Source organism: Crocodylus siamensis, chromosome 14 (assembly GCF_052110815.1).
Source record: "Crocodylus siamensis isolate JL-2025a chromosome 14, ASM5211081v1, whole genome shotgun sequence".
Taxonomy (NCBI): domain Eukaryota; kingdom Metazoa; phylum Chordata; order Crocodylia; family Crocodylidae; genus Crocodylus; species Crocodylus siamensis.
Genome location: NC_143408.1, coordinates 14466008 through 14577706, shown reverse-complemented (window position 1 = coordinate 14577706; position 111699 = coordinate 14466008). Strand labels below are relative to the sequence as shown.

The window sequence follows — 111699 nt, the reverse complement described above, 5'->3', positions numbered from 1 at the left end:
AAGGCCTTGGGATGAAGATTGTGGTCGTTTCATCCCAGAGACTGGCACAAGCTTCAGGAGATGCTCCACCTGGCTTTTGCTAATGCACTGTGGGGGGAAGTTAATCTGTAACAGGGCTCCAGAAATAGATGCTGCAGCTTCTTAGACCCCACCAGTACAAACAGCACCACTGAGATAAGTCATGAAAAAAGCTGTACAGGAACAGGTTTCGTCAACATGACACAGCGGCCCTGTGATGTTTGGCCTCCAAGTCAGGGGAGCTTTTTCGATGCAGCTGAGATCAGCCTGGTCAAGGTAGAAATCTTGGGGCTATAAATAACATTTGGGCATCCTATCACTACAACTGTAGATCCCCAAATTTAGGCTAAACATAGTAGGGTATAAGTAGTACTGAAATACCTGCTGGGGATACAAACAACAGACTCTTCTGCCAGGCTGTGGAGCAGGCGCCTAGTGATGCCTGCCAGGATGGAGGTATTTGTTTGGAGTCCCAGGGCTATGATTTGGGACTGTGATTCCCTGGAGCTGTGAGGGGTCAAGTCCTGGCCGTGCTCGGGAAGAACGCGCAGGGTTCCCTGTGCCCAATCTAGTCTAGAAAAGTGGATGGGGCCAGCCCAGGGATGTAGGCTAGGGTGTTTATCAGGGCAAGGGCTTTAGTCATTTGTCTATTCTGCTCCTGACTCTAGTTTGGCATCAGCTTTGGAAGCCAGGAGAAAGCCCTGAATCCTTGAAAGCATCAGGATTTAGCAGGGGACAATCAAACATGATGCCCAAATGCTCCATGGTAGGGACTCAACAGAGCCAAGTTGGGATGAGGGTGTGACTCAGTAACGAAGCACTGATGCCAGTCAGCGAGGTCTTACGTCCTCTGGACCAGGCAAATGGTGTTCGCCGGCTCAGAAACTTGAACAAGCCTCCCTGAGAACGCTGGCCTGGGGCTGGGAGCTGGCAACAGGAGTTTGAAAGCTTGGCTGAATGTACAACAGGAAGGCAAAGAGGTTCATTGGCATTAAAACATTGTTTTTTTCAGAAAAAATAAAGAAAATCAGACACTTACATTGTGTCTTACTCTATTTTCCTTGCACTGTCCCTTGAAGGCCAAATCCCCCATGTTCAGCACTGCAGGGTACAGTTGCTTTGTGGCAGTTTTGCATCTCTGGGGACTCCATGTGCTCTGCCATGAGGAGCCAGAGGCATTCATGGTTCCTCTCCCTCCACAGGACTGGACTGGGACAGGTCTGACGCAGAGCAAGTATACTGAGGGCAATTATTAAGATCCACCCTGGATGTGATTCCAGAGAATTATAATAATAACTAACTGTTAGTTCAACCCAGGAGTGTCCAGAGTGGTGGTGTTGAACTCACAACATATCAACTTCCACTTCTGTATTTTCTTAAAGCCCCAAATCTTCTATCTAGAAAAACCTGGACATGAACATTTCAAGAAGCCTTGCATCTTCCTGGCTTCACCCCCTGTACTCATGCTAGTGCTGAGTGCGGTCGCACGGCAGCAGGAGCTACAAACATGACCCGGTCCTAGTGCTCAGCATGCATGCATCAACAGGCCGTGGGAGCCAGCAGCGGGAGAGCAATGCATTCTGGGCATGTTCATTACCTCCAAAGGTGTGAGGAGCAGCCGGCAGCTGGTTCTTTAACCACCCCTGTAATTCTCACAAATTAAAGTTGCTGGTTTTGGCCACTAGGTGCAAAGCTTTTCACCAAGTCAAAAGGATTTTGCCCACTGATATATAAAATGTTTCCTGATATATCGGGGTTGATCAGATGTAACGTTCAAAAGTTCCCATGTTACTGGCAGATTGAGAAATGTTACCACGTGCAGTGTGGGGCCTTGTTTTGCTCAACAAAAGTGGAACTTAAAACTTGGTGATTTTGTACAAGCCTGAAGCAGACATGGGTGTGAGGAGATTCATGACTAAAAATCACTTGGGTAAACCAGGAATTCTCCTGGTGCTTTGCAAGTGCTGGGAGTCCTAGTCCTGCCTCAGGCAGGCCGATATGGAGAAGAAACTGGGCAGGAGGGACAACCCAGTACAAAAGTCATGAAAGAGGGTGTTGGGTAAATAAGGAGCCCAGCGAAGTGGTCTTTGAAGGAAGGAGTCAAACAAGGGAGGAAGAAAGAGCTAAAAGCTGTGAGTCAGACTGAAAGAGCCCAAGTGATATAAGCCTGATGGGTTGTATCTCTAATACCGGTTCAGCTTCACTGCTATTGCCTGGAACAGTTCCTGTCTCCACTGCCTTTCATGAGGACAGTTTTAGTTTTTGTGATGCCCTGTCTTTGACCCAGCTTATCAAATCTATCAACTTGTGTGTGTGGTGGGTCACAACCTGCTGGCCTTCAAACCACATGATACGCTCCATGGACTGGGTGACATTTTCAGCCACAAGTGTTACTTGATCTTGACTGTCATCCCACCTTAAGAGCTGATGATGCTTAAGCATGCACTGTGTGCTGGATGTGATTTCTAGCTCCTTGCTCACAAACTGCTGGTAGTGCTGCATATGTTTGGAGAGGTAACAGCTCGTGTTGAACCACAATTCTACCTTGTGAGCACAGGCTCTGGTGGCAGCAGCATAATGGTATATGAATCCTCAAGTTAACTGGCAACAGACTCCCTGTACCAGAACTTACAGCCTGCCTGGATAATGCTTGAAGGCTTTCTTGAGGGTGGACACCAGCCTATACACCTCAGGGAACTGCATGCACCAGATGTCACTAAAGACAGAATGTGTGCATTGCAGGTGACGTGAACTGCATTGGGCAGTATTCCTTGGAGCACGTCCGAGAGGACTGGTGAGATCTTGTTGAATTCTAAGCCGTAGTTGACAATTACCTTCACTATGGCTTGACACATGGTAGAAAAACTGACAGATGTGAAGTGGACCAGCTCTGTTTGAAAGATAGGCAGGTCCCGGTCTGTCCAGTGCGCCCTCCTCCCCAGCATAACTATGTGCTACACATTTTATTTATCTATCTTGAGGGTCAGTGCTTCATCAGCCACAATGGACAAGGATTCATACTCCGCTAGTGCAGACTTTGTGGACTGTACATGCAAAGCAATCACCACAGTGAGATGGTTTTGGTGAAAATTGTTGGCCCACAGAAAACTGGCAGCATTTGGGATGTTTTTATTCTGGTAGTCTTTTAACTTTGGGTGATCAAGTTTCTCCAATGGGATGTTTGCCACTGTGAAAGCTGCCATGAAGGAAAATGCTGCCTCTCACCTTGCCAGGTTGCTTTCTGTGGTAGTTTTTAAAGAACAAGGACACAGTCAGTTGCTTCTTGCTCTGATCTTCAGCCTCTGCAGAAGTCTATGAGTTCATGTGAGCCATGGACTCTAAGTGTTGATCTATACTGGTTTTCCTTGACACAACCAGTCAGATTGCAGGCATTACAGTCTCCCTCCATCGGCATGCAAGGTCCCTGCAATCCTGCACAGTCCAGCGCTGAAAAGTATTTGGCTTTCTTGGAGGATTTCTTCTCGGTCTTCATGCTGAATCTTTCTCAGGCTGCAGCATGCACACTCTACCAGCAAAGCCAAAACCCTCTTGCTTCCCTGACTGGCTCCTGGACCGAGCCTACAGCCCCAGGCTCAGCCTTGGATTTACTTTCTCTTTGCCACCTGCCTTCCCACCCTTCCCCCCACACCCCATATTTCAGGACTGCAGTGCTTCCTACACTTTCCTTTGATTGCTGGTAAGTTTTTTTTTGCAGTGAGCCCACTATTTTTCACAGAGCCTGCCTGATTTGGCTTTGTCCACAAAAAATACACAATGGTGATTTTTGGTAGATCCCCACCAATATCTCCTTATGCTGAAGTCCGTGGACCAATCCACATCTCATTAGGCTGCAGGCAGAAGCATGATCAGGGCTACGTGTGCCTCCTGAGGCTGAAGGGGTGATGACTGTCCACAGGAAGAGCCTGGAAGTGCTAGTGGCATGCCTGGAAGTGCCAACGGTGCTTCTTGGGAGGCACCAGTGCTCTCAGGGGGTGCGTGTGCACCCTCTACACATCACCTGTAGAACCCTGGCACGGACTGATCAGTGGGCCAAGTAAGTGATGTCAAGTTGGTTCACAGACCACACCTGGTCTGTGGCCAGAGCTTGGAAATTTGGTGGTGGACAAGTGGTAGCTATGTTAATTGCCACTGCTCTCCCACCACCAAACTTCTGACCCTATGGGGAGTGCTGTGGGCTGGATGACAGTGCCTACAGGCCAGAGGTTGAGCACTTTTTTAAGCTCAAGGCTGTCTTTATAACTTTTCTGAATTTCACATGACCCCAGTTGAGAATTGCTGAGCTACAATCTAAACTCAGAAAAGATCTAGGCACCTAAAGTGGGATTGAAGCAGAATTTAGGCATGGAAATCCAATCCACGGATTGCATGCTGAAAATATCTGAACTCCACTGGCACCTCAGTTTTTGACTTTCAAGTTCCTCAGATGATAAAAACTCCTTTTTGTGTGTGTCCAGCAGCACCGCGGTCTTGGAGGGACCAAGCATCTTGGTGCCTCACATCTCTACTGAGCAGGATCCTTAAAGTACATGTTCCTCCACCTCCCTCTCCCCTGACTTGGAGCACATGCTCATCCAGCTCTACACCAAGCTCAGTACAGGCAGCTGCTCTCTCTTAATATGTGGTAGGGGAAGGGTAATGCCTTGTGAAATCAGGTGCCTGTCCTATGCTAGTCATGTGGCTCAACCCCTGGAACAGCATCAAAGGGAGTGATGAGCAATGCCTTTCTCCCACCCCAGCAGCGGCCTATAACTTGGTGGATGAGGCTTTCTTTAGGGAGGGAGATGTGGGTGGCTAGTCAAGGTGAGGATGGCTTTAGTCAGGCATAACTGGGGGGTACTGTGCCCAGGGTGGTGGTAGCATAAGCTGCAGAGGCCAGGGGCTCCGTGCTGACCAGCGAGATGTCATCTCCTTTTTTGCCATCAATATATATGTCAAGAGGCCAGGTGTACCAGGAAGTGACATCTGCCCTGGGCAGTAACAAACCTTCAGCTGCTCCTGCACTGTGGGCTGCTTCTCTTTTCCCCCTGCTGCCAGAACCAGTGCAGGAAAGTTGTGTGGTGGGAGGGGAAAGGGGAATGAAGGTCAGGAGGGTGAGCATCTTCCACTTGGGTCCCATTGAGAACCTAGGCCTTCATTCCTGCTGCTACTCCTGCTAACCCTTCCCCTACAAATGCTCTGGTTGGGCACAGAACCACAAGGCTATGATGTAGTTTGTTCATATTTGTCTTGCACAGGGCTGGGAGAGGCATGCTGATAACATGGGGCATGCTACCCATGGCAACTCCCGTCATGAGGTTTGCATAGTTTTGCCTGCCTGCCAGGCACCAGTGGGTGGCAGTGGTAAAGGTCTTGAGCTGTGCCTGTTTTCAGCCTGCTCTGGAATGCACCTAACTTAGCTCCCATTTAAGTATAAAAAACAAATATTTTAATGACCACTTATGAAAAATATTACATTTTAAAATTGTACATAAAAATAATCTCTCAGCGCCTTCCCCATCCCACCCAGCAGAAGAATCTAGCTGACATCTAAAAATAGCCAGCACAAGAACAACCAGAGGGAGACTATCTGGGTGGGAAAAGCAGTTAGTAGCTATGGGGATAAAATTATTTCCTACCCAAAAAAGCAAAATACACAAGGTTTAAGGAGTCCATTAAATAAACAAATATAATCATTAGCATAACATGAATTAAAACGCTAAAGGTATCCTTAAAAGAGCAATGGTTAGACTGTTGGACTACAAGGTTACTCTAGAACATTTTGCTTGGGTTAGTAGCACAAGCTCATGACCCTCTCCTAGTGGGAAGACAGAGAGGCCTTGTTACCCCTCAGGCAGGGCACAACTTTGGTTGTTGGGGGCTTGGGCTCTTTGCAAAGTGCAGTTCTCCACAGTGCTGAGGAAGGAGTGTACAAATCCTAGGTGAGCTGCTGCCCTGTCCCCAATACCTGCTGCAGGCAGGGCACAGACTGGAGGATTCAGGTAGTCAGAGAATTAAAGCAGCTAGAGTACTCAAGCAATTGGGGGTGCATGGGTGAAGAGAAGGGCTGTATACCAGCTTTACCAGGCAGAGGGTGGGATTCACGGCAGCTACCATCACCAGACACTATCACAGTGATGCCCCTTCATAACAGCTCTAGCTAGCAGGCATGATGCAGTTAGGCCCAGTGCCTTAATCTGGTTAGTGATGGGGATGAAGACTGTATTGTAGGGGAATCTGTACTGTAATGTTTCTCCCCCAGCAAACAGACTCCCAGCACTATATGGCTGCTCAGAGCCAGGCTTGGACAGGTTCCCTCCTAGCCAGAAGCTCCACTTGGGCCCAACTCCACTCACAAGCCTGCTCTCTGCACTGGGTGTGAGCACAATTTGCTAGCAGTGGGTAACAGACAAAATGGCACCATGGGGAGGAGGGGTCATATCTTGGAGTTCACAAAGGCTGAAACTGAATAAAATAAGAATAAAAAGCTTGGATACCATGGTGGCTATTGGCCAAGCAGTTCCCAATTTCTACCCCATGTCCCCAACTCAGCACTATCAAGACCATTTTTCAAGCCCTTTGGCCACAGCCTCTGCCAAGAAGCCAAAATAGCTGCTGCCCAAAGCAAGGGAAATAACCACACGCACACCAGCCATATTTCTTCAATAAATAAACTCTTCCACCGGAGGAGGGAATGAGGTGGGCCCTAGTGCTAAGGCAACAGCATAGGGAGGGAGCTGGGGGTGGGGAGGAGTTTTTGGGGAGAGGAGTGCTGTGTGTGAGGCTGCAGGGGTATTTGCTGTGTCCAGAGGGTGTCTAAGGCAGCCTGTTCCTTGGGAATTTCTGCACAGAAATGCCATGTAAACTGCTCCCCTCACACATCTCATATATGCATGAGCATGGAGCAGGAAGCAAGTGGCTTTGCCCTTCTGTCTCCCCAACTGTCCACTTTGGTAAGGATAAATGGCCACTTTCAGACCCTTTTCTCTGTGCAGAGGGTGCACAAGCTGTTGGATGCTTACACCAGTGACCCTGCATGGCTCTGGGCCAGCACCATGACTGGCACTGCACCCATTCTGGCAAGGGTGGAGGTGGTAAGCCCTTGAGGCACAGCAGGCTCTTGCTGGGGGGGCTGTAGCTGAGGTCCATTTGTCCTGTGGAGAGCATTTCTGTTGCTTGGCACAATGTTCTGGTAATGGTTGCCATTCATCACAGGGGGGAAATAGAGAGGCAGGGACTGGCTGGATAAGCTGGGAGTGGGTGTTAGAGTTCCACTCCTTACGGTGGTGTATTGGGGCTTGTAGGCCACAGTGCTGCCAGCAGCAGTGATGATGGAGGCTGTGTCTGAGACAGGCTTGGATATGTATAATTTGTGGTCCCGAGCTGTGTTCACTGAAGACAAGGTACCATTTTTGGAGACAGTGTCTGAACCAGAACCTTTAGCCCAAGAAAGTGTCTTCGGAGCAACAGCATCTTCCCTGGAATGGAAAACAGAAGCCGTCAGTACAAGGAGCCAGAACAGGGGAGAACATGGTCTCTGCCCATTTACACACATTATTGCCAACCAGGGGAGGAACCGGGCACTCCTAGAAATTGAACATGGGACTTTTACACTTTAGACTGTTTGAATGGGCTGTTCCATGAACCAGCCCCTGCAGATGGGCAGGATAAAATGGCTGGCAACCACTGGATCTGGGGATCCTGAGTATGTGCTGCCTTTATATGCTCCCTCACTCCCTATCAACAGAACGATACAGCTAGCAAGTCAAAGCACTTGAAAGCAGGAAATGCCAGAACAAAGTCTAAATATGCAACATAGATGTTAGCCTCTACAGCACAGGCACCTTCCACTTGAGCTGGCAAAGCTATTTGTAGCAGCAGTGGCCTGTTATCTTCTATGGACACTAGGCAGTATGCAAGGATAAGATCCCAACTTTGCCTGAAGACTTCACAGCTGTTTGCTGGCACCAGAATAAAGACTCAGGATTTTGGTTTCTTCCATCATGTGTGTTCTTGTGGTCAATTCCCTGCCCCTTCAGCTTCTGTCCACTTCCCCTTCTCTACCTTCCCCAGCTCAACCTCGTTGCCCTACTTTCTCTCCTGTTTCTTCCCTTCCCCTTTGCATTTACAGGTAGGAGCAGTGGAGATTGAACATGCTCACTGTGGACAGAAACTCTGGAGATTTGAGCTGTTAAACTCAGAGAGGTCTGCATGAGCATGTGTAGGCTGAGATTTTTTACAGGCGTTTAACTTAGCCAAATTTGGGCCCTGGCCGGACTTCAGGTCCACACTGTAAGATGCAGAGGCACAAAACCAGCAAGATAAGCATTTCTTTAGCAGCAACAAAACAAAATTTTCTCTTAAGCTGTTTGCCCCAAATGGCTGAAACATCTTCACTGACATTTTTGAGAAAGCATTTAACCTTAACCAGCCACCAGCAGGGAAAGCTTCAGCCCAAAACATTACATTTTGACAAAATTCAACCAATATCGTATGGCAGGTTCAGCTTATGAAGTTGGTGGGCAACCTTAGTTCTGGCCTTTGCTACTAGCTACACTGTTAGGTCCAAGCAAAACCATCAACCAGCCTCCAAGTTGTCATGAGGGGTGTATTTGATTTGTCTTCATGTTCTTTGACCAAACCGATCATGCTTCCAAGTTTTCCTCCTCAATTAGAGATCCAGAGATCATTTTTAAATGGAAGTTGAGAGTCTCACAGTCATGTGATTCCAGGAACTGGGGCCTTATCACACACACCAAATACCACAAGGTTTGTAAAGAGGGGACAACAGCCTCAGAGGCAATGGTACATTTGTGCCCTGGTAACTTTCCATTTAGTTATGCACTCAGGTTTCCAATCCAGAGAGCTACAAGTATGCAGGTCCCTGACAAGGTGATGGAGAACAGAAGCAGCAATAGCCTACATAGTGTTTGGGAAGTCTCCCCAGGGGTTTTTCTAACAGATGGTATAAACAACACAGATTCTCACTTGATCTCATTGGCCATTTCCTCCTGTGTATTTTTCTTTTTCTTTCGGCACACGAAAAATTGCAGAATGCATACAGTGATTAAGCCAATTCCAATGAGACACCCCACGACAGCTCCAGCGATCATAGCTGCATTGTTGTCTGCAGAAAATCAGAACAGAGTTTACAGAGGACAGCAGGCCAGGGTCAGAGCAATACAGAGCCTCAGGAAGCTGGACACAGCTAGCCTGACCAGCTTCTCCAGGGTGAAGCTGAGCTTCTCACACTTGTCTTGGAATAAGGTAGAAGGGGATGTGGTAGAGAAAGCCCATTGATTAGGTTGTGGGGGCTCCCCATGACACAGGAATCCCCCTCCACCCCCACCCCTGCCAGATCCAACCTTCCTTTGTTGCTGGATAAGGAACCTGCAGCAATCTTCACCTTGCTGCTAACGCTAATCCCTAATTTCCCTCCAGTCAGTACGTTCCAGTTATGCTGCAACATTACAGAGCAGTGAATGCAACCCCTCACATCAAATCAGGCTAATTCCTTCACTGTTTTCTGGACCCCTTCCTCCAGCGCCTTAAATCGTCCTTTAGATGATGCCTGTGCACTCCAGCCCAGGAGTGGAGACCCCACCACACCGGGAGACCCCACCACTCACATGAGTTCACCTCCAGGGTTATGTTGCACTTGGAGACACCAGCGTTGTTTTTTGCTGTGCAGACATACGTTCCAGACATCTCTCTTGAAAGATTTTTCAACATGAGGTTCCCACTTATGGGGTCTGCAAAATTCATAAGACAAGACTCTCATGAGCCTGTGTCCCAGCTGCATGGCATTCCATTCTGGTCACCCACGGGTGTGCTAGAATTCCCCACCACCACAGTAGTCAAGCCAACATCCAAGCATTTGCGTATGGTCATTTCCCATGGCACCTCACCACCTTCTGATGCTTGTTTTCAATGATCCCGCAAAGTGCCTGACCTGAACAGAAGCCTTTGCTTGCACAGGGCCCCTCTGAAGTCAGTGGATCTCCCAAACAACTCTGCAGTCTGACTGTTTAGTGCTGGTCTGCAGTGGAAGAGGGCACAGGTTCACAGTAATGGGTGGTGCTAGGACAGGCACCGAGGACCTGGAGGAGTTTGATTTCTAAGACATAGGCACAAGCCATGGCTAAAGGATAGGCTGGGAACTTGAAGCAGCAGTTTGGGAAAGAGCATCCCTAAAGGAGCAGAATAAAGGCTGTGGTACATGGTAGTTGTGGCAACAGCAAAGCACGCTTGTGAGTAGAGGGGCAAAAGGATGTACAGTCGTCTGGCTTAACAATTTCCTTCCTTGCTTGTGTGCGACAGGGGTCAGGGCATTGGAAGGAGGCAATCTGTGATAGCTCATTGTACAGCTGCTTATACATGAAGTCTGGCTGGTGTTTGTTTGGCCCTGAGCTTGTAATCAGCACCTTTAGAAAGGATAGTTCAAACAGGGAGCATGCTGGGTCCCTTCCAAAAGCACATGTGGGTTCTGGATAGAGAGAGAGAGATCTTTTCTTCAATGGTGAGGCATTATGTTGTTTGCCAAATGCCTACATAATATGGTATGGTTGTAGGAGAAGCAAAAAGGAAAAGAGCACAATTTAATCATGTCACAGCAACCTCTCAGCAGATAAACTGCTCAACTGACAGAAGGGCTCAGCGACCCTGGTGTGTTACATAATCACAGATTCATAGAACGCGAGGGTTGGAAGGGACCTTGGGAGGTCACCAGTCCAACCCCCACTATATTATCCCAGCCAAAGCTTTGTCTAGCCAAGTCCTAAAAACCTCCAAGGACAGAGATTCCACCACTTCTCTGGGTAACCTGTTCCAGTGCTTTACTACCCTCCTAGTGAGAAAGTTTTTCCTCGCTAGGAGGGTAGTAAACCCTCAGCTTCCCTTGCTGCAACTTCAGACCATATTGCCTTGTTCTGTCATCTGCCACCATTGAGAACAGTCCAGCTCCATCCTCTTTCGAACCATCCCTCAGGTAGTTGGAGGCTGTTATTAAATCCCCTCCCAGTCTTCTCTTCTCCAGACTAAATAAGCCCTGTTTCCTCAGCCTCACCTCACAAGTCACTGAACCATTTTCATTGTCCTCTGCTGAACGCTCTCAAACTTGTCCACATTATTTCTGTAGTGGGGGTCCCAAAACTGGACACACTACTCCAGATGTGGCCTCACCAGTGCCAAATAGAGGGGAACAGTCATTTCCCTTGGTCTGCTGGCAATGTTTCTAATATGAAGCCCAGTATGCCACTAGCCTCTTTTGCAATGAGGGCACACTGTTGGCTCATATTCAGCTTATTGTTCACTGTAACCCCTAGGTCCTTTTCTGCAGAGCTGCTGCCCAGCCAGTCAGCACCAGTGCATGGGAGTGTTCCATCCTGAGTGCAGGACTTACTATTTGACTTTAACGAACTTCATGAGATTCTTTTGGTTCAATCCTACAATATGTCAAGGTCTCTCTGGATCCTCACCCTACCCTCCTGTGCATCTACAGCTTCAACCAGCTTGGTGTCATCTGCATCATTTATGAAGATATTGAATAAAACGGGCCCCAGAAACTCCAGAAACTTCCTGGATTGCCTGTGCACTGCTGTATTGTCCTCCCAGCAGATGTCAGGGTGATTGCAGTCCCTCATGAGAAACAGGACCTGTGATCAGGAATTTCTACTACCTGTTGGAAGAAAGCCTCATCCACCTCATCTTCCTGGTTTGGTGGTCTATAGCAGACACCCACAATGACCTTGCCCTTGTTGCTCTCTCTCTGACCCAGTGCCAGATACTCTTAACAGGCCTATCTCCAGTTTCATACTAGAGGTCTGAGCAATCATACAGCTCTTTTACACGAAGCACAACTCCTCCTCTTCTCCCTACCAGTCCTTCCTGAACAGTTTATAGCCATCCAGGACAGTGCTCCAGCCATTCGAGCTCCCACCTAGTCTCTGTTACTCCAATCACATCGCAGTTCCATGACTGGGTGAGGACTTCCAATTCTTCCCGCTTGTCTCCTATGCTTTGTGTATTCATGTACAGACACCTGCGGTAATTAGCTGTATGCCTTACTTTCTCAAGAAGGAGGCCCTGTTTCCTGCTCTTGCTTGTGCTTCTTCCAGGTCAACTACTTCCTCACTTAGCTTGGGGCTTTGGTCTCCATCCCCTGGCAAACCTAATTTAAAAGTCCTACTCACTATGTTCACAAGCCTGGAAGGGACCTCGGAAGATCATCGGGTCCAGCCCCCTGCACCAGGCAGGAAAAATGACAGGTGAGGTCAGGTGACCCCAGAAAGATGACTGTCCAGTCTCCTTTTGAACATTTCCAGGGTAGGTGACTGCACAACTTTTGGAGGGAGCTTATTCCATAGTCTGGACACCCTGACTGTGAAGTTTTTTCCTAATGTTGAGCCTGAAACAGTCTTCCAGGAGTTTGTGGCCATTACTCCTGCTTTTCCCCACGGGCGCCCTGGTGAACGGCTGTTAACTGATCCCCTGATGTAGTGCTAAGCTGCTACCAAATCCCCTCTCTCTCAGCCTTCTCTTTTTCAGGCTGAAGAGTCCCAGGTCCCTCAGCCTTTCCTCGTATGGCTTGTCATGCAAGCGTCTGCTCATACGGGTGGGCCCTTCTCCGGACTCTCTCAAGTTTTATCATGTCCTTGTTAAATTGCGGTGCCCAGAACTGGATGCAGTACTCCAGTTGGGGTCTCACCAATGCTGAGTTGAGCAGAAGAATCACCTCCTTGGTCTTGTTGGAAATGCATCGATTGATGCATGCCAGAGTATTATTTGCCCTGCTGGCAACAGAGTCACACTGCTGGCTCATATTCATGCTGTGGTCTATTTCATTTGTAGTGCTAATCAGGTTAGCATGCCAAGCCTGTAGTTGTACAGGCGATTGCTGGTCCCTAGGTGGGGTACTTTACATTTCTCAATGTTGAACTTCATCTGGTTCTGACTTGCCCAGCTTGCTAGACTTAGTAGGGCTGTGCGAGGCTTCGGACAGAGCTTTGGATCCAGAGAAGTTTCGGACGGTTCAGGGTCCAAGGCAGCATGTCCAGGTTGAAGTGTCGCCTCGTTCAGCTTTCCGAAGCGGTTCAGAGCTGCCTCGGAGATCCAGCCATAGGGTATAATGGGGAAAACAATAAAATATCTATAGCTTTGTTGTTTTTTGTCCGATTAAATGAAATTTTCAGGGGTGGTAGACTCTGCAAAGAGAATGAAGCCTACCAAATTTCAAGAAGATCGGTGCAGGGGTTTGGGGGGAACTGCACCCCAAGTTCTCGAAAGCAAAACTCATGTCACATCTAGGCATTACAACATAGCCGGGCAAAAACTGCAGGGGTGGTAGGTCCTGCCAAGTTTCAAGATCAGTGCAGGGGTTTGGCGGGGGGGGTGGGGAGAGAGCTGCCCCTCAAGCTGCGGACAAGCAAAACTGGTGCCATGGGTGCTGTGGGACTGACTGTGTCTGTCCTGAGGTGGGAGGGGAGACACTGCTGCAGGCCTGGCTGCTAAGCTACTGTGTTCCCAGTTACCAATTAATCAATCACAATTCACTCAAGGGCCAGGGACCAGCTCAATACACAGGACCCAGCTACAACCCAAGGACTTAACAAGCAGCAATTAGCACCTACAAAACCAGGCTAAAGAGGGGAAAGAATCAATACAATCAACAGCCGCAGGACAGACACAGCTATGCCACAGTTTTGCCCATCAGCAGCTAGGGATGCAGGGCCCCAGAGCCCCCCTGCTGGCAGGCATCACAGCAGGGGCCACCATCTCTGCAGCTGTCACCCTACTGTGCCTTAACACACGCAGCGTCACCCACAGCACCAGTTTTGCTTGTCCGCAACTTGAGGGGCAGTTCCCCGCAAACACCTGCACTGATCTTCTTGAAACTTGGCAGGCTTTGTGGCCTCAGTAAGAGCTACCAACCCTCTAGTTTTGACCCCCTGTAGTGTAACACACAGCCATGACACAAGTTGGGCTTTCAAGAATTTGGGGTACAGTTCCCCCCCAGCCCCCTGCACTGAACTTTTTGAAACATGGCAGGTTCCATGCTCTCAGCAGAGGCTACCATATCTGCAAGTTTCATCCAAATCAGACAACAAACAACAAAGTTATAGATATTTCATTGATTCCCCGTTACATCCTATGGCCGGATCTCTGAGGCGGCTCCGAAGCTTTAGCCAGATTGAGGCGGAAACCCAGTCCGGAGCTCCCGATCGGATTGCGGCCATCTGAAGCGGCCGGATCCAAAGCCAGATAGGATCGCTGCCAACTCGCACAGGCCTACTGTCTAGATCTACCTGTATCTGTAGCCTATCTTCAAGCGTGACCATGCTTCCCCATAACTTGGTGTTGTCCATGAACTTGGCCAGTGAGATCTTCACCTCCTCATCCAAATCATTGATAAAAATGTTGAAGAGTACAGGACCAAGCAACAACCCCTGCAGGACACCACTGGCCACTTCTCACCAGGATGACACAGATCAGTTCATTAGGACTCTCTGGGTCCTACCCCACAATCAGCTTCATACCCACAGTCTCACAATTAAGCCCACTATCTTCAAATTTTCTCGTGAGAACACCATGGGATACGAGATCAAAGGCTTTCTGGAAGTCAAGGTATACAATATCCACCACTTCTCTCTTATCCAGGTGGTGAGTTACCAGATCATAAAAGAAAATGAGGTAGATAAGACAAGACTTGCCCACGATGAAGCCTTGCTGGCTGTCATTCAGAATCCTACCTCTTGCAAGCGCATCACACAGACTCCTTAATGAATTTTTCCAGGATTTTCCTCTGGATAGAAGTTAGGCTAATTGGCCTACACTTACTCAGGTCCTCCCTCCTCCCCTTCTTGAAGATGGGCATAACATTGGCCTTTTTGAGGGTATGGAGACATCTTCCAGCCATCTCTCTGGGTCTTTTAAATTGGCTGCCTATCTCTTCCTGCCTACCAAACAAAGGGCCTTGTTACACCTTATGCTGTGAACTGCACAAACATTAATCAGCTTAGTGTTATTTGGCTTAGAAATGTTTTTTTTGCCTTAACGTGTGACTGTTTCACTAACTGTCCTTTACTTGCACAGCTGCAACTTGTCACTAAAGGCTTGGTGAAAAGAGACAGGACTAGAAGCCTACATAAAAGTGGGCCTGATCCTTTCTTTCTCCAGAGCTCACCCCCCTGTGCCGCTGCTGGCTGGGCTGCCAGCTGGTTAGGTGCTGCCTGAGCTCTGAGGAGCTTGATCCTTTTTTTCTCCAGAGCTCACTCCCCCATGAGCAATCAGCCGGCTTAGGCAATGGTGAGAGGCACTGTGGCCACTGGGCACTCTGGGGCTGCAGTGCTTGCTCTGCCTGGTGCCCCTGGGGGGATGGAGTGGGTAGGGGGGAGGGGAGAGGGCACCATGCCTGGCTCTGCTGCACCTTGGCATCTCTACTTGCCCTAACTCAGGACAGGCCATTACATCGTGGAATGCTGGAGGACTTTAATTTGGGGAGAATAGCTGTAGAACAGCAGCCACACCTTAATGGAACAGGAGCAAAATTAGGTGGATTAAAGATAATCCTACCCTGGATTGGCATAACATTAAACACAGACACATGTGGCCAGCATGCGGTGAGGCTGGGTCATGGGAGCAGCCCCAGCTGCTGGATGCAGGTAAGTATATGGGGAGTGGGGGGTTGGAGGTCCAGGGGACTGTCCAGAGGGCTGGGGAGGGGGTGGTAAGGGCAGGCCATGTGTTTGTGTCCGTCAGTGCTGGGGAGGGAGATGGGAGCAGGGCCCTTCAGCAGGGTAAGGGGGTTTGGGTGGTCCTTCACAGTGGGGAGCTGCATGCTTGGGCTGGTGGCATGGGGCCAGTGCCCATACACACAAAGGGTCTGCACTCACTGCTCAGAGAGTGGAACAGGAGCGGCACTTTCTGCTTGAGCTCTGGCCCAAGTGGGATGTAGAACAGCAGCCACGGCCCCTCTGGCAGGGTTGGGGGGTAGGGGGCAGGGGACAGAGGACTGTGGGTCAGGTATTGGCAGGGCCAGAGGGATGTGGGTTGGGATAAGCCGATGGCCAATGGGTTCCAGTACAAAAAAGGTTGAGAACCACTGCTTTAAACCACTTAAAGGTGTTAATGTAAAGCCCATCCAGGGGTTAATTTCAAGAGCTCCAGAAGCTGCTTACATTTACCATGCAACAAGGCCCAAACACTGAACAAACCAAACACAAAGGTAGCTCTGGCTCACTTACCTTCCAGGAGGAGGATCTAGTGTCTGGTGCCTGGCTTCTCTTCCTCCCCTTCCTTACAAACTTCCCTGTTTGCTGTCCCTGTTCACTCACTCCCTTCAGTGTTGACCCCTTCACTCTTGCTCCTTGTTGCAGTTCATTGTACACATGTGGAGACCTGAGAGGGGTTTCTCTGAATTTTAAGATGGGTCTAAAGCAGAACCCTGCACTAGCCAGGTAGCCTTGGCACCTGGGTTAACTCAGACTCCAGCCAGGTATGCTGGCTCTCACTTCCCTCTGCCAGCAATGCCTCCAGCAGCCTCCAGCTGTGCAGATCAAGGGACTTTTAGTAAGAAGGCTCTAGTGACCTCATGCTCCGAGTGAGGTTGTGCCTGTTCAGCACCCTAGCGAGTCAGAGACCTTCATGCCTAGTGATATGGAAAGGATAGGCCATGAGCTTTTTGGCTTAGCAAAGGAATGGCTACCAGCAACTAAGCCTGTACAAAGGCTGTGCTTGCTACACAACACTCCTTTTGCTTGCTTAGCTCTGTACCACACTCATGAGTATCGCTAGGCTACACTTAGTGTCACAGTTTCCATAGTAACTGATGTATTTCAAAGAAGAAAAAGTGGAAGGAGCTTGGGTAGGGAAAGAGGATCAAATAAAACCCAACTGGATAATCACTACAGGCAAGGCGTGGGTGCGAGACAGTGTTCTGGGAGATATCTGTGTCACTGCCTGATGACTCAACTGATTGCAGTTACGGACTGTACAGCATCCCCCACTGCAGCATGCATATGCACGCGCGCGCACACACACACACACACACACACACACACTAACATTCTCATTCCCCCAACAAGTTCAATGTAAGAACCAGAAACTATGTCTAGCTCTGTGCAGCATTTAGAACTGCAAGGCCCCAATCTTGAAAGGGGCCCCTGGGTACTACTGTAATAAAACAATACTCACAGTGCCATGGCTGACTGGAAATAGTGGGACATGACCAGAAAACACTGGGGAGAAGTAGAATAAGCTTTCTGGGTGACTGTGGCAGGCCAGTAGGGGGTGCTACTACACTGAGCCACCCACCTCACTGTGCCTGACCATAACCCTGCTTTGGGTGTCTCCCCTGGGGCGCCTGTGTCCAGCCAACCCCCTTCCTGCAGCACACCCACAAGCCTGGGGTAACCGGTGCCACCACCCTGCCACCAAAGTCTGGTCTTTGTAAGGGACATGGACCCTGTAGACCTTGGGGTTGCTTAACCCACCATGGTACTTTGGGGTGCTTCTCTTAACCTGAAGCATTCACAAATAGCCTCCATTAGCCAGCCGAGCCAAAGGGAGCTGAAAAGGCTTGCCTCATCCCTCTTAAGCACATACAGCAAGGCTTGCTATAACGGATAGCTTTATTGACTGGAGAGGGTAGGCATGGGGAAGGATACAGGTCAGAGAAGTAACAAAAGAAAGACCCTGAGCAAACAGAAGCGGCTTGGTAGCCTTCTAATACACTTCTAGATCACTTCATCCTAAGTTACTAGCTAAAATCCAAGTAAGTTACTCACATATGCATCCAGAACTTGACTAAGCTCTTTCTCTGGAGGCTGCATGGCTTGTTCATGGTGTCCCAAAATGTGTCTGCCCCGCTACCTCATGAAGGGGGTCTTATACACTGGTTAATATCCTCATCACCAAGTTCCCACCAGAAGCAGACCCATTGGCTGCGACCAGCACTTCCAAATGACATCAGCCTGACCAGGTGAGATGACCAGTCACATGACCTGCATTGGCAGGAACCTGAGGCACTAGCGGAGCAGGGCCCCCCTCCCTTTGGAATGTCCGTAGCCCAGCTAGTCATGCAGGCACAATGGCAACACAAGAAGGGGGGTTGGGCTGCTGCCTTACAACAGAGACAGACTGGGGGGAGGGCAATTACTCCACAAAGGTTATGCATCTAGTCAGCCCTGGCAAGACTGTGGGAGCCAATTAAGTAGTCCAGCTATTCTTATCCCAAGGGGCTGCTAACATAAGAAACATTTCAGTGAGACTTGGAGTGACCAGCCCAGGTAGGCAATCCACCCTGGGTACAATTCCATCAACCTCAATGGAATTACAGTAAGGATGAGTTGACACCACACGATTGTTCTCTGTGACCTCGTGGTTCGTGCCAGGCAATAGTGGCATATGCAATGCCCCATCAAAGTATTTCATGTTTGCTGTGCATCCACCTGGCTCTTCACTATTCTTTGTAGACAGAAAGGCAGATGAGCCATGCATGCAAGTTCTAGAAGAAGCCCTGCACAGCCCAAATTGTGTTAACAAGTGGAATTTACTCATGAGAGCAGTTCCCAGCAGGAAGCCTGAGTGCCAAAAGATGCAACTCTGTCTAAAGAACAAGTCCCTTCTGAGTCTAACATGCTACAAGTTAGGAAGCCAGTAAGGAACAGAAAGACTTGGAAACAATCATGCCAAGATTGTAAACTTAGATCCTAGTAAAAATAAACTCAGTTAAGAGGATTATAATGCTAAGGGACTATTGTGGTTCTATGCAAGGGGACTACAAGAAGGGGATCACATAAAGGAATTTATATATTTTAACAATCAGAGACAACTGCAAAACATCAGAGAACTTCTGCAGCCATCTGGACTGACACACTCATCCCACGGGTCTGCCACCAGCCAAAATGGTTACTCCATAAGAGCCAGGTCTCCTGGGTTTTGTTCTCACTCTGACGATCAGATGAGGACAGTTCCCAGAGACCTGCTAATCCCTTCCAAAAAGGGGAATGACACTTTCCCCTTCTTCCCCTGGGTGTTAGGAAGCATAACGATTACAGAAATTCTTTTAAATCTTTGGACAAAAAAAAACTTGAGCCAGACTCTCACATTCCTGGCATGCTTAAACATTGCCAAGAGAATGCAAAGATAATTTCTAAATTAAGCTAAATGCCCCAAATCTTAGCAGCAGCAGGTTGAGATGCAAGCTTTCACCTCCATTCCTTCACCGATTCTAGTCTGTTTCAGACCAGACAAGGAACCTGGATGAGAGGAATCCAAAGGAGTTGACACAGTCACTGCACACAGAAAATGCAGAGGGTGAGTTTACATAACAGCCTGCCAGGCAGTGAGATGTGTGCCTGTGCGTCATGTGGTGGAAGGCGTGTTGTTCGGAGAAGCTTCCCTTTCACATTTCCTTATTTTTTCCCTTCATAAAGCATTCATAAAATACTTAATTAAACATGACAGTCAGAGGGAGCTAGCAGGCATCATGCAAATGAACCCCAAGGAATGAGTAACTGTATCTAACTAATCAAGAGGTGCAAGGGGAGTATCAGTCCCCTAGCAGGGAACATTAACACATGCCAGGCTAGCAAGTGAACAACCTGCCTCCTTCAATTCAAAGACTAGGTTCATTCTTCTGACAGTTATTTCTTCTGAAGTACCCATTCACTGTTAGCATACATCTGATTGCAGCCTCAACTCCCATCAGAAATGCATTGTGCCAGATGCTGTACATGCACAGCTTCATGGTCTTGTACAGAGACCTGGGCCCTGGATGGCTTTCCATCTAAAGAGGCCAGGGAAAGGAATGGTTGCTACTCCAGTTTGCAGACAGGTGGCCAGGACACAGAGAACCAGTGACTTGTCTGAGGTTACTCAGGGGATTGGTGACAGCTGGGGACTGAACCTAGTTTCCCAAGGCTCAATCCAATGACTCAGCCACACAGGTGGTGCTCTCAGGAAAACAGTGACAATCCTTTGGACAAATTTGGGGGAAGTCGTTCTGCCAAAACTTTTCTTTTTACCCAAAACTGCAGTCAGTGACACTGAAACATTTTACAAAGTCATTGCAAGTTTGGCGATATCTGCATCTCCTTTAACAGACAGGCAAGCAGAGCTGTAACTGCCAAGTCTTCGATACCTGAAACTGTCTCACGGCCTGTCTCCCACCATTCCTGATGTGCCTATGATCTCCCTGTTCCATGGACCCACAGGGAGGCACCATTCAAGCCAGAACTGTGTTCCAACCACTAGTCTTCACTTGCCTTCACTCAGATTCTTCCCTCCCCAGTGACCCAGGCCGCAATCCCATAACCTCCTCTTCCCACTGCCTTCAAGAATGTGCTAGTTCCCTCAGTGCTGAAAATGCCTCACTCTACCCACTCTTCTCCCTGCTTCAGGGTGCTCTGCTGGGTGCTCTGCACAGGCCTCTGCCCTTCACTGAAATCCACCTCACTACAGACACTGCCCTGCTCCAGACCAAATCTAAGGGTCTCTTCTCCATCCTCACCCCCTACTATGCCAGCACCTGGGACACAGTCATGCCTGCTTTCTGCTTTGAAGGCCCCTTGCTCCTGATTCTCCTTTCAACTCAACAACCTCTCCAGTGGGGGCTGGGAGGAGCTTCTCCCTGACCTTAGGTTCCCACTTGTCTGCATTTCTTACCTGGGCCGACTGAATGGTAACCTGGGCCATTGCACAATGATGACTCTCAGGTTCTCCTCCCACTCATCTCCCTGACACTATCTCATGGGTTTCCCTGGACACCTCTGATTAAATGACCCTCAGTCTATACATTTAATCTCTGCGCACCCCCCCCCCAAAAGCCCCTTTCTTTTTCATCGGAATTGTTCCATCCTTCACCCCTCACTGCCTCCTCAATCCACTCTCTCCTCCCCCAGCCTAACCCACTCTCCTATTCTCCTGCATTTTCTCCAATGCTGGCCAGCTGCTCAGATCCATCTGCAGTGAGCCTTAGGGCTCCTGCCTATTCTCCCCCTTTACCCAATTCAAAGTATGTGCAGTGGCATCAGGTTCCTACCCTGAAATGGCTCGATGAAGTGCTGGGATGTGGGTGCAGTGCGTTCCCATCGGTACTTGGGGATAGGTTTGCCGGAGGGAGACTTGCAGCTCATGGTGATGTTGCCCCCAACGTAGGGGCTCCCATGGATCTGGCATGTTGGAGCAGATGGAGGAACTGTAGAGAGCCAAGAAGACAGCATTAGTGCCTGTCAGTGGACAATTTCCAGCAACAACTTGCAAAAAGAAACAGCACCATCTCCTGGCCACAGGCAACATCCAAGAAATCCATGCTGAAATAAGAAAGCCAGAGCTGTCCCTGGTGCTCTGACTGTTCTAGCCTGGCTCTCCATTGCAGGTGCTGCAAAGAAAACCTGCCCTGAGCCATTACTGGGAACAATATGTGAAAGTATTCAGGCTCCACATTCATGTGCAATGTCCACTAGATAGTTAATGCCTTCAACGCACCAACATAATCATACTACACAGGATGGACCTTGATCCATGCTCCAAGTTTGCTGTGCTGAAACGAAGCTCTTATCTAATCAGACCAGATAAGGAGGAAGCAGCACCCTGTTCTGGACAGGTATTCATGAAGCCAGGAGCAAGGGATGAATCTGCGCTGAACTTTGCTTTCAGATATTTATTTCTGAACATACAAGATTGCTACAGTTCTGTAGTTGTCCCAGACCCTATCCCCAGGATATAACTGAGTTGCTCTGATATGACGCATCTACTTCCAAATCCCCTGGACTGTCCTACAATCTCAGCTGTCACAGAGGAACATAGGCACAGCCAGGGCAGATCATACCCCATCTCACTACAGTTGGTGGCTGGTTTCAGATAGTAGCAGTAGCAGGTGCTGCACAGAAATGTGTCAGACCCCTACAGCAACAGGTGAGGGATAGTCAGTACAATCAGTCCTACTCACTAAGTCTCACACTAGGCTCTAACAGTTAGAGAGATGGGTGAGCCTGGAGGCAGGTGGCTCAATAGCCCTTCCACAAAGGCGTGATTCCTGGTGGCAACCCTGGATATTCTTTATGTCCATAATGTCTGACCCCTCACTGCCTGTTGCTCAATGCTTCTCAATGACTTCGTGGCGAGAGTGCTAGAGCTCATCATACACTGTGTAAAAAGGCATTTCTGGGGTTTGAATTTGGCAATTTAAATTCCATTGAACGGTCTCTTTTTCCTGGATGAGAACAGAAACTCCTGGTGTCTTGCTCAGTACCCTTTCTATAGGAACACTTCCAATCTGCTCTGTCTCTCTCTCTGTATCTGAGTGTTTCCCATGTTCTCAATTATTCATCTCACACCCCTCAGAGCTCTCACAGTTCCACAATACCCTTTTTGAGACAGGTTCCAGTACAGCATAAAAGGGCCAGAGGGGGTTATACCACAAATTCATATAATTATATTATCTCCTCTCCTGTGTTATTCACTGCTCACTTTCTATGTCTTAACTGCAAATAGTCAGACTCTTCCAAATCAAAGGTTCATTGGGACATGCTGATTTCCTGAGCCTGAAGCATTTCATTCCCAATGAGCCAGGTCCAGGTACCTCACCAAATGCAAGGCCAGGTTCTGAAGGACACTGCTGGAGGCTGGTGCGCAGAAGCTGTGGGGCCCCAGGACAGAGGGGCCCAGTCATGCCAATGACCCCTGGAGCTGCTCAATGAAAGTGATATCAGTACTGGAATATACCAGTTCCACCAAGCAGCCCTAGGATCCCAGGAGCTTCTAGTTAGCTGGAAAATTCAAAACATTTGTATTTCAGTTTGACTTGGACCACAATTCACACACAAATTTAAAAACAAAATCCTCTGAAGTAGGGAAGTCTGGCTTGGACCAGCTTGAATCCTAATACCTTATCTGTTTTCCTTTTTCCTCTTTTAAGCACAGCTGTGAATTGAGCAGAGGTTTCAGTGGGTAGTAGTCAGACACACTCCAGCTCTTTCCTGAGTTAATGCAGGTACATTACAACTTTGTAAAGTGCACAAAAAAACTGACATTTTCTCTCCCCAGCATGCATTAGTTGCCTGTATGGAAAGCAAACTACATATGCACGGCCCACTCACTCAACTTAGCTAGTCTCTCTGGTGTCCCTCACAATCCTCTAAGTAACTAAGTAACTTTGCATCCTTTGCAGAGTTTACCACCTCATTGCTCACTTCCCTTTCTAGTACAATAGTAAACCTATTAAACACAGGGCTGTGTATAAACCTCAAAGCCCATTTATGTTAACCCTTTGCCATCACTTTATGCATTATTGTACTGGGCATCACAGTGTGGTTGTGATATGAAAGGGGAGGCCCTATTCAATTCTGCTCTACTTTGGTTTTGGATCATGCCTGGACCATAAACACAAGTTTGTTACAGCCACATTTTTCAGCTTTCCCTCTTTCTCCATGAAGAATATTGAAGCTGGTGCTCTGCAAGTCCATTTTGGGGTCACATTAGCACCTGAAGCCATGAAGGAGCACACTGGGACTGGAAACAGGGGAGAGCAAGTGATGTCCCAGGGATGCACTGGGAAGGAGGTAGCCTCAGCAGCATCACCAACCTGGCTGTGCCTAGAGACCAACAGAGGAGCTGTGCCAAAGAGGCAGAGACAAAGCAAGGCCTTTCTCTATTGAACCATTGCTGGAAGTTGCCAGACTCAGTGCAGAGGGAAGGGCAATGGGGAGAGGCTGATCCCTGGAGAGAAAGTCAAGTTCAGAAAAGGTATGCTCTACTCTTTTCATATATTAGGTAGGGAAGAAAGTTCCCCCCTCATCAGCATGAGCAGGGCACTGGGCTTCTTGCTAGAGTGGATCAAGGATAGATTTACCCAAAACTGTAAGGTTGACGAGTCCAATATTTTTCCCATCGATGGCGCTATCATCCTCCACATTGACTGTGCATGCGTATTGGCCAGAATCTACCTCCTGGGTATTGTTGATAAAAATGGAAACATTAAAGTGCGGCACGGGGTGCACAAAACCAATCCGGTGCTTCAGGGATGTCTCCTCCACTTTTATAATTCCATTAATGTATGTCAATATCTGAAAGGGGAGAAGAGAGTACAATTACCTATGAGTCTTGCAGCCTTCAGAGGAAAGGAGTTATTACTGCATGCTCAAAAATGCACATCTACATTAGAATGGAGACATGGATAACATTTCAGTTCACACCCAGCAGGTGAGTTACTCCTTCCTGAGATGAATGGCGTTGTTCTCATCTCTCCAAACTATTGTCCCAGATTCTCTGCAGTCTCAGCACTCATTACATCTGGGACATTTCTGAAGTTGGGTCTATGGAGCAATATTGGCATTGCCATTTGCCTCCTTACCAGGTGCAGACAGAGTCCTTCCCTTGCCCCTAGTCAAAAATCTTTTCTTATTGCACAGAGAACAACGTTAAAAGAACTGCAGACCCACAAATATCAAGCCGTCAAGAGCTGGGGGAGTTTTCATAAAGGCTGCCTGTGCATGGCCTAGCTTATCTTCAGCTTGTGAATGTCCAGCACAAATCCTCAGATTTAAATTGTTGAAGAACTGCAGTAGAATAAACTTGATAATACAGATCAGGGGAGGGCTGTGTGGGTACGAGGTGTGCAGTTCAGTGACTGTTCACAGGAACCTCCTGTATTATCTCCAGTCAGTGACTGCAGCATAGACACCTACATAGATGTACTTGTGCTGGCTTTAACCTTGTTGGCTAGGAGACTGACAGCAGTGAAGCTGTGGCGGTATGTGTCCCCAGGGCCTGAGCTGGCTTGTACAAACTATGTTGAGGCCCCTGCAGCTGAGGTTTCACAGCTGTCAGCACCCAAGCTGCAACCATGCTGTGACTGCAAGATATACCAATGGAGTCTAGTGTCCAGGGTCCACTTTCCCTCAAGTCAGCTACAAGTGACATGTGGAGGGAAGTGCTTTGAAAGGAGACTCACCCATGAAGTGAGGTTTTTAGAACAAAACCAAGGCATTTTACAGCACTGAGAGGAAGCATCACTGACCCCTGTGATCTTCCAGCCTAGCGCGCTCTTTTGCCTATTCTAGCTGTTTCTCTCCCTCGCTAGAACTCTCCACTCCTCCTCCTCCTCCTCCTCTTCTCCCTGACGTGACAAGTCCCCTCCTGCCCTGTCTCTGACTAGGAGAATCTGCCTTCTGGTTCTTCCTCATAATATAATGAGCCATTGCCATTGTCAGTAGTTTGGTTAGCTTGTTAAATATCATGTCCTACTGAAAAACCCTGATAAAGGTTCGCTGTGTATGCGGGGTATCCTTATACACTAACTGAAAATGAGTAGATAGATCCCAAGTGATGGGATGCATATGAGCTCATCTAATAACAGACTGGCTCTGTCTACATTCATTTTTGCAACACTGAGCTTCCAGCAGTTGCAAATCTCCACAGTTCCCCTCCCCTTCCATCTGGAAGGAGGGATTTAGTCTTCTTGGACTCCTACTAGAGTGGTTTAGCCAATGGATGGAGACACACGTGTTACAATGAACACAAGGCATTTTGGAGAGTGACGGACTCTGTTTTTAGGACTCCCGAGGGAAGGGATGCCAACCCAAGGCAATTTTCTTACTGACAATCTGCAAATGTTTTACTGACGACCACATTTTTGTGACACGTTTTACATAATGAAAATTTGACACTTAAGCCAGACCCTGGGCAAAGGCCAGATTCAAATTTAGGGGTTTAACATCAACCATAGTAAAAAAGTTGGATTGCCAATCAAAAACTTGCAGATTATGAGGGTTTTTAAAAAGGCTTGGATTAGCAACTCTGCTTGACTGCAGCAATATTTTTTACATCATGCTTCCCTAAATGCAGGAACCAGGTCCCCCTAATCACCTACACACCCTTTCACACCCAACCACACCCTGCATCATGCTGCTTCCTAGCCCACCACCCAGCTGTACCTCCCTCCAACCCCCCAAAGAAGGACTACTGTCTGCTTACTTGTGACCCAACAGTGTAACAGGCAAGTGATGGGATGCAACAGCAGCAGCACATGGCTGGGGTGGGGGCAAGGGGTTTACAGAGGCTCCTGTGGGTTACAAAGCCCTGAGAGAATGCTCTGTGCAGAGTACTGAGTTCCCACTTGGATACTAGGAGGAGCTGCTCTGCCTGTCCTTCAACACTGTGCCTCCAGCTTACTTCTGGTTAGAAACCTTCAAACAAGCTCCCAGTTGCTTAGATTTTTTTTATTTTTTTTTTTAAAATGGAGGGCTCCATTTTTATTTTATTTATTTATTTTTTACAGACTTTATGGACATGTGGTTTTAGCCTTGTTTTTTTATAGACTGCCCTAATGTCCTCTCTGAGTCATGAGCAGATGCCCTTATTTTAGCCTGAAAATTCTGAAAAGGTTTCCAACTGGTAGAAGATAGCACCTCCAGACCTTGCACTGTGTAGGTCACAGAATTAAGTCCAGGGCAAGAAGGCAGGAGACCCCAAGTTTTAATCCAACCTTTACTGCTCACTAGCCTTTAATGGCACTCAAACATTTTAGTGGGTACCCTGAGACATAAGAAGGCAACTCAACACTATAGAGAGGCTGGGAGGCTGAACAACTAGTCTGAAGCGAGAGCACCAAGATGAGAAGACAGGTCTCTGCAGTAGGCATGTCTACTGATATCTGTCAGTAGGTTTCCAGGCCAATGCCTACCTTCCCTATGATCTTGTATGCACTGGAGAAGACATCCAGCTGCATTTTCAGTGAGTTTTACCCTGACAACATCCAAGGGTGCCCACAGAAGACCCATTTGCTGCATCACATTTGCCCTTGTGACTACCCTCAGGCTTCCCAAAGCTGGTGAGGTATGAGCTTCAGTCAGCTGTTCCCTCAGCTAGCAGCTCTCCAGAACCCAACAGGAGGACAAAGGATTCATGTGGTGGAAGTGGCAGCTCAGGCTCTTTTTAAAACTCTGCTGCTAGCTACCAGCACCCACTCACAGCCTACTGTCATCTCTTAAGCATTTCCCTTTGCTGTTGGCCTCACTGCTAAGATCACCGAGGGCCCTGTAACTCCCCCTAGGCTCTCTTTTGCTAGGTTCCCACTTTCCTCTTGTCCAAGCAAGACATTTACCTGCAATCGACTGGCTCCAGGTCTTTCGAAGACCCATAAGATATAGGGTTTCTTCTGAGAGCTGCTCTTATACCAGACTGGCAGCACCACCTGCTGTCCTTGAACTGAAGAGACAGAGACGTTTCCTACATGCATTTCCAGCAGTGCTGATGAGAGACCTGAAAAAAGAGAGAGAGAGAATCAGCATGCTAGGGCCCAATGCCTATTCCTGCTATGAACAAAAGGTAGCACCAAATACAAGATCCCATTGATATACACCAAAACCCCAAGTTCTCTGAGGTACTAGGGGTAAAATAAGGGGCATGGCATGTACATCTGCAATACATCATGACATAGAACTGGCAACTGGTACTTCACAGTGCAATGGCATTTTTAACCTGAGGCTCTCACAGTGTGGGACGGACTATGCAAGTGTCTTTAGGGCCTCCTGTTAGAAGTCAGGGCAGCAGATAAGCTAAATTGCCCCCAGCTGATTCCAGTTACCTGAGGAGGCCAGGCTGCCAGCAGCCCACTTCCAGCTGGCCTCAGTTACCAGAATTTGCATGGTTCCCTCCACTCTTTCAGTGCCCAGAAGACTAGTCAACAGGACAGATACCTCTGTCTAGCCCTGGGCTTCCAAATCCTTGTTTCTGGTTCCTGACTAGTTGTTGCTCGTTCCCTGGGTCCCGCTTCCTGGTTTCTGCCTGTTGGATCCTAGTTACAGACTCCAGCCCAGACCCCCAACCATCTTGTTCCTAACTTCAGTCCAGACCCCTATCTTCTGCCAGCTACTTCCTGGCCTGTGACTTTAGTTTGGTGATGGCCCACATCCTGTTCCTTACAGCTGTGGCTGCCTGCTCTAGCTCCTCCAGAAAGTGACTCTGGTCTGGATCCCTCTGCTCCGGATCCCCCTGGCTCATGGCCAGAGGTGCATCTGGACAGCTCTGTGCCTGGAGCAACTATGTGATGCCTGAGACAGAACTGGCTGCCACAGTGCTGATGGCAGTGGCACGATCAGCTGCAGCTATTTTTGTAGCCCATACAAAGGTGTACCTGTGGCTGGTGCCCCAATCACACCCTCTTCATTGTGATACTAATTGTGGTTCCACCCAGGGCGACTGGCTGCATCTTGGTCCTTTACAGACCCTGGCCTCCTGATGGCCCGCACCTGATCTCCTGAGTCATGGCTAGTTTGGACCATCTGTTTTTGATCCCTTGGGTTGTGGCTCTCTAGGGTCAAGCACTGACTCCCTGGGTCCCAGCTGTATCCATGAAACCTCCATTGTCAGAAGTTGTATTGGAGTTGTCCTGCGCAAAGTGTGCATATGTACACACACACGCGCGCGCGAAGATGCACATCAACCAGAACAAGAAAAAAAGCAAAAGTCTGCTTTCTGGAAAGCAGCAAGCAAAATCCAGAAAGGTAGGACTTGGGGCCGGTGTTTAAGAGCTGCAAACCAATTTTATTTTGTATCCCTCTGATTTACAAGCAGCTTGTTTCTAACACTTGATGCTGTGGGTGGAGACCTGCACAAACAATTCCTTTTAAAAATAAACCCCAAACCCAGCTTGCAGGAGACTAGTTTAATAACCAACCATGGGAATCATGAAGCTGTGAGCATGTCACTAATCTCTCTTAGGTACTTACATGACCCCTATTACCATAGTAACTGAGCATCTTACAAGTCTTACTGTCTTTATCCTCATAGAACCCCGAGCAAGGAGGCAGAGCTATTATTCCAGGATTGCAGATGGGGAACTGAGGCACAAAGAAATGAAGCACCCAGGGTCCAACAAGGGCTCAGGGTATAGAAGGGCACTAAAATCAGGTCTCCAATGAGAAGCTTTCCAGGACTCTCTCTGATTATGGGCACCAGATCCGACAGCAGGACACCAGACTCAAGCAGCAGCAGCAAGGTGTGTAGGTGCCCAGGGCAGTTTTTGGCAGGTATTTAGTGACATCAAAACCAAAAAAAGGTGGTTTTGCACCAGCTCATCTGGAGCTAGTGAAAACCAGATCAGATGCTAAGGCAAATACCTATAATATTTCAAAGGCAGTTTCAAGCAAAATCATTGAGCTTCTAAGTTCATCACCTGGTTGTGATGAAGAGTCACTGAACTCTGAGCTGTTTGCAGCTGTGCTAATGCTGCTGAAGGTCAAGTTCAGATTCCCTTCACAACCATCCCTCTTGGATTCCCTTTCAAGACAAGCTCATGTTTTCCAGAAGTCAAAGGTGTCATGGGACTTGTCCTGGTACCAGCCCTGAGGGGTCAACCCATGGGCTGGGTCCCCCAAAGATCACCTCATCCTGGAACCTTTCTCTTTGCTTTCTGAGTCTTTAGAGGGCACTTGTGTTACATTTAAGCTTTTCTTGGTAACTGTAAAGACAAGGAACTTTCAAAATTGAAAGCTGAGATTCTTCCTTAAACGTAATTCCAGAAGCTGCCACTTTTGCGCTCTTAGCTACGTCTGCTGAGAGAAATGTGCAGGCATAGCTGAGCTAGCTGATCTCTAGTTCACCGGATAGTGGCAGGACCACTATCAGTGGCAGGACTGCTACTAGGACCACTACCACTACTACCAGTAGCACTACCAATAGTGGCAGGACTTCAGCTGGGGATGGAAAAGCCTGCCTGGGACCACAGGGACACCCTCCAGGGGCTTATCCATGCTGAAGTCTGTGCTACCATTTTTCATTGTTCTTGATCAAAGCCAGCTCAGCTACACCTGCATATGCTGTGATCACACCAGACTACAACATGGGCACAGCCTAAGAAAAGCAAAACTAAAAATGGCAAGAGCTGCTGACACTGGACTAAGGCAGTTTTAACATCTCCAGCTGAGTGCATTTTTATCCTTTTATGATAGTGAAGAGGAAAAAGTCCAAATGGAGCGAAAGTGAAACATTTGACAGGACAGCTTGTACTTTGTCAGTGTGGGCTGTGATCAGAGGACAAATCCTTCAGCAGAAAAGACTTGGGTAAGTATTTTTACTCTCACTGATAGTCAGAACTAGCTGTAACTGTCTCCTGGTTTAATGTTTTAATTGTAGCAGCTCCAACGGAAACATTTGAGAGAGAAACTAATGACTCTTGAAAGTGATGAGCCAGATTTTAACCATGCAGATTTGCACACAGAAGCCGAAGGGTGAAGCATCAACTGAGATCTGACTGGCTGAGATTATTTTTCATCTTTCTGACATTTCAATACCACAGAATATGCCAAAGAAAAAGGAGACTTGCCCACAAGGTGAGGGGGAGTTAATATACATCCTTCAGGCTTTTCTCACTGCCATTTTCATAGTCCAAATTCCATAAATAGCCTGACTGAAACGTTTGTGATTTATTAACAGGTGGCTCTGGATATAGGACCTAGTGACCAGAAACAAATTGTCCAGTGAAGTTTAATGCACCAGCTCCTTTGGGATTTCTTTAGAAATGGTGATAATCTGTGTTTACGTGTGCCAGCAGTAATAAAGCTGGAAGGGTGGGTTCCTTCCAGTAGCGTCGCTCCAATCAAACAGAACTTTTTTGCTGCAGCGTGCATGTTGGCAGGGTTGCCAGCTAGATGCAATAGATTTCTGTTACAGGGTCCTCAAGGCAAGGTACAGCCTTTAGTACATCACCAAGTACATTGCTTGATAAAAAGAAGTAACCCCATCTGTGACTAAAGGTTTTACAGTCAGACTTACCTCCATCTGGTATGTCACTCACTGTATGGGCATCACAATTCAGAGGGGCCCATAAAGAACTCTTGTGTGGAGCAGGGAAAGATGGGGTTAAGACTGAGAGAATATTTCATAGACATTAGGGCTGGAAGGGACCTTGGAAAATCATCGAGCCCAGCCCCCCACCCAAAGGGCAGGGAGTCAGCTGGGGTCATAGGATCCCAGCAAGATAAGCATCCAATTTGCTCTTGAAGGTGTTCAATGTAGGTGCTTGAACCATCTCCGCTGGCAGACTGTTCCAGACTTTGGGGGCTCAGACAGTAAAGAAATTCTTCCTTATGTCCAGCCTGAAATGGTCTCGCAGTAGTTTATGACCATTCGACCTCGTCATCCCTTGGGGCGCTCTGGTGAACAGACGTTCCCCCAGATCCTGGTGGTCACCCCTGATAAACTTAGAGGTGGCCATCAGATCACCCCTGAGCCTGTGCTTTTCCAAGCTAAAGAGCCCCATGGCTCTCAGCCTGTCGTCGTAAGGTGTGTTTTCCTGACCTCTGATCATGCGCGTGGCTCTCCTCTGGACTCTCTCAAGCTTCTCCACATCCTTTTTGAATTGCGGAGCCCAAAACTGGATGCAGTACTCCAGCTGCGGCCTCACCAAGGCCGAGTACAGGGGGAGAAGGACATCCTGGGATTTGCTTGAGAAACATCTATGGATGCAAGCCAGCGTTTTGGTCACTTTACTAGTCGCAGCATCACACTGCAGGCTCATGTTCATCTTGTGGTCAATGATGACCCCCAAGTCTCTTTCTTCTGTAGTGCTAGCAAGCATAGCACTGCCAAGCCTATAAGGATGCTGCAGGTTTTTTCCCCGCCCCCCAAGGTGGAGAACCTTGCATTTTTCAGTGTTAAACACCATCAGGTTCTCATCCGCCCATTTGCTGAGCCTGTCCAGGTCAGCCTGGATCACCCGCCTATCTTCTGGCATGGATGCTTTGCCCCAAAGTTTGGTGTCATCGGCGAACTTGGCCAGTCCACTCCTGACTCCAATGTCCACATCATTAATGAAGATGTTGAACAGTATGGGTCCAAGGACAGAGCCTTGGGGGACCCCACTGGTCACCAGGCACCATGGCGATTGACTTCAATCAATTACTACCCTCTGGGTCCAACCATGGAGCCAATTTCCCAGCCAGTGGATCATGGTGGCCCCAAGGCCACAATTGGCTGGTTTTCCCAAGAGGTGATCATGGGATACCAGATCGAAAGCTTTTTTGAAGTCAAGATATGACATCAATCTCATCTCCCTTGTCCAGCTGATAGGTCACCTGGTCGTAGAAGGAAATGAGATTGGTCAAGCAAGACCTACCCACAACAAACCCATGCTGGCTATCCCTTAGGATGTTGGCCTGGGCCAGTTCATTAAGGATGGCCTCTTTAATAAACTTTTCTAAGATCTTCCCCAGGATAGAAGTCAGGCTGATGGGCCTGTAGTTTGCCGGATCCACTCTCCTCCCTTTCTTGAAGATCGGCACCACATTGGCTTTCTTTCAGTCTTTGGGCCCTACACCAGAGTGCCAGGAGTTTTCAGAGATCCGTGCCAGGGGCTGGGCTACGATGCTCGCCAGCTCCTTGAGTACCCTGGGGTGTAGATTGTCAGGGCCCGCTGACTTGAAGGTATCCAGCTTCTCAAGGTGTTCCTTCACGAGGTCGGCATTGATGGAGGGCAGGGGATCTCCCCCACCCGGACCTCCCTGTCTTGTAGTGGGCATGGGCGTCCCATAGGACTGATGAAAGATCGATGCAAAGTACCCATTTAATAGGTTGGCTTTTTCCTGGGTGTCAGTTGCCCCATCTGGTTCAGCAGGGGTCAAATGTTGCCCTTGCTTTTCCTCCAGCTCCCCACTTATCTGAAAAAGGACTTTTTATTGTCCTTGATGCTCGAAGCTAGTTGGACTTCAGTTGCAGGCTTGGCTTTCCTGGTTTGCTCCCTGCAGGACCAGACTGGACCAGTGTAGAATAATCCTCCTTGGAGATGAATACCATCCTCCATCCTTTGTAGGCCTTTCTTTTTAGCCTCAGGAGGTCTGCTAGGTCCCTGGAGAGTGAGGGGGGCTGCTGTGCCCTCTTGCTGCCTTTTCTCCAAGATGGAATAGACTTAGCTTGTGCATTGAGGATTGCTCCCTTGAGGAGCAACCACTCTTCTTGAACTCCCCTCTCCCTGGGGTCATGGTCCCTTAGGGTCTGACTGACAAGCCTCCTGAGCTTGTCAAAGTTGGCTTTCCTAAAATCAAGGACTTCCATGCTGCTGACTGACTTGCCAGCTTTACGGCGGATGGTGAAGATGATCAGCTCATGGTCATGCACTGCCTGAACTGGGGAAGAGGTGTCCTTGTGGCTGGATTTTCCATGTCTTGTGGGCACTTTCATCTGATACCGTCAGTCCTGGCTACAGAAGTACCTGCAGAAGTGCAGTCTGCATTGCATGTGGCAGAGATTTGCAGCCACCTGTAAATGTGTCCCAAGATCCTGGGTACTTTAGCCTGCATGAAGCTGTATGCTCCTGCAACTAGACTGCACCTGTGGGAGCAGCTAGTCTGCTTCCAGCACCTGGCCAGCTCACAACGAGCTTGACTGCATCACTGCCCAGTACTGCAATGCAGAAACACCTATAAGGACTCTAGGCAGGGGAGGGCCTTCGAATGGAGCCTTCTGGCAACATGAGAGTGCCTATGGCTGCAAATATGCATTGCCTGTGTGCCATCATAAATGATTTTATGGAGGCACAAATTAAAAGCAAACAAACATCCGTGCCCTTTGTCATGTCACAAATGCTCAAATTTGGACCATGACAAAACTAGCATAATTGTGTGCCACTGTTTTGTGACAGACATTTCTTTAAGGATCCTCATGCAGGTGCTCCCTTGGTCCAACCCTGCATGGCCTTGGAGTTCCTGGGGTGCACAGGATCAGGACCCTGAAGTCCCAGAGCCTGCTTGGTGTTCCTCCGTTTGTACAGGCATGCCATGACTTGGAATCCCTCTGCAAGTGGGGGAACCCTGGGAAAGCTATAAAATGTAGAGAAAGGGGTCTGGAAAGTGTGGTTTGGAAGCCTCTGAGTAGGTGTGACAAAGACTACACCGCAAGTCTGCTTCTCACCCTTTGTGCAGCACTTCCATTTCAAGCCATAAATCCCGTGCGAGTCAGAGACCAGACTCTGTTTCGATTGGGGATTGGATGAAGCCAGCTTTAGAAAGTTCCAATATTCCCCTCTGCTGCATATTGGAGGACACAGCAAATTGCAGAATATCTGTTTGCTACTTGTCTTCCTAGTGGTTTTATTGCAGGTGGCATTGGGACACCCTCTGTATTGCAGTTAGCTGCTTGGATTTCCCCAATCCTGTTATGGTCCCTCTGGAGGAATCCCAGGAAATTGCTTAGAAGTGGGGGAGTTTGGGAGACTTGGAAGTGCAAAAAGGTATTTCCAGAACTGCGAGGGGGTGTCTGTGCCCTCAAGTACTTTTTATAGTCCCCCAGCTCATAGACAAGCCAGGGTTGCCCAGTTCAGTACTGGTGCCTGGGTTCTGTCATGCTTCGGCAAATGAAATCTAATACCTTAAAATTGGCTCAAGAAAGGACTTGAGCATCTCAGGGGCCCAGAGGACATTTACTGCTCAACCTCTTTATATCACTCAACCAATATTTAAGACACTGGGTAACTCTTGAACACTTCTGCTGGCATGTTCAGGGGCTGCATTTACGCTTTCTAATTGTCCCCCTTGGAAATCTGGGTTTCTATGTTTCCAGGTGTACCCCGAGTGTCATCCCAGCCCCTGGGACAATGAGCAATGTCTGTTTCACCCAATTAAGCCTTCATCTATGGCATGTGTTATGGGCTGTTTGTATGGAGACAAGGGAGACTGAACAGAATCTGGCTGCCCAACCAGCATACACCACAGTGGGCCAAAGACCACCAATGCCTTTGCAAACTCCTATCACCTGCCTGCCCTCAGTGACACTTCCAAAAGTCATTCCCGCCTCTCATCCTTTCCCTTTCAGGCTTAGCACTGTTCAGAGAAGTATTGTCACTGAGCTTCCCAGGCTCTGGAGCCCTTCTCATTCACTAATCACCTCCAAGCCTGAACTCATTAAAGTATTGAGACATGCATTCAGGAACCTGCTGCACTGGGGCCCTCAAGCCTGGGCATATATTTGGTTTAAACCCCACACTAGGCTTTGGCTTGGGATGCCACCGAATCCCTCTTGGTCAAGGCTGTCAGTGAGGGAACACACATATTTGGAGCCACTTAGCTTGATGCTCATTTTTCTTTGCATTTAAAATCTCCCTGCACACAGTTAGCAAAACCTAGATCTGCCTCCTGTATGGACCTGACAGTGATCACAGCAAGAGGACATGGAGATACAAGAACCAAGATGGCTTCCTGACTTGCCTCAAAAAGAACAAAACGTCTTGGTGATATTTTTGCACTCTGGAGAAATGTGGGGGGAGTGAGAGGAAGTACCATCTGTCTTCAGATGGTGGGAAGGGGGAGAGTTTCCTGGCTCTTGAGGTTAAGCATTTCTGTGAACGGACACAAGACAATGGGAACAAGACGTTTTCCTCCACACAGGAACAGCTCTCTGACATCAGGCCCAGACATTTCCATGGGCTCCACTGAAAAACAAAGCCCTGGAAATGGCCATGACAACAACAGGAAGCTGCAGTTACACCCAATTTGATAAAGCATTTAGATTTGTTTAACTGGCTCACCCCCTCCTATTGGCATCCCACAGGTTTCAACAAAGTAAATTGCTGCTTGTTCTGCTTAAGCCCTGGCCTCTTCCGCCCACTGGCATCAAAAAAAGAATATACGCTTTAGACAACTTGTTCAAACTGGCTATGTCCTGCTGCAGTTTCCCCTACTCAAACAGAGGACCCAGTTTCCAATGAGGGCAGGAGTTTTCACCCCAGGTCAATACAGCTTTGATGGCAGTGGCCCATAACAGTGAATGTCAGAGGAGCCAACTCAAAACCATATGCGCTGTTTTCTTTGCTTAAGCATGCTAATAGTAACCACTGTAACCTTTGAGGGCCTGAACTGGTTACTGGGGGACCCAACTCCTTACTACACATGAGGTGGGGTTAAGGTCTGTGAATGACAACATGAGAAGTGTAATCAGAGAACAGCAAGCTGCCCCTGCGCTGACTATGTCTATGCCCAGCTCACAGCAGATCCCTCGACCCCACTGAAGTGTGTGGCACCAGAGGACAAGAGCAGGAGAACAGGCTGAATGGTAACACTTTGAGGCAACTAGAATATTAAATACTTCCTAGAAAGGAGTTGTCATGGTGGGGGTGCAGCTGCAAATCCAAGCAGCTAACTGCAATACAGAGGGTGTCCCAATGCCACCTGCAGTAAAACCACTAGGAAGACAAGTAGCAAACAGATATTCTGTAATTTTCTGAGTCCTCCAGTATGCGGCAGAGGGGAACATTAGGAACTTTCTAGAGCTGGCTTCATCCAATCCCCATTCGAAACAGAGTCTGGTCTCTGTCTCGCATGGGATTCATGGGTTGAAATGGAAGTGCTGCACATGGGGTGAGAAGCAGACTTGCGGTGTAGTCTTTGTCACACCTACTCAGAGGCTTCCAAGCCACACTTTCCAGACCCCTTTCTCTACATTTTATAGCTTTCCCTTTAAAAAAAAAACAAAAAACAAAACAAAACAAAACAAAAAAACACAAAAATAATTTAATTATTTATTACACCTGTTATGGTAGCACCCACAGGCTCCAGTGCGATGGGCACTGTAACCATTGCCCTGAAGAGTTTCCAACCTAAAAGGAAAGCATGTGAGGAAATGGACTGTTCCCATTTCACAGGTGGGCTGCTGACACACATGGAGACTATAGATGACTTGAACAAGTTCTCCCAGGCAACTCAGAGCAGAGCTAGAAATGGTTCAATTCCTACCTCAGCTCTCCCCAATCTGAGCCTCCCTTCCCGTCCAATCTGCATCTTTAAGTTCACTCGAGAGATGCCGATTATTAATAAATCGCTAGCCTGCGCAAGCTGTGAGACTACGCTGGTGGCATGGTGTCCCCGCTCCTCTTGATTTAAATGGCATGTTAACACCTGTAAATAGACAGATCTACAGTGGTTTCCTTGGAGAATGCCCAAAGCAAAAAGATGTCTGTCACTGTGATGTTCACAACTACAGCAAACCATGGGCCACACTGATGCCTAACAAGACAAGCGATAAAACTGAATCTAGGAGTAGCATTTTAAACTTAATGCCCTTGCCTCACAGCCAGTGGGGTAAATCACTTTCATCGCTGGAGTTACTGCAAGAGATTATTTTCCATCGCTGCTAAAAAAGAATCAATTAGAAGTAATCTACTACAGATGGGTCAGCAGTACTGTGTGGAAGACGAAAGGTGGGGAGCTGCAGCCAGAATAAAAACACTTGCCTCTGCTTTGTCAGGAGTTGAAGCAGGAGCACTGCTTGGGAGGCCAGGATGGCCCATTGAAGATCAAACACATTCGAGACTTACACTCGCATCTGAAGGGGCACTTTGTATATACTGCATATTTCCCTTCCTCTCTGGGGCTGGCCTTTAGCTGAGCACCCCAGACATCTCTTAGCAACATTCAGTCATGTGTCTCCATCCCACTCCAAGGCAAAATTAAATAAGCTGACCCTACCGCATCTTGCGGTAGAGAAGCTGGGTTTTTTTGCAGCAGGCTGAGCTCTCTGATCCAAGCCTTGGGCTTCAAGTGCTTTCCCAAAGTCCAGTCCCATCTACATAAAGATTTCGAACAAGGGAATTGATTACCTGCCCCCATTAAAAGATCAATCATGTGGTAGCTCCAGTAGCACAGGCCACAGCACTGAGCCATAAATTAATAGCTCCATTATTTCATACATTCCAATCATGTTCTGAGAACAGGGAATCGACCCTTCTTGTGACAGTGTTATCTGTGCATTAGCACAAACCGCTGGCTCATTATCTGCTCATGTCTCTGTGCCCTCAGGAGCAGAACCTCCTTCTTTTGCTCACAGCGGTCCCAGACATACCAGTACCTCAGCTCCCAGAACGGCTTCCACAAAGCTAGAGGCTCCCTAACACATGGTGCAGGGGGTGGGGAAGGGGGTCAGATGCTGCAGTGACTTGCAGGGCCTATACTGCAGGCCAGAGATGATCTTTTTGTTTTGTTCACACAATGCTCAGTCCTATGATGCTGGTCTCTAGGGGCTGGCAGAGTAGAGCTAAAGGCCAGTGCAAGCTGAGCCCAGGTCATAGATGAGAGCACTCAGGCCTTGTGTACATGGGAAGACCTTGTTTAAATTCACATCTTTGATCATAGCCTATAATTGCACCAAGCAAATACTTGTGTGGACACTCTTATCCCAGTATAAAAGAGCCTTTCTTCCATGTATATTACATGAGAAAGGGCTTAAACTAACCCAGAAAAAGCTTCTTGCACTGGAATAAGCATGTCCATACAGGGGGTTACCCAGTCTAGACATGGTAAACCAGCCATGTTTTCCTGTGCAGACAAGGATCAACTGCAAAAAGCCACAGCTGGAGTCCCATGGAGTAACTTAAAGTGAAATGTATGTAGGCAGGAGGGACAGAGTCAGCCCTACCAACAGCCAGCACAAGGGCCATCCCTACCACTGACTACTAGGGCTTTGGACAGCCTACTTGAACAAAGGAAAATATCTAGACTTGTGCCAAGGAGGGTGAACACAGTCAAACCTATTTTTTTTTTTTTTTTTAAAATAAAAGACAGCACTGAGGAGATACACATGCTGAGGTTTCTTTCTGCACATAGTGATGGCAGGGCTCTGCCCAAGGTATCAGGACAGATGACAGTGACAAGCGCCACACTCACTGCCAACATCCCTAGAGATGGGGTCGCTTTCACCAAAATGCTGGAAACACCAAAGAGCAGTCTGGTGACCACGCAGTGTGACAGTGAGCAATCCAACATGTGTTCTCCTGTGCAGGCCAAGCTGTTGTGCAGGCCACTGGAACAGGGCACTTGGCCACACAGGGCTCCAAGTTCTCACCGGTGGGAACGCTCCGTTCTCTGTAATAATAGGTGGGGCTTCAGTGTGCACCATTTCTGCTGAAGCCCGGGCTTGGTCAGCGATTCTCCTCAGGGAAAAGATGTAAAATCCAGGTGGGAGTTAGGGAAGGGCCTTCTCTTATTGCCTGGGAAAGAGCAACAGCTGGCCTGGAAGATGGGAGGGTGGGGGTGGTGTGTGGGGAGGGTCACTCCCTACACAAAGGGACAAAGAACTGAGGAGACTTCACTTCAGCACATTGTGGGATGATAGCTCTTACTGGAGCAATGCAAGTCAAACAGGGCTTTGCCCATGCAGCTGAAATGAGGTAATACCCCTCCCCTTCCTTCTGAGCTGCACCACTTGGTCCCATTCATGCAGCAGTCATTTCTAGACTAACAGCACAGGGACATGCAGTGATGTTACTGCGCCTTTTGGAAGTACTAAAACATGGTGCAGTAACCGCCTGTGCTCCGCAGTTCAGGCGGCACACGCTTACATTTCCCCACTACATCGCTGTAACAGTGGGGAGTGCGCTGCTACAGCAATGTAGCTAGTGATCACATGTAGACCTGAGTGATTGCTATGTTGCTGTAGGGTGATGTGTAGACGTGCCCAGTGAGTGTTTTTCTTTAAGGGGAAGGGGGACCATTTGTTGCCATCCCAGGGAGAAGGGCTTGTTCAACTTCAATCCACTGGGTTTTTGGTGTATTCACTAGCATAGAAATGCTAGCAAACCCCCTTCCTAACTTGTCAGTACCATACGGCCAAGAGCCAGAGCTCTGCTGCACCACAAGGGCTGTGTATGACCCCTGGGCTGATGAGATGTGGCAATGCCCACCTCAGCAAAGCCAGTCAATGCAAATCTCAGGGACTGACTAGCTAACACAAACTACTGGGTTCCTCAGAGGGATGACAGTGTGAAAAGAAACAGCTTGCGATATACAGGATTTTAGACTGGATGAGCACATTTACGAGTAAACTAATCCTGATATCACCATCTACATATGTATTTAAGAACATATGTATTACATATGTATGTAATTTACTCTACCATTGGACAGTACCTGTGTCTGACGAGACTATCCGATGGTGCTGTAAATTAGTCTCCATTGGCCCCATTGCCATGCAGATGGCAACACTTTACTGCGTAGTAAATGAGTCTACTGTGAAGTAAGGCGCACATGTAGATACAACTGATGAGACTCTGACCCTAATTGTTCCTTCTGGCCTTAGACTGACAGAGTTTTAACGTATGAGCTGACCCCTATCATTTCCATATAAAACACACAACTTTTTTGCATAGAAAAAATAGCTACTATTATTTCAGAGAAAACAGGTGGCCCTGAACTTCTAGTAAAAAATGCAGGCAAGCCAAACTTGTGCTTGCACTTTGTACCTGTACTTCCCCAGTCTGTCGTCACTTCGCATATTAAAAGCATTTGAAGCAAACAGAAGCCAGCAGTTTCAGAAGATACTGAACCCAGTGTCCTGCTGAGTAAAGAGCCACTAACAGCTCAGTAAACAACATAAAGCACTTCTTAGGGTCTAAATAAGCATATAAATAACATCATGCAATGGCTTCAGAGTTTTCTGCAAAATTCTTAATGTTTCACACAAAATAAATATTAACACACATGCTTGGGTATTTTTAGATGCCTTAAGATACCTGATTTCCCCAGACACAAGTAATGCTTCCTGACAATTTCTTGTGGCTCCTGGGCAGGAAGCTCTGCTCTTAGGCGATAACTTAGCTTCCAAGATCTTTGCAAGGCAATTTGAGCAATGCAATGGACTTGTCTCCACCTAAACAAACTGAATTGCACATTGAATTAAAGGTTAAACACAATTCCAGCCCGCTGTGCTCTAATTAGCTATGGCATCCCTGGGGAAAAGCTGCAAGATTCACCCTCATTAAATATATATGGCCAGGAGAAACAGCTTAGCACTACTGGATGGACAACTCCTTCCCTAAGAACAGATAACTCTGTTACAAGAACGTAAAACCTTAAGAAATCCCAGCATGAGGAAAAGGCCACTAGACTAAGGCAGACCCTACGGGCAAGCATCTGACACTAGCATGCAGCTGAGAGGAGCTGCTGTTAGAATAACAACGTGGATCCATCACAAGAACTGCTAATAGTATCATTACTAAACAACTGTTCTGTGGCAGCTCCTGGGCTGAGCAGTTTGCCAAGAGGCACTGTGGGGCTATAACATTATGGCTGTGATCATGAAAGTACTAAAGAAAATTATGGGAACAAGTGCCTATAACACTCCTGGCTGACAACTAAACACAGCCTTGCCTCTGTCAGAGCGATAATTCACTGCCAGAGTCCCCATATCACTTGTCACAGACAGAACAGGAGGGAGAGAAGTCATTTCAGAACAGAGGCTTGGTAAATAAACCAGGCACAGGCTCCGAGCTCAGCTGCTCTGCAGCAGGCAGCCTGGGAAGTGTGGCTTTTCCCATTATTGTTCCCAGCCCTTTTATTTATTTCTTCCCTCAGAACAAGAAGGGAAGCAGCTCCCTGTTTATTGGCTGCATTTCAAGTGAAATACTGAAACTCCCCAGCAGCTACTGGCAAAAATGCCAGATGCCTTTAAATGGAGAGAAAGAGATCCAGGAGCAGTGCCCTGGGGACAACCTTCCCAGGCACATATACCAAGGAGAAACAGTCTCTCTGCAATCCCTGCTGCATTCAGGTAATATGCCTGCTCACGGCTCACAACTCAGCAGCAGCCACACACACTAGTTCCTGAAAGGGACACTTTGTATTATGCCAGGCCAAGGTTCAACTCTAACCAATGGTGCACTCCACCTCTAGCCCCCATCCCCAGGAAGGCTGGGCAGGAAGACACACTCCCTTAACCAGAGACAAAGCATGGGATTATGCGATTCACTGCCATCCTCACACTGGTGATGGGGATCCAGACGAGGCTTGTGGTATGGCAGCCTGTAGGAATAAAAGCCAGATGCTCTCTGCCTGCTCAAAGGGCCTTTAATCCAGCAGGGGTGTGTCAACCACTGAGGTCTTTTCTGCACCAGCACTACTGAAAGGGAGTATGGGAGCAGAAGTCTCTGGTTGCGTACAAGGGGACTCCCAGCAAATCTAGGTTTAGATTAATTGATTCATAGATTGTAAGGCTGGAAGGGACCTTGGAAGATCATTCGGTCCAGCCCCGTGCACCAAGCAGGAAAGTCAACTGAGGTCAGGTGACCCTAGCAAGGTGACTGTCTAGTCTCCTCTTGAGGATTGCCAGGGTAGGTGATCGCACCATCGCTGGAAGGAACTTATTCCCTAGTTGTGAAATAGTTTTTCCAATGTTGAGCCTGAAGTGGTCTTCCAGGAGTTTGTGACCATTACTCCTGGTCATAAAAAGGTCTTAGGAAGATAAGACCCTTGCCATACCTCTAGCTGTTTTTGCTCATTTCTTTTTTTAAATTGGGTCTAATCACTGGCCTGGAAAACAATCCTACCGACTGCCAGGGTGCCTGGAGAGACCTAACACATGGCACGAAGTTGGAGTGTGCTGCTGTTCAACAGCCCCTGGGCATGACTGCAGCCCTGCTCCTCACCAGGAGGGCCTTGGTGGAACAGGTCTGGTTGGGCCCGCAGCTACATCCACTAAAGGGGAGAAACACCCTCAAGCTCTCCACTCCCAGTCTTTCACAGCACGGGGTGGGAACCCCATGGGCCTTCAGGCTGTGCTCCCACCAGCCCCTGCTGTGGCACAGGAGGGCGCAGTCTGATGAGGGCATCTTCCCTGGGAGGATGGCAACTTCTCAGCTAACCTGGGAAGATTTCCTGAGGGCCCAGAACTAAGGTAGGCTTCAGGCCCCAGCCACCCCACAGGAGAGGAGACCAACATTTCACATAACACCTCCTTCATCCCAAAAGGTTTCAACTAGGAAGGCAGAAACTCATTCACAACTAGGACTGAGAGTCAGAGGCAGACTGTGCTCAAGCAAGGTGCATAGGGGCTACAGAAGAAAGGCAGTAGTCAGTCTCCTCCTGTCCTTGTTCCACACGTGCCTAGTCCTCCCCCTCAGGCAGGCAGGGACCCTGCAAGTATCCTGTGCCATGCCATTACTCTCATGGCCTTGTCCTTCCCCACACACCAGTGCTGCTAAATCCACACAAAGCAGCATGGGCTCCACAGCAACCTCAGCACCTCCTGCATGCCTGGAGGTGTGATGGGGACCCCACAGCCCTGACACTGAACCCTGCACGCTCTCAAGACTTGGAACGGCCTTCCAGTGAACTTTTAACTTTTGTTAAATTTGTCTTCCTTCTGGACTGAAAAATCCCCAAAGAGTTTTAAAGTTTTTCACAGAAGTTTCCCAACATTTTGGTTTCAGAAAATGCGTGTCAAGATTTCGACTAATTGGTGATAATTTCAAAATTTCATTTGAAATATTATTCTACTTCATAGGTCTTCTTTTCTCCATTATGCTTACATTACATTAGTATATAAACATTCACTACTACTGACACGGCATGAAAATCACTGAAATACAGGAAGCCCTCGACTGACAACATTTCGTGTTGCAACATTTCGCGCTTACAACATTTATAAATTGACACCCTGTTTCAACTTTCTCATGTCAGTTTCGACATTACAACTCTTGATCTGACATCAAACCACATCAGCGAACAAGTCTGCTGCGTCACTCATCTCCCTGGAGAGCATCTGTCCAAGCTTCCTTTAAGAAAGCAGACAAGACTCCAGAAAAACCTGCAGCCAAGACTCGCGGAAAGACTCCAGCCAAAACCCCTTCAAAACCTCCAGCAAAGTCTCCTCAAAGAAGTCCTTCCAAATCATTGTGATTGCTATTTACAATATAAATACATTAATGTAGCTACATTACTCATCTATAATCAATTGAGTACAAAATTCCGGGTTATTTTTGGTGAAAACAGGGTATTGGGCCTTGGCCCATTTATAACATTGTTTCCTATGGGAAAATCAGTTCCGAGTTACAACGTTTCTACATAAGATGCGGTTTTCGGAAACCAATTGTGTCCTACGTCTGAAGACTGCCTATAGTTTATTGTTTAATTCTATTTTTTTTTTTAAACTCATTAAAGGCAGCTGCTACTTAGGACAGTGTGATCTGGGAAAGAAAGTAAAGAGTCTGCGAAGCACCTGTTTGTGGAAATTTCAGTACAGCTTGGTCGTCCTCATCATATCCTTGTGTCTGGTTTCCATGGAGTAACCTTCTGGCGAGACACATTACAGTTGAAGTATTTTTAGGGTGGGGACCACAAGCCTCATTTTTAATGGTGTTAAACATCAGCATGGGGGGGGGGGAAGCCCATAAGAGCTCTACAAAAATTTTTAATAAAACAAAAAGAATCAATCATCATTGAAAACTCAGAATTTTCTGTTCCTATGTTGCTAACTCTTTACTTTCTCTCATTTAATAATCAAACTACTAAAGTGGAAGTTTTGTACTTTTGTGATTTGTTTCAATGGACTTCTAACAGAATTTCTGATTTTGGAAATTTTTTAATATTAGGTTTCACACATGAAATACTTGTGTGTTTGTAAAAAACAAACAAACAAACAAAATCCCAAACAAACAAAAAAACTCAAGTCATGAGCTCATTAACATCCCTACTGGGGACTACAACCTCAAAACAATAAAATGGCAAAGCAAATCAGCACTCACTTCTTAACTCACAAATTAAGAAAGTTGAAATGTTTCAACTAGGCTGTACTCTTCCACTAGGATTTGCAGCTGAGAGTTGGTGGCACCTGTGCTTCTAAATCCTGGGTACTTTTGAAAAATCTCACCCAGAGGTGCCTGAACACAGAGACTTAGGACTTCATTCAGGCTTCTGCTTTTTTAAATACTGGCCTATCTAAAATAAAAATTCACAATAACTTTGTTCACTGAAGCCAACTTGAAGTGACAAAGATTTCCCACTTGGGGAAACTCTTTTAATAAAAACAGTTTTAAAAAACAGTTCTGGCACATGGTTCATTTTCAGCACAGTCTTAGTGAAGTCAGAAGTGCTATTCATGAGAGTAAAATAATGTGGGTACTTAAATGTTTGTAGGTTTGAAGGTTTTTGTTTTTTTCCCCTAATAATCAAAAGTTGCAAGAGCACAAACAGCGCAAGGTTTTGTTGGAAGTCCTCAAAATGCTTTTAAAACAATTTGAAAAAAAAAAAAAGACTTCAGTTGTCATTTAAGTTTAAGCCAATGATTTAAACTGCCCCAGTCTAAGAAACACATCTAGCTTGAGCTGATGTCCGAGGAGCTGAACATGCTCAGCATTTCTAAAAAATCAGGGAACATTCTCCTGTCATGCATGGGTCACCAAATCAGGATGGGGTTTCTGGTTGCCATGGACTGGTTCAACCAGTGACCAACTGGAGGACTGCCAACAACCCAAATCCAACAGTTACAAATTAACATTAAATTCTTACCAAAAGGTAATTTATGAGACTGGTTTAACAATAATAACAATAAAGGGTCTTGCTTAATGGTCTGGTGTTTGAATCTTTAGGGTTCAAATCTCCAGATCCTGTCTGCAGCCACGGGCTTGAGAAGCCGCCCCCACTGCTCCCTCCCCCCACTTTTTTTTCTTTTTTTTAAATCTAAAACCCAAGATTTCCACATATTCACGTAACTATGGGAGCAGAGTCTATCAGGAAAAAAACAAATATCCTGAAGTCCTTGATTGGATTGTGAGCTCTGACCCCAGTGAAAGTGCCTGCCACACATTGGGTTTCTTACCAGAAGGAAATTTGTTTGCAACTTGCCGAAGCTCCAAGCTTTCTTAACAAAACCATACATGGCAGCAAGTGCCATTTGGGAAGAGAAGTTTTAGCTAATTCCTTCATTCCATTTCCTTTGACTGGATGAAATAAATGGAATTCATTTCGTCTTGAAATTGCTGAAAGCCAAGAAAAACTCTTAAATTGGCACTAAGAAGGTGGAAAGACTCCTCCACCAAGCTCAAAAATATTCTTACAGAGGCTGCTCTTGAGTTATCAGTTGGCCCACAGCCACATCTCACACATGATTTATTGATTACAAATCATCATGTGATATAACAGGCCATCACTTGGGGTTATTAAAGCTGTCATGCTTAGCAGCAGATTGCTTGAATTTGATGTGACAGTATTGTTAATCTCCAATGACATCTAGCAAAGGAGGGGGAGGAGGGAAAGTTTGTGACACATTCATGTGTTTTGCTAACTTCATTTCATGCCTCACCGTTTCCAGGACCTACATACAGACTTTATGTTCTCAGCCTGCACAATGAACTCTAAGCAGCTACAGATAGCACTTATCTGTGAAACAGCTATACATACCTGAGCGAGTATTTATTATAGAGAAAATGACTATGTAGGAAATGGCTGTAAATGCCTGGGATCTGGGGGAGTGATTGGCTCTTTGGAAGCAGATGCTGTTTCCATGAGCCTGGTTAGCTGAAATGAGGAAATGATGCAAGATCACAGGACAAGTTAATCAATCCAGACGAGGAAGAAATGATATTCCAGCACAGATGGCTAAAGATCTGCACATTCTAATTGCCTGTACAGACTGTATGCCTTCACCTGAATCTTGGCTAGGATGCCTTTGACACTGTGTGTAACCTGTTTCATGATCATGGTCAGCCAACCAGGACCATCCCTCTTAGCCACCTTGTGTGTCATACCTGCTGGTACAATGGGTTTGTTTGCAAAATGCATTAATTGCCATCCTAAAAGGGAAAATCCTCATACACGAAGGGGATGGGAGTTGTGTGACCTGCCACACCTGGATCTCTCCAATTTTCTTGTTACCTTGAGAAACAATCCAATGGGGTTCACACAAATACCAACTTCAGCCCTTGGCTTCAAAGACCTGACTACACTTGAGTAAACATGCTCTTTATCAGAGTAGAGCCAGAAACCATCTGGACCTGGGAGGCTCATCAGCACCCCACCTTTTCAAGGAATGCCTGCAAGGTGACAAGGAAGCCAAGCCTAGAGTTTGCCCAGAAAATGCCCAAGGGAGAGGAAGTTGGCCAATAAATGACTATGTCACAGAGCCACAGAGGAGTTAGTGTGTGGGCTGAGTAGGCCTGAATCCCAGAAAGAACTCTGCTTTGGGAGACATCTGTACTTTGTAACTGTTAATTCCTTTGCTAGCCATTGCTGGGTTTTTGGTTGCAGATATCACATCTGCCCAAAGAACCTGTTCTGCCTTTGCAATGGCATAACAGACACAGGAGCTGGGGATTGCTCTCTACAATGCATGGACTCCTTTAAGAGCAGCAACCCCTAACAAAGAGTAAATGCAGACAGAAGCATTGCAAATTAAGCATAAAAGTTGAAAGCCTATGTTAACGTGAATAAAGGCTCTACATGCTTTAAAGACAAATGAGGAAATTCAGGCTCCCGGTTACTAGCTAAGTTGCTTCTACTAGCTTTAATAGCCCCAGGCAGAAACTCTAGCATTAAAGATAAGACAAATAACTATCCCAAGGACAATTCTAAAGCATACACTCACCCCACCCCCAAGGCAAGATCTCAGTTATCAGCTTGGAATAGGTCCAAGGCCAGAGGAAATATTTAAAAAAGAAAAGCTTATTGGACAAGCAAGTTTTCAATGTTAAGGCTTAGGGAGGTTGAGAGTGTTTCAAATTCCATTCCCTGGCACTGTCTGAGCTTCAGCCCAACATAATTTGCCTGATCACAACTCTAACATATTGTCTTGTGGAGTTCTGACTATGTTACTACGGATCTTGTGGCAGTGACAGCATGCCCCTGCCTGGAGCATGCAGGCTGCAGATCGCAGCTCTGCCCCAGCTCTGGACCACGCTGTTCCCAGCACAAGATCCCAGCCCAGCTGTGGAGCAGCTCCCTGCCACTGCCGGCAGGGTGCATGGCAAGGCAGTGCTGGTGTGTGTGTGTGTGGGGGGGGCAGTTCAGGGGGCTTACGGGGGCTATGACACCCTAAAATTCCCCATAGCCCTGCCGTAGTGACCCCTCCCAGTGGAAGGTGGAGAGAGTGAAGATGACCTTTTTGACCTGCTTATTCAGGCTGGGCAGTCAAAAGGTGAGCAATCATGATTGTAGCCATGTCACTCCCCTGCATTCAGTTGGCTACACAAACTGGTGCACTTTAACCAGTCTATCAAAGGGCCTCTAGGCTTGGGGGACTGCTGAAGGTGAGGAGGGGCATCGGTCTGAAGCATACCAACAGGGCATCTCTCTCCCAGCTGGCAGGCCAGCAGCACCACTCTGGGAGCATGCACGTTTTAGGAAAGTAGAAGGGACTTTTTTCCCTTTACTGGAGAAAGCTTGCACAGGTGACAGATACCACACAGCTGTGGAGCCCAGAAGAGCTGTGTGTAAGAAGTGCAGGATGCATCAGAGATGAACCCACGGCTTTGGTCCTGCGGCAGCGAGGTTCTGCACAGCGTCTCAGGACTGTTTGCGTGCTCCCCACCCTTCCCCCTGCTCAGAGAAGAGCTAGGCCACGGATGGCAATTATTTTGGGCGGAGGGCCGCTTACTGAGTTTTAACAAGCTGTTGAGGGCTACAAAGCCCCAGCCCTTGACAGGTGCCCTGCCCCCTGGTCGCCATCTTGTGGTCAGAAGTCCCACCCCTCACCTTTGCCACCAGAAGTCCCTCCCCTTGCCCCTGGAAGTGCTCCTTTCAGCAAGGGGTTTTGCCATCTCAGAACCAGAAAAATACCAAATTATGTTCTAAAAATCGAACATCTATAACTTTAATTAATTTGATTAAAAAAAATTTGTCCTGATTCACATGTGTTTGTGTACAGTACACAGAGGTGACTGCACAATAGCTTACAATAAAGTCTGACTTGTATAGTGTGGGGGAGTGGAGGTTTTTGAGGGGTGGATCAGTGTGTGGCTGGGGATAAGGAAGCACGTGGGTGTGTGGATATGGGGGTCTGCATGTATGGCAGTGCAAGGGGATGTGTGAGTGCATGTATATGGTGGGGTGTGCATATGGGACTCATCCTACGAACTCACACGCACACACACACATTGCCCCTCCCTCATTGTATGCACCCCGCCATATTTTTGGCCAAGGGGTCCAGGAGCCATATGGTGCAGCAGCGGCTGGTGGGCGGGCAGAGAAGGGGTGAAGGCGGCCGCGGGTGCGGGGCAGTGGGAACGAGCAGGCACAAAGCACAGCGGCAGCTGGGTGGGAGCACGGGGCCCAGAGTGGGGTGGCAGGGGTGCAGGGCCCAGGCTGGTAGGGGTCTATGGAGCTGAGCTGGGCTACACCAGCAGGAAGAGGGGGAAGCCAGCCTGACTCCAGAGCTCCTGCCGGCCCAGTCCGCTGCCCTGCTACTCTGCTCTGGGCCTCACTGGCACTGGTCCCGGGACACCGGCACGGGCCACATACTCCCGCCCAGCTATCGCTGAGCTAAGTGCAACTGCTTGCTGCCACTGCCCCCCACTTGGTGGCCGCTTTCACCACTTTCCTGCCTGCCCACTGGCCACTCCTGCACCATGCTACTCCTGGCTGCGTGGCCAGACCACAGGACACAGCAGAAGCCTGCCCAGCCTGGCTCCAAGGACTGGGGCAATCCCCTTGGTCCTGCCCTGCCTCCCTCCCCCACCTCCACTCTTATCTGAATTTCCCTCCAGTGCAGGGAGGCAGGAACAGCTCCCCGGTCTCAGGCCAGAAGCCTCTGCCAGGCAGAGGCTTCTGGGGGGTGGTGGTGGTGGGGGCTGCACTGCTTGTCCTACTGGCTTCCCTTGGGTCATCTTTGACAGGCAGCCAGGAGCAGATAAATATTAATTTTCTAAATTTTTAGGCGCTCTGCGGGCCAGATAGAATGGCCTGGCAGGACAGATTCGGCCCGCCCCTCAGCTAGGTTTTCCCAGCCCTGACAAGATTGTAACTATAAATCAGGGGAATGCCCAGACTGCTAGCTGGAGCAAATGTTGGTAATGAAAGGAAGGTGGCTTTACTTGCTATAGAGGCAGCAATCAGTCAGGCGTGTAAGGCAGAGATGATTAGGCACTTCATACCCCAGGAAGTTTAGTGGATGAAATGCACACAGGCAGTTACAACTGGCCATGATGAAAAGCTACATGGCAGCATACTCATCTGCTAGGGGCTTTCCTGTTGATAGTGGTGTGCACAGAAGGTTCTGAGATGCTATGATGGGCACTAAATGGATTAGATTATAAAGTAGGTGGTTAATGAAATAAAATGTTTTTAAGCAAGACTCCAAGAAGCAGGACAGTCTTCCTTCAGCATCTCATTTTTCTGATTGGTTAGTCCATCATCTATTCTGCATTGCCTGGATCCTGGAAGTGATGAATGCTGCTCAATCATGAGAAACTTTGCCTGCTGGTTTATGGTTTCTAGCTATGAGGCCTACTCATCTTGAGCTAGATAGATACCTTGGGTTAAATCCTGTTTTACTTCATGTGCCTAAGTGGCATGTAGGTAGCCCTGAAGCTACAATTTTGGGCACTTACACACAGCTCAGGGTTATGTTACTCTCTGTAGTGAGACAGAAGTACCTTGTGCAAGTCTGTGCTAGAAATAAAATGAAAAAGGATCTTTCTGCCATTTAATCCAAAAGCCTGGTGGTTAGTGAGTACCGACCTGGGGAATGGCAGATCCAGGGGTCCTAGGTCATAGAATCATACAAAAGTAGGACTGGACCCAACCCCCAGAGGTCATCTTAATTTAACCTTCTGCCTGAGACAGGAGTATCCCTATCCAAACCATCCCATACAAACTATATTCTACACCCAAATTAAGACTACAGACAACCCTGACACAACATAGACCTAACACTCTAACCTGCCACAGGATTAGGGTCCTCCACTCCCACAGATTTGAGCTAGCATCTCCTGTATCCCAGTACAGTGTTACCAGATGGTTGGAGCACTGTACTAGGATTCAGGTTCAAACCCTGCTGGAAAAAAGGCACCTTGCAGGAGATCCAGGATCTTGTTCTTGGCCTCATTCCTGACAATATAGCGTCAGATGTCTAGAACTAGATTTCAGAGTCCGACTCTGTGAACGTCTGCCTCGTTGTTGGACACCTGAATGCTGAAGGCTGCTCTGTTCCATGGTACATTGCAGTTTCCCTGCTTAAGTTCATGTAAACAGTGAGCAGTCATTGGAGCAAAAACCTCAGTGTGCTTCAGAAAGCAAAAGGAATTATGGAACTTGGCTTGGGGGTGGGGGGGGGGCACATCTCAAACACAAACACGTTCTCCAGATGCCTTGCTTGGGGCTCCTAAGCATTAAACGCTCATTTTCTTTGGGGGAAATGGGGCCCTGTGGGTGAGGCCTGGCATGCATATGGTGCATATATTTTCTTGGGTTAAGTGCTTTTTAGATTAACAGACCCTACAATCAGCCCCATCTCATCTTGCAGCAGAGCAAAGCAAGTCTTTACACAATTAAGCACCAAGTAGCTGGTTTCCCAGTTGTTTGGTAAGAAGCCTCTAGAAATGTAAGAGTTGCTGAGGGGATGGGTGGACAAGGAACATTGATGGATCTCATTGGGCCCCAGTTTACATCTAGAACATGCTCTGAGGAAACTGGCATCAGTTGCACCTCTGCCATTAACCAATGTGGAGGCATGTTCACAAACCACATTGATCGAGTCATCTCCTGTGAATCCCAAAATGGTGTAAGAACCCAACACAATGAAGCCCTACATTGTTTCACTTCATGTGCCTAATTGGCAGGTATTTAGCCCTGCACTGCTGTTTTTGGTACTTACACACAGTTCAGGGTTCTGTTACCACCTGTGGTGAGACAATTGCCTGTGCAGGTTTGTGGGTGTAGAGGAACAAAAGTACAATTGCAAACAAAGTTCTCATGCAGAGGGAGAGAGAAACTCCATGCAAAAATAGCAGTGCACTGCCAGGGCATTAGCAGTAGGGACAGACATTACACATAAACCGGTTTAAGAGATCAGAAACTGGTTTAAATTTGTAACAGAGCAGACATTCAGTACACGTAAAACAATTTGAAAATGGCTGAAACCAGTTTGAGATAAACTTGGCTGAATGTAGTATCAGACTTTACTGATTTGGGTCAAACCGGTTCATGCAATATCTGTCCCAGAACCCTTCCTGGTTTAACTTAAACCAGAATCCTCCAGCATCCCAGATGCTTTGCAGCCCTGGGCTGGGCTCTCTGCTCCTCAGCAGGGCTGGCCCCGCCACTCTGCTACCTAGCTGAAGCCCCTGCATAGATTGCAGATACAGCTGCGTCTGCTGGCTTCCACCTCCCCTACCCCCCCGCCCCCCTATTCCCTGTTCAAGCCTGGATTCCCCTCTCCCCTCTCCCATAGCATAGACCATAGCCAGCATGTGGTATGCTGGCTAATGCTGAGAGATATCTGTGTAAGGCAGACAGGACAGTGTCCGCTTACGGTTTTTTAGAGCTAATCAACAGGTAGCTGATAATATCCCTCCATTCCTTCCTTGAAAAAAGCTGTTTAAGTAGAGCTTGAACTAATGAGAGAGACTTTTGTTTTGTGTTGGGGTGCCAAATGCTGAGTTACTCCTGTGTAACTCCCTGCTTTGTAACTAAATGCTGTGCAACTCCCTGCTGGCTCCCTGGCTGGTCAGGAGCAGTGGAGGGGGAACCCCTCCCTAATCAGAGCATCCTGCTAGGGCCTGGCCATGCCCAACACCGCCACCTCAGCATTGTGTAAGTGAAGGGGGGGGAGGATGCTCTTGGCCCCGCCCCCGACTTCCAGCCTGAGCCAATGCAGGCACGTGTCTGCACTTCTTCAGTCCAGAGGGGATGTCTGTATGGTTACAAACCAATTCAGCCTAGCCAGGTTAGACTAACCTGCAAAGATTGAATCAATTCAGGCTCATGCTTTTCAAATGTCTGTCCTTAGCCCGTTAGGCTTTCCACAATCAACACATTTACTGCTGCACATAGTGAGTGCCCTGGTGCATTCCACCAGGGGCCCAGAAATTGTGAACAACCTTCTGCAGACTAATCCTAATTATGCTGGATTTAGGTGGGGGAAGGCAAGTGACTGTACAGGGAATGCTTGATCTTAGACTCCTGGTTCCAACAGAAACACTGAAATGAACAAAAAAAATGCAATAATCCCCTAACAGTATGAGCACTCCTGAGTAAGGCTAAATTCTTTAGATATGTAGGGGGCCCAGATGCTAAGGATGCAAGCACCAATTTGAAAACAGAGCCCAGCAGTTCACAACTACCAAACTACCTTTGCCTCAGGGTTACCTTTGCCTCAAGGTTACACAACCCCCTCCCCATTTAAAAGAAGATGTCACTATTGCCTTTCAAAAATTACATAACAGTTAAGAAACTTAGAAGTAATTAAGTTTTTCACTAAGACTAATGACTTATAAGCCCTTACTAAGGTAACTAAAATCTGGGTCAAAACAAAAGTGGTAAAATCAAATGAACACAACCAAAATTAAAATCAGAGTTAACACAGCACCTGCCAAGTTCCTACAGAGTGTGGAAGTTCAAGATAGTGCTTCAAAGAGCTGAGAAATAATAGTTTATTCTTGCATGGTTGCAGTTGTACTGATATGGTCAGTTCAACTTCTAGCTCATTTCCTTCCCTGTAACACAGGGTTGGCAGCAGCTCTCAATTACAGCTGGGCAAGTAATACATTTTTGGTTCAGTTGAAAAAAAAAAAAAAAAAAAATCCCCCCAAACCAAACAGAAAACACTTTTTTCATTTGATCTAATGCAAAAAAGACTGGCTTTATTTAGCCATGTTTGATTTAACTTTTTGTTTTTAAGTCAAGATTAATTTTTGAACAAAAAACACGTCTTTAAAAAACCCCCTAAAACTCAACAAGTCTTGTTTTGAAAAATGGCAAAACAATTGCTTTGACATTTCCAAAATAAAATATTTTGATTTTCAAAAAAATGCACAAATTTAAATAATTATTTTTTGCATTTTTAGCCAGAAATTTGTTGACAAACTCCAACTGTAATCTGTTAAAAGCTTTTTCTCTCAAAACCACATTTTTCAACACATTTACCATGTCAGAAAGCTTCACTCGGCTCTACTTTCAATTCTGCTACTATAACTACTCTTCTAAGGCAGAATGATTTATGCAGAAACATTTTATAACCCAAGTACCACAAAGTAGTTTAAAGTAGAATTTTCATGTGTTATTACCTACACAAATACTCACACTTTGAAAGAAAAAAACAGTACTTATAATGCATGCCCCCACAAAGCACCAAAATCAGAAAAGAAAGGTTATTTACTGGAAGAAATAGTCTAACACTCCAGCTGGGTGATATCTGGGGCATCAAGATTAAGACTACAGTTAACGGGACCAGATGATGTCTTCTCACGTCCCCCACCGCGTCTGGTATCCAGGTTGTAGCTGTATTGGTCTAGGGGCAAAAAGAATCAGGACTTGTGGTAGAGGGGATATCTTTTATTAGACCAACTAGATTTTTGCAAAAAACAAAAAAAAATCCCAACTCCCCTCCCCCATTAAAAAAACCTTTAATTGCAAGCTTTGGAGCACAAGCACCCTTCTTCAGGCATAGGAGAAAAGACTGTTAAAGTTCTCCTAAGTAGAATCCTTTTACTCTTCTGTGAAATATGAAACATCATAACTAGAAGGACATATGACTACATCCATGAATGTTGTATACCTCCCAAGGCTGGGGGGGCACAGCAACTGCCCGCAGGTGGCAACAGCAAGCGGGGAGCTCCCTCAGGTGGCCGCGGCGGTGGCAGCAGCAAGCCGGGGGGGTGGTGAGCGCTGACCAGTGACCGCCCACAGACACGGCTGGTGGGGTGGGATGGGGGAGGAGGCAAATGGTGGCCACCTACAGGTGCCAACCGTAGTGGTAGCCAATCTCAGGGGGTGCACATGCACCCCCTACACATCACCGATGGTGGCAAGCAGGATGTAGTCAAACAACTTTGAGGTAAACAGACTATTCCAACTTTTCTCTGAGCTTAACTTGCATAAAATGAACCATTTCAAACAGGAGAGTTTACCACACCTTTAACTATTCTATGAAATATGAACTTTCATTTCTACCTAGGAGAACTTTTACAGTCTTTTCTCCTATGCCTGAAGAAGGGTGGCTGTGTCTGAAAACTTGCAATTAAAGAATTATTTTGCAAAAAACTAGTTGGTCTAAAGAAGATATCACCTCTACCACAAGTTCTGATTCCATGTTCCCCAAGAACGTCCTCCAAGTACGAGACTAGTTAGACTGGCATAGCCTTCATCTCTTCTTTCCTTAGGACTAACATAAAAAATGTGCATTAGCTTTTCTTGCTGTTGTGGTGCCTGAGAACACACCTGTCTTCTACATTTACCTTGACCTGTAAGGTTATGTTTTTAGTCTGTGCCAGCATAAGACACGGCACTGGAGATCTGCCCAACAAATTGGAGCGGTCTCATATCCATGTAACATTCTCCACATCAAGTTGAGAGTGGGCAAAACTCAACTCCTGGTCAGCTTGGAAATCCTCCATCCCCCATCACCTCTGTTACAAACTCTGTCATTAGCCTATGAGTCAGAAGTACTCCAAAAAACACAAGAGTTGGGATTAACAGGAGATGATTCCATGGATGTGGTTTGTGGCCATCCCTCCACATTGGTTAGTGGCAGAGGTGCAACTGATGCCAGTTTCCTCAGAGCATGTTATAGATGTGAATTGGGGCCCAATGAGATCCATCCAGGTTCCTTGTCCACCCATCCCCTCAGCAACTCTTACATTTCTCGAGACTTCTTACCAAAGAACTGGGAAACCAGTTGCTTGGTGCTTAATTGTGCAAAGCCTTGCTTTGCTTTGCTGAAAGACGAGATGGGGCTGATGTAAGGTCTGTTAATCTAAAAAGCACTTAACCCGAGAAAATATATGCACCATATGCATGCCAGGCCTCACCCACAGGGCCCCATTTCCCCCACAGAAAATGTGGTGGCTGGGGCCAGGCCACGCTGCCCCCCCACCGTGCAGGGGGGCTGTGCCACATGCCCAAGAGTGTGGCTGCTGTTGCTGGAAAGCTGGGTGAGGGAGGGCCACAGCTGGGCATGGGGTACACAGGGAGGCTGGAACCAGGCGGGGGCTGAGCAGGGGGGCTATAGCCAAGCAGGGAGGCTAGCGGGGGGCACTGGTCCCTGGTGGGAGAGGCAGCCTTAGCCTCTTCTCATGCGGGGCACAGATCTGGGGGCTTACAGCCTCAGGAGGGCTGCGGGGCTGTGCCGGACTCCTCCTGGGGTTGCAAGCCCCTGGATCCGTGCCGGATGAGAGGAGGCTCAGGCTGCTGCCTGGGACCAGCACTGGGCACAGTCTGTACCCAGTGCCGGGGAAGATTGCTAGTGCTGCCGATCCCAGGTGGCAGCGGCAGCTTCCTCTCATCCAGCGCATAGATCTGGGGACTCACATCCCCGGCAGGAGTCCGGTATAGCCCCGCAGCTTTGAAACGAAACACCCGGTGAAATTTTGCACAGCTCTACAATATACCATGGAACAGAGCAGCTACATTCAGGTGTCCAGCAACGAGGCAGACTTATCAACAGAGTCAGACTCAGAAATCAAGTTCTAGACACCTGACACTATTGTCAGGAATGAGGCTGAGAAGAAGATATTAGATCTCCTGCAGAGTTCTCCAAATAATGCCCCATCTGCACACTCATTGCTCAACTTAGCCACAAACAATCACAGTAGTAGAGGCTGCCCTAAGGGCCCATGAAATTACTGGAGAATGAACTGCACGCTAAAATCAGAGCAATGAAGCTGGGAAGTCAAAGTACTGCCAGCACAAAAGATGCTTTTGGAGTCCCCAAGGTTCTGGGTGCACACTGTGTGCCCGATTTATTTTCCTGTATTCAGTGAGATTTGGAGTGTGATGAGATATGCAGGTTAGGCAGGATTTCAGCAGAGTCTATTACTTGCATTTGATCTTACCACTCTCCTAGTCAAATACTGACAACATTTACTTACTTGTTTATTTATTTATTTATGCTTGCAATTTATATGCTGCTGTTCCCAATAAAGGCTCAGGGCAGTTTACAATAAAAAACAAAATAATTTATAACAGGAGTGTGACAAGAGAAAAGTGAGTAATAAGAGAGCAAAGCAAGTTAAAAGGGGAAATAGAACATCTCTAGCTACCTCTTTTCCTTTGATAAGCAGCTTATATTACAAATACTTGCATCTGTATGGAGCAGGAAAAGTCAACCTTTTTAGAAACAGGAGGCCCTGGAGAGAGAGGCAGATCTCTTCCAGAATTCCTGTTTCTGCAGGATGAGAAGGGCTAGGGACAAACATTACACATACACTGGTTTAAGTGATCAGAAACTAACTTAAACCTGTAACAGAGCAAATGTTCAGTGCACATAAACCAGTCTGAAAATGGCTGAAACCAGTTTGGGATGAACTTGGTTGACTTTACTGATTTGGGTCAAACCACTTTATGCAATGTCTGTCCCAGACCCCTTGCTGGTTTAATTTGAAGCAGACTCCTCTAGCATCCCAAATGCTTTACAACTCTGGGCAGGGCTCTCCAGGCTTCCCTCTGCCCCCCCTCCACCCACACACCTACACACAGACACACACACACACCCACACACTCCATGCTCAAACAGGGATCCTCCCATCCCCTCTGCCTTACACAGACACCTCTCAGTACTAGCTAGCAGACCACATGCTGGCTATGGTCTGTGCTGTGAGAGATGGGACAAAGGCAGACAGGACAGTGTCAGTTTAGGACTTTTTAGAGCTAATCAACAGGCAGCTGGTAACATTCCTCCATTTCTTCCTTGGAAAAAACTGTTTAAGAACAGTTTTGAACTAATGAGAAAAACTTGTTTCATTTGAGGGGATGATAACTGCTAACATCTCCCTGTGCAACTCCCTGCTGTGCAAGTAAATGCTCTATCAGCAGTGGGGGGCGGAGGGGGGAATCTCCTCCCTAATCAGAGCATACTATCAGGCCTGGCCATGCCCCACCCCCACAGCTTAGCACCACAGAGGGGAAGGGAGGGCTGCTCTAGCATCCCCCAGCTTCTAGCCTGAGCCACTACAGGCATATGCCTGCATTTCTTCAGTCTAGGGGGGATCTCTGTACAGTTACAAACCGGTTCAGCCTAATCAGGTTAGACTAACCTGCAAAGATGGAATCAATTCAGGCTCAGGCTTTTTGAACGTCTGTCCCTAGCCAAGTTTTATTTCTCCCTAACAAGCCTATCTTACTATGCATTATTAAAAGCTACCTGCTTTCCACCCTAGAGGGGGGCGCACTCAGTGGCAGGGAACAGATTCATAAAACCATCTCAAATCCTTGTACAGGGGTAAAACACGTGCATGTTGCTGCAAGGGGCAGGCACCAGCATGGCTCTAACTGCTGAGTAAGGTAAATGCCATTGCTTCAGCACTGGAGAGAAGCTTAAAGTAAGGGAATACAGGCAGTCCTCAGACTTATAATGCAATTGGCTCCCAACAACCACATCTTAAGTTGAAACACTAACTCAGAACCAATTTTCCCATAGGAACAATGTTATAAATGGGGGATTGGTTCCTTTACCACACTAGGGCACAGGGAGGGTGCAGGCTGCCAGTCTGGGAGCTACTTGTCTGGCAGCTTATCCACTGGCTCTCACTGCTGCACACCTCCAGTCTGGGAGGGCATGGTGGGGGGGACATGTGCCCCCAGGGCTGCACTGTGTTGTGCTCTGGGCAGGTGGTGGAAGGTGCTGGGAGTGGGGGCTATGCCCTCCTGCCACTCACCCAGATGGGGTGGGGTAGAGCCGCTGCATTGCCTATGGACAAGTGGTGCACAGCAGCCAGAGCTGCTCTGCCAAAGAACTATGGTTTCACTCTGCCCCACCCTGGCTGGGTGAGCAGCAGCAGGGCATGGGGGGGGGGGGGGGGCGTGTGTCCCTGGATCAGGGTGGTGCGGAGTAGGTGGCAGAGCAAGTGCTATGGTGGGCTGCAGCCACCCTAAAAATTTGCTGTAGCCCCTGCTGCCCACCCAGAGCACAGCTCTAGCCCCACCCACCCCATGCAGATCTGGAGGCACCCCCCCCCCCCCATGCCCTGCTGCTGCTCCCCCAGCCAGGGCAGGGGAGGGCCAGAAGGCACAGGGAGGCTGGGGTGTCTCTGGCCAGTATGCGCCACTTGTCTGGAGGCAGCGTGGTGGCTTTGCCTCACCCCCACTGGGTGAGTGGCAGAGGGCATAAGCCCCACTCCCAGCACCTTCTGCCACTGGCCCAGAGTGCTATCCTGTGTAGCCCTAGCCCCTCCTGCCCCACACAGATCTGCCCTCTGCCCCCCCCATGCCCTCCTGGACCAGTGGCATGCAGAGGTGGGAGCTGCCCCACCCCATCCCCATGCCCTTCTCCCCCTGGGCAGCCCCTGTCCCAGCCCCAGCCCCAATCCTTTGCTCGCTGCAGGGACATTGATCTGCCCCCCCCTTCCCCAACACGCCACCATAACAGACTTACCAGATAGAGGCAGCTGTGTCTAGGGTGGTAAAGTCAAAACCCCATTAGAACCCTGAAACACTGTTGTAATTTACAAAGGTCGTAAGTGACGTTTGTCATAACTCGAACAGTCATAAGTTGAGGACTGCCAGTATGTGCAAAGGGAATGTGTGCCAAGCACACACCTGGTTTCCCTTTATGCAGATTAATTTTCTAACCAGCCTTTCATGTTACTTCCATACTGTCAGAGGGCTGTCTTGTCTCCCTGCTACAGTTTCTTGTATTTGTGGATTATTTGGGATGAGGAGGAACAATTTCTCTCCCCTTTCACCAGAAGGTGCTTCTCTTTTTGGAAACTTCTCTCTGCATGGAGGCTCATACTGTTTGGGATGGGACTTCAAAAGGTAAAAATGGGACAACAGAAGAGCACAGATGAACTCAGTTACTTGTTTTGAGAGACTTTGGGATCAACTCTGGCAAAGTAATTTGATGGCAACTTGTATGACAGATATGGTCATTGTGCATGTTAATTAAACTCATTTACAGTGACATGCCATCATGCATGTCTAGTAGAGGTAGCAAGTGCACACAGGATTCAGAACACAGCAGCTGAATGGTAGGTTTGGCCAAAGTCCAACTTTGCAGGATCTCAGCTGTGGCTCTCCATTTCCAGAGAGGCTTTCCTTAGGAATCTGTAGAACAACCACTCTTATTCCAAATACCCAGTCTCAGATTTATCCCTTGGTTTTCGCTTGCTTGTAAACTGCCTTTGGCTCAAACTTTACAAGCTGTCTTAACCCAAAAATAACTTTTTTTTGTTTTTTGGAAAAAGAAAATCCATTAAATCAGGAAGCTTATTGCTGAGGGAAGAGGAAAAAGGGCTCTAGATGTACTAGTATTTTAGGAAAAGGAGTTAAAAGCTAGCTGAAAAACTAAGTCATATTTGTGTCTCATCTGCAGGCAAGGACAGATTTCCAGTCAACATGAGGAGAATTTAATGATCCAGCCCACAGCACCCAATCAGGAACTCCTTCCAATATTGTCCCTGAACCTTTCCAACAGTGACCTCCCTCTGCCCCCCAGCACACACCCATGCAGCACTTGGACTATTAGAAAAGCTACCCAGCAAAGCCCAGGTACTTTGTGCAATGACATCCTCATGGGAACGCTGAAATCTGAATGTTATGCTGAGTTCCCAAAATCCACAAACTGAAGATGTGGGCTGCAATCTACTTAAGCTATTCTGTAATACAAGATACTATTCCCATTAGTTTCTGTACTGATTTTATCCCAAGATAAGATCCTTCAGTCTCTTTTTGGTGCTAGATATATCAACAAGTACAGAACAGCTCATGACAAAACAGTTAACTTTAGATATTACCTAACAATTCTGGAATAATTCTGTATGCCTTCATGAGCGTATTTAACCAACTAGTTTGCATTTCCCATGGGACAGAGTTTCAAATGGTCCCAAGATAGCCAGCACCAAGACTTGGAGGCGCTTATTTAACAAGCATTATACAACTCTTCCTTTCTAATCCTGTGAGACTGTGTCATAGACAAATTTACACCTTCATGCAACAAGCTTGAAGTGGAAAATGCAGTTTACAACTTCACAGCTGAATATAAATGGGCAGGTAGGCTGATGGGCTGTCATCAGCTGAGAGAGGGTCAACACCATCACCAGTCTCAATGTTTCACTGCTTTCTTGGGGGCTTCTCTTTAATTGAGTCACAGAGTATTCCAAAAAATTCCTCAGAACAGCCAGGACTAATTGCTTGAGACCACTAAGTGGTTTGGCAAGGAATGGAACAACTCTTACCCCTAGGGAGCTGCTACCAAGGCCACTTCTCTTCCACCCCATACCTGAGTCAAGGGAAACTTTCTCTCAGTGAAAGTGCAGTCTGCATAGGAAAACCCCATTTTACTGAAATGTTTGATCTTCCATTGGGAAAAACAAACCCATTTTGTTCTGGGTCAAATTGAAAGATTTAGGTTTGCTAAAGTGAGTCAAAATGCTTTGGTTTGGGTCAGTTCAACATTTGCCGGTCTCCACCTGAGATGTTATAGCATCTTCCCCCCAAATGCAATGCTTATGCCTTTTTGGCTGACCTGCTATGGCATATCACAAGAGTCCCACAGTCTATCATGTTTAATCTGTGTGCACTGAGCCAAAGAGACACAAAGCAGCTAAGCTGCAATGAATGAGACACTTCCAGTGGCTTGGGTGACACTGTAACAATGGACTGAGCCATGGCTAAAGGTTATGACATTCCAACCTTTTCAGAATCCTCTCTTTGGAGAAAGAGATCAGCGTTCAGTTTTTCATTCTGAACTAGAATGAAAACATATGGAACCCCCCATTTTTCTTCCACCCTCAGTTGCCAGTGCGACAGGCAGGCTCCAGTTAGCCCTTTAGACAGTGGGACCTGTGGGCACCTTTCAACTTTGTTTTAAGTAGAAACATTTTTTTCCATCATCAGGAATAAGTGAGCAGTCTCATGACAAACAAGCATCAGTGAATGGCATGACGCAAACATGATACACAGGTTTCATTTTCAACTGAAAAAATCTTTACCCACTCCAAAGGACTGTGCTCTATTTTATTATACCTTTCTTTGGATATTTGAATTGCATTGCATTTCACTTGTATATGTTCATCTAATTGATTTTCCTCTTGTGCTCTGGCACACTAAAAGATGATATATTCTCCTGCACTGAGAAATAGCACACAATGAGACATGGTAGAAAGCATGTGCTCATGGGGCAGATTTAAAAAGCTAAGCCAGAAGAGAGGGCATGAAACTTGGTTATTACAGTTTTGATACAGCCCAGAACCCAGCTGATTAAAGAGAAACTGGATATCTGGGCATGGGGCAGCAGTAGGGCTGGGGCTGTCCAACCTCAGGTTGAGAATAACCAAGGCGAGATGCATCTGGGTTGGACACAATGATCCCTTCTGACTCTATTATCTATGAATCTCTGGACAGAATATGAAGAACAAGACATGCTAGAGCTTGCTGGGAGTCTCAAAAGCAGCTTGCAAAACTGAACCCCTAATCAGCCATACTGTGGGCAGCATACTTTATTTTGGATCTGAGCACCTGCAGCAAAGACTCTGGGTGCCTATACATGTGCAGGGAGGCTGTTCCAATGTGCTGTAATTAAAGCTGTCAGAGCAGACTTGATTAATCAAGTAATCAGTTAATTACTTGATTAATCAAATCTGCTGGAGCATGGTAATTGCCATGCTCGAGAAGTCTCCAGTGTCACATGCATCAGTGTCCCCGTGCTGAAAAATGGTGGCGGGGGTGCTTTAATAAAAGGTCATTCAACTAAAGTTCTTGAAGCCACTCTACTTAAAGTGCTCTCCCTCCACTTCTGGAGCGCGTGTTTGAACACCCTTTGGTTCTTTCCCTGATGCAAACTCACCACAAAGCACACAGTAGTTCTTTCAACTGTACCAGTGCAGGTTCTTTGTTTGGGACACCAGACCTCGGCAGTTCCTTCACCATACCCTAGTCTTCTGGGGCATTTTTACACATGCAAGCACACAGCATCAGGCACTTTGAAAAGCACTCGGTGCTGCAACATTTGCAGTTGTATAACTGGTGAAATGCGCATCAGTACTGAGAAAACAGTGGTGGCGCACTTTTGAACTAACACACATCAGAGGTGCTTTAGTTCAAAAGTGCACCACCGCCATTTTCTGCACGCTGATGTGCATTCCACCACTTATACAACTGCATGCGGAGCAGCACAGTTCACCTCAGCTCATGTGCAGATCTCCAATGCGTCATGGGACAGAAAAGTATGTGTATAAATGCCCCTTAATGCTATTGACTTGTGCCACCACCCTGCCCCTGCATCCTTTCCAGATCTCCCAGTTTGATTGAGCAGTACCATGGTTTTAATCTTACTCCGAATGCTCCCACTCCAGGCCACAGGGTGAGAGTAGCCTCTAGCTCTGCTAAATACTAGGCCTCTTGCCACTGAGCTCCAGACCCAAGTCTATACATGATCATCAGCTATGTGCCTCAGCCACCATTCAGACCTCTATGGAGGGCCAAAAGCTAGGAAAACAGCAGAGGCAGCTGCCATCCAGCCACCCCTTTAATGCTGCCTGCATGCCTGACAGCACAGCATTGAATGAATATTTCTCTCCAAGGATAAGATTAAGTTTAACATATCATTTAACAGTTTAGGTCTATATTTTGATTCAAAGTGATTAACTAAATTCCACATGGATGCAGGCTCTGCATATATGCATCTGTTCCATGTGAAATGAGTTTCAATGATGAGGTGTGCAATACTAATTCCAATGTTAAATCGATGAAAGAGTCCCCCCCTGCCTCCATACAAGCTCTTAACCTGAATCTAAGATGAAACCCTGAACTTTTAGTTATCACTAAATAGGAATTAATCTTCATTAACGATGTGGACATTGGAGTCAGGAGTGGACTGGCCAAGTTCGCCGATGACACCAAACTTTGGGGCAAAGCATCCACGCCAGAAGATAGGTGGGTGATCCAGGCTGACCTGGACAAGCTCAGCAAACGGGCAGACGAGAACCTCATGGTGTTTAACACCGATAAATGCAAGGTTCTCCACCCTGGGAGGAAAAACCTGCAGCACCCTTATAGGCTCGGCAGTGCTACGTTGGATAGCACTACAGAAGAAAGAGACTTGGGGGTCATCATTGACCACAAGATGAACATGAGCCTGCAATGCGATGCTGCAGCTAGTAAAGCGACCGAAACGCTGGCTTGCATCCATAGATGCTTCTTGAGCAAATCTCAGGACGTCATTCTCCCCTTGTACTCGGCCTTGGTGAGGCCGCAGCTGGAGTACTGCGTCCAGTTTTGGGCTCCACAATTCAAAAAGGATGTGGAGAAGCTTGAGAGAGTCCAGAGGAGAGCCACGCGCATGATCAGAGGTTAGGAAAACAGATCTTACGATGATAGGCTGAGAGCCATGGGACTCTTTAGCCTGGAAAAGCGTAGGCTCAGGGGTGATCTGATGGCCACCTATAAGTTTATCGGGGTGACCACCAGGATCTGGGGGAACGGTTGTTCACCAGAGCGCCCCAAGGGATGACGAGGTCGAACGGTCACAAACTCCTGCAAGACCGTTTCAGGCTGGACATAAGGAAGAATTTCTTTACTGTCCGAGCCCCCAAGGTCTGGAACAGTCTGCCAGCAGAGGTGGTTCAAGCACCTACAATGAACACCTTCAAGAGTAAACTGGATGCTTATCTTGCTGGGATCCTATGAGCCCAGCTGACTTCCTGCCCTTTGGGCAGGGGGCTGGACTCGATGATCTCCCGAGGTCCCTTCCAGCCCTGATGTTTATGAAACCTATGAAATTTGAAATGATGTAATTGAAATTGACAAGACGCGCAGAAATTGAAATGCAAAATACAGACAGGTGATATTGATTGTAAAACATAACATTATAAAGCCAAACAGTAGCAGGTGTGTGTAGGCGTGGTTCCTTTGCTCGGCGGTTAACAAGCGCTCCAACTCAGTCTCGTGCTGATGAGCGATACCTCACCAACCGACTCGCAACCCTTCAGTCGTATTTTCATATAGGGTGCATCCCGCAGTGGTGACAGCAAGCAGGTCTATAAACAGGTTCCCACGTATACACTGGATTAGTAAAGTGATGAGGACCAACGAGGTCGTTAGTTCGGTCCAGGGCTGCATGATCAGGGCTGAAATACAAAACAAACAACAAGACAGAACGTTCACTGCAACATAACTATTACTACATCTACTCTGAGTGCCTACTGAGAGCTATGATGAACTGAAATGTCAGTAGCCAATGTGGATCGCCTAGCCAGCCAGTTATGGTGGACGAGGATGTTTTGTCCACTATCTTCTAAGGTTGCTAGATAGGTGTTAGGGTAATGCTCGGCTGCTTGGATTATTCGCTTTAGCACTTTTGGATGACAATTTTGCGGGTCAGGAAGGGTAACCCAGCCGAGTTCTGTCGGATGGAATTTTGGCTTCCATGGTGTCGTGGCTTTCATGCCTCTTTCATTCCAGAGTTCCTTCCCTGAGTTAAGGGTCGTTAGAACTTCATGATTCAACTTCATCCAATTCTTATAACTTCCATGTCCTTTAAGACGGAGGGCTTCTTTATATAATCCAACTGCTCTCTCCACAGCTCCGTTGGACTGTGGATGGTATGGAAGGTGGAGATGCCATTCGATGTTATGGAGTCTCACAAACTTATCTACGGCTGCAGAGTAAAGGGTGGTCCACCATTGGACTGGATAGTGCTTGGAATCTGCCATACAGCGAATACACTCAATAATGCTGTTATTACGGCGGCAGCATGCGTTTTCCTCGAGGGTGTTACTGTGAATTGGCATGTGCCGAGATCGATGATGATTAGCCCCTTGTTCGGTGGCATTGCTCCGGGCAGAGGACCTAACAGGTCTACTTGCCAGGTCTTTCCAGGAACGAAGGTTCATGGGTCCAGTGCACCCTGAAGACTGCTTGTAGGGAGGCACTTTTCTTTTGCGCAGGCTTCGCAGGCTTGTGTCACTCGTTCCCAATCTGCACAGGATCCGTACTTCGGTTTCCCCTCTGATTCTTGACGCCATCGTGAGTGGCAAGCTCGGGGACTCGGGTGGCCCCAATTCTCACGAAGCCAAGACGAGTAGATGTCTATGCACACTCCAGGGCTGATGCCTTCGACAGTAAGGACACAGTCGGTGCAGAGTGGGTCCTCTAGGAATTTGTCAATGGTCTCATGGACCGGATCAGTTGAGGCGACGTGAGATTTCGTATGTTTAATAAGTGGTAGCAAGGTGAAGGTGGACAGCATCTCCCATATTTGTCCCCAGATGTCTGTGTGTTCAGTGGGCGAGGCAGTGCCCGTCGCTAGTTTGTAGATGAATTGGGAGTCTACTGCTAAGACTGGGACAGGTAGGGTCCCGTTGTGGTCCACGAGACAACGCTGGATCTTGTTTCTGAACCCGAGGAGTTCGTTCTTTTGCGCGGAGGCACATCCTGCCCATGTCTGTATGTCGTGGCAGGGTTTACAACAACATCCAAAGCCTCCCCCATGACGGGTTGTCCCATCTGATGCCATCCAGGCAGGGGCAGTGGTGCCATACAGGATAGGATTAGTTGGTGTGGTCTCCGTTGGAGCAAGGTTTTCGTGTTTCCATCTGTGCCAATGATACAAGTGGTTGAGAACTAGCATACTCCATGTTGTGGGCTCTCCCTGGAAGTTGGGGTCTGGTCGGTCGTATAACAAACGTGGCAATAGGGTTGCATCTATAGCTTGAAGCTTTCCCTTTCCAATCGCTAGTGGTTCGGCCAGTTGCGCGGCTAGGAGCACTTTTCCTACTGTGCCGTATCGGTGTTGAGTGGCTTGAATGGTACGATGAGTGGTATAAACTAAGTTCCCTTCGGAGTTTTTAGCCGTGGCGAATAGGTGCTCTTCAGTGTATCCGACCGAAATTGTTAATGCTGTTGACAAGCTGATGGCATGTAATGGTATATTCGTTACAGCGACTAGGAGTTCGCTTAGGGCTCTTGTATCCTTCAAAGTCCATGGGACTTTCTGGCAAGTTTTTCTCTCTAATCTGTTTTTGGACCCGCGCAAGTACAGGTAGGTACTTCGGTTCGATGCAATAGTGAAGCCAATTTAAGCATCCAAGAAGGGATTGGCACTCAGTTTTTGTTGACGGTGTTGTCTTCCCACGTGGTGGTGTCGAGTTGGTCGTGAGCTATTCCATGGCGGGTAGTCCTGGTGAAGGTCATCCCAAGAAAGTTGATAACATTGGTGGGTTTGAGACAAGATTTCGTTACAGTCACTGTCCAGCTATTGTTGGCAAGATGTTGCACTAGATCTTCAGTGACTTTTCGTACTGTTGTTTCTTCTCGTCCCACAATAGCTATATCGTCCACATAACTCCAAATCCTTACTTTTTTACTCTCTGGATTCTTCTCATAGAACTTTTGGAGGCTGTTGTTTATGGCACTGGTGGCTAATGCTGGTGCACTGCAATATCCTTGTGGGCAAACATTCCACTTAAACATCCATCCTCCCACGCACGTGTTTAGGACTCCGTCTGCGTCGTTGATCGCGAGTGAGAAGAACATATCTTTGAGGTCGAGAGTTGTGCCTACCCACACATGAGCTTGGTATTGTGCCATCTCTTGGGTGCCTTGGAGTAGTGTGCAAGGGGTCGCTTGAGACAAGGTGGTACAGCATTTATTCACCTCACGGTAATCTACTACCAGGCGCACTTCATTTGGTTTTCCAGGCTTTTGGATCCCCCATCCGGGTGACAGACGTGCACTCGCTTGGATTGGGGCGATACATTGTTGGTGGACTAGACGTGCCAATAGGGTATCAAGTGAGTCACGAAGATGTGCTTTCGTAGGGATGGGTCTGTACCTCCACGTCAATATGGTCCGCAGTGTCGGCTTGTGTCGTTCTTCTGCTGCTATGGTAATCGGTAAAGCTTCTAGGACCTGATGCTTTAAGTTTAAAGCTCAGATGCCAGGTATGCCTAGGAGGTTGATGCCCCCTATCACTGCGTCAAGATATTTATCATGATTGCTGACTAAGAATTTCACTCTGTTCGTGGTCATGATAGCATTAAGACCTTGAACCATCATGGTTTTGTTAGTTTTCTTGTGGGGAACTGATTGTTTGATGACATTCACTTGAGCCCCAGTGTCAAGTAGAAACTTTGTGGGTACGGTATGATGTGGTCGATCGGGATTTTGTACGTTGATGGTAGCATACGGACGAGCCGATGGCGACTACTCATTTTTTGGCTTGCTGCTGGCTTCGTTAAATCCAAGTGCTTGCGCTAGGGCTCTCTGCCCTTCATCTCCAAGTGTTCTAAGTTGGACCTTAGTTAAGCTGGAATTGTTGAGCAGAAATCCAAACATCGCCCGCTCTACTGGGGTACGCTGCAGCAGTGAGTTGTGGGCTTGAGGTCGTTGGTTGACCCATCGAGGACGAGCTGGAGTGTATTCAGTAGGGTAAGCTGATGAAGTGTTCAATTCTTCGTCAACGACAGGAAGCGCTGTCTTTTGGGTCCTGGTTCTCATAGCTCCTTGAAGTCGTCCCAAGTGGCCTAATACATGTGCTACAGGGCCATTCACCGAGGGATTGAGCAGTAACCTGGCCGTCAAATTCTGGTTTCCTCCATACACTTCAGTAGCCGCTTCTACTGCTTCAAGTAGGCAGGGCACGTTCCCTGGATTGGTAGCAAATCGATGTGGCCAGGGCTCTTGAGCTTGGGCTGGTGTCAGATTCAGTGCTTGCTGAGCTGGGTTCCATGAAGCGTAGGATGATCCAAGAATTGCATATACTAAGGCGCTTGTGTCTGAGTGGTTCGATGCACCTTCATGCCATGTGTGTAATTTTCTTTGCAGAGCCTCGACTACTAGAGCTGGTAGTGGTATAGGCCAATGGTTGTTGGCTAACACAGGAACAGGATCGACTATCTTCCCTTTGCTCCATGAGGTGTTACGTACTAATTGCATTGCCTCGTCTTGATCTATGGTTTCATTTCCCGCTTCCACAACTAATCTTCTAAACCATACAATTGGGGTTTCTTCTGATCTAATGCCTGTTTCTTTTCTTAAATCATTCATTTTGGCATGGGTATGTGCTCGCGTGATGATGGTAATCTGTGTTCCCTCACCTTGCGGGCCCGTTACACACTTCCGCACTGAGATGGCCAGTGCCATGGCGAGATCAGGATACAATTGCATTGACGAGGTATCCTGTGGTGGTGCACACGTGGTCTCTCCTGTGGCTGTCCCTGCATCACTTTCAGTTTCGCTGGTGTTCTCGGCTCCCGCCCCTTCTGGGCTTGCCTGCTTGTATGGCGGTGGCGACGCTGTGGGTGGCGCTGTAGCAGGAGGCGGGCTCCAAGTGGGTGGCGTTGGCGTGCTTTTTCGTATGGGGTCTCCAGCCTCACTCGAGCTCCCCCTTCTGTCGGCGCCATCTTGGAATGGCGGCATGGCTGCACTATCTGCGGCAGCTTGGGCAGCAGTTTCTAACTGCACTTTTAAGTCTGAGTTTTCTCTCAGTAGCCTAACGTATTCACGGAACAGGACATTAAGCATCTTGCCCTTTTTCTACTTCAGGCCGATCCACTTAGCGGCCGTTCGCCCGTTAACTTCTAAATTTTCCCGTAGCTGGGTTAACAGCTCGTGCCCCCTTGATCCCGGCATGAGGCTTGGACAGTTAAACTTGTCCAGAGGGGTGTCTTCACCTCCCCCTTTAACATACCGGACACATCGGGCAAACTCTTGGGCCGGGCTGGGACACGCCGCGCCTGTGGGCTTTACGCGGGAAAGGGACAGGGACCCAGTCTCCTCCCGTGGGCGATAGATGGCCTTGGGGTCCCGCATCACGCAGCCGAGAGCGCTGGGATTGAGCCGGATGGCCCATTCTTTCCCGTTACTGCCACGGAGAGACAGGTACCCGTTTACCGTGGACGCAGCAGGATTGGCGGCCTGGTGGTACACAATGTGTGCCCATAAATCATCTGAGTCGTTTGTTGGATGGTTTCCACTGCGCCATGGGCAGTGGCAGATCAGCTCTGACTCCATGCCTCACCTGGATCCTGTTCGTGACAACATGTGGCGCCCGAGCGCCTTGTCACGGTGGGCCGACACGATCGAACAGGTGGGGGCTAGCAGCGAGGAGCCAGAGCGGTTGACACGCGTATGGTTGTCAAAGAAATACTTTTATTTTTCTCTTACTTACGCCATGTGATGGTAGTGTAGCGTAGGTCAGGTCAGGCTTGGTTACAACAGTAACAAGAAACGAGGCCAATCAGTAACGACAGCGAAGACGAAGATGAACGAGTGGCCGGAACGGAGAGTTAATGGAAGACGTGAGACGAGTTAACTGAAACGTGTGAACGAGTTAACCGGAATCAGAATGAACGAGTAATTGAAACAAAGACGAGTGTCTGTGAGGATGGGGTACGCTGGGACACGACGGTGGTGGGGAGACCAGAGGAGCTCTGGGCTCATGCGAGCCAGGGCCCTGTGACTCTCCTGAGGCGGTCTCCACTCAGGTCTGGTCTGGTCTCCACTGTGGGCAGAAACTCACTGGCTTAAATATTTTCCCCACGGCCAATCGGACAGTTCCCCTTTTGGAAAGTTCTAGCACAAGTCTGGGCATGCGCTTCTTGTCAATTTAAATTACCACATTTCAAATTACGTCGTGGGGTTAAGCACGGAGCATGTTTAGGCATGCGTACTGACCCTTTAGGGTTTTTCCACTTGCAGGCCTGTACATGTTTCTGTTTAACTCTGTGTTATCCAGCACCTTTCTTAGTTTTGGTTCAGACAATTTACAGATCTAATTTTAAGATAAGAGCAACTAAGAGGGTTCAGCAGACACTCTCTCAGCAACTCGTCTTGTCCAGACCAAGTAAATTACCTTACTTGGGGGATAAAAACATCTTCAGTGTATTAGATCCCAAAACACTGATAGTCATGCAATTACTGTGGCAAACAATTCAGGAAGCACAAAAGAAAGGTTCTGGTAAATGTGCTGCAAGGCCCATTACATATTTTTCATGGGGTACATCTGACAATGTTAATATACATGTTTAAAAGTTAATACAAATAAAAATGTGTAGAGAGGGGCTGAGGAAAACCAGAATGACTGCACTTCCTGACTTTTAAATATTTAAAATAGAAGCCAATATTACAAGAGTGTGAGCCTTTTTGTTTTAAATCCTGTTAGAGGAGGAAAAAATCCAAACAGCCAAGCACTGAAGTTCTACAACCTGCTTTTTTACTCTTTACCCATTCTGAAATGCTCTCTGCTGCAAGGCCTGAGATAGACTCCAGTCTATAAATATTTCATCACAAAGCTTCCCAGCTGTAAATCTTTCCACACCATATTGCTCTAGGTAGGATGCTCATTTATAGCTTTGATTGTCAAGACAAAGTTCCACCAAACTTCCTGAATGCTGGTATTTGTATTACAGTGCTTCCTGGAAGCACCATCCAAGGCTCTGTACAGCTACTCGGCAAGAGGGAGTTCCTGTCCAACAGAACATATGTCCTAAATAGATGAGACCAATGGAAGTATAAAGGAAGGGCCATCAACCCATTGAACATATGAGACCGGAGGCCAGAAGGATAAAGTGACCTGGACAGAGAAGTCTGTGGCAGAGGCAGGAACTCAACTCCAGTCTCCTGGCACTGCTCAGTGCCAGTCTTCCTCCTCCGCTACCAAGTAACGCCCAAGTAAGAAGGCTGGAATAAGTCAAAGTTATGAGCTAGACTGCTTTTATGAACTAATGCTTCGTGGTTGATCTCTAAGGAGCAGTGATCACCAACAGCTACTTTTACCAATCAAATACTTGCAGGCTGACTGTACCTCTTAGGACACAAAACCCCCCCAACAAATGCAGAAATGAGAGATGCAAGGAGGATGCAGGCCACACCTGATCATGCTGTTCCAGGCTTCAAGCATACCCATTCAACCATGACGACTCAGGCCTCCAGGGCAAGATACCTTCCAGCATGCACCAAGAAAACCCTCTTTCTGCCCCAACTTGAGTCCCAGTGTAGCCACCTCCCGCTCATACCAAGGTTGCTCCATGACCTATTTCATATTTGGGGAATTCAGGCCATCCTAAGCTGTGAAGGGTGAGCCTGTGTGCGCTAGGACAAAACTTATAGAATTGTGGTTCCATTGTTCTATCAGGGCGGACCTGGAACCCAGCACGTGTTCATGTCAGATCGGCTCTCGTGCCTGAAAGACCTATGAAATCATGCTGCATTTTCCAAGTAAACAAGTACAACCGAATGCAACTCTGCTTAGTGTGCGTCTAAGTACACTCCTTCTTGGTCTCACTCAGCACAGCTCCTATTGTCACACTGATCACCTCTTGCATCAGTAGTGCTTGGGGATTTCCATTACTAGAATCACAAATCTTTTTTTAAAGTGCCTTCTAGATTACGCATGAAAGGGATAAATTAGTCTTTCTGCCTGTTCAAAGTTTGTCTTGAGCCAGGATGCAGAAATGCTTGGCATCTTTTCAGATAGCCCCAATAATCCTTGTAACAGACAAACCCGCCTTTGAAAAATACCATTTTTACTCAAATACAAGATGAGGCTCTCTTCCTTATCTTATATTTCACATACAAGCCTCATTAAATACACTATCATATATTGCTGCCAAAAGCAGTATGTGCTCAATAACTGAAACCACTATGAAGCTGATTAAATGCAGCCAACACTGAACATGACTATAAAACACATGACCCAGATTAGGCAAACATACCAATCATAGAATCATAGAAAGTTAGGGCTGGAAGGACCTCAGGAGGACCAGCCCCAACTAAATCATCCCAGCTAAAGATCTGCCTAGCTGGGTTTTGAAAACCTCCAAGGATGGAGTTTCCTCCACCTCTCTGGATAATCTGTTCCAGTGTTTTACTACCCTTCTAGTGAGTAAATTCTTAATATCTAACCTAAACTTCCCTTGCTGCAACTCAAGACCATTGCTCCTTGTTCTGTCATCTGCTACCACTGAGAACAGTCCAGCTCCATCCCCTTTTGAACCCCCCTTCAGGTAGTTGAAGGCTGCTATTAAAACCCCTCTCAGTCTGTTTTTTTGGACCGAGCCACCTCATAATTTTTGTTGCTCTCTGCTGGACTCTCTCCAATTTGTCCACATCCTTTCTGTAGTGGGGCCCCCAAAACTAAATACAGTACTCCAGATGTGGTCTCACCAGTGCTGAATAGAGGGGAAGAATCACTTCCCTTGACCTGCTGGCAACACATACACCAATGCAGCCCAGTATGCTGTTAGCCTTCTTGGCACAAAGGTAGGCTGCTGGCTCATATCCAGCTTATTGTCACTGTAACCCCCAGGTCCTTTTCTTCAGAGCTGCTGCCCAGCCACTCAGCCCCCAGCCTGCATCAGTGCATGGGATTGTTCTGTCCTAAGTGCAGGACTTTGCACTTGTCCCTGTTGAACCGCACACAATTTCTTGTGGCCCAAGCCTCCAATTTGTCTAGGTCGCTGAATTCTAGCCCTACCCTCCAGCTTATCTACTACTCCCCCCTAGCTTGGTGTCATCTGCAAAACTTGCTGAAGGTGCACTTTATGCCATCTTCCAGGTCGCTGATGATGACATTGAACAAAACCAGCCCCAGGACTGACCCCTGGGGCACTCCACTTGATACCAGCTGCCACCTAGTTATTGAGCCATTGATTACTACTCCAAGCCCAATGTCCCAGCCAGTTTTCTATCCACCTTACAGTCCATTCTGTTAGGGTAATGATATGGATTGTGGGGAGCACTGAGCTTGCAGCTGAATGAAGGCTTTTTCCTGTGTCTCAGCAAAAGCTGCTGGTCACAAGGCTGGATGATAGTAACTAATTTTGCTAATGCTTAAGTAAGTGGATTCCTAACAAAAGGATAGGGTGCAAAGTGCATGATGTGTTGTGTAAAAATAGGATACAGACCAATGGCTATCATTAGAGGACAAAGCAGAAGTATGGTACGGCCTTGAAGATGTTGCTGTAACCAGCAAAGAACCAGAAAGAACCAGCAAGAAACCACAGTTGACCAGGAGAAGCGGAGGTCAATGTCTTATGCATGCAATCATAGCAGAGAGGCATGTAAATGAACGAAATGCATAGACAATACCATGCTAAGGAAGCAAACAGTAAACAGAGGCAGAGTTTGAGATAGGAGGAGAAATGGGTGGAACCAAAGGAGGGACACAGGCAAAGTAAGTGTTAATAAGTATGAACCAAGGTGTATAAAATGTGGAAAGAACTAATGTTCAGTGCTGCTCCCCTGGTTTCACGGGCTGTGTGTCTGTGAGGGAGGTTGCCCAAAGCTGTCTCCATTCTGAATAAAGCTGTTGTGAGCAATATGTGCTGGTGTTTGCTCCCTGCTTGCTCTGGCTAATGAGTAACAGGATTCATGAGCGATAGGGAGATGATGATCCAAGTCATTGGGCGCCGCATGGAGTCAGGGTCTAATGCATTCATCCAGCCCATACTTCCTTAGGGTGCCTGTGAGAATGCTGTGGGAGACTGTATCAAAAGCCTCCACTTCTTCTTTGCCTCCTCTTTGTCCCAATTGATGTAGCAGTATTTCAGCCTGAAGCTGGGGCTGCATGAACTTTCTCTTTCAAAGAAAGCCAACTTCTTAAACACCCAGAGGTTTCTTACTTTCCATGAACTAGTTTTAACTAGTGAAGCTAATGAAGTCCTTAATAATGTTTCCTCTAGTCCCTTTGATATATAGTACTATCTCCCATGCTAATGACTGGTTTATTTTGGTAACATTCAGTGGTGAAGGGTACATCACCTTTGCATATGTACCCTTCCAAAACACATCCCACTGTTTCATTTTCCCCACATCTCTTTCTTGGGCACCTTGATGAGCTTGTCAAGCCCTGTCTGTGCTGCACTTCTCTTACCAGCAAGATATTTCCTACAACCATCCACACAAGGTCAGCATGTTCCCCTAAAAAAATTAATTTTTCAGCCACTACTGCTTCTCACACTTTCTTCATTTGGCCGTCTGTGAAGTTTCCCATTGGCTCCATCCCGTCTCTTCCTTACCACTTTCATCAATTTCTTATGATCCTTCCACCCCTACTTTCTCTATTTTATACCTGTGCATGAATCCTTCCATCCTGATGTAATGAATTGGTGGTTGCCATGCCCATGGACTCTTCGAAGAGGTCTGATATACTCCCCATTTCCTTTAAATTGCAGCTGCATGAAGTCAGGTGATTCACAGATTGTAGGGTCGGAAGGAACCTCAGTGGGCCATCCAGTCCAACCCCCTGCACCTGGCAGGCAAGAAAAGGGGTCACCAAACCTGGGATCATGTGATCCCAGTCAGGTGCCTGTCCAGTCTCCTCTTGAAGTTCCCCAAGGATGGGGCGAGCACCGCCTCCCTTGGAAGCCTGACCGTGAAGAACTTTTTTCTAGTGTCCAGTCTAAACCTTCTCCCTAGGAGCTTATGGCCGTTGTTCCTTGTTGTTCCAGGGAGTGCCCTGGTGAACAGATTATCACCTACTTTATGTTGCTCTCTCCTTATACGCTACCATAAGGTCCTCTCTCAGCCTTCTCTCATGATTACATATTTGAGGTGCTACATTCCTCCTAGCACCTCAAATATGTAATCATGATCAATTCTGTCATATACTTTTTCTAAATCTAGATTTGCTATAACTGTGTTTGTTTTCCTTTCTTGGATGTGGAACACTATCTCTGATTACTTCAGAGATCCTTTTTCCTGATACTGCATATATTAGTCCTATTATCTTCCTGAGGTTTTTTCCTCATCCTGAAAGCCAGCATCTTGGCTATTAACTTATAGTCCATATTAAGGGATGCATATCAGTCCCCAGGTTTTCATGAGTTTTCTCCCCTTTCTTGAAGAGTAAGTTCACAAAGCCTCTTCTAAAATCTTTCCCTACCTCCCCCATTTCCACGTTACCATTCTCTCTTTCCCTACCCGTGCCCAAAATTTCTTGTAGCATTTCATAAGTAATCCATCTGCTCCTGGTGATTTCCCTCTTTTAAAGATTTTTAAACTCTTCCACTTCCTTTAAGCACATCTTTTCTTCCATCTTTTTTGATTTCTCCTTACTTTATTTTCAGTCTCTTCCAAGAAATCCTTCAACTCCTTCCTGTCCATTTCCTTCTTCTGGTATAGCTCTTCATAAAATCTTGCTGCCTCCAAAATCTCTTTCTTCCTGCTTTTCCACCCAGGTACCATCTTCTTCCCCTGCTACTTTAAGTTCTCCTTTTGCTACCTTCAAAATTAGAAGGTACATTTTTGGCAGGAAAAAAATACTAGGGTCAAACGACCCTGGCTAGGTGATTATCTAGCCTCCTTTTGGAGACCCCCAGGGTAGAAGTGTGTCGACACCACAGTCCCCCAGTTTCTTAATGAGAATGGGGTGAGAGACCGTGTTTCTTTTAGCTCTTCTCATACCCATATTCCTTCTATGGCTTCCTTTATCAACTCATCTTTCTTTGTAGCTCTTTCTCATTCTTTTCCCTGTTCATCTTTAGCCTTCCTTCCCAAATAATTCTCTCATTCTCTTCTTTACCATCAGCCACCATTCATAGATTATAGAGTTGGAAGGGACCCAATGGATCATTGTGTCCGACCCCCTGCCCCTGGCAGGAAAGAGGACTGAGGTCAGATGACCCCAGCCAGGTGACTGTCAAGCCTCCTCTTGAAGACCTCCAAGTTAGGTGATAGTACCACCTCTCTTGGAAGCCCATTCCAGACTCTGGCCACCCTTACTGTAAAAAATGTCTTCCTAATGTCTAACATAAGTCTACTCTCCACTAATTTGCATCCATTATTCCTAGTTACTCTCTGGGGTGCTCTGGTAAACAGTGCATCCCCAATTTCCTGCTGTCCTCCCCTGATGAACTTATAGGCGTCTACAAAGTTACCCCTCAGCTGTCTTTTGTTAAGGCTGAAGTGATCCAGATCTCTCAACTTCTCATAGGGTCTTTCATGGAGACCACTATTCACGCAAGTGGCCCTCCTCTGAACCCTCTCCAGATTCTCCGTGTCCCTCTTGAAGTATGGTGCCCAGAACTGGACACAGTACTCCAACTGTGGCCTGACTAATGCTGCATAGAGGGGGAGCATCACCTTCCTCGATCTGTTGGTCATGCATCTGCTGATACACGACAAGGTGCGATTGGCTTTGTTGATGGCCTCATTACACTGCCGGCTCATGTTCATCTTGGAGTCAACTAGGACTCTAAGATCTCTCTCAGCCTCTGAGCTGCTCAGGAGGTCATCCCCCAACCTGTAGGTGTACTGGGGATTCCTCCTTCCTAGGTGGAGTAACTTACATTTATCTTTGTTGAATTGCATCCTATTTCGTTCCGCCCATTGATCTAACCTGTCCAGGTTGGCCTGTATCTGCTCCCTGCCCTCCAGTGTATTAACTTGGCCCCATAACTTGGTATCATCCGCAAAGTTGGAGAGGGTGCTCTCCACACCCTCATCCCAATCGCTGATGAAGATATTAAATAACACCAGTCCAAGGACCAAACCCTGCAAGACCCCACTGCCCACCTCCTTCCAGGCCAAGAACGACCTGTCCACCACAACTCTCTGGTTGTGGTCCCTAAGTCAGTAAGCCACCCACCTGATTCTACTGTATCGTGTACAAGATGAAGAGATATGTCAAGTGTAACCGCCGCATATTTAACTTGCACAGTCAATTCCCTCTCATGGGGCTTTTACCAAAACTTATTTCCAACCTTCAGCATCTGGTGATCACTAAAAGCCACACGTACAGTTTCTTTCTTCTTTACCCCTGTTTCTTTTGATACAAGCACAAAGTCAATTCTTGATTGTTAACAAATGATGAAAGAAAAGTTGCTAAGCAGTGTGTGGGCAGGGGAGAAAATTGTCACTAGAACAGACCCCAGTGGGAAAAAAAAACAGTCTGGGATGAGCTATCTAAAGCTCCATTTCCTCCTTCCCCTGTTGTCGCCCACTTCGATTACACAATTGGAATCAACCACTGTTTTGCACAGTGTCCCTCCAACTATGTAAATCTCTAGCTTTCTACACAGCACATCCCTTCCCTCCCTCTCCAGTGGTACATATACATTGAAAATTTCTAATTCTGTTCCCCAAATGATCGCATCATTCATTGCAATCTGCCACTGATGATTTCTTCTATCTGCTTTGATCTTACCTCTGGGTTCTTGAAGAATATTGCTACCCCTGCCTTTTTGTAGTTATTTGTCCCCGACTATGAAGATGGTAGCACACCATGACGGGACAGTTTGTGGACAGGTTTCCTAACTTCCAGCATTTGCTGCATTCTTTTGGTAGGCTGTGTTACATTATAAAACCCTAGTGCACCCCAATCTGGATCACTCATGGAAGGTGCAACACCCCACCTGCTTGTAACTTGTGGCCTCCAAGACCCTGTCCAGATAGTATATTTGTCCTTTACTCTATTGACTTTACCCTTTGGCAGATGGATAGAAAAATATGTCCAAGTCTTCTGCCTCTGGTAAAGCCATGTACATTTGAACTATAATCACTGTTTCTCTTCACTTTTGCCCTGCTATGAACTTTCTCCATTTCTTAATTCCTGCCCTGCACCTCATCTGCATATACATTTTTGGAGGACCCCAGGACACATGACAAGAACATCCAGTTCCAGCCGTGAGTGGGGGACTAATTAGCACATGGATCCTCTGTGGGTTGGGGGAGGGGAGCAGTATTTGGAAAATATACATATCCTAAGCAGTGCTGAGTGCTGGGGTTGGTAGAGCATGAAATGCTGTCGACTCTGCTGAGACCCAGCCCAATGAACTATATGGTAAATCATGAACCTTGTGGCTTGGGATTAATATGATGCACAGCTTGTATTAATTGTAAGTACATACAAAAGTGCTGCTTTAAAAGCATATTTATGGAGTACCTGTGTTAAAACTTGCAGCAGTTTCAAAAAAAAAAACAAAAAAAAAACAACACATAAAAAGCAGCTGGTCTGGATGAGCTAAATATATGGGTTTATTTATAGGTTTATTTCAAGATCAGTGTTTTCAAATTTGCCCTCATTTCCACATGCTTAAGGCAGGCAAGGTCTGATAGGAAGTGGAGGGGGGGAGGGAGAGACGGGCAGAGGGTACGGGGGCTAATCAGATCCCTCAGATTTATGTTCCCTGCGGCAGCATTAGGAGAGGGACAAATTCAAGGCAAACTTCCAATAATTAGATTCTATACCTGGAAAAGTATAACAAAATAATGTTCCCATATATAGAATTGAATTATTAAGGGGTTATCTTATATTCAAGGTCAGCTTATATTCAAGTAAATACAGTAGTATTTAAAATCCTAATCCTTAATGCAGTGTAAGCAGGGCTACAAGTCTGCCAAACAGAAATGACAGTTTTCAGGGCAAATAGAAGCTCCCCTTATCCACCTCAGCAAAGTAATGATGCTGAAGTCTAATGATAGCAATTTCAATGTCAACACAAAGCACTACGCTGATGATCAGTTTAGTAAAACTCCCAGAGTTATGGTTGGACTCTGCACAGAACCCGTTCACCATAATTCCCATTACTGTAATCCCAATCCACAGAAAAGGAGAAGATTCTTAACACCTCTGCAGAACCGGTGATATTTTCCAAGGGGGATGTTATGCCCCAAGACAAAAGGCAGGATACCCAGTACCCCTAGTCAGATGGGCAACACTCCCTCATATGCAGCATAGGCATCCCAGTCCTATCTGAGAACCTCAGCTGCTGATGGGGTGGGCGACCAAGACAGGTCATCCTTCCCAGTGCAGAGTGCACAGGGCCCTGGAAATAAGGAGATGCCTTTTTTAATAACTGCATCTCCAGGAAACTGGAAACAGAGAAGTCTGACACTAGAGCACACCCCATTAAGAACGGCTGTGATGGGAGACCGCAGTGAGCTGGCTCACAGAGACTTGCTACATGTCTTCACATAGCCTTTTTAAAAGCTTGTTGCAAAGACATGGGGAACACTCCAAACTCCCTGATGCCTCCCAAATGGCCCTGCAACCATACGACTTTTAAATCATTACAGGCCAGATGGCACCGGCTCCATCACCCTCGAGGTGCAACTACACTGAGGCGCTCCGATTACAGAGAAGGAATGCTCAGGACAGACACTTGGAATTTTAATTTTGTTCTTTTACAGACTGGATTCACTGACCTAAATTCAGGGATTTTGTCCCCCTAAAAGCTGGACTGATCTATTCAGCCAGAGGCTGGATTAAATTCTCTCTATGCCTGCACTCAATCACTGTCACTGACCTGTGCTCCTCCCCCACCTGCAGTGCTATCCCAGGCAGTACAATGGCTATTTCTAGAGTAAAATACCATGTAAGTTGGTGGGAAAGAATGAAAAGAACAGAGCAAGGCTAACACCCCCAATAGTTTGACAAATGCCTCTAAGAGAGCATGGCATGGAGCCCAAAACCTGGTTGCTTCTCAGTCACAACACCAGTTTCAGCGCCTGGCTCCTCATTACAGTCGTTGCTTCCTTCTGTACTTCCCAGGACAAGAAAGGGAACATAGGGGTTTTTTAGTACTAAACATGGACTTGGGAGACCTCAGCTTGAATCCCTGCTGTCATGAACTTTCCTGTGTGACCTTGGATAAATCACTTTGCCTGTGCCTCAGTTCTCCATCTGCATAATGGGTGACAGCTTCTTTCTTTTGTCCAGCTCCAGGGTTACTTCTCTAGGGGGTCTGCTGATCATTGGCATTTACTACAGGCTTAGGGGACTTGAAACAGTGAGATGGCTAAGACTTGAAAAAGACCTAAAAAGTATGCATATTATTACCTCTCAGCTCTGTGTTCTTGGGGGACCCTGGCACAGGATGCAGCCTGTCTGAATTGCAAAGAACCCCCCCCCCCCAAACAAGAACTGATTACAAAAGACAACGAAGATGCAGTGGGAGATGCACCTAAAGCCCTCCAGCAGGTTTTGTGGCTTCAAGAGGGACCACCACCTCTGCAGTTTTCACCCCCGCTGTGGTGTAATACATACATGTGATATGGGTTTTGCTTTCAAGCATTTGGGGGTGCAGTTTCTGGCTGAGCCTCTGACTCCGCTATAAGCCCATGGCCAGAGAGGCAACTAGAAGGAACCCCGGAAAAAGCCCTGGTGAGTTATGACCAGCATTGGTGTTAATGACTCTGAAGACCCAGTGTCAGGTCTGTGTTTCTCTCATCAAATAGACAGAGATGTTGCAAGTGAGAAATCAGCACCAGAGATAACCGAAGTTGCACTTCCTTCCTACTGAGGAACTCTCCTGGACATCTCTGAGCACCCTGGCATGGCCAAACCACCTTTGGTGCTGGGCAAGTCTCTGCTCAGAGATGTCCAGGAGAGCTCCCCGGCAGCACAAAGGTAAGTCAAGGAGAGGCCCAAAAAGGATTTCTGAGTATAATCCCAGCCCAAAAGCCAATTCCTTATTCAAGCCAATGCCTTTCGTACAGTGGGAGTGGGGAGCTGTCAGTTGGCAGCCTGGCACCGCCGAGCTGCATTTTGGGCCAGGCAAGATTCTGGTTAGAGGTATCCAGGAGAGTGGCCTGGGGCCACAGAGTCATGGCATGGGGTGGCCCAACAAGCATTTCCATATCTAATCCCAGCCCACCAACCAGTTCCTAATTCAACACCATATACTTAGCACAGTGGCTGGGGTGCTGTCAATTGGCAGCCTGGCACAGCCAAACCACACTTTGGCCAGACAGGTCTCTGTTCAGAGATGTCCGGGAGAGTCCCCCAGTGCCACAGAGGTGTGGTCTGGGGTGGCCCAAGAAGGATTTATGGGTATAATCCCAGCCTAAAATCCAGTTTCTTATTTGAGTCCAGATACTTAGCAGAGTGTCTGGGGTCAGTTGGCAACCTGGTGCAGATAAACCGCTTTTTAGGCCAGGCAGGTCTCTGGTCACAGATGTCCAGGAGCATCCCCCAGTGCCACAGAGGTGCAGTCTGGGGTGGCCCAAGAAGGATTTCTGGGTATAATCCCATCCCAAAATCTAGTTCCTTATTCAGGTGCATACTGTTAGCACAGTGGCTGGGACACTATCTGTTGGCAGCCTGGCACAGCCAAATTGTGCTTTGGGCTGGGCAAGTCTCTGGTCACAGATGTCCAGGAGAGTCTCCCGGCGGCACAGAGGTATTTTGATGAGTGGCCCAAGCAGAATTTCTATCCTTAATCCCAGCCTGAATGCCAGTTCCTTATTCAAACCTTTATACTTAGGATAGTGGGCATTGGGGGTGTAGCAGGGCACTAAGGTGCCTGCTACTGAAAAGCAGCAGTATGGTCTCAGGTGCTGGTTGCTAGGGGCAACCAGGAGGTGCTAAAGGCTGACACCTGGTGGGTCAGCTGACCGGAAGGGGCAGGGCATAAAAACAGACAGGAGGCTGTGGGTGCTCCCCCTCTCTCCCAACCGGCAGCTGGACCGAAGGGGCTGTTAGGCCGAGGAAAAGAGCTTGGCCCTGAAAGGGGAAAAAGAGAAAGACCTGGAGGTACAAATCACTAGTTACGGGTGCGACAGGGTGCGTGGTTTAAAGAACGTTTAGCCAGAGGGCTTAGATTTTGAGTTATAGCCGATTGGCTCGCATTATTGCTTTTGTAGCTTTATAACACCGGAGGACCAGGTGAGGCTATTAGGGGTTGGAGGAGGCCTCATAGGGGCTCCACAGTAGCACGGGGATCCTGGCACCAAAGAAGGCGCAGCGTTTAGGGGTGTATTGACCCCGGCCCCAGCGCAGGCACAAGCGCAGAGAAGGCCCCAGGGCGGGCAGCAACTGCGAGAGAAGCCAGGGAGCGACCATGGGGCGTGGGCAACTGTGAGACGAGCCCGGGGACCCATGAGGGCTTGGGCAACTGTGGGACGAGCCAGAGAGTGTCCATGAGGGCACAAGCAACTGTGAGACAAACCAAGGGGCGCCCGTGAGGGCGCCAAGAGGGGAACTGACCAGACAACGTCCGGTACATCTGCGAGGCTTGGGGCGTGGTACATGGGTGGTAGGCCCCTAAGACTGGAGTGCACCGGGTCACCTAAGACAGAGCACAGACTTGGATACATCAGGGCACCGTGTCAAGAGAAGATGAGAAGGCAGTGTCCCTTTAACAATACTAACTTAAAAGACGTGGCAGGCAAGATGGTGAGGGTGTGTTGACACCAACTTGGCATGGTAGGGGGCGCTAGGGGAGTTCACGGCACCCCTAGGTCCGGCCATGTCACAGGGGGCTGTTAGTAGGCAACCTGGCATGGACAAACCATGCTTTGGGCCAGGCGGGACTGTGGTCAGGGTTTTTTGGGACAGTCCCCCAGTGGCATCACCATGAAATTTGGGGTGGCCCAAGAAGTATTTTGCCCCATAATCCCATCCTAATCCGACCTTCATTAAGGGCTCTGTACTTGATGTGAGATATTATTTTACATATGCATAGCTAATGAAATTCTGTCTCTTTAGGATGTGTAATTCATTAAAAACAAGTTTTTATTGGGTCTAGATTAGCTCTGAAAAAGGAACTGGGAACCGGGAATAAGGAACCAACTTCAGCCTCATCCACCTATCTCTGTGCTTCTTAAAGCATGGAAGCAGCTCTCTCATAATGGATGCAATACACCTGCCAAGAATAATCAACATACCAGACCCACACAAGTGACCTTCAAGTGGGTTAACTAACATAAAAACTCTAGCTCTGTCTCAGTTGAGGATTAAAGGCATACATAGAGGAGGTGCTGGCTAGTGCAGTCTAACATTTTTTATAAGTCTAATAAATACTTTATCATATACTAAGATGGTTATATGGAAGCCATGGGTGGAGCCAGGCTCTGATGCAATAAACCAGCACCTGTTAAAGACTACAGTTTCAGAAGGCATTAGCCAGGGCACCTTGAAACCTGCTCATTGGAATCACCAACACAGTTTTTCTTAATGCTGGATTGTTACTCTTGGAGGAGCTATGTACACAAGTGCAATGCATGCTAGTATTGGAATATTCAAAAACCATGGAGCACACCTCAGAGCAGGCCAGTACCTGCTCCAGTTTCTCCCCACAATGAATTTTACAGTTTAAGCACATCTGAGACTCTGCTTGCAGCTGTCATCTAGGGTAGAAGGACCTATAATCCATGTCCAGTCGTCATAAGATGTGATGAATCAGTACAGTCATCTAAAAAACTTGGCCTGTCCAGCTACGGAGGTCCATGACCTGGATCAAGCACAGGACACAGAGCTGGGAGCACCTTTCAGCTAACCATGTGCCCTCTGGTCCTGCCCCACTGCAGCCCCCCTGAAAGGCATCACAACCCTCCACAGGCGTTTTTGTTTTGTTTTAACCTTCATCCCAGTTTTCACTGCCTCCTCCATTTGTCTAATTTCAGATGCAGTTTTCATGTTTTCAGTTAAGGGGTTGGGACAGGGAACAGGTCTCATTGTAAAGTTACCAACCTGGGACCTTTGTACAAGGGTTCAATAATAGCTAGGCAGCCTGAAGACTGACTGGGGGGGTAGGCAACTTGTGGCACAGGTGCCAGAGGGTGGCATGTGCACCTCGTGGTGCATGGTGAGGAAGGGGCCAGGGCTGCTCTAGCACAAGGAAAGGGCCCCTTGCAGCTCCCTGCTGTCCGCCCCAGCATACCAGCATCTTACAAGTAGAGGCTGTAGGCATTTTTGGCACTCTGCCTGAAAACATTGCTGACCCCTGGTTTAGATTGTGTATGTACAAAAACCTCAAGTCCAGAGCAACTACTGTATCCAAACCAATCTCAAACCAGGGTTTTAATGCACAGACTTGCACCAAAAGAAATTGTGGGAATTAGCTGAGTTTGTTATTTCCACACAAGTTTGAGCATACACCAACCTTTAAACACATGCATGGGCTGATGACGTGCATTATAAAATAGAGCTGGGTTTGATCTCCTGGGGCCTCCAAAGGCCTCGTTAGAGAGGCCATTCCTGAAGGACTGTTCATGCCTAGGAACTACAGCAAGCTGCTCAGAAGCAGGGTACCTCAAGAGTTCACCAATGTGATTCAAGGGCTGGGGGAATTTGACCCCAGGGAAAATAAAGGGAGGCAAGGGGAAAAGCATCCACTATACGTAAGGTTTCAGCTGTGAAAAAAAGATGTGCACAGAACAGGCAGGCCGTGCTCTGAAGTCAGTAGAAAGTGGCAGCCTGCTTAGGATCAACCATAAATGGGAGCCTGACCAAGGATGAAAGCATGATACTGTCCCACAGGAGACTGGAGAATAAAGTCCCTGATGGTCAGGATTTTTTGTCAAAGCTCCTTTTACAGCAACAATAGGAATCTACACCCCAAAAAAGAGCTCTTGAGCCAGGGCTGCAGCCCACACCTTTCTCTGGCATATGCCTGTGTTCTTTCCTCTAGAAACATACTGCCCACCACAGCACAGCTCCCACCTAATCATAACATGTTAAGACCTGACGGGAAATTATTTCACATAAACAGGTTTTGTCATGTTCACTTGGAGGTGACTCACCCCAGACAGCCAAGGCCAGCTGGAGGAGACATTAGACCTGAGTATCAAAGGAGGAAAGAAAACACGTCATTCTGTGCCTATACTGGCAACTCCTGATGCCAGGCTAGTTCACCCACACCACATCTGACCAAAGAGTCGCTTATGCCAAGAACCTACTGCTGTCTGGTAGATCAGCCTATTCATTCCCACTTTTCCAGCAGCCCCTCTCCTGCCCCACAATTCATACATAGGTTCTTGATAGTTATCCCCACTATAGAGGGGAATCTATGGTGTAATATGGAAGATGAGGATGAAATTAAGCACAGGACAAGGTAGGATGGCTCTCAGGGAAAAGTTCCCAAGAGGCCTCTGAAAAGCCCAGCAGGGCAGCAATGGCACTTCCTTACGGAGACATTCAAAACAACAAAGTTCTGGAGAGCAAAGCCTTGGGAACATACCCTGCTCTGTACGAACAGACAAGAGTTAAAACTAGGTCTCACTTACTTTCCAGGAAGGACACTATGGACTTTAAAACAGTGAACAGGTTGGGCTGGAGTAAGGCAACTTGTGCTAGAGGTCCAGAACCTTGGTTTGTTTATTGCTAGGGGATGAAGGGGTAGCCCTATAATGATGCTTTGCACAGAGCAATTAGCCCACGGGTGGGCAAAATACAGCCTGTGGGCCAAATGTGGCCCACAGAGGGGCTTTGTCTGGCCCACAGTGGGTCCCTTGGTCCTGCCTGACCCAGGCATTTTCTCACTGTGGAGCATCCTGCTGCCCGTTGGGCATGCAGCAGGGCTGGGGCAGCTCTGCTGGACCTGGTACTGGCATGGACCTGCGCGTAGTCCTGACCCACCCTGCACCTGCCACAGACTCTCTTGCTCACACTGAACAGCTGCAGCAACAGCAGCACCAGCAGAAGTGTGCTCAGCATGGGGGAAAAGCGGCCCCTCCCCCTTGGCGCTGCCCAGCTCTTCTTGCAGCAGCTGCATGAAGCCCATGCTAGGCTGTCCTGTGCTGACACCACTGCCTCTAGGCTGCCCTGCGGGGCAGTGCAGAGGAGCCACAGGGCAGCCCAGCATGGGCTCTGTGCAGCTGCTGCAATAAGAGCTGGGCAGCACCGAGGGGGAGGGGCTGCTTTTCCCCTGTGCAGAGCACACTTCTTTCCTGCTGGCGCTACTGTTGCTGCAGCTGTTCAGTGTGAACAGGCAAGTCTGCAGCAGGTACAGGGTAGGTCAGGGCTGTGTAGAGGCCAGCAGTTGCCTAGAAAGGCAGTCCATTGCAGAGCTGCCCCAGCCCCACAGTGTGCTGGAGGGGAGTGGGGGGGACAGGATGTGCCATGGGCATGTGGTGCCGAGTAGGTGCAAGGGCCGGGTTGGGGCTGTGCATACATCTGGCTGATCTGCTCCTGCTGGGGTCAGTCTGGAGTGGGTGTGGGGCACACTGGGACTGTGCGCTATTGGCAATGGCAGGGAAGCACTGGAGGGCATGTGAGCTTCAGGCTGTTCTGGGGCAGGGGCAGGTATGCATGTGGAAGGGGGTACCCATACACACCTCAGCATACCCACAAATCCTTCCCTGCAAACCCCACAACCACACTTCCCCACACACAATCAGATACCCCACAAACACTGCCCCCCCACACACTGATGGGTCTCTGGGGGGAGCCCTGTTCACTACTACCTACATACACCCCACCCCACCACACACATGCACACACACCCCTCCCCAGCCACCCTCCCCCTCCACACACCTCACAAACCCCATACCTACCCACTTCCACACATACCCACACGCCCCCCCAAAACCCCATTTCCACCCACCATACCCCCACAATATACAAGAGTAAGACTTCAGTTTGAGCTATTATGAAATCCTCTATATACATAATGCAAACACACACAAATCAGGACAAAAATGTTTAAAAAATAAAATTAAAATATGTTTTTGTGGATATCCGATTTTTAGTATAACTTCCCCCCCCCCGAGTTCCAAAATTGCAACCCCCCTTTCCAAAAGGAGTACTTTAGGGGCAAGGGCAGGGACTTCTGGTAATAAAAGATAGGGATTATGGGGAGGGACCACCGGTACCAACATGGTGACCAGGAGGTAGGGGCACCTATCAAGGGGCAAGGCTACCCTTGCGGCCCTTGACAGTTCACCAAAACTGGTGAAGTGGCCCTCCACCCAAACAACTGCCCTCCCCTGAATTTACCAAAGCCCTTTGAACTACAGCAAGCAAAGACAACACTGCTCTGGATTTACCACTGCCATTCCAGATAGGAAAAGCCAATCTAGTCAAGGTAGCCCAGCATAATGCATCTGAGAAAAGTTGAGTCCATCTTGCACCTTGCAATCTTTGATGTTTCTGGTACACAGAGATGTGTTATGATGACGAACTGACCATGACCTAGGTCCCCATGCAGTGGAATCAGCCTCCAGGAGTGGCAAGGAACAGGCTGCACTTGCTGGTGAAAGTTCGGAGAAGATACAAAAGCTCTAACTTTAAATCTGACATATAGGGGACACCTCCTCAGGCTTGCCCAGGGACTGCTTTGACCAGAGGATGGCCCTGCCCGTTATAATTTTCATTCCTAACGTCTGGCACTGGCCCAGCTGCACTGGCACACAAAACTTTAGAGAGGCAGCACAGCTGGTCACAAGGGGCTGCATGTTTCTTGGTTTGCCAATTGCTGACCTCTTGGAAGCCTTTCCAAAGCACTGGACCCTGGGAATGATGCAGGGAAGGTGGCAGGGCACAGAGCACAGTGTTAATACACCAGCAAGACCTGCTTCCACTTTTGCTGCTGTTAATTAAGAATCAGGTACTGATTTAGTGGGTGACTGCAAAATAAGCAGTAATGGTAGCACCAGCACATTCATTCCCTACCTGCACAGTCCAAGAGAGCTGGCAGGACGCTGAGGTTCTTGAGGATACCAGGGTTTTCAAGGACACTGGGGCTTTATCCAGATGCATCAAGCAGTTGGCCAGAAGCAGGAATTTCTTTGTTTGACTCCATCTGCCTCATGGAGAGTTTTCCCCTGTCACCTCCCATTTGCACAGGGAGCATAAAGTTCTTAATTCAGAGGATCATCAAAGCCAAAGTCCACTGCACCCTCAGCATGGTGCTTTCAATCACTTGGAAGAAAGCAGGTAGCAGACTACTGCTTGTGTGGGGCAGGCAGCTGCCAAGCAAGAGGTATGTGCCTCTCCTAAGCTGAAAATCGCACCTTTTCTGATCTCTGGAGTTTTAGCAAAAGTTCTGTTGGTCCAGATATTAGAGTCTAAAAACTCATTCCAGCCACCAACATAAACCGAAGGCAACTGCAGAGCTCTCCTGCTGGGCACATCAGCTAAAGCTAATAAGGGCACATCCCTAGGCTACTTACATATAGCTGGGTAAGATGCTGTCCCCAGATCAGGGAGCAGGTGCTGCTCTGACACTGGTTTTCAGCTTGACAATGAGATCACATTAGCCTTGCATTAGCCTCGGTTGACCATAATGATCTTGCTTTGTTTTATCTTCTGATTTAAGTGCAGCCCGTATGGGCACTTTATTCCTCCTGACAGAGAAGCAAACAGGGAACATCACTCTCTGCAGGTAGCAAGCCCCAAAATGGCTCCACATTAAGAGGCTGCTGTAGCTGTTGAAGAGTGTTCTCACTTTTTTCATTTAATGGGATAGTTATAAAATTTACTCTGCTGTCCCAGAGACTGCACATGATGGAGATGAGAATGCTCCGAAGGATGTGTGGAGTGATGAAGATGGATCAAGTGAGGAATGGTGAAGGTAGTAGAGGCATCTAAGAAAGTACAAGAGAGAAGACCAACACGGTACGGGCATGTTCAAAGGAGTCCAAAATAATATGGGAAAAAAAGTTACCAGAATAGCACTACCAGAGAGAAGAGGAAGAGGAAAACTAAAGATGAGATGACAAGATAGTGGAAAGGGACATGAGAAAGAAGTTGGAAGAAGATACATATGACAAACTGGTGAAAAGCCAGGATCTGCAACAGCACCCCTGTTCAGACAAAACAAGTGAGGGAAGGAGGAGGAGGGAAAGGCAGAATCAGGGCCCAGTTCCTTCTTCACAGAGGCAATGGAGGCTTTACCAAGGGTTTCAGAAGGTGCAGGTCTAGCTCTAAGATGCACCCCCTATGCATTGCCAATGGACAGAGGCATGTGCACCCCTTGAGTGGGGCAGTGCTCCTCCCCTGTGAAAAGGCATTGCCAAAACTGTCGGCAGTGCCTGCAGGCAGTCACTACTCGCCATCTCCACCCTTGCCGCTGACACCACTGCTGCTGGCGGCATCTGCGGGTGGCCACTCACCACCCCACCCCCCTGCTGCCAACAGCGCCGCAGCTGCTTGTGGGAGCTCACCGTGTGCCCCTCCCCCCAGCCTCTGGGGGCATGCAGCATTCATGCCTCTGTCTTTAAAAAGCAGGACTACGAAGACATCTGGGAGGCACTACACAGCCCTAGATCCAAAGGAAGGCATAGTCTAGTTTTTCAAAGAGAAAAAAACCATTTGCCAGGAGAGTTTGGGATTCCAAACTGTCCCATTTTTCGTTCTGCTGAAACCAAAACCTTCCAAAGATTTTAGCCAGAGACAACCTTTCTCCTAAGGGCCTGGGCAAAAATCTCACTTGAGACACAGAAGATCAAATAGGAAAGAACAGGGACTCAATCCCAAGTCTTACATAGCTCAGAAGAGTGCCATGAGAGCTGCACTACCCTGGGGTGGGTCTCTCCTGACCAGCCCTGTTGGAGCTGCCCCCCACACTAAATAAATAATTTATAGCCATAAAAGTAGGGATGAGCATTTTGGTCTCCCATGCCTCTGCCAAGTGCCATAGCCAGCGTAGTGTCAGTCTCTCTTTTTCTGACCCAATGAATATTTAATTCTGTATACAAAGTGAAGCAGCTCCAGCAGGTGGGATGGAGACAGCATTGTGTGCTTTGTTGGAAAATGCTCTACTTAGCAGTCTGTAGAAGCCCCACAGACCAGGACCAAGCTATGCTAGGTGCCGCACAGACACAGAGCGAGATGGCTCGTGCTGCAAAGCATCTATAATCTACCCTTAACAATATCAGGAAGAAAGGCCTGGACCCAGCTTCCCACCAGGAGTGTCACATTGTTACCAACAGACACACAGTAGCTAAACAGCCATGGGATATGCACCAGGGGTGGGCAAAATGCAGCCTGCAGGCCGGATGTGGCCCGCCAGGCCATTCTATCCGGCCTGCAGGATCCCTAAAAAATTTAGAAAATTAATATTTTATCTGCCTCTGACTGCCTGTCATGTGGCCCTTGATGGCTTGCCCAAACTCAGTAAGGGGCCCTCTGGCCGATACAATTGCTTGCCCCCCCATATAGGACCTCCTGCTTCCCACTGGCACAGCTAATTGTGCAGTGGGCACTTCAAATACACACTGGCGTATCCTAACACTCCTCTAAAATGCATTTTAATATGGTCAGAAACACTGAAACGTACAAGCAAATATTTCCCATGATTGGTCTCAGTCCAGACAAGCCTATATACCCCCTTAGGAATTGGAGTTAAAATGTAGCCACAGATTTTCCTGCAGAGAGAAGAGGGGATCTCTAGAACCCATTCACTCAGCAGTGTAACTGAGGTGGGGGCAGGTGGAAACAGGTGCAAAATTAGCTACTGCTGCAGCTACTGTGCTGCCCAGGATACAGACCTGTCTGGATATACCTCTGCAGTCACAGCCGAACAGCACTGCTGCTCCACAGGCTCCTTCCTTACCAAGAGCTCCATTGTTGCAGAATCACATATTACATTGCTTATAAGCACCTCATATGAAGCACGCTGGACTTGGAAATGCCAGCTAACATTTTGTACTCTTGCCTGGGATTTTAACTTGGAGCCGAGAACCAAGCCAGTTCCTTTCCTCCTTGCACATCAGCCCCAACATAAAGAGGCTCTGAAGGTTGAGCTAACCTCCCAGCCACCTCTCTGCAACATCACTGCCTTCCCTTCAAGCAGAAGCAAAATTTTCTTGCAGTCAGTGGGTTTGCACCTGATGAATCTTAAGCTGCACCTGTAGCTTCTTAAATGATCCTGCTCAGGCACAGGCAGAAATGAACTGCCATGTCACTGGCCGTCTCTGCTGGGCTCACAGGGAAAAGCAGCAGGCATGGCTTTGGGGCACTTACGTTCCCTGTTCCTTCAGGTTCTGCACTTAAGGGTGTGATGTAACAGCACACAACCTCTTGCCGGCATTAACACTTTTCCTTTCTTCTCTGTAACCTTGGGGTGGCAGTAACTGCCCTGGATCCCACCACTCCTCTTTGCTACTTTTCACTCCCTGCTGGCCTGTCTCTGCTCTCCATTACTCTCCATCCATACTCTGCAGGCCCCTATCGTTTCCCCTTCCTCCTCAGAGGTGGAGCTCACAAGGGGCTCTGGGATGATGGGCTCATGATATCTGCCAGAAGGAAAAGTGCGTTCCAGAGGTAGTGACTGCTGGGTGGAAGGGGGATAGCACAGATAACGAGCAATGCAAGCCTGAACTATTCCACTGCACCTCCCGTGGCAGATGCTGCAGGGAGGTACATACCGCCATGCAGGGCCCGAAGCCAAGTTCCTACAGTTGCCTTGTGTTTGGCCTCATGAGCTGCACATCCTGGAGGAGTCACTGAACTTGCTGTGTCAGGGCCCAGCTGCTGGTTCAGACTTCCAGGCACAGGCACTTCTGGGAAAGAGTCACAGAATCTATGGCATTACTGGGAGGCCACTTTGTCATCAGTGCCAGCAGCTGGGGGGTGGGGGAGGGATTGCAGGACCAGTTGAGCAAGCCAGCTAGACACAACAGCCTCAGCATACTGTAGTTCTGCCAATCCTCTGGCTCCATCATGACCCACGAGTGTCATGACTAGGAGTACACCGATAAAGATTTTTCGGGCTCATACTGATGAGCGATTTATTAAAGAGCCATTTCGGCCAATACCAACCTGATTGCCGATATGCGGCCCAGCAGCTTGGAGAGCAGTGTCCAGCTGGTAAGTCTGTTGGTGGGGAAGGGGCGGGGTGGGGGGCATATCAAGTTCCTCACAATGATGGAGGGAATGGGGCTGGGGCAGGCTCTGCCCAGCCACGGCAGGGTATGGAATGGAGCCGCAAGCAGCTTGTCTGGGGGGTGTGGAAAGGGGTGGCTCCCACTGCTGCGCACACCCCAGGGGGAGGCGTGGGGGGGCACATGCCCCCTGGATCTGTGCATGGGGAGAGGACAGGCTGCCACTGCAGGCATGGGCCTGAGGCAGTGCTGGGCTTTTCCTGGAATGGGGGTTGGGACAGGGCTATGCTTGGGGTAGGCAGTGGTGGTGCTGAGAGAAAGGGGTTCAAGGGAGCTACAGAGAATTTTGGGGTGGCTCTAGTCCCCTCCCCACAGCCTCTCCTCCCAGCGCCATCACTGCTGCCAGGCCTGAGCACAGCCCCAGACCAGCCCCCCTGCCAGGAAGAGGCTGATGCATCCCCTGCCACCAGACTGTAGCGGCAGCCCCCCTTTGCTCCGCACACAGATCCATGGGACACATGCCCCCCAGGGGTGCATGCAGCAGCAGGAGTCACCCCCTCCTGGCACCCCCTGGATTAGCTGCTTGAAGTTCTGTCCCAGGCACCCACTCCAGCCCTAGCCCCACTCCCTCCCTCACCATGGAGGCCTCATTCTGCTGTCCCTACTCTCATTTCCCGCCCCCCCAACAGACTTCATGGCCAGAGGTTGCTCTCCAAGTTGCCAGGCTGCACTCCTGCCTGTGTGCATGCTAGGGCTGCAGTCATGCACGTGGCATTTATCAGCAATATCATTGGCCACCATCAGCCAGAAAAAGCTGATTGCCAATAATGTCAACTTCCCTTTTATTGGTGCTGATACAATATGGACCAATGTATCAGCGCATCTCTAGTCACAACATTTGGTATTTCCCTTAGGGCCCCACCTCCCAGTATCTCATGTTTAGAGGAAAGTATGAGCTGTCTTTCCAAACTAGTGTTTTCCCCCCACATTACAGAAAAAAGCTTCCTGTGGTGCCTTTTGGGGTCACTTCTAAGAAACATGCCCCATTAGTTATTTTTGAAGTCTTAGCAGTTTGCAAAGTGGGAAGGGGGTGTCAACATTTCCAAACAGTTGGCACTGGCTTGAGTGCTGCTTGAGTGCTTTTCCCACTGAAACCAGGGGCTTGCAGCAAAGACTCTTTGCTTTGCCCATTTAGGGTTTTGATTTAAGATCTATTTGTTCAACAGCATGAGTCACACAAGGGAGGCAGCAACCATGGCACAGCTTGGACCGCTAGACATAGTAAACACATGCACTCAGAGCCAACGTCCTTCGGGGCATATTTTCTGATGCCAGCCCCAGACAGGTTAGTTTAAGAATCAAGCATTTATGTCTCTCTTTAGAAAGTCTTAGCAGACTAAACATTCTCAACCCCTCCAGGACACGGGGGGGGGGGGGGGGGAGAGAGAGATCAGATGCGATTTCCAGCCACGCTGGTGCCCATCTGTTAGCCTGGTTTCTTTAGTCCACTCCATGAGGATATTCAGTATGTGCCCTTTTTATCCTCGTATTGCACTACAGAAGCATCCAGAGACTTCCAAGTGGACCGTGCTGGGTGCTTACAGTGGAAGAGGTTAGCCAGCCAGGCAGGGGCAGTTATCAACCCCCTTGTGCATAGTGTGATGCTCTGGGCCTTAAAGTACTCAGTACCCAGCAGCTCCTGCTGTCAAATCTTCTCTCTCACACACACTGCACCTTCTCCTAGAAGAAAAGAACCAGCTGACAAAGTCCCTAGCTGGGACACCTCTTCCCCACTCAGAAGCTGCAAGCTACGACTGGCATCCCAGACTCTCCACCTGGCCAGATGTCCTCCTGCTGTGCCAGTCAGATTCCTCGGCCATCCACAAGCAGGAGCAGTGCTAGGGAAAGAGAAACTGCCACCACACTCCTCTCAAATCTGCCTCAATGCTCTCTGCTCAGAGTAGCTGAACCTGCTGAAGAGTATAGGCACCCATGTGAAGGAGCAGCACGGTTCTTCAAGACTGAACCCAACTGGCACTAGCTTGTTGCTCCAATCAAAAGCAGCAGATGATTCAACGAGTCCTGTGGCTTGCAAATTAGGCCCTTTTGAGGTGTTTAAATTGGGCCCCCAAAATCACTGCCTGTCCTACAAACTCCAAGGGAAGCACAGACCTCAGCCTCCTTTCTCCCCTGATGCATACCTCTGACACTGACCCAGGCTCCCCTGTAAACAGTGTCTGGTTTGCTCAATTTACCCTGGGACTGGACAGGGTTGCAGCACTTTCAGATCAAGTGGCATTGGCATGGGCGACTAGTGCTTCCCAAGTCTGTGGGGCACAACTTGAAGGGAGGGAGGGTTTCCCAGCAGCCAGCTGCTGACTGGAGTGGGGTGTCCCCAGCAGCCAGTCGAGAGCCAATTTCAGGGGGGGGACACTAGTGCTCTCCATGCCCCCTACCAACCAGCGCACTTGCTGTCGGGGGGGGCACCAGTGCTCTTGGGGGGGGGGGGCACGTGCCCCCTATACATCACATATGGACATTGGAACAGTTTGTTTGTTATCTGTAGTCATTAAAAACTAGAATTATGATAATCCGAGATTCCATTAAAAAATTCCAGGCAGGTGGCAGTTCAGTTGCCCCTCAGCCCACATTCATCTCAGCCTGAGGAAGCGGTTTGTCTCCTGTGTTGCCATTCACAGCCCTAGAAAGAGCCCAGGGGACCACAAAGAACCAACCCCCCCCATACAGAGTCACCATAGGGCAGATCCAGCTCAGTGCTGGCTCCCCAGCTGAGCAGTGTAAGGAGGGCACTTAGCACTGAAGTAAACGTGAAGGGGAATCCACAAAAACAATCAAGGCTCCAGGAGCCTGATACAAAGGACAGACGGCACCAGCACACCCCAAAGTTACGCACCCACACTAGCTGCAAATGTGAAAGCAACTGGATATCAGTATCATACCTCGGGACAGACACCAGGCTTGTAAGGAAGCTAAATAGATCTTCCAGGGCCAATGCCACCAGCCTGCAGAATCATAGAAACTGTTACCTGTCAGCTCTATGTTCTTGGGAAACCCTGGCACAGTACACAGCCTGTCTGACCGCCCCCCCCACCCACCAACAAGAATCAATTAGAGGAAGGACTTACAAAAGACAATGAAGATGCAGTGGGAGATGCCTACAGCCCTCCAGACAAGGGTGATAGGAGTGAAGCAACTCCCCTAATTTCATTTAAATTGGAGATGGAACTGGACGGCAACTCGTTTACATGGGAGATGGGACAGGAATGCACGTTCATTAGCATTCAGAATAGAGAACAGAGATTCCAAGGCAAGGACTGCACTGAATTCTGGGACCAGAGAAGCAGGGGATCACTGCATGATGAGGGATCCCTGCTCCAAATGATAATCAACTCACATCTGCACACACCCAGCTTAGCATTTATCAAACCTTTATTGGTACCCAAAACACTGAATCTGCCTGTGTATTGTGAGCTCCCTCAGACTAATGCCACCTACAGCCAGGAGTGATCAGGTCTCATTATGCAGCATATCAGCCATCGTTTACCCATAAACAAACCTACAGTTCTGCCTTGAGCCATGGTTAGTTCTCTACAAAACCCCTACCCAAGCTCAAGTTTCTGGTGCTTGGATCCAAACCAGTTCCACTGAGACTTCACCTTCTCCTTTCCTGCCTGGACTACCTTCACTGCTTGCGCTGAGGGCTCTGCCTGTCTGCAAGCTCCAACAAACACTTGGGAACCTTGACTGGTTCAGGCTTTGCTGAGTGGCACAGCTTTCTAACCGTGACTTTTGCTGATCAAACCTGAGCTAGACTTCCCAAAACACCCAACTGAACCCATGTAATATTGTAACTGCTTTGTTTATAGGGCTGTGCAAAGCTTTGGGTGGTGATTTGATTGGGAGAAGATCTGCATGGGGCAGTGGGAGGCAGCAGGGATCACCACCCCCGCCTCCCCACCACCTGGCAGCACCTGGTGCGTTGTTTCTTTTTTTAAAGAGCAGGGAGCTCTTTAAAAGGTAACAGGTAAGTGATGGGGGACGGGGCATTGCTGAGACTAGGGTGTCAGTGGGCACAACCGTTGGAGGCCTCAAATGCCTCTACACGAATGCTCAAAGCATGGGGAAGAAGCAGGAGGAACTCGCCCTCCTCCTAGCTGTCACCAGCCCTGACATAGTAGGGATCACAGAAACATGGTGGGACTCATCGCATGACTGGGCGGTGAGTGTCAAGGGCTATAGGCTATACAGGAGGGACAGGATAGGAAGGAAAGGTGGAGGAGTAGCACTCTACATCAAGGAGGAATATACTTCCTCGTTAATTAGCAAGGGGGTAGAGGGGGGGCACTCTGAGGTGCTCTGGGTTAGAGTAAAAGGCAGTCCAGGGGAGAGAGACTTAACGGTGGGAGTCTACTATAGACCTCCCAACCAGGGAGAAGAGCTCGACCAGGAATTCTTAGGTCAGCTCACAGAGGCAGTGAGGGCTAAGGATGTGGTCATCATGGGGGACCTGAACTTCCCAGACATCTGCTGGGAGGAGCAGTCAGCCAAGTCTGATCGCTCACGTCAGTTCTTAGCCAGAGTGCAGGACCTCCATCTAACCCAGGAGGTGCACAGCCCCACCAGGGGAGACGCCTTGTTGGACCTGGTGCTGGCCACGGGTGATGACCTGGTGAGGGGGCTGCGGGTGATGGGCCACCTGGGAGACAGTGATCATCGCTTGCTGGAATTCACCATCCAGCATAAGGTGGCAAAGGGCTGCAGCAAGGCAACAGCCCTAGACTTTAGGAGGGCTGATTTCAACAAGCTAAGGAGGATCGTTGGGGAAGCGCTGAGGACCCAGAGGGGAAGGGAATCAGATGTCGAAGGTGAGTGGTTGCTCCTTAAGGAGATGATCCTCCATGCCCAAAGGGAGGTAATCCCAACAAGGGTCAAAGGGAGCAGGAGGGCACATAAACCCCCATGGCTCACTAGGAGCATCCGAGAATGTCTCCTTGCTAAAGGGGAGGCATACACCCAATGGAGGGATGGGGTCATCACCAAGAAGGACTATGTTACAGTCGCCCGAGGATGTAGGGGGGCAGTCAGGAAGGCCAAGGCAGAGATGGAGATAGGACTAGCTTCCCGGATTAAGGACAATAAGAAGTCCTTCTTCAAATACACAGGGGGTAAAAAGAGGGTCCTGGGTAATGTGGGGCCCCTGCAGGACACGATGGGCAACTTAATCATCACGCCAGATGACAAAGCTAACATATTTAACGATTTCTTTGCCTCTGTCTTCCTAAGTAGGGACCAGTTCAGCCACCTCCCTGCTGGGTCCCCCTTGGGCCCCGGGAGAGACACGCCTGGGCCAGGGGATAGCGAGGAGTTAGTTAGGGTACTTCTGGAGAGGCTGGACGTGTTCAAGTCCGCTGGTCCGGACGATCTTCACCCTAGGGTTCTACAGGAACTGGCCGAGGTCATTGCGGGACCCCTGGCGCGACTCTATGAGCACTCATGGTGCTCTGGTGAGGTGCCGGAGGACTGGAAGAGGGCCAATGTGGTCCCTATCTTCAAAAAGGGAAAAAAAGAGGACCCGGGAAATTACAGGCCAGTTAGTCTTACCTCAATCCCGGGTAAGCTCTTTGAAAAAATTATCCTGGCACACATCCAGGAGGGCCTTGCGGGGGAATGCATGCTCAGGGGCAACCAACATGGGTTCATCAGTGGCAGGTCTTGTCAGACCAACCTGGTGGCCTTTTACGATCAGATCACCAAATCATTAGACGCAGGGGTTGCTGTGGATGTAGTCTTTCTGGACTTCCGGAAGGCTTTCGACACTGTCTCTCACCCTGTCCTCATCAAAAAGCTGGGAGACTGTGGTGTCGATGCCCACACAGTCAAATGGGTCGCCAACTGGTTGGAGGGCCGCACCCAGAGGGTGGTAGTGGATGGGTTCTTCTCGACCTGGAAGGACATGGGCAGTGGGGTTCCGCAGGGCTCGGTCCTCGGGCCCGCACTGTTCAACATCTTCATCAGTGACTTGGATGAGGGGGTAGAAAGCACCCTGTTCAAGTTTGCTGATGACAGTAAGATGTGGGGATGTGGGTGCACTAGAAGGGTGCAATAGGCTACAAGCTGACCTTGACAGGTTGCAACGGTGGGCGGATGAGAATAGGATGGGGTTTAACACTGATAAGTGCAAGGTGTTGCACATGGGGAGGAAGAACCGGCACCACACTTACAGGTTGGGGAACTCCCCTCTTGCCAGCACGGAGATGGAAAAGGATCTTGGAGTCGTCATTGACTCCACGATGAACATGGGCCGGCAGTGTGGGGAGGCAGTCAAGAAGGCCAACCGTACCCTGTCATGCATCCACAGATGCATCTCGAGCAGGTCCAGGGAGGTGATCCTCCCCCTCTATGCGGCACTGGTCAGGCCGCAGCTGGAGTACTGCGTCCAGTTCTGGGCGCCACACTTCAAGAGGGATGTGGACGATATGGAAAGAGTCCAGAGGAGGGCCACTCGTATGATCAGGGGTCAGCAGGGCAGACCTTACGAGGGGAGGCTACGGGACCTGAACCTGTTTAGCCTCCACAAGAGAAGGTTAAGGGGGGACCTTGTGGCCTGCTACAAACTGGTCAGGGGGGATCAGCAGGTATTGGGGGAGTCCCTGTTCCCCCGTGCGCTGCCAGGAGTGACCAGGAATAACGGTCACAAGCTGGCGGAGGGTAAGTTTAGATTAGATATTAGGAGGCGCTAATTCACAGTCAGGGCGGCTAGGGCCTGGAACTGGCTTCCAGGGGAAGTGGTGCAGGCTCCTAGCCTGGGTATTTTTAAAAGGAAGTTAGATGAGCACCTTGCCGGGGTCATCTGACCCCGGTGCTCTTTCCTGCCAAGGCAGGGGGTCGGACTAGATGATCTACCTAGGTCCCTTCCGACTCTAGCTACTACGAAACTATGAAACTATGAGCTGGGACAGGCAGGGCAGCCACTGCAGGGCTGGGAGAGCAGACGGGGGATGGGCCTGCGTGATTTGGCCGATTCAGCAACAGCTGAATCTCTGAATCAGATTGGGCCGAATCACTGAATTAAATCACTGCACCCCCCCCGCATCGGCTGAATCTGAATCAAATACTAGCCGCTTCGCATGGACCTATTTGTCTCTCTTGTATGGCTATTACTACTGGTAACATCGTAAGTTCATGTACTTGGCAATAAATAACTTATGATCAAGCTGGTTGCTATACTTTCTCTCTGAACCCCATTTACTTTTCCTTCCCCTTGACCTCCCCCCATTTGCTCTTCAGTAACACTTCTTTTATCCAAGCCAAAGATCCCTGTAATGTCCAAAACTGCTGTGGAGTATGCTTATCAAGAGAGTTACTACTCGGACCATTGTGAGAAGAGATGGCCGGGGTGAACTGAGTTCAAGGCATATAAGGGTATCAGGTGGAAGTGTGAAGTAACCTGGCCTGACTTAGATATGCTCTATTAACTGGTGTGTTTATGTCTGACTGCGTTTTACTGTTGCCCTGATGAGCTGAGTTTGAGGCATACGAGGGTGTCAGCCTGTCAGTGCTTAATAGCCTGGCCCGCTCAGCCGTATTCTATTAGCTTGTGTGCATGTGTCTGACTTCATTTTATTGTTGCTCTAATGAACTGAGTCTGCAGCATATGAGAGGGTCAGCCTGTACATGCTGGTAACATGGCCTGGCTCAGGTGTGCCGTGCGTGCATCTGATTCGGTGGTTGGAGGAACCCAGCCCCATTGAAACTAAATCCTACAAGGTAACTGCATTGGGGGTGAGGACTTGCAGAAGAGAGAAAGACAGCTCCATATAGAAACACAAGTGACACAAGCAGCACACTGATACAATTACAGAAAGTGACGGACAAATCTGGTAACAACCCCCCTTGGAGGAGGGCCCCTGCATGTCAGGACATAAGGCAATGGAGAAAAAGACTGCAAACCAGAACAACAGAACAGGTTTAGGGCCCAGCGATAGCTCTGAGTAGCCTGAGACACTCATTTGGTTTTCAAGCAGTGGTAAATTGAGGGGAAAGGGTCCCACTCAAAGCCTGCAGAGTCAGAAAAAACAGCCTGAACAAAAAGGTACATCACCTCCTGAGTCAACAGGAGTTGAATAAAAACCAAGGAAGACACTGAAATATGTTGGGACATTGACTGCATGAGAGCTTAAATCACTGTTTCCCGCTTTGGTGTCTCAGCGTTTGAATGGCCAGTACTGGATCAGTGCCTCCTCCAGTGTTTGGCTCTGGCAATTACAGGCACCTGTGAGAGAAACTGCACGGAGGCACCCCACACGCATCGTATAAAATAGCACACCAAGCTTAACATTTTGTTGGTAGCAAGAAACTAGGATTATCTAACAGACCAGCTCTGACCCCATCTGACAGAGCAGGAGTGAACTGCTTCCAAGATCTAAATTGAGAGATTGTAGTTTGATTTCAGACCGAGACCAGACTGAAAAATTCAGTGGCCAACTGAAAGCCTCATCCCAGAAAACATGAAGTGTCACAGAAATAAGACTTTGGACATTTTACAGCACTTCCTAATTCTGGATTGTACTCCTCCAATCAGCTTTCCACCCTATAAGCTATTAAACATTTGGGAATTAAAGGATGAAGATGGATTTCTTTCGATGACCTCGCTCTATAGGATTAAGATGATTATGCCATGTGAAACTGAGACAGAAATTAAACTACGAGACAAGCACTCTCCTAGAAGTACTGGTACTAATACGAGGGACCTTGCTGATAAATGCACAGTGCCAGAGAATAAATATTATACACCCAAAGCAGGAAGAAGGGCACAAAAACTTGGGGGTGGGGGGAGCCATTCAGAGAAAGGTCAAACTAATATCTTTCTGGAACTAAGAGCAACAGTAAGAAAATGAACGTGCATTAACAAGAGCCTCCCTTCCCTGACTCAAAGCTGTAGAAAGTTAGTCTGCTTGTGGGCAGTGACTATTTATAAATTAACAGATATGAGGAGTTGGCCTTAAGAGCAATGCATGTTGAGAAAGTCCCCCACTGCATTTCTCACGACCCTGGGGCAGAAGGATCTTTATACTCAAGAGAGTAAATTTTATGAAAAATGTGACTACTTTGCTATAGATAGAAGTTGGCTGACTTGCTTTAACCCATGTCAAGCCAAATGGAAATAAGACCATTTGTTTGACACAAGATTTTACTGCGCGATTGAAGTTTTCTTGTATTTTCAAAAATTAGAAAAATGGCAAAGCACTAAAATAATTTCAGCTAAAATTTATAATAGGATGGCTTCAGAGAAGATACCAGTGTTCCCTAGTTCTTAGCTTTGGTCCCTCTTGCTTTACCAACAGATGACTTAATCTTGCTTCATTCCAGTGGAGTTTAAGAGAAAAATGGAAATACTGAGACAGACTAGGCTCCAGAATCAGCTGTTGCAGATGTGTAAAGATGTTCATAACAGGGTTCCCTATAAAATAGCGCAAAAAAATCCTCCTCGTGTTCATTGTTGCCCATTCCTGAGTAGGGATTCCATGATGTCAGATATTCATGGTACAAGCAGCCAGTCTAGTTAACTATTTTTACAGAAGAGGTTGAATTTTGGCTCTGTTTGAACACAAGCAGGTTGTCTGATTACACTGCAGAGGTAAGGCAACAGAATCCCCCTCCCGGGCTTGTGCATCTGCAGAGAGGGGCTGCATGCACTGGAAATTTGGTTGTGAGGTAAAGTATTTCAACAGGTAAATGGAAATGAAAAGAGTGGTACTCTAAGATGGAGCAGCCACAAGGAACTGACTGCATGTGGATTAGCAAAGCCTGGAAAAGGATTTAGTAAAAAACGTTACTTGAACATGCAAAGAGAAACAAGGACAATGCACCTGCGCTTCAGCCAGTGTTAAGCTGGAAGAAGCAGGTGACATTTGTGACTGGTCTTTCCATCAGTTCTACCCCCTACAGCTATAAAGCAGCACCTACAGGAAGGATCTAAAGTGCAAAACCATAAGAAAATAAATGCCCCGACATGAGATCACACTAGTGAGGAGCTTGTCTGTTTGGTGCAAAGCTCAAGATCAGCCTTCATGAGATGTGTGGGGGAAGATACTACAGGCTGCTGTCTGAAATTTTATAGCCCTACCTAAATGGCCTTTAGGAGCTGCCTCCTTATGACTTCTGCAGGGGAAGGCTGGAGACATCAGCACTTTAAACTGTTTAATTGTGGAAACTTCCCGTTACTCTGTGTACAATGACTCTAGACATGCCTCAGAAGGTTACCAGAGGATCATGGAAATGGCAGCAGGAAGCACAGTCCCATGCTACCTATTCTCCAGGGACCAGTCCAGGGCAGCTCCAGACAGCACACTACAAAGTTGTTCTTTTCTCCACAGCCAGTGTATAAATGTCCCAGCAACTGCCACTTCCTCTGGGACAGCTCATTCACAGCCCTGCAGAGTTCGCTCTCAGGGGAGTTCTCTGCCTCAGTTTTCCTGTTACAACAATTTATAGTCTTGGAGTGAGAGGCAGTTCAGTCACTTCTAGAAAGCAATCCCTGATGCAGGGGTGGGCTTCGGTAGGTCCATCCTAGCACAGCTGCTTCAGGAGTAGGATTAATCAGTTATGGCCATATCACGTGGTGCTGAACAGCAGTTGAGACTCATGCTGTACACACCCACCCCAGCACCAGAGTAAAGTCTCCTAAATACAGCAGCATCGTTGGACTAGCTAATTACAGTAGCATCACTGGCAGGACACAACAACCCAACCACAGCCTGGGTCTATCAGACATAAAGCGCTGGGGAGAACAATTAGGACTGCCTGGTAGGGAAGGCGAGAATCTTAAAGGATAAAAGGCATCACAAGGACTAAATTCTTTTCATCACAACAGGAGAGAAAATTCTCTGCAGCAGACTGGCAAGCAAAACAAGCAAATTTCACCAGCCAAATCTGGTAAAGGAAAGGGACAGACTTAAAATATTCCAGATTCCCTGGTGAGGCAGCAGTGAAGAGTACTACCAGTGCTGCGACTATAATCCTGGTGTACAAACAACTACCAGTATGTCACAATTACCTTCCAGGCTTTCATTTACTAACGGAGATTCTCCGGTCTGCTCTGTGATTTCAGCAGTTCCAGGCTGGGAATGGGTGGTGCAGCATTTTTAAAAGGATTAGAGCGTCACTGGCTCTACAGGTGCTCCACCACAAGCCGTTCACAAAGACTCATGCACCTTTACCCAGTGCTTTACAAACAGATTAAACATATTCTATAGTCTGAAGCTTTGAGTTGAAGTCTGAGTTTAAAACAAACATGCTCAAGAAACTGCTTGGCCTACTGTTGTGGGGACAAATATAAGTGTTAGGGTAACAGTATTTGGATTTTGGGGAGTGCTGGGTGTGCAGCTGAATAAAAGTTTTTTTTTCCTGCATCTCAGCAAAAGCTGCTGGTCACAAGGCTGGATGATATATTAAAAATAACTAACTTTGCTAATGCTTAAGTAAGCGGCTGTACCCTATCCTTCTGTTAGAAAATGTGCGTGATGTGTCATGTAAAAATAGGATACAGACCAATGGCTACCGAGGACAAAGCAGAAGCACAGCCTTGGAGATGGTGTGGAAGTTACCAAGAAACCAGAAAGAACCAGCAAGAAACAATTGACCGGGAGAAGACATGGGTCAGAGTCTTCTGCATGCGGTCTTAGCAGAGAGGCAGGTAAATGAATGAAATGCATAGGTAATACCACACTAAAGAAGCAAACAGTGAACAGAGGCAGAGCTTCAGATGGGAGGAGAAATGGGTGGAACTGAAGGGGAGTCACAGGTGGAGTAAATGTTAAGTATGAAGCAAGGTGTATAAATGTGGAAAGAACTAGTGCTTGGGGCAGCTCCCCAGTTTCTTGGGTTTTTTTGGGAGCTAGTCCAAAGCTGTCTCCATTCTGAATAAAGCTGTTGTGAGCAATGTGTGCTGGTGTTTGCTCCCTGCTTGCTTTGGCTAATGAGTAACAAGATCCACGAGCGATCGGATCGTTCTTCCTAGTCGTTGGGCGCCACGTGGATTCAGGCCCTAACAATGACAATCAAACGCTAGCCAGTTATGCTGACAGTCTGCCTTGCTGGCATGCACAGGTGGTAAGGAAACGCAGCCAAGGAGCAGCGCATCATACTCTCTCTCGTGAAAAAGAAAGATTAGAAACATTTTTAAAAGTGGTTTAAAATTGTCACCACAGAAGTGGTTTAAATGTGGTTAAAATTGTCACCTACTATGATTTGCACTAGGTCTTCAGAGTCAGTAGCCTGATTCTGTCTGCCTGACTTATCAGCACCGGCAAGATAAATTCATAAATTCACAACCGACAACTCCCCGAAAACCTGGTGAAGTCTTGCAACCCAGCTCATACTTCCAAAGCCAAAAACTGGTCGCAACACCAACCTATGCGAATTTGGTTTGGAAAACATCAGCGAGCAGAACAGCATAGAGGGGTGCTTTAGTAGTCAAATCCCTGAAAGAGCATTTCAGTAGCTCAATGAAGGGCACCTTGTGCAAGACGCAAGTAGATGGCGAAACAGCAACGCATGGTGAACAGACCAGGGCTGAACAGATTTCATGCAGGAGCCGCCAGCCGAGCGGTAGTCCTGACTGACACAGGAAGCCCGATTCCCTCACGATAAATTCTGTCGGGCCAGGAGGCGTCACTGGGGTGGGCAGGGGCTGCCACAGGAAGGGTGCCTGGCAGTGCCCACTGTAACCCGGTTTCAGGGGCTCATTCGTTTCCACAACAGTCCGCGGTGCCTCTTTCTGGGCCGGGACTGTTTCCACAGGGAAGGTCCGGGCAACTAGGCACTGTCCCCCCCACACAAACCTCGGGCTTAAGCCAAGTCTCCGGCCCCAGAGGCGCGGACGCGGCAGCGGCAGAAGAGCGCGCCCCGAGCCCGGCAGGGGACCCCGCCCCGGGGCAGCTCGGACCGGCCGGCGGGGTTGGGGGGGTCCCGCGGCCGCAGCCCGGCTCGCCCGCACTCACCCAGCAGCGCGGCCAGCACGAGCAGCAGCAACTCCATCGCGGTCCCGCCGAGCCGCGCGCAGCAGGTGCCGGGAGGCGGCTCCGGCGGGAGAGCGGGCGGCGGCGCGCAGGTGGGGGCGGGGCCGGGGGCGGGGCGGGGCCGCTGGGGACAGGCGCTCGCTTCGCTCCCTCAGGACTCCGCCTTTGGCCGGCCGGCCCGCCGGCCCGCGCGGCGCCGCAGCCCCAGCCCCAGCCCCAGCCCGGGGCGAGGTCGGGCTCGCGCGCCCGCGCCCGCCAGCAGCCGCCGCCTCGGTCTGAAGGGAAGGAGCCGAGACAGCCCCGCAGCCCGGCACCGCGGAGAGGAGCGAGCGGATCCGAGCCCCTTCGTCCCCGACCCCCGCCCTTGCTCAGCTGCCCCGGGCCCGCGGGGACGGCGAGGCTGGTGGCTGCTTATTCCCGGCTCCTGGTCCCGAAGGATTTTGGCCCCAGCCTGCTCTCTCTCACCTCCTTGATCACGGTCATGGGCCTGATGCATGATATCATTATACATGGTTATTAGGAAATACACCTCGCTGACGACAACCCAACCCTTTAGCACGTTTTAATCCTTTACTGTGTAAAGATTCGCTTTGAAAAGGGAACCAGGAACTGGCAGTAAGGAACGAACTTCAGCCTCCTGCAGGGGAGGGGACCAGGCCACCAGCTGCTGTCAGACCAGCACAGCCTTCTCAGGGCCCCAGAATACACCAGCCCCCGCAGGGCAGGTCTGCCACCTCATCCAAGGCACTGGTGCCGCTGCAGAGGTGCTTGACTGGAGAAGCAGCTGGGGCTCTGGGCTTTTCAGCAAAACATTGCAGGGACTGCACACACTATGATGGGATGGCTGTGGTCTGCTGTCCGCACTGGAACCAAGTCTCTGGCCAGACAGAGGGAGATGTGTATGTATTTATCCTAGGTGAGACAGCTGAAAGGGGAGGTTTTCTGGGACTAGTCAAGGGTCTCTTGTAAGATATGTTCTAAGTGAGACATACAGTGGTGGGGTAGGGGGGCAATTAGGGCTGCTTTGGAACAGCCATCCCCAAATGTCATACCCATGTAAAATGTGTCATGAACTACAAAGCTGTTTGAAAAACTATGTAGATGATCACAAGAGTCCCCTTCTGGCCTTAAAGGCCCAGTCTCCAATGGGACTTGGAGGTGCTCTGCACCTCTGACATGTCCAGCTGTGCGTGAATCACCAAACTGCACATGCCAGCTCCTTGGGGAGGCAGCCCAGGCCATGACTGCAGGTCCATGATGCTTACAAAGAAACCAAGGGTTATGTAGAGGAGTCAGCCCACTCTGCTGTTGCTGGCAGTGGGGTAGGGGTACAGCTATACTCTCTGGCTACACCACAGACCTTAGAAGGGTCTGACCTCATGCTGCAAACCCAGACAAATAACAATTTTAACTACTGCTTTTCAAAAAGATCCAGTAGGCATAACCCAAAGCACCATGTAACCGACCAGTTTAACTCCAGTGGAAAAGGTTTGGTCACTATTTCAAACTGGCCTTTGGTCACATCTCTAGGAAGAAGTAAACACTGGTACTTAGGTTGTTGACATCGGGAGCTGGAATCCCCCTGTGCTCTGCTCTGAATGGGAGATTTTACATACCTCCCCGCAGCTGTGAGCTCAGCCACTGGTTTTAAATCCTCTGGCTATAAACAATAAAAAGGACCTGAAAGTACCCGGTGTCCGTGTGGTTCCTGCCCAGCTCAGTCTCTAAGGTACCTTCCCATTATTCTTCAACTGCCACACTTGGTTTTTATTAACTCATCAAAGAAGGCATGCTGACCACAGGTCCTAGACCAGGGGTGGGCAATTCTTTTGGGTGGAAGGCTGTTTACTGAGTTTTGGCAAGCTGTTGAGGGCTGCAAGGGTAGCCCTGCCCCGGTCACCATCTTGTGACTGGAAGTCCCACCCTCTAACCCCAGACCTTTGCCCCCAGAAGTGCTCCTTTCAGCAAGGGGCTTTGTTGTCTTGGAACCAGAAAAAATACCAAATTATATTCTAAAAATCAAACATCTAAAACATAATTAATTTGATATCAAAAAAATATTTTTGTCCCGATTTACATGTTTGTGTAGTGTACACAGAGGTGATTCCACCATAGCTTAAAATGAAGTCTGACTCTTGTACATTGTGAGAGGGTGCAGGGCATAGGGGAGTGGATATAGGTTTGTGAGGGGCTCTGGGTGTGTGGGGGATTTTTGAAAATTAAACCCAGACCATTCTGTTCAGTGTATCATAGGCCTATGGAAATGGCCTTGAATCTTTAGACCTTGAAGTATCCTTTTGTGTCATCTGATTTAACAGACATTGGCTCAAAACCAGTAACAGGCTTGTAAACCTGCTGTAATCTAGCCACTAGAGGGACACCGAGCTGCATAGTGTGAGCCTGAGTGACATCAGTATACGCAGACTTCCACTTTTCAGACTAAATTGCCTAAATTACAGAGGAAAAATGGGTTACCAACCTCACTGCTCAGACCAGCAGTGTCCATTCCTGGCTGGATACCAGCTTCTCCAAGCAATGATGGATAGGCAAGTTCTGTGCCTCATTACAGTTGGTGACTTGAATACCCACCTACCTGCACGTACTTGAGAAAATGAGCTTTGGGTACGTGTGCCTGTACCCTCCACCACAAAGATGAGCCCTGGGAGGAGTGCTAAGCACTACTGAGGAGGAATTTTACCCCCTGGAAAACGGGGTCTCAGGATCTCTTTAAAGCAATAATGTAGCCATTTCCCTACCCCAAAAGAATGAACAGGTCCAGGATAATTACTAGCTACAACAACAACAACAAACATCATATAGGTAGGAGAACAAGCCTCCAGATGAACAAGGCAAAGCTAGCTTGAAGCTTAATCTGATAAGGATCGAGGAGTAACTACTTTAACATGTTCTTAAATCAAATCAGGACTTAAGCAAATCTCCATATATGAACAGAGAGATTGGATTTGTGCGTGTGGCCCAGCAATAGATTAATCTTTTTTATACCCTTAGAGGAATACATTTCCTGTCACTCTGAACAGTCAGTGTGACAGCCATCTGCTAACAAGAGAGCCTTCCACCTGGACCACAGCAATCAGAGGACAGATGGAACCACATGCTGTACAATTCCAGGCTGGGTGGGTCAGGATCCCATCCCCAGGGCCTGACCCACCCAGCCAGCTCATTCAGTTTTTGTGTCAAATATCAAAGCAATACCATCTACACAGCCAAACTTGTCATGGAACTAGTGTGCCTTCTTTACTGGGCAGGCAGGATGCACCCCAACTCAGAGCCTGGCTCAATCTGAAAAAACACCTCAGCAATGGGAGAACCATGCATCAATCCCAATTGTGGAATGAGGTGCATAGGTCTATGGCCACCCCTTGGAAGAAACCTGAAAGGCCTGTCATGACCCCCCTCCCCACCATGCCCTCCATTCCCAAGCAGTCCATTAGTAATGGCTCTGCTATGCTAGTTAGTTTCCTATAGTTCTGGGGGAGGAGGCTGATGACCATCCAGAATTCAGGCTGGTACCACTGATGAGGAACTGATTTAATACAGATCAGGTTATTTCTACTCAACACCTTAAAGAAGGGTGGGTTGCCAGAAAGTCATGTTTATGTGGGACCAGTCCAGAGGGGCAGCTAACATGGATGATGGGTACATCAGATCTGGCTCCATGATGCTGTTATGCTATTGGCACTACTTGCCTATGGGAGTGCTCAAAGCATGAAAGACCAGAGGGATGCTTTCCAGGACTGAAAGGATCATGACCATCAGGACAAATACGTGAGGGATTGGGGAGTGATAGAATGGAAAGTTCCAGGGGTGAGTCCAAACGAGTTCGCACGCGATCTCAGAGGAATTTGAGATGCTGCAAGATGTGCGTCGGGAACAAAAAAAAAAAAATGTTCCCTGCACTGCATATTTACAGTGAGGGATTAAAATTTGATACCTGGATAACACACAGGGGAAAAAAGCAGGGCAGGACACAGTCCCCGCCTGTGCCCTGAAGTAACCTGTAGGGCTGTGCAAAGCTTTGGGTGGTGATTTGATTCGGAGGAGATTCAGCCCGATTCGGTGGCTGAATCTCCAAATCTGAATCAGATCAAGGGACCAATTAAAAGGTCCTAATCAATTCAAAGCTCTCTGAATCCTCGGAAAAGATTCAGGAGAGCTTAGATGATTCAGACAGTCCACAGTGGCTGCAGCAGGGAGCTGCAGCTAGACTCAGAGCTGGTAAGTATTAGGGGCGGGGGTGGGGGCAGGGAAGGGGGGGCTGGAGGAGGGGAACCATAGGGGACCCCTGCCAGACCCCATCCCCTCCCTGCTTCCCCAGACCCCCCAACCCCCACCTGTTCCCCCAGCTCCAGCCCCCCATAGCTGGCCCACCCACCCCAGCTCCTACTCACTGGGTGCTGCCGTGTGATCCTCACTGCCCCCCCACTGCCCCAGGCTGCATGGGGAGCACTGAACCAGCCCCCTGACCCCCACCCCCATTTCCCCCAGCAGCTCTGGCACTTTAAGAAACAAATGCAGAAAATCCCAGAACTCCCCACTCCTGCAGCAGCCTTGGGGCTTTTGGGGGCTTGTGTAGAGCCCCCCACATGGTGCGAGGGAGCAGGAATTGCCCCTGGCTGGCAGGAACATAGGTTTCTCTTTGTTTTTTTTCTTAAAGGACTGGAGCTGCGACAGGTGGAGCAGCCATGCAGGGGCTGGGGGGCTCATAGAGGGGCCCTCCACTTAGCATGAGGCAGTGGGGAAGAGCGGGCATTGCCCCCCCACCCAGCAACCCAGTGAGTCGGGGCTTTTTTCCCCAAGTGCCTGGAACTGGGGTGGGCAGGGCAGCCATTGATGGGCCTGGCTGATTCAGAGATTCGGCAGGAGCTGAAATCTCCAAATTAGATTTGGTCGAATCAATTCGGGACAGTGATTCAAATCACTGAATCAAATCACTGTCCCCTGAATTGGCCAAATATGAATCAGAAGCAAAAACTTGCCGCTTCGCACAGGCCTAGTAAACTGGGAGCTGGTCCTCTAGAGAGACACTCTGGTTTCTGGCCAGTCTCTACGGTGCCCCTGCTGCCCCAGCACGTGGGGAACGAACCTTTAGCATGCTGAGGCAAGCAGAAGTGTGGCAAGGATCGGGACCCAGGCGCTGTCATCGGCAAGTAGAGATATGTGGATGGGTGTGAGGAGTGGCGGGTGGAAGGGCAGGGGTGAGGAGTGGTGCAGGGGATGCAGTGGAGGAGTGGTGCAGGGGTGCATGGAGTGGCGGGGCTGTGTGTGATCTGTGGGTGGGTGTGTGCAGAGGCTTGAGCAGGGACCACCACATGCCTGCTCCCACCACCGACCCCCTGTGGCGCCAGTGACAGCAGCCAGCACAGCTGTGGTCCATCTGCAGGCACAACCAACGGCGATGTGGTGTGACCCAGGGTCTGTACATGCTGAATGGTCCTGGCCCGGCCTGACCTGCTAGCACATGGCTTTCCGAGTCCTGTCCAAAGTCGTATGCTAGTGGGCCGGGTCGGACCAGGTCCATTCAGCATGTGCAGAGCACAGGTCACACAGCACCACGTCACCACTGGCTGCAGGGGGCAAGTGTGTGGCAGCCCCCGCTCAAGCCCCTCCACAAAGCATGCGGTAGGACCTGGCCTGGCATGGTCTGCTAGAGAACCTTTGCACAGGACTGGAAGGCACGGCTCTGGGGCAAGCAGCTCCTGTGCAAAGGACAGCTAGCTGCATGGCCTGGACTGGGTTGGGTCAGGTCAGGTCAGGCGAGCCGGGCGTGTTTTCCCATGAGGCTCAGGTGGCAATGCACAGCTGTGGTGCTGCTGTGCCTACAGCAGGCCATGGTGCATTGCCACCCGAGCCTCATGGAAAATGCACCTGGCTGGCCCAACCCAACCCAACTTGGCCAAGGCTGTGCAGCTAGAGCTCCTTTGCACAGGAGCCACCTGTCCTGGAGCTGCACCTCCCGGTCCTGTGCAAAGGCATGCTAGTGGGCTGCACCAGGTTGGGTTCTACTGTACGCTTTCATCCTGCACACAGCGTGGGTTTGGCAGCACTGCCGCCAGAGGCAGGACCCAGGCCATCCTGACACCCAGTACCCAAGAGTGGTGCAGGGTCCCAGGTGACAGCTGAAGTGGCCCAGGGCTGCCTGAAGGCACACGGCACCACGCTGAGCCAGGCTGAGCCCGTGTGATGTGGCACAGGCAGCACCAGGTGCCAGATAGGGCTATGCAAAGCTTTGGTCCCCGATTCGATTTGGTGGAGATTCGGCTCAATTCGGTGGCCGAATCTCTAAATCTGAATCAAGT

At 48.4% G+C, this 111699-nt stretch overlaps 1 protein-coding gene across 1 annotated transcript; it reads right to left on the bottom strand.

Annotated features, from left to right (window-relative positions):
• Positions 1 to 5447: 5447 nt before the first annotated feature.
• On the bottom strand, positions 5448 to 105474 carry ESAM (endothelial cell adhesion molecule). The gene is made up of 7 exons (XM_090027750.1): positions 105365 to 105474; positions 27119 to 27276; positions 23867 to 24080; positions 21056 to 21211; positions 9645 to 9767; positions 9004 to 9142; positions 5448 to 7493 (listed from the first exon to the last, which is right to left on the bottom strand). Exons 1-7 carry the CDS (start codon positions 105399 to 105401, stop codon positions 7034 to 7036), a joined length of 1287 nt encoding a protein of 428 aa, XP_089883876.1. The 5' UTR covers positions 105402 to 105474; the 3' UTR covers positions 5448 to 7033.
• Between the last annotated feature and the right edge of the window lie 6225 nt (positions 105475 to 111699).

Excerpts from the sequence above, each read along its gene's own strand:
- ESAM (XM_090027750.1), bottom strand. The coding sequence starts at position 105,401 with ATGGAGTTGCTGCTGCTCGTGCTGGCCGCGCTGCTGG. Across the intron at positions 9,768-21,055 it reads CTTCATCGAGCCATTTCAGG|ACCCCATAAGTGGGAACCTC; the intron begins GTAGGAACCTGA and ends TGAATTTTGCAG. Across the intron at positions 9,143-9,644 it reads AACCCTGGAGGTGAACTCAT|ACAACAATGCAGCTATGATC; the intron begins GTGAGTGGTGGG and ends GATTTTCTGCAG.